The sequence below is a fragment of the Pezoporus occidentalis genome, unplaced genomic scaffold (assembly GCF_034315485.1).
Source record: "Pezoporus occidentalis ecotype Australia unplaced genomic scaffold, CSIRO_AGI_Poc_V1 ctg235, whole genome shotgun sequence".
Lineage (NCBI taxonomy): Eukaryota > Metazoa > Chordata > Aves > Psittaciformes > Psittacidae > Pezoporus > Pezoporus occidentalis.
The window spans coordinates 1,321,129-1,435,439 of NW_026914233.1; the positions used below are offsets into that span (position 1 = coordinate 1,321,129).

The 114,311-nt window shown below is 44.9% G+C and overlaps 5 protein-coding genes across 11 annotated transcripts; 1 reads left to right on the forward strand and 4 right to left on the reverse strand.

Annotated features, from left to right (window-relative positions):
- Nucleotides 1–2,299: 2,299 nt before the first annotated feature.
- GLB1 (galactosidase beta 1) lies at nucleotides 2,300–45,303 on the reverse strand. The gene is made up of 16 exons (XM_062621832.1): nucleotides 45,188–45,303; nucleotides 33,892–34,061; nucleotides 28,214–28,364; nucleotides 27,845–27,905; nucleotides 27,041–27,135; nucleotides 25,607–25,787; nucleotides 23,498–23,556; nucleotides 22,499–22,620; nucleotides 22,360–22,400; nucleotides 21,893–22,005; nucleotides 20,053–20,127; nucleotides 14,622–14,711; nucleotides 12,953–13,066; nucleotides 11,521–11,652; nucleotides 7,281–7,520; nucleotides 2,300–4,066 (listed from the first exon to the last, which is right to left on the reverse strand). Exons 1-16 carry the CDS (start codon nucleotides 45,239–45,241, stop codon nucleotides 3,806–3,808), a joined length of 1,959 nt encoding a protein of 652 aa, XP_062477816.1. The 5' UTR covers nucleotides 45,242–45,303; the 3' UTR covers nucleotides 2,300–3,805.
- TMPPE (transmembrane protein with metallophosphoesterase domain) lies at nucleotides 40,043–45,316 on the reverse strand. 2 transcript variants are annotated; one of them, XM_062621833.1, is made up of 2 exons: nucleotides 45,188–45,316; nucleotides 40,043–42,822 (listed from the first exon to the last, which is right to left on the reverse strand). In XM_062621833.1, the coding sequence occupies exon 2, from the start codon at nucleotides 42,731–42,733 to the stop codon at nucleotides 41,417–41,419; it is 1,317 nt and encodes a 438-aa protein (XP_062477817.1). In that variant the 5' UTR covers nucleotides 42,734–42,822; nucleotides 45,188–45,316; the 3' UTR covers nucleotides 40,043–41,416. The 2 variants fall into 2 exon arrangements, with proteins under 2 accessions (XP_062477817.1, XP_062477818.1); XM_062621834.1 differs by lacking the exon at nucleotides 45,188–45,316 and adding an exon at nucleotides 43,493–44,710.
- Nucleotides 45,317–47,485: 2,169 nt separating this feature from the next.
- Nucleotides 47,486–49,742, forward strand: LOC134165264 (C-C chemokine receptor type 9-like). The gene is made up of 2 exons (XM_062621876.1): nucleotides 47,486–47,605; nucleotides 48,079–49,742. Exons 1-2 carry the CDS (start codon nucleotides 47,588–47,590, stop codon nucleotides 49,258–49,260), a joined length of 1,200 nt encoding a protein of 399 aa, XP_062477860.1. The 5' UTR covers nucleotides 47,486–47,587; the 3' UTR covers nucleotides 49,261–49,742.
- Nucleotides 49,743–52,031: 2,289 nt separating this feature from the next.
- FYCO1 (FYVE and coiled-coil domain autophagy adaptor 1) lies at nucleotides 52,032–94,051 on the reverse strand. Of its 6 annotated transcripts, none has more exons than XM_062621839.1 (18): nucleotides 93,927–94,051; nucleotides 84,378–84,562; nucleotides 82,798–82,904; nucleotides 81,581–81,706; nucleotides 79,326–79,432; nucleotides 78,308–78,451; nucleotides 77,454–77,547; nucleotides 74,342–76,972; nucleotides 72,344–72,436; nucleotides 71,063–71,181; nucleotides 69,620–69,787; nucleotides 69,051–69,200; nucleotides 67,417–67,622; nucleotides 66,928–67,066; nucleotides 60,333–60,428; nucleotides 58,228–58,438; nucleotides 56,398–56,507; nucleotides 52,032–55,658 (listed from the first exon to the last, which is right to left on the reverse strand). In XM_062621839.1, exons 2-18 carry the CDS (start codon nucleotides 84,430–84,432, stop codon nucleotides 55,583–55,585), a joined length of 4,632 nt encoding a protein of 1,543 aa, XP_062477823.1. In that variant the 5' UTR covers nucleotides 84,433–84,562; nucleotides 93,927–94,051; the 3' UTR covers nucleotides 52,032–55,582. The 6 variants fall into 6 exon arrangements, with proteins under 6 accessions (XP_062477823.1, XP_062477824.1, XP_062477829.1 ...); XM_062621840.1 differs by having other exon boundaries at nucleotides 84,378–84,554; nucleotides 93,927–93,981; XM_062621845.1 differs by lacking the exon at nucleotides 93,927–94,051 and having other exon boundaries at nucleotides 76,079–76,972; nucleotides 84,378–84,826.
- A 5,513-nt stretch (nucleotides 94,052–99,564) lies between these two features.
- XCR1 (X-C motif chemokine receptor 1) lies at nucleotides 99,565–101,218 on the reverse strand. The gene has a single exon (XM_062621899.1). The coding sequence runs from the start codon at nucleotides 101,133–101,135 to the stop codon at nucleotides 100,122–100,124; it is 1,014 nt and encodes a 337-aa protein (XP_062477883.1). The 5' UTR covers nucleotides 101,136–101,218; the 3' UTR covers nucleotides 99,565–100,121.
- Nucleotides 101,219–114,311: the final 13,093 nt, after the last annotated feature.

The window sequence follows — 114,311 nt, forward strand, 5'->3', positions numbered from 1 at the left end:
AGAGCTGCTGTAGAACCTGGACCAGGTCAGGATCTGGTCACCCTTTCACATCCTTGCTGAGTCTTCTCCGTTTTGCTCTGTGCCTTTTAACATACCTGTAAATCCAGTCCATCAGGGAGGTAAGAAAACAACAGAGAGGGCACAGAACAGTCTCAGAGCACACAGACTGCTATGGACAGTGAAGGTGATAACTGGCTTACATACAGCAATGAAGACTTCAGTTAGCTGTGGGCAAGCTTCCTAACAGTAAAAGCTAGAACAGTTTGCCTAGGGAAGACTACAGTCCCCATCACAACAGGTTAGAGAGACTGGGAGTACTTCAGATACAGATGATGTTGGCTTAGGGTACAGAAATACAGAGCTAGATCATCTCACAAGCCTTTCATCTTGCATTACCTGTTAAAATAACGTTTGCAGTCTTGTAAAAGATACATACAGGACTAGGTCAAAGACAATGTACTGCACATCCATCAGCAGTTCCTTTGGGACCTTATGTTGGACATTTGCAAGCAAAAAAGGGAAGGAGATAAGTGATTGCAAAGCCACGTCAGAAGAACATTCTCAAGTAGTTTCCTGCTGATACAATGACCAGTAAATAACCAAGCTGCTGTCAGAGGCTCTGGTCCATACTGTGAGCTATTTGCTCAAACACAGATGGATTTCCAGGAAGTGTGTCCTAGGAAAAGGATCAGAATATCTATTTAGACATACAGAGATCCTGTTGTCCCCAGTGATTTAAATATATCCACAATGAGAGTACAAGGGCACTGCAATAGTCTATAGTCAGACATCCGGTGATATCAACGTTCCCAACTCCATCCAAAGAGAGCAGATTCCTTCCCCTTGCAGTCCAAGCTTAGGGTGGACTTGTCCTTCTCAGCATGGACAATAAACTATCACCTCCTTCAGAGCACGCTGTTAAACACAGGCCTCTTCTGTGACTGCCATTACAGAACACCCAACACGTATTTGTCAGGAGGAAAGTGTTTGCTGGCCAGTCAGGAGGAAAGAGCAGGTTAAGAAAGAGAATTCAACTACATAGCACACACTATTCACCACTTCATATTCAGCTACCTGCTCATTCATCCTGAGTAATCACATTTAAATGATTCACCCATACATAGGCAGGACTACAGTCTGAGCTTACAGATCTCACTCCAGGGACAGGAAAAATACCTGTGGTCAGATGAGTGCCTGCAGCTACACTGAGCAGGCAGATTTCAACCCCTACAGAACTGCAAACATCACACCTACCTTCCAGATGGACCTGTGTAAAATGTCTTCTTACAGACCGGTTCTGGCTAAATACCAGGTTTACACCCATCTGCTAAAACCACTGTGCCTCTTAGCTGCTGTGTTAACAAAGCAGCACTTCCAAATTCCCAAGGTCAGGCAGCAGGGAGGATGTGAGGAATGACCATTTTAGCATTAGGAATATTTCTTCTTGTCATGCCTTCAGGAGGCAGCCGGCTCCACCAGACAGGCCATCCCATTGAGTTTCAGCATCTGCATTAGATCACACAGCTACACCACAGACACCAGCCAGGGCTCTGACAATAATCCCACACCATGGCCTTCAAAAACATTAGATGCACCAGTGCCTTGACCATTGGGTCAAGGTGAGCCAGATGACTCCCCATAGTCCCTCTTCTATGCATTTGCCCTCAGTCAGGTGGTTTCATTCAGATCTCATTTCCACCCTTGGATGTGGAAACAAACTACACTTGAGAGGTTAAAATAACTGACCTGCTTGAGACTGCAAAGGAAGAAAGGCTATATTGTCCCATTCTGCATCCCATAATCCAGTTGCAGAAGTGCATGCCAAGGCTAAAAACCCTAGGGTAAGTCTTGTGTTGTTCTTGGTATGCTGTAATTCCTGTATCTAACCAGATGCATGTTTGTAAACTGTGATGCAAAGCCTTTCTACTTGTAATATTACACAGAGTTATGGCAAAAAAGCAATGTCTCGTGTGTTACACTACATTTTCACAAATACAATGTAAACCCCAATGAAGCCGGAATAAGAGCTGGGAGTCTCACTCCTCTTACAGCACTAGAAACCAGAAAAATAGAAGTCCTCCTGGCAGTTAAAGCACTAAACTGTTGTAGGAATAATACCCAAATACCACCATCATTCTGCACACTTCAAGCCACAAAACCCACAGCTGGTATGAAGCTAATCCTGTTCCATTCCTTCCTTCCAAGGCCTGGCTCTCAGGTAATTAATACTTGATGATAAACTGCTTGCAGGGCCTGTTCCAGGGTCTGCAAAGGAATGGTGTCAAGAAAAAAAACCATCTGGGGTCAGAGCAGACCACTTTATTCCAAGAATGAAGCACATCTGGTAATGACCACACAGCCCCCAGCCATTAGACTTTGCATTTGGGGTAGGAACTTGAGAGTAGAAGCTCTCTGGCTCAAGTGACCTGCATGTGTCTGGTTTGAAAGCCCAAACATGTCAATCACATAACTGAGATGTAGATACCCATACAAGTGGTGCTGCTTTTCACTCTCTTCTCCTCTGGAAGTATCAGTCCTCATCAGCTGAGAAGAAACAGTCAGGTTTTTGCATTGGCCATCTCAGCAAAAGGTGGCACCTCCAGAGTCCACACAGCCCATTACAGATACTTGTGCTTTACTTTGCACACATCTTCATCACACAGGAAAATGAGACATCAGCAAGAACTCCTTGTCCATTAGAGACTTTACAACCTCATTTCTCCCTTAATACTGTAATCGCTACTATCTCTCCCCCCTCTCCCTTTTCCTTCTCAAACACACAGGACTGATTTTATCTTTAAAGAACCATTTTAATCATGTCAGACAAATCAAAGGAAGAAACCAGAGATTATGAAAATACTCAATTCCATCTTGTTTGTTGTTTAAATCTCACCAAAGAGTCTGCATGATTGACAGCAAAACCGTAAGAATCAAAAAGAAGATTCTGCCTTCTGCTCCCAAGGTGCTGGCCTATGAAAAACATACTCCAGACCCCAAAAAGAAGGGAAATAAACCCCAACCGGGATCCATTAATCCATTAAAGGAAAAATGTCTCATTTTAAGACTATACACTGCAGGCAGGTTAACCAGGCTGTTTTGATCCAGCCAAAACAGCCTAAATTTTATATGTTATATGCATCCTTGTACTTATCAATTTACTTAAGTCTTCAGAGGAAGCAGAAAAGAAGCAGTGAACTTGCTGTCCAAGAGGTGACAATTGGCTTTCCAGATCTAGACTACCAGGTCCTTCTCCATGCTACTGCTATTTGGACCAGCTTGTTCTCTTTCACACTTCTCACTGCCCCTGTAAGAAACCAACTGAAATGTTTCCAAGGTCACTTGCATAGAGGTGAGGTTCCCCTCAACACAGGCAGTAAGCCCACTCAGACTCAAATGATATTGATACTAACCAGGGGATAAAATCAGCTGGAAGTGTCTAGTCTATTGGCAGCTCAGACCTACCAGTCCCCATGAGTAAAACCAGCAAGCTAGTGAGGCTGCATACCCCCTTTGCGTGCTCCTCTCCAGTTGCAAAACATGGTAAAGAAAGAGAAGTGTAAGAGGCTGTAAGCAGCCTACAAGGACTACATTTTCACCTGTCTGCTGTGCATCTTCCAGTGAAGTTCAATTTCACAGTCCAAGGCACATTCTGAAGCTACAGCTTTTATTTTCTGAGATGATTTCAGTATTTAACTCTGGCAGGTTTAGAAAAGGAAACCTACTGGTTAAAACTGAGGCTTTAAAAAAGGGAAGTACGGGTTGAGGGGAAGGGAAGGAAAGGGAAGATAAGGAAACACTCAAATCATTAGAGATGGTTCAGCCACAAGTCTCTAACAAAGAGCTGGGGAGCATAACTTGGATACTGTGTGGTTCCGTTGATACTAGGTTTGTCTACAAATTCTATCTCACACGCCTGGGTGCTGCAAGGTGAATGCTCCAGCTCCAACACTGTTATGTTGTTTGGTGTTGACGAAACAAGTATATTCCTTGGGACAAAAAGGGTCAGCTGAGGACCACGGGCTGGCCAGTAGCGACCGAGATTAAAGCCATTGATCCAGATTTGCCCCTGTTGAGAGAGAAAAACAACAGATTAATAATTTGACAGAGAACAAATGATGCTTTAAGCAGAGCAATAGCTTTAAGTATAATGCTCTTCACATAGTAACTTAATTCCCTCCATCCTTCTGTGTGGCAGAACACAAGGAGAGAAGATTGGTCCAAGGAAATGCTAATAACAGTGAAAAGAATGTAAATCACCTGATGAGTTAAAGCCATCATTAATGCTTAAAAAGAAAGTGGTCAAATACTGCAGTGATTCCATGTATGCCAACACTTCAGACAACACAACTGCAGGTTCCTGGCACTGAATTCTGCACCAAGTTTAAGAGCACAGCAAACCTGAAAGTTGTATTTGCTTGAAGCTGAAATCACACTGCAAGAGAGTACTGTATTTTGCTGTAGCTACCTACACCCATTACAATCCCTGAAGGTCTGCAAGCATTAACTGAAGTTCAATGAAACTGTGGTTTACCTGGGATGTAAACTCCCTTAAAATTACTTTTCACAGTAGAAATGGCCAGAACCCCTAGTTCCGAATACTGGTTTAACATTATAAATATACCTCAAGTTCAAAAGATTTCCAGCAGCACAATTTTAACACAGTGAATAATGGCGTTCAAGCTGGTTTTGAGGTATTTTTCTTGTGTTTTCTCTTTCCAGTATTTATGGAAACAAAGTCGGGCAAAACTCCCAAGAGAAATTTTATGAGGAGCTGGCACATCTGCAAATGCAGGTGAATTAGTTCAGCTCTGTGGTATGAAATCCTGCCTTGCACAGTTCTGCTAAGGTGGTCGTTAAAAAACAGGTTTGAGGTCAAAGTTTGTTCATTTTTTGACCAAGTTCATCATGCTTTGTGGCTTGTTTTTGCTGCATTAAAAGGCAAGAGGAAGAACTATTTACTACAGAAGCAAAGGAGTGAGCTTGAAGAGTTTTAAAGGAAAACATGGCATTAATGCAGCCTCCCTACACAAACTGAATTAGTGTACCCAGAAGACAGTAGCTTATCTGCTACTGAGTGACTGCACCTACTACAGAGAGGGACTGTAACCCTCTGGGAAGAAGTGGCTTACTATAGGAATCAACTGCATTACAGTTCTAATACAGATGGTATCATCAGACAGGTCCCTTGTTTCTGATCTTGGTCACTGGTTGTAAACTCATTTTCCCAGTAAAGCTCTGGACTTCACTGCTCAATTCCAAACTATCATTATTAGCACTGCAATTTCCAGAGACTGCACGCTCAGGAATTTGTATGCCCTTAACCAGCAAATCCCAATATTATATAGACTACCAGTCAATGTGCCCCAGACAAAATAAAGGCATGGGGGCGATCTCTATCTTCAGTACCAAGAACTCCTTCAGCAGGGTCAGCAACTACAACCCATGATTCCACAGAAATCAAGAAGTGTCCCGACTCCAAATCCTCTATTCTGCTGAAGAGAAACAGTCTGATAAACCTAACCACACATGCAGGGCATGTATACTCAAGGCCACCATGCTTCCTCAAGTGAAGGTGGAGGAAGTTTTATCAATGAAGAGTTTAAAAACCACTGAAGCCAAGCAAGCCACAACCATAGGCCATGACTGTTAATGCTGTACCCTTCCTTCCAGGCTATTCAGCATGTCAGACTTCTTGTCTTACTATGCAGGACCGTAGAATCATAGAATAGTTAGGGTTGGAAAGGACCTTAAGATCATCTAGTTCCAACCCCCCTGATGTTTTCTTGCCAAATGTTTGTTTCCATAGTTTTCCAACTACTCCAATACACCAATTTCAACCCCTTTTAAGAGTCCCTCTCCTCAACATGGCATCACCAGTTCACATAATACCACTCAAGGGATTAAGGCCCAGATACAGTGGGACCTGAGTGGAATTCACATCCTTAAGGCTCTCTACCTTAACTTCACCAATGAGCAAATGCCTTTATTTGGAAGTCTTGGTTTCAATACCCAGTATCACTTCACTCTTACTCCTGGGTGCCTTAAAACTCTGGTCTGATCCATATAAAGCTTGAAGAATCAATTCAATAGCCCTACTTACAGCTCAGTTGGAATCTCTTCACCACGACTGCTTTAGAGGGTATATAAACTATGTATAATAGGGGTTTCTACAGATCAGAGGAATATATTTCCACCAATATATAAGTATTCTTGGGCTCATTTGCCATTTCAAAGACGAGTTTGCCAGCAGGCAGGTATGGTCATCTCACTGCCTGAACAAGATCTGCGATTCATGGGTCTCAGATTCCAGCTGCTGTGCAAACAGCTATTTTTGGATTTTATTCAGTGATTAAGACATGCACATATATAGGAATGAATAAATCAAACTTCCTCATCCAAGCTCAGTGCCAGCAACAAATCAGAGTCTTCTGCCTATTGGGAAGTGCTTTAACCACTGCAATACTGTAAATAGACCACCAGCATCTCCTTCTCCTATTCTGTTTTAATAGCAGTAAATGAATTGTTTCAGAAATCAATAATTCTGCCATCTATCACAGGCACTTCCCATAAGCCTGGACTTAGATGCTCAGGTCTTTAAGAACAGTGGCACTTGAGTGCACACATTCTGCTCTCTGTGCTTCCCACCAGCGAGTTGAGGTGGTCTCTACCCACCCTGCCTGTTGGCTGCTTCAAACATGGCACTGTGAAAACACACTTTGTTGCTTTAGCTGCATTCCAGCCCTATGAGAAGTTTCCATTAACACAGATCTGCCCACAGGCTTCTCAGAGTAGTGCTCTCTGATCCATTCAGTCCAGGTAACCTCCAGAAGACAAGCAGTAACATATTCCATGCATTGGATCTGTATCTATGGGCACACCACCAGCACTTGTGTCCAACCCTCTGTTTTCTAAGAGGTCCATATTTCTTCAGACAGCACTGCAAACATGTTTTTAATCAATATAACCAGGAAAGTGTCCTTCACCATGGACAGGCATTTCTAAATAGCCTGACATTTCAGCTTTCTCAGTGTTGAAAGACTAGGGGTTTAGTTTCTGATGATGGCTCCATTTTCTACACCCACACTATGTGTCATTTGAATATACCTTTCCCTTCTCTTTTAATAGTTTCTCTCCAGATTTACTTAAGGAATGAACTTCCTAGTTGCTTAAATATATTTGAGATACCCCGCCACTACAATCAACCTCTACTCATCCAAGAGAGGTTGATTTTGATTGTCCATAGAAGTGGACTTCCAACTTTTTACAGCAAAACATTGTACCTTTGTCCAGCCAGGAAACTTGACATAGGTGTCTTGAGGCAAGTCTGGAATTCCTCCAGGAATTGAAAGTGTTCCAGTGTAAAAAGTAGGTGCTTCGTAACTCAGTGGATCGTCAACAGATCTCTTTGGTTGATCAAGGTGCCTGTTAATATCACGGTTCACTGCTCTGTCTATGTCCAGAGGATAGATTTCCCATTCAGCAAGTATATCTTCATCAAGAGTTAAATTTGAAACGAGACCCTAGGAGGAGGAAAAAACACAAACCCAAAGGAGAACATAATTAACTTCATGCTATTGAAGCTATTTGGCTGCAGCCATAAATCAGTCAGGAATAAAAACTGCATCAAACCATTTGCAACAGCTGCCAACCTGTGTCTGAATAAAACCCTAGCATCTGGTCTTCACCAAGTTAAAAGCTTTGCTTAAGAACAAAGAGTTCAGTTTTTTCACTGGGAAAGATCTGTTCCCCTTCTAAGTTCTGATCTTTCACCGATGCCCAAGGGTTTTTGTTTGTGGTTTGTCTGTTTGTGGTTCTGGTGCTGGGGTGTTTTGTGCCTTCCCCTCCCTCAAACTTTCTTCACCATAACTGTGGAAAATTTGTTTTGCTTCAACATGAACATGATTCCAAACCCTAGGCCTTAATATAAAGTGGAAGAAGCATTAAATATCATAGGTCTGAGATATCATCAAGAGATTTGGTAACACTGAGTCACTAACCCAAGACATCAACCTGCACAATAGCAGAGAAAGCAGTATTTCCTTCCTGCAAACCCTCTCCAGCTAAGATACAGTATGACAAAATCAAGGGCACATGCTTTGTGACCCTGATTCAGTGAAATACTCTAAAGCTTACAGTCAGCTTCAAGACCACAGAGTTCTGTTTCACTTCTATGGTGGAACCAAGTGTGCAGCACACCAGTGGACTCACACAGCAAATGCAAAAGCAAGGTATGGGCATGCTGTAAGAAGGAACATTGTTACCCCTGCACAAATCCTAATTGTGCTAGAATAAGTTTCTAAAATGGTGTTTTAGTGCAACACAAAGGGTTGATTTTAAACCAGTGCTGCTACATCCATATAACTGCTTGAACAGACCCTGCAGAGAGGTTGTTTATCAGTGCAACTTAAGTTCTGCAAACACCACATGTCAAACAGGAACAAGCAAAACCACATTTTCTATGGCCTTGGAGGGCTGATCTATGTTGTGTGTCTCTTCTGATGTCTAGTAAGCACTGCACTGACTCCACCAGCCTCATCATCAGTTCAAGCACTAACTGGTTTTCTCTTCCTTTACCTAGATGCCCAGTTTATAGAACAGGATCTTATTTCTCTCATAGCAAAATAATGTATCTCAATGGAGTTAAGTGGCAAAACCTTTCTACACAACCCAGACTTTCCTCTGTCAACAGTCAGATATGGATATAGATTTGCCAAGTGAAACAATGATATAGGTGGAAGTGAGCATGTGAAAAGAGAAAAAACAGAAGCCACATTCTCCCTTTGTGTCCTTCAACAAGGCTGAGATCAGCAGGGTGTTTTAAAGTGAAAACCCTGTTAAGATTCCTTCCCAAAAGCTCGATGCTTTGCTCAATTTCAAGCTCGATAAAAGTGACTGAAAACCAGCCAAGCAAAACCCAGACAAGCCACCCTAATCTGCTTCAAAATGCGAGGCTTCAGGAGGCAGGAACCTCTTCCCCCAGACTGCTTTTGAAAGCACAGAATATCTAAACCCCAAGGTACAATTATTCCCAGGTTTCCAAACCAACACGAAGAACAGCATGAGGGAAGGGTTCTGCAAGAAAAAGCAATGCACATATTCCAAGCTACCTGAGAAAGGCAACCTCTTGTACTGAAGGAAGCCTGCTTTTAGAGGATTATCCTCACAAGGTATGTGTCTACTCAACTTGCGTTGCAAGGTTGAAACCCTGCTGTAAGGGGGAATTTCAGCTCATTCACAGCAACACTGAGCACCTTCCTGATCTAACATCTAACCCTCTACTCGGTCACCTTAAGTCCACAGTAAGTACATAGGCTTCTTTATCACCTAGCCTGTTATTAAATAACTGAATGCAATGCTTCTGCTGCTTCAACACAAAGGCAACACACTGGGGTACTAGCTGCCCTCTCTTGCCACGCAGATAAAGGCAAGGTACCTTGGAAAAATAGCATGAGCAGAGTTGACACTACTGCTACCCACTGAATTTATACACCTCAAGCACAGAAAAGCCTCAGTTGCTGATGGTTTTAATCCAGAGGCTTTCATACATCCTAAGAATTCCCATAAGAACAAGTTTAGCTTGTTCTGATTAGGATTTAAAAGAACTGCATGCTTTTTAAAGTGCTTTTACTGCTGCCTGTAGGCTACCAGCTTTGCAAATGCTTCGAGTTTGTATTGCTTTGCCTTGGATGGAGTCTTAGCATAACTGGAGATATACCTAGAAATCCTCACCACAACACACTTCAGAATAAGACAACTGGTCAATGACATTCCTTTAAACCAAGTCTCAGCTCCAAATCTTCTATGCTGCTTAATCATAATATACATCCTTCTTCAACAATGCAAACAGGCCCATCCTACTCACGGCAGCACAACACAAGTGTGAGAATGGGAGTTTCTGCTGCTGTCAATCTTTCAAGTCTCTTCCCAGTCTATGTTTTAGACAGAACGAGCTAGATTCTCTAACAACCCCCAAATTTACCAGCTTTTGGTCTCATCAACTAGGCTAGCAAAGATATATCCTCACTTGGGTTCACTCTTTCCTCTATTTACAAGCTTTAAAGTCCTGTTTCCTCACAGCACCCGTGCCTCTGCTTGATAACTAAATGGTACTCTTCAGGCCCATGTCTTTCCTGTGATGTTTATCTTTCTCCTGCTCTTGCATCTAAATTAATGATGAATTGCTTTAGAGAAGTCTAAATTCTGCTCCACAACACCTATCATAGAAAGATTGAGGGGAAACAGCAGCTTCTCATTTTCCTGGCATCACCCTAGCACCAAAAAGCACCGTAATAACCAGTCATTAATCTGGACAGCCACTGAACATTTGACAAGCTTTCTGAAAGAATATCATGGAATCAACACAAGCCAAGTCAAATCTAGCAGTTAGGGGCTGCAAATCTCTTCTTAATTGTAAAGCTTTCCAATTACTTCATTATCACTTGTGGCCTAATAATATCAAAACCTAAAAACAAATAGCTTGCTTTGACACTGAACATAGCCAACATGAAGCACAGCAAGCCTGGCCTCTACAATGCCCTCACAAATATCACACCAGGGATCCCATTAAGTCTAAACCAAGAAAGGTTTCCTTTTTGCCCCTGCCCTTCCTACCTCAGTGACACCTCCACTGCATTGGTTTACGTGGCAAGGTTTTGGTAGCAGGCAGACTGCAAGGGTGGCTTCTGTGAGAAGATGCAAGAAGCTGCCCCTCTGTTGGACAAAGCCAGTTCCAAGACAGACCCGCTGCTGATTTCCCCCAGTCAACTCTCTTCTGCCCAGTACCAGTGGTAACTGGTGAGTGATCTCCTTGTCCTTATCTGGACCCATGAACCCTTCTGGTGTTTTCTCCCACCTCCTGTTGACGGAAGAGTGATGCAGGTCAACCCACCACAGCCACTTAAGGTGTCAGTCCCAAAGTGTAGCATTGACTCAGAAGCATTCAGAAGCTTTCTGATCATTATCTCCAACACCTGATCAGTCCAAACCTGAACTGGCAGTGTTTACATGGTAAAGTGCTCATGAGACAGCCCTTCCTAGCCACACCAAAAATCCTGCAAGGATACGCTGCTGACAAAGGAAACGTGACACGGTGAGAGATACACTATAGGCATGTAAACACACACAAATGCAATCCAAGGATTCAAAAACCTCAAAGGACAACCCAGATCGATTGGCAATCAACCAGCGATTTTCCAACTCATTTTTGGAGTTCATCCAAACAGCTTCACACATTTTAAAGTTAGCTACAGACTTGACAACCTGAAAGTCTTGTGGGTGACACTGTGGCTCACAACAGAAGTGACCCACCACCACCACCAAAAAACTTCCTGTGTTTGGCAGTTTTTAGTTCCACATAGATTTTGGTGACTGGAAAAAAAACTCAGATGAAAACTAGTAGTTATACCCTGAGGTAAAGTTAGAGCTGTGTAATCCTTTTTGTTCTAAGCCACTACTTGTTTTTCAGCCTGTGGAAAAGAGGAAAACCCACCACAGTTCAGTAACATAAATGATTTCACTTACCTTAAAGTCATTGTTGTATCTACCAAAGTTGACTCGGCCCATATTCTCCACCAAGATGTCCAGATTTGCTCCAGCCTTTCCAGTTATGTTTATTGAAAGTGATTTGTCCCTTTCAAGAACACCCTGAGGAACCTATATGAGTTATACCAAGAGGAAGAAAATGACAACCAGTGAAAACCAACAAACCCCTGTTATTTGTCTCTTCAACTTGCATGTAGAAAGGGGAAAAAGGAAACAAAATAAGTGAACCCCCTCATTTTCCTTTCCTCCTTTTGTATGTGAGAACACGTGCACACAAAAGCTGCTATATCAACACTCACATCTCAGTACATCAGCTAGTGCTACTAGGTGGCATTTGTCTAATTGACACCATCTCTTTCCTTACCTGGTTTCAACTAACTCAGCTATTAGAAACCTAGTGGGTTTTGAGGCACCTGCTTCACAAAAAAGCAGGTTCTCAAACTGAGCCTAGTGACTGAAAAGTTGTTGGCAATAAAAAGGGGTTTCATCTTCCAATTAAACTTGCTTCTTTATTCCCATTTTAACAACATAAGGAAAGAAAGGCTTGACCTGGACACAAAGATTGTGAGAGTCAGCACAGGTCAGAGATTAATTCCAAAAAAGGCTATCAAAGCTTGTGAATTCATATCAGTTCTCATTAAGCAGGAACAAACCCCTTCTTAAGGGAAGAAAGGTAAAGTTCACATCCTGTACAATAAACTTGGGGTCTTTTTTAACCTGTAGGCAGTAACCAGTTTTTTAAGACAAGAGTTAGGCTCAGGCTTCCACTTCCCCCACACTTAAAGAGAATGAAATCCCTCAAAAGCCATGGAAACACTGTAAAAAGCCACCAAGTATATATATCATTAACATATTTCGTGAACCTGCAAGTAAATCCTTCTTCTAGTTTGGCTGGTTTTACTTAAGTAATGACTCTGTATCAACATTCAAATGTGTCAAAAATGGAAGCAATTACATTTTCCTTAGAAATAACATAGTATTTTCTGAAATATGAACATTTAGTATGAATCACAGGATGGCTTGGGTTGGAAAGAACCTTAAGATCATCCAGGTCCAACCCCCTGCATGGGCACGGATACATCACATTAGACCAGGTTGCTCCAAGCCCCATTCAACCTTGCCTTAAACACTGCCAGGGCTTCTCTGGGCACCCTGTGCCAACGCCTCAGCACCCTCACAGGGAAGAACTTCTGCCTTAGATCTAACCTGAACTTCCCATTTCAGTTTGAACCTATCACCCCTTGTCCTGTCACTACAGTCCCTGATGAAGAGAATCAACGGTATACTTTCTTCCTTCCTTCATGTGACTGAATAAGATTACCTTATAGAGTTAGTTTGGTAAGGCAGACTACAGGAATGACTTTCATGAGGCCACCCACTGCAGAAATTAATACCAGGAAACACTGTTTACCCCATCGACGGAGACATAGGCACGGTCATGGACTCCATTTGAAGGTGAAGACAGTTGCGTTGGCTCCGTACAGTTTTTGGGAAGCGCAGTTCTGTACAGTACAAACCCAAAATACTAAGAAAAGAAAGGAAAAACCCCAAACAGATTAATGAACAGAGTCATTCTGCAGCTTCAGTTCAAGTCATGAATTAGATGTATCCCACATTCCTGCCTACACGCTCAGACTGAAATGTTAACTTTCATTCACTTCAGACAGCATCTATCAGATACCAACTCCAGATTAGAACTCACTTTGACCTTCAAGTAACGGGTGTAAATTCCACAGTTTCCATTTTTAAGTGTTGCACCCAAACATTTATGTAACTTTAGAAGATAAGGATCTTGCCTATGAAGTTATGTCCTCAAAACAAAGCAATTAATAACTGACAGTATTATCTCTTCACTGAAATCAATGAAAAGATAGCTGGAAAACCCCTTCCCAACTGAGTTTATGTAACAAACTCCATCACCCCCTGCCCATAATTGACATAATCATCCGGCCTATATTATTTATTTTAAGAACTACCTAATCTACATCAAGAACATCCCAGAATCATAGAATGTTTAGGGGTGGAAAGAACTTAAAGCTCATCCAGTTCCAACCCCCTGCCATGGGCAGGACACCTCACATTAGACCAAGCTGCTCCAAGCCCCATCCAGACTGGCCTTGGACACTGCCAGGGATGGGGCAGCCACAGCTTCTCTGGGCAACCTATGCCAGTGCCTCACCACTCTCCTAGTAAAGGACTTCTTCCTTATACCTAACCTGAACTTCCTCTGTTTCAGTTTGAACCCATCACCCCTCGTCCTATATTTTTCACTAAGTTCTCCATCAGAAAACAACAAATGTCAATGATTAGATTTGCTCTCATCACAAAGTGAAACGCAAATAAAAAACAAGTAAAAATGGACCACCTCTTTCACTCAATAGCCACAAAACCATTTACCTTCTAGGCTTGGATTAGAACGTAACCCTGTGTCCTGGTTTCAGCTAAGATAGCGTTAATTTTCTTCCTTATAGCTGGTGTAGTGCTGTGTTTTGGATTTAGGATGAGAGTAATGCTGATAACATGCTGCTGTTTCAGTTGTTGCTAGGCAGTGCTTACACTAAAGTCAAGGACTTTGAGCTTCTCATATAGCCCTGACAGCACAGGAAGCACAAGAAGCTTGCAGGGGACACAACCAGCACAGCTGATCCCAACCTCCCAAAGGGATGTTCCACACCATATGACATTATGCTGAATAGTAAAGTTGGGAGGAGTTGGCATCCTGCTGCTTGGGGGATGGCTGGGCATCAGGCAGTGGGTGAAGAGCAATTGTGTTGTGCCTTGCTTGCAGAAAGGACTGTTGTGGTTTAACCCAGCCATTCAGTTACTCTCCCCAATGGGATGAGGAAGAGAAACAGAAGAAGGTATGGGTTTAGATAAAGCCAGTTTAATAGGAAACAAAAAGAAGTGGAAAATAATAACAATGATAAAAGAACACATAAAGCAAGTGAGACACAATGCAATTGCTCACCACCTGCTGACTGATGGTAAAGATGCTGGACTCAAGAAGAGTAATATCACAGAGGGTTGTTCAAGGGAACCTGACAAAACTACTGACAAGTGCTTACTGAAAGGCCCCTCACCTGCTTTAGCTCAACAAAGGTTAGTGGGTAAGTGCTTCTCACTGGTCCAGCATGTGACAGCCTGTCAAGAACTTCCACCACAGCACCCACCTGCAGCACAGGAAATGCAGATACATGAAGGTCAGTAAATACCTGTCCAAAAGTAACAGCTTGTATATCCTGCCACCTACCTGCATCTTTCCAGAAAGCAAAGAAGTCCTAAGCCATTACATCATCCTTAGAGATAATAATACAATACAGAGAACTGAAGAACCCTGACAGAAACATGCCCCACGTGCAGCGATGTTTTACAAATGCAGGTGTTCTGAATTTGCTATACATTCATAAACATGACACTTTATCATTTAATGAGAACTAACCCAGGAGTTTCTCCCAAAGGTTCTATGAACACAACTGCTCTGGACAATTAACACAAACCAGTCAGATTATCTGACTTTTGCTCACTTAGACATCCGATCAAAGTAGGGAAAATATTACCGATTTCCAGTGAGTTACATTGGAATCATTGTGAGGGATCATGTGTGCAAGGATCTCATTTGGTTCCATCACAAGTTATCCAAAATGCATTTACCCTATTTAGTTTGAAATGATTTTATAAACCCTAATGTTGTGATTCAGTGTCACACTGAAGTAGCTGGACTGATCTTAGTGAGACTGGAGCACGGTTGAGGCTAGTCACATGCATAAGTACCTTGCTGAATGAGGATTTATATGTGTACAATTTAATTTCCTTTCATTGCCATTTGCAATTTCCTTTTGTGATTTTGGAGTTTTCCCCTCTCTACAATTCTCTCTCAATGTCCACTATCAATTTGATGGTAGTCAGGATGCACACTATATGCTTTACAAGCTCAAAAAACCTAACTGCATTCATGTTTTTCATGCAAGATGTCTTGTCTGTTCCACAAGAACTATTTCTCTCTGGTAATAACAAACATTCAAAATAGTCCTCAAATGCAGATTTACTTATAAATCCTTCAGAAAAACAGTACAAAACCCCAATGTAGGCATTTAAAATCATGTAAAATTGTGTACTCTAACAGCATTCACAGCAAGTCAAACTTCTGAGGCTACTTCAATAGCAAGTTACTGACTTTGCACAGAGCACAAATGAAAGTCAGCAGTGCTGAAATTAAAATGTACATCACTGTGCAAAATGCTGTACGTGATGGAAGTCAGCAGGAATCATCTATGTACATGGATTTATTTCTTCAGTATAGTATCAGGTTTAGCTGGGATAGAGTTAAATCTCTTCATAATGTCTGGGGCTATGCTTTGGATTCATGCTGAAAGGTGTGGATAACAGGGATGCTTTACCTGCTGCTGAGCAGTGGTTACACAGAATCAAGGCCTTTTCTGCTCCTCACCCCACCAGTGAGCAGGATGGGGGTGCATAAGGAGTTGGGAGGGGACACAGTGGGGACAGATGACCCTAAGTGACCCAAGGGATATTCAACACCATGTAATAAAAGCTGGGGGATAAAAAACAACGAAGGGGGAGATGTTATGGCATTTGTCTTCCCAAGTTACATGTGATGGAGCAAAAGAAGGCTGTAAGTATACAACGGGCAATACCATCACTACCTGGAGGTTGGGTCACCCTCACTAGTCCATAGCTAAGATGGTCACTCTGGCAGGAGGGCTGTCAGGCAAATGATGGCTTGCAAAATCTGGATGATAGTGGCTTGTTCTTATTTTTTTCAGTTGAAGCATTGTACCTAAACTGATAACCAGAATTCCCCAAACACTCTGGCCTGGATGTGTCCCATTCCTCATCTTGTGCTCCTCGAAGGGAGCCAGTAATGTTAAAGCAATGTGCAGGACTTGGCAGGCCACAAGAGAGACTCAACCACCAGGTCTTGTACAGTGGCTGTGAAGCAAGAGATCAGTATCTCTGCACAGACACTGACAGAGACGACTTACAGAACTAAACAACAGTCCTATGAGCATGAAGAGTTTTGGCCTGAGGTGGAAAATGAAATTAGAAATTAATGTAAGCAGTATTAGGACATACATGGTCACTTGAACAAGCTACTGGCACTAAGAGCCCCTTTGTGCCTTGCTGAACCAGTATTAGCAGCTTGGATCTGTGCCTGTTTGACTTTGGGTTTGTTGGTTTTAAGTTCCTGCTATCAAGGAGGCTTCTGTTCTAAATACAGACTGACCACATATGATTCATACACGGCCTGGGCTGGTAGCAGCTTCTTTCTTTGACACTTCAATGGAGTATTTTTGTTCAGCTTTTCACCATGAAGTGGTGAATACACGAAGAAACCTCAAAAGCACGATCTGCTCTTGCTGCAAGTTCCTGTCGACTGCTACTCAGTGGATAATCCGGTTCACAACAGAAACTTCACAGTAAACTTAAAAATCACAAATACTGTCAAGAACATTTAAAACCAGATCAAAATCTGTTATTTCATCTGTAAAATAACAGATGACTACTAACCAAAAAACAGGAATACTTTCTTATCCTCCAGAGCAAGGTCTTCAGAACCAAAGTGTAAGAGCAAGCATGAAACTAAGCCTCAACAGGAATGGTATCAGCAACTACCAGCATCCTGTTTGCTTAACCCTTTTCTGTCCCAGCTCATACCAGTGCTGCCCACTGTTTGCTATTGCTTGAGGTATGCACATCCCAAGGACTGATTATGTCTCTAGAGCCTATCAGTCTGCAGCTTGCAGTACTGGGGCACTTATATACAAGCCCTCCTTAGTGGTGACCAGAAACTACCACCTGCTCACAAGCCTGTACAGACACATTGCAGGCACTGAGACTCATTCACTTCCCTTTGGAAACGATGCTCCCCACATTCTGCCTAATGCCTAAACCCTGTCATCTTGCTTGCATTTCTTGAGCCCATCTACTGCCGTTCTGCCTTTGCCTACCCTCATTCCTTATCTCCAACACACCTTCTGCATCTACGCAACAAGATCTTTTCCTTATCACCTGCTTTCATGTCTTCTGCAGCAATGTCAGTGTCCCCAGCACCTTTTAACAAATTTATCCTACCAGGATTTCTTTAAAATAATTCAATAGCTCAGACTGAACAAGTGTCTGAGAAGGGAACAGCAGGGGAGGTGTGCTGCTGTTGTAGGGTTTGGGTTGCATAGAATGTTGGGTTGGAAGAGACCATAAAGCTCATCCAGTTCCAACCCCCTGCCACGGGCAGGGACTCCTCACACTAGACCAGGTTGCTCCAAGCCCCTGTGTCCAACCTGGCCTTGAACACTGCCAGGGATGGGGCAGCCACAGCTTCTCTGGGCACCCTGTGCCAGCACCTCAGCACCCTCACAGGGAAGAACTTCTGCCTTAGATCTAACCTGAACTTCCTCTGTTTCAGTTTAAAGGCACTACTCCTTGTCCTATGTTTGGTGATGGTTTTAGTTGGTTGGGGTTTTTTTACCCCTCCCCAACTAGCCTAGGTTCCCAATTATTGTCATCTGGGGCAACCTATTTGCAGACGCCCAAAAGCCAGCAAATATGACAGGTAACACTGCTAAGGGCAAAGCTCTCTTTTCCTCTAGGTTAGGTCCTGAGCAGTGGATCAGGCACTTAAGGATTGAAGTGTCACAGAATATCCTGTGAGAAAAAACCCAGCCTGCTCTGGTCACATATACCCCTGTAAAACGCACCATATGACCCCTGAAAACACTCTGGAGTCTCCTTTCCCTCTTCCTTTCTGTGTAAGTACCAAGGGATTTAGTTCACTGTGGTAGATTCAATGGTCTACATAGACAGACTGCTGGACCTTGACTGCACAGTGAAGCTTCACACAGTACCTGTACTAGCATCATCACTGCAAATGATACAGCTGGGAAGTTTGCTGTTCCCAAAGCTAAGTCCTATCATTCTGAATATTCCCTCTCTGATATTTACCCAAACACATTCAAGCTTCTCCATCAACAAGGTTCACTGGACCTGGTTCCAACAGGGGCTAGAATGCATCACGGAGCTGGGAGGAAGGCTTTGGCTGGGATGGTATAAACACTCTGTAATTTAAGACTCCTCCTGCGTTGCAGGTTAATGAAGCAGAGGAACAAAGTGCTGCTGAAACGAAGCAGTGGTTTCACAGAACGGAAGCAGCCTTCCTCCCAGAAAACAGCTCTAGAGGTTTTCAGTGCAGATGGCAGCATATGTACAGGCAGCAATAGGAACCTCACACCTGGCAGGTCAGACATGCCATCTGGACTGCTACAACTACTAGGCGGAGAGTAAAACACCTCCCCTCAGAAAGCAGGGAGTATAGAAGCTGAGAAGGTGCAGGAACAGGGCTCCCAGTGTGATGGCCAGGTCAAAACTGTGATATTTGAGTAATTTGACTCATCCTCTGTAAGACAGAGGTCTGGGCTTTCTGCAGCATTCATTTCTTGAAGGCATGAAAGCTCATCATTCTACTGAAATTGAACAGCCTTATCTGATAGCCATGAACCATAAGAAGATGGAAGAGGCAAAATCTGATTGCTGTGCTTATAGTGATGAGCTTTGATAGCAGCAGAAGTGGTGGGTGTACTGGCAGTGGTATAAAATTAGTCACTACCAAGCATCAGCCTGTTCAGTGAAACCTCATATGGCAGCCTCCAACCTAAAACAACCGAGGATACTCAAAGGCTGGTGAAAATGATGAAGATCTGGTGCTATCACTTTGATACAGGAGGTGTTTCTGCCCACAACTTGAGTGGGATGACTTGAAAGCACCTGCAAAGCCTCTGCATTACCAATTTTCCACAACAGAGCAGATACATCACTGAGGGGAAAGGCGACCTCCAAATTCAAATTACAAAACCAATGCATTCTGAACTACAGCATCCAGTACAGTAACCAAAGCAACTTGTCTGTGCCCAGCAGAATGAATACAGACAAATTCATACCTGTGCTCTCCTCCATCCCCCCCTCAAACCATCCTCTATACTCAGTGCAAGAGCATAGTTCTCAACCATCTTTCACAGAGAATTGCCCCAGGTTGCAAAATGATGGTGCTGTGGGCAAATCCCAGCTACTCATGTGCTCAGCAGCTATATACTGCTGTGTCAGACAGGGTTTAACATATCTGTATGCTCTTCTGTCGGCAGGAAACTGATTCCTCTCACCAGCTACAGATTTTCACAAGTCCAGCAGACTTTCAAATGCATTGAAGTGTTCCACATTCAAACTTTAAGCACCTAGAAATAATTCAAAGACATGTATATCCTACCTGCTGTTGCTACTTCAGAGGCATCACCAGCTACAGAAACACTCCTTGCTCATAGCTCTGATGCCAGCATTCCCCCAGCTACGTTAATCAGACATGAGTGATCCTGGACAGCTATGATTCTGTTGTCTTAATAACATATTGATCTCAGTTTAGTAAAACTTCAGGCACAAACTGCATAATGTAAGAATTATCTTTCCTATGCAGGTAACACACAGCATATTACAGGTACAATTTACCTTCTGCAAGCGAACCTTCCCATACGCAAATTTGGGTGTTGTTGGAGGGATAAGACCTTCTGGTAGCTGGTTATACTAGAAAGGGAAGGAGGAAAAAAAACACATGAAACAGATTAAAGCATGCTTTAATGGAAGTCTCACTTTCCACTATCCACTTTAAGGAGATAATCTCACTGTGCTAAAGGATTACAGCTGCATCTAGTGTAAGACTGAACTTCCAAACAATCAATGCCCTTGGAGCCCTCCCGTGGCTAGAGCCTGCACTACTGGCTTCTAAAACCCTCTTGCAGTCCTCTTCTCAGTCCACAGGAGCTTGAGTGAACCTTTCTAAGTCTGTAGGGTAGTACTTCAAGCTGAGCCTTCCTTAGCAGCACTTCAATACAGGAATCATTAGCCTTCCTATCAACGAACTGAGGAAAACCTGATTTATATTTCTGGTAACAAGTCCATTTCTTTCTTTCTGTATTTGAAAATAATCAAGATACAGAATACAGACTGGTTTGGGTTGGAATGGACCACAGGATCATCCAGTTCCAAACCCCTGCCATGGTCATTTAGGCTTGAAGAAAAGAAAAACTGTAATTCAGCCAAGAGAAGATGTCAAAAGTAGGAAATCTCAGCCCAAGCAGTAAAAATTAGAGAATGCTGTCAGCAATTGAAAGAAGCTGTACACTGAAACCTTTATTCTTTATTATATTTAGTAACTGAAGGGAACAGTAAAGGAAGATTATAACATGCTACCCTTCTACACAACCAACATGTGGAACACAGTCATTAGTGGCAGGCAACTTAATTTTCTTCCATCAGCTCCACTTCAAACTGCAACAGAGTAGATGGACTGTTATGGGTTTAGAACCCACAGATACAGGAAAACTTTACTGAGATCCTATGGATATGGAAGGTAAGAGAGAGACCACAACACCAACACGCCTTAGCTTATACTGAGCACTTCAGATCTCATGAAGGCTCTCGCTGCACTAGAACACTACTTGCATTTCAGATAAGGATCTTGCCTCGAAGAAAACGACTCAAAAATGGGAAGCTTGGGAATTTCTCTGGTGAGAAAAGCTGTACCAAGACAGGAGGCTCCCCTTGAAAGGCTATCAAAATGATGCCCTCAATGGAAAGCTTAGGGATAAGGGAGTGATCCACAGCAGGCCTTCCACAGGTACAGAGACAAAGGCATGCTCAATCCTAGAGAAAGTATAGTACACCTTTGGGAGACCTGCTCCCATCACAAACATGTCTTTTAGTCACTAGGAATGTTGCTAGCACGCAACAGGACAGCAAGTACAAGCTTGAGCCTTGGTATTCCCATGGAATCTGTTTTTAAGCCTCACCTGAACCCTCCAATGCAAAGATATTCAAAATGCAGATGCAGGTTCCATGCTTCACTTCAGTCTCCAGTTTGTAAAGATACCGTGCACTTTTACAGCAAGGCAAGGCTGCTCCCAAGCACTAGTTACAGTTTGTGGCACGACAAAACCCAAGTAAGTGTTCATTTGGACAAGCACACTCCTTCTGAGAGGCTCCAAACCACACCATACAGGTTTGGGTACAGTCAGCCAAAGCACTAAGCTGCAGTGATGAGAACGGCTGATAGATGCTGCAAGAGGAAAAGCTCTGTTCACTCCCCATCAGGACAGAAAGGATAGCCAGAGAGGTGCAAGATCTTTCCCCTTTTGTAACAAGGAGCAGTTAGGCTGGCCTAATTGCCTTGTTATACTTCCCTTCCCTGCAGGAAGCAGTAAATTCAGAAGTAACCCACACCAACACAAAAATGAGAGTGTTTGCAGTATGCCAGTGATGTTTCAAGGGAACATGTCCTGGGGACACTCACCATGCCAATGACTTCCCTCAAGGCAAAATACTTCTCTGTCAGATCCCCTGCTTCACTCAGTGGAGCATCATAGTCATAGCTAGTGGGCTGTGGCATATAGGGCATATTAGCACCTAAAGGGGGGAAAAAAAGGGAATTATAAACAGTGGTATTTAGCACAGAGAAAGTTCTTGATGGAAGACAACACCCTTCTGAGCTCACACCGCTCTATTATAAAGTCTTCAGAAATATTCTGAAGAGAAACAAGTTTATCCATGTTTCAACTGCTTCAGAGGACTGAGGCAGAAGTAGCCTTTGCAAGCCTCCAAAGCCACGTGGGTTTAGGACAACACGCTGTCAACAGACAGAGAACAGCTAACGCAGTCATGCTTTGTCACGTGAAAGCAAGCAGAGCTTACTCTTTCACAGAGTACCTAATTCGTAAAGAGCTCCCCTACATCATGAGCATCACTTAAATCATCTCTTACCATTCCAATAGGCAAAGTTGGTCCCACCTATAAACATGTACCTAAAAAGGGGAAAAAAGCCATCCACTTAAATCAGGTTTTGCTGAATTGGGGAAAAAAATGCTCCCCCCAAATTAACCTCTACTAAGCACACACTTACAGGTTAACGTTAGCACCACGTGCCAGGATTTCATTAAGTGTTTTAGCTATAGTTTGTGCGGGCACAACAGAATGCCGGTGCCCCCAGTGATCCAACCATCCAGTATAAAACTCAGAATTAACCTGAAAGGAGGAAGGGCAAAAGAGGAAGGGAAAATATGAAGAGGGAACAAGAACAGAATGCAATGTGATTTCAGGTTACTAACTGTAAGAGGGAAGGAAAAAGGGCACCTTGACTCATTAGAGCTATTTTTGAGCTACTATAAATACAGCAAAGTACACACTAAGTCAGGCCTTTTCAGCAGATTACTGGGCAAATAAATTAAACAATTGTTCCAATCATTTTCTAGGAACACTTTGAAAATAAGTGTGGAAGTACCAAAGAGCATGAGCTTCCTATGAACCTGTCAACATGAACACGCTGCAGAGGCTTGACATTCAAATAAATGATGGAAGTAACACGTTGTCTGCAGGGCAGCACAAGTAGACTAAATTAAAATAGATCCTTCCAATATCAAATGGCATTCTAAACAGCTTCACAGACCAGAGATAATCTTGCATGCTCAATGGGCCTTCTCCCCTTGTCGAAAAGGCTTCCAGTGATCTCAAACCCCATTATAGCTTGTGTAAAACCTCTAAGGTAGCTGAAAACAGGAAGCAACTTCTAATCTACCCTTTTAAGTTTGCTTTTAGCTTCCACCTACACACATACCTCACTAACTCATCTCTCCATCCTCACTGTTTCCACTGCTTTGTAAACATTTGTCTTTGCAAGGAAAGCACCAAGGCAAAATCATTACCTTTGACTGCAATGGTATTTGCAGAGCAGCAGTTAATGTGAATTTCAAACACACACAGAAGCTCCTCTATTCAGTTTCTCTGACTTGGAAATGACATCTTTGTAAACATATCCCTCACTGTCCAACACACAGTTGTCAACTCCTCTCCTATTAAGTGCACCATTAAGAACAATACAAGAGATTTAAGTGAAAGGACATACCAAAGGGCCTGTAGGTTCACTGCTCCTTTGAGCCAAGAATGCTGCTGTGACATTGCCACCTATAAGCAAATAGAAATAAAACTGAGTTGCTACATCGACGGCTTTTTTGGTCCTTCATTTTACTGAAATAGATGTCTTATCTCCCCTCAGGGGTCGGTGTTGGGACTGATCCCATTCAACATGTTTGTCAGCAACGTGGACAGTGGGGTTGATGCACCCTCAGCGAGTGTGTCGATGACACCAAGCTGTGTGGTTCTGTTGATACGCTGGAAAGAAGGGATGGGATCCAGAGGGACCATGAAACACTTGAGAGGTGGCCAAATGCCACCCTCATGAAGTTCAACCAAGCCAAGTGCAAGGTCCTGCCCCTGGGTCGGAGCAATCCCAGGCACAGCTACAGGTTGGGCAGAGAAGAGATTCAGAGCAGCCCTGCGGAAAAGGACTTGGTGGTGTTGGTCAATGAGAGACTGAACATGAGCTGGCTTCAGTGTGCACTTGCAGCCCAGAAACCCCCTGTACGCTGGGCTGCATCAAAAGCAGCGTGAGCAGCAGGTCAAGGGAGGTGATCCTGCCCCTCTGCTCTGCTCTCCTGAGACCCCACTTGCAGCACTGTGTGCAGTTCTGGTGTCCTCAACATAAGGACATGGAACTGTTGGAGCAAGTCCAGAGGAGGCCACGAGGATGCTCAGGGGCTGGAGCACCTCCTGTATGGAGACAGGCTGAGAACACTGGGGCTGTTCAGCCTGGAGAAGAGAAGCTGCGTGGAGACCTCAGAGCAGCTTCCAGTGTCTCAAGGGGCTACAAGGATGCTGGAGAGGGACTCTTAATCGGGGACTGTAGGGATAGGACAAGGGGTGATGGGTTCAAACTGAAACAGGGCAAGTTCAGGTTAGATCTAAGGCAGAAGCTCTTCCCTGTGAGGGTGCTGAGGTGCTGGCACAGGGTGCCCAGAGAAGCTGTGGCTGCCCCATCCCTGGCAGTGTTCAAGGCCAGGTTGGACAGGGGCTTGGAGCAACCTGGTCTGGTGTGAGGTGTCACTGCCCGTAGCAGGGGGTTGGAACTGGATGATCTTAAGGTCCTTTCCAACCCAAACCATTCTGGGATTTTAAGAAAATCTAGACAAGAAAGTTACTTCAGAAAACAGAGGAATCAACACCTTTGATTACAGTGTTTAAGTTGTAGAACTTATTTAAAATATATACATACATCTTCTGAAACCCCAGCTTTTCCCAGGAATGACATCTTAACACCAAAAAAAAAAATGATATGTGCAAAAGGACTACTTGGTCACTGGAAAGCTGAGGTCTGGGGTTGCGGTACCAAGACTGTGGTGAAGAACAGAAGCCAGGCATTCTCTAAAGAGGAGCTTCACTCTTCATCAATCCCAGTGGCTCTAGCTACACAGCCTGGAAATAATAATTCCAATAGGAGCTTTCCATCTCATAAAGGATCTGCATGAAGGAGTTCCCAGGTTCAATCTACTTCTAAGAAAACAGATTCCTTCTAAGGAAACATCTTTGAGAATAATGTACAAAAGAGGCCAGATATAAGAAAACACAGAAAGATCTATCCTGGAGTTTGTTTCCTGTGCCTTAAGCCTATTTTGCCAAGTACATGCAGTATATGAACATTTCCATCATTGAATTAACACTCCTCTTCCATCAAAAGGGCACTCTCTGAACAGCTTCAGGCCTGTATCACAGCCTACTGTGGCAGTGTGCACATTTCCAGTGATATTCAGCAGTCATTTTGTTTTACAGTAACCACTGGCTTAAAAAGAAATGGACAAGGAGGGCTGGATTCTAGGACAGACAGAGCACATTAAAAATCAATGGAACCTATGCCAGCTTTTAGTGCTAAGATTTAGGAGATATATGCTATGAGAAGTGTCATTTCCTTATTCATGGTTTCATGATGCAAGGAAGTGATTATGACTCTCTAACTGGGTACTTGTGGGTGATTCTTGTACATTTAAGACTATATCAAATACACCTAAATGCCTATTACCCCCTTTAAACAAAGCAGGCAGGTTTGTCAAGCAGTCAGGTCACTCTGTCCTGCCACAAACACACATGCAACGATTTTCAGTAACAAACAGCAGTCTCCAACCTGGGGCAAAGTCCACTGTTGCATAAAGACCCTGAAGAGCTCCACATCTCAAGTGGAAGTGGCTTGCACCATCAGTTGTGAACAGCACCACCTCATCACCAAGATGCTGGCGAAAGAGCTTCAGAAGGGCACGCAGGTAGTCATAGTCACAAGCAAAGTAGCTTCCATACTCATTCTCTACCTGCACAGTGAAAGCAAGTCAGTAAAGCAGCACGCAGTTTCAGCCTGCATCATATATCAACAATGGAAAGCCCAAATCCAACCCTCTTCCTTCTTTGGCACCAATGCTGAAAACATCATTTTAACTCCATGTCTGAGGAGTAACAGACAACAACACTTAGGTTCTCATCTCTCTCATCTGTATCTTACAATGAATCAAGCATTCAGTGGAGGTAAGGCATTTTCCTATAGAATCACCCTCCACATAGAAGTCTCCACTCTAGCTACTTCACAGCAGTGAAGTCTCTATTAAAAAATGGAGAGCACAAGCACAACAGTCAAACCATAGAACAGGTTGTGACATGATCAAAACTGGACTTTCAGAACAGAGGCACCTACAAGGGGCTCACATAAACAGCAATGCCCTGCAATGGATTCAAAGGACTGGAAGAATAAGGACAACCCTGCTACTACTGAGAGGTATGCATCCTGCCCCTTTCCCAAGGGGCTGGATTTTCAAGTTCCAGACCCAATGCTACACACACCTGAAGGTTATTTCTAGAAATCATGTTATAAACATCTTATTTCTGACAAAGAATAACATTGCCAGTGGTTTTGCTCAACAGATGTACTACATTGTTCAAGAACAATGCATAATACATTGTTCAACATCTTGGACATGCTGTAAGAAGGGTCTCCTACCCTTATCCTGTTCCAACCAGGATGTTTAAAGAAATACTATACCAAAGCTTTTGTTATGGTCAAATACTAAGAACACTGAATAATCACCACTGCACATCTAGAAGGAGTTTAAGAGACAAGCTACTCACCATGAACACACTCTACATTTCGAGGCTCTTTTTGTCACAAGTTTTAGCCTTGCTCCATGCTGGTTTTGCTTCTATCTGTATTTCTTATCCTAAGGTAACCTTGCATCCTAAATTATCCCTATTCCCTTTTTCCCTGTCAGAGAATTTCTAGCAATTGTAATGTATTTTGGCTTTATGGCATAAAACTCTGATCTAAAAAGCTCCACAACGTTCCTCTATTGCTTCCTATAGCTGTGGGAAACAACTTTGATAGAGCAGATAAATCCTCTCTGGGTTCTGGAAACAGTGCATTCAGTTCTTTAGGATAAGGGAATTCATCAGAATCTTCGAGCTTCCTGAAACTGTTAAAGAACACATGTGACATTACCCTCCAACACCCATGGAGGGTCTGCAAGAGCAATATAAGCACCCATGCTGCTTGGATTCACTGAATCCTCACAGTTACCTGCACCATGATGACTGGACCTCCATTTTGATAGAGGTGAGGCCTCATCTTTGGCAAAAGGACACCCATCCATTTCTCTACTGCTGCCAGGTAATCTGTGATACACAAAATAGAGATTTCACAGCTTTTCTGCCTTTTTTCTTTTCCTAGTTTTTGTTTTAAATGATATATGTGCAGTTTTTACCTAGTGTTCTAAATACGTAAAGTACAATGGAACAGCATTTAATGAACTGATGTGCTCTTATACCTCTCATACATGGCAACACCCAGTACTGTTAGCTACAAAATAGATGAACTTGGAAAACCACCAGAGGGACTTCAGTATGTCTCTCACAGGTTGTCCTAATACATTTCAACAGCAAAATGCATGCTGCTATGTGTACTCTGCTCTTTAAATAGATAACTTACCCCACCACGAGCAGAACTGAAACCAGATACGATACGTATCTTTGTCCCCTAATACGCACTCTAACAACCTTGTTAATCTCCTATCTCATCTCAATCCCTCCATGGCCTTGAGAACCAGCCCAGTTGGCTGTTGTAAAACCAAAAACCTCACAGCTGAGGGCTACCTGTCTTTTCCTCAGTGGCGACGGTGATTTCTCTCTTGGCACCAGTTTTCATGAAGGCTGTCAATACCTTGGAAACTTCTACCCTACTTTTTTCATTCCATATGCTTCTGACCACACACTTCTGATTCCAAGATGCCCTAAGCTGAAATATGAGTTGCCTAACAATGGCCCCAAACAGTAAGTCACCTTGCTGCTAAAGTGTATTTTTGCTAGTCTTTTTTGATGCCTTTACCTGAATCAGAAGACCTGAGAACAATAGATTTCTTTTCCAACAGCCACGCAGGAAGACCTCCCTGGGAAAAGAAAGGGAATCGCATAAGCGAGCTTTTTCTTTTTCCTTTTAGGAAATGTAAAAAGAATTTTGCCTTTTATCAAAACATACACCTGAAAATTGATTTTCAACAAGTAAGTAACAGCTCCCAATCAAAAAACAAACACAAAGTAAGCTTGTGTTGGAAGAAGTCACGTGTATGCACGGATTTTAATATGCTAAACCAAAAGTCTTGTCCAAGGATATACCAAGTATGTTTGCCTGCTTAAGACAGAAATACTTGCATTAGATTTACTCATGAAATGAGGTAACTGTAACAGAAGGCTGTACCATGTCCCATTCTGCACAGATGTAAGGTCCAGCTCTCAGGATAACCAGCAAACCAGTGTCGTTAGCAAGCTGCAGGAAATACTCTAGATCTCTGTCACCAGAAAAATCATACACGCCCAGCTGGGGTTCGTGGTAGTTCCATGGCACATACCTATGAAGAGAGAAGATCACCTTCCATTAGAAAACTGAGGCTTAAGCAGAACTCTGAATAACTACTGCCTGCACCACACACCTCACATTTGTAATGCTGGCTTGGTCTTCAGATTAGTAAAATACAAGAATAACCCCAAGGCCTTTCTTCTGTGAGGTACTTCAGATGGCAGAAAGTGTTAATACTGAAATAAGGCTTAGTACTTCACAGTATGCCAGCATGAGCAGCAGGCCAAAGGAGGTGATCCTGCCCCTGGCCTGCTCTCATGAGACCCCACTTGCAGCACTGTGCGCAGCTCTGGTGTCCTCAACGTAAGAAGGACATGGAGCTGTTGGAGCAAGTCCAGAGGAGGCCATGAGGATGCTCAGGGCTGGAGCACCTCCTGTATGGAGACAGGCTGAGAACACTGGGGCTGTTCAGCCTGGAGAAGAGAAGCTGTGTGGAGACCTCAGAGCGGCTTCCAGTGTCTGAAGGGGGCTACAAGGATGCTGGAGAGGGACTCTTCATCAGGGACTGCAGCGATAGGACAAGGGGTGATGGGTTCAGACTGAAACAGGGGAAGTTCAGGTTAGATATAACTCAGGTCAGACAGCAACTCATTCACTGAAAAATGCTTCTAGCAGACACCTGCAATTGTTTCAGCTAAATCAGGATGACTAGATATTAACTTCATAACAGTTTCCAGTTTCTCACTACCTAAAAATACTACTACAGAAAGACAGCAACTGCTTATACTCCTTTCTCTTTAAGCTACAAAACAAGTTAGTGGTACAACAACTGTACTAAACAAGTCAGTTTGTACTAACCTTAGTACAAGTTATAACTCGTAAGTTATTACAGGTTAATACAAGAAAAGCATTCTAGTAATTCAACTACACCTTGTAACCTGTTAGTTACAGAAACATAATCATTGGAGAGTTTCATGATCTTGTTCTAGAAACAAGTCTGTGCTTAATAGCGTCCGAGATGAGGATAAAAGGGTTTCTCCAGCTCTGTTATGTTCAAGATAGAAAAGCACAGAATCACAGAATGAACCAGGTTGGGAAAAGCCCTTTAAGCTCACCCAGTCCAACCACTCCCCAGCACTGCCAAGGCCACCACTAACCCATGGCACTGAGGCCTCGTCTCCACGCTGTGTGAACACTTGCAGGGACGGTGACTGCAGCCCTGCCCTGGGCAGCCTGTTCCAATGCCTGAGCACCCTCTGGGGAAGGAATTGTTCCTCAGCTCCATCTAAACCTGCCCTGGTGCAGCTTGAGGCCGTTTCCTCTTGTCCTGTCCCTTGTTCCTTGGGAGCAGGGACTGACCCCACCTCACTACAACCTCCTGTCAGGTACTTCCAGAAATAGTTCTAATTTATGTCCCATGCATTCCCACATGGCCACAAAAATCCCACAGATTTTGGTGGAGAAGGGAAGCAAACGAAGACAAAAACATATGTGAAACGTTTTCTTGCAGAATGAATCACGATATAAATGTATTTTAAACACTGGTCTAAAAATTGTTACTAACACCCTTTCATCCCCCAGTCTATTGTCTACAGCTAGCAACAGCCTCAAACTAAATCATTTTAATTTGAAATTGATATTATTAGCAACTATAATTCCTATGTAACGTTGTACAAATTTACAGGCAGTTGTTAATGCTGTACTGCTTTAGCTACAGAATAATGAATTTACAAAGGAATGCCACAGTCCTTCCACAAACTTGAAACACGGTGTTTCTGTATTTGAGCAGCAGCACTTACTCACCATTTACATACAATTTGTAAGCTTTATCCTATAAACTTCATTTTCTTCGGGTCATTTTCCTCTCTCATTTAATCCTGTACGTATTTAGCCCCATCTAGTGGTTAATTATGTAGCTCCTCCATGCCAAAATACCCACAAACCCCAAACCAACCACGAACTTTCAGTATTTTCCAGATGTCTTTTCATATTCCAGATGTTCAGGAACTGAAAATGAGGAGAGGTACCCTTGTGTGACCGGATGCCTCTGCATGCTACCTGCTGTGGTCAGGACTGGAGCTCCAAGGACAATACTCTTCATCTTCTGGGATGTTACAGCAACGACAACATCAAATTTCAACCTGCTATTTGAAGATTTGGGCCTTGATATATTTATAGCTTTAATGTAAGATCAAGGTTCCTGTTGCCTGTCTACTCATATTCTGTTATTGCTTAAGAAGCACATGGAGCTGTTGGAGCAATTCCGGAGGAGGCCACGAGGATGATCAGGGGCTGGAGCACCTCCTGTATGGAGACAGGCTGAGAACACTGGGGCTGTTCAGCCTGGAGAAGAGAAGCTGCGTGGAGACCTCAGAGCAGCTTCCAGTGTCTGAAGGGGGCTACAATGATGCTGGAGAGGGACTCTTCATCAGGGACTGTAGCGATAGGACAAGGGGTGATGGGTTCAAACTGAAACAGGGGAAGTTCAGGTTAGATCTAAGGCAGAAGTTCTTCCCTGTGAGGGTGCTGAGGCGCTGGCACAGGGTGCCCAGAGAAGCTGTGGCTGCCCCATCTCTGGCAGTGCTCAAGGCCAGGTTGGACACAGGGGCTTGGAGCAACCTGGTCTGGTGTGAGGCATCCCTGTCATGGCAGGGGTTTAGAACTGGATGACCTTAAGCTCCTTTCCAACCTGAACCTTCCTATGATTCTGTGTTTCCTAGTGCAGAGGGTTATGGACATATACTGACTTCAGCCATCCAAGAGTCCCAGATAAGCTGTGTGCTGACTCACACATCAGCTGAATCATGCATCAAGGCATGAGCAGAACAGGAAGGAGAGCAAGTCTGGCATGCCTTCACCACAAGGTATTTAATTTAGGAGCAGGATCCTGTAATAAAAGGATCATGTTTACTTTGAAGTGGTGAAGCCTCACTGGGACCACCTTGATAAGAACAAGGCTCCCATACTTCGGATTACAGCAAGACCTTACCCTGTCTAACAGGAAAAGCCACAAGCAACAAAAGCCACAGCCTTCAGAGGTGGCCCCAAGGCTGGGAGTCCAAGTACCACATTCAGCCAGAAAGTCTGGCAGCGCTGCTGCCCTTTGCACAACAACTTCACCCAAGTGGTATCTCAGTGCCTTGCTAATAGGTTTACTGATCTAGGACATAACAGGAAACAAACACAACTAAATAACCACCTAGACTCATCTCCATTTTTACCAAAACCACACAAAATCACAGGGCAGTTTATGTTTGGGGTAACATGAAACAAACACTGCTTTATCTCAAATAACCCAGAGCAGGAAGGCATGTAAAAACCTGTTACCTGTCACCAGTGATTCAGCAACAACATCTAAAGCCACAGGTCGTGTAACTACAGAGCAACATTTGATAGCTGTATCAGAAACAAACCGCCCAAGACCAATGTACAGCAGGCTGGCAACAGCAACGCAAGGCAGTTTCCTCTCCTTCCTGCACGGTGGAAGGACAGTGATGGGAAACAGTAAAGCACAGAGTAAGAGATCTCAACAGGTGAAAAAAGACAAACTGAAGAAGGAAAACCCACACTTTGTTAGCAGATTATGAAGGAAGAAGGAAGCAAGGGTGGGGGGGGGCACTACTCACAGCCCTGCAGCAACTTTGCTGTTAAACAACAGTGATGGAGTGTACAGGGAGGATCCCAAAAGACCAATGATACAGCAGAAACATGAACAGGCAATTTCAAAGGAAAAAAGAAGGGACTGGTTGAAAAAGCTGGAAGTGAACAGAAGGCACTGAAGATACATGGGATTTGGAAGGAAGAGGAAAATAAATCAGAGACATAAGGGAAATATGAGACACTACAGACCATAAGAGTCACAGAGCCGCTGTCAGGGCCCTGATCTTCCAAGCCAGACATCAAAAAGTATAGTTTTCAAGTCCATTTGAGATTACTTTTATTACAGCAAAAAACAATTACATGGGCAATTTCATGTCCTGAGCAAGTGGGTCAATTCCATTGCTCTTACTTGATGCGAGGGAAAACAGAACTTGCTTTATTAGAAAAAAAGACCCCAGAAACCACCCCAAAACACACCCACCAAACAGTCATTACATCATCACAAGACAGGGAAGAGGGTTAACACATGAAAAAGCCACCCCAACACAGAGAACCCTCAAGGGGAAGGGAAAGATGGTACACGACTTGCCGAGCCAACACTGTCTGGTCTTCCATAGCACACAAGCAGCTCTTTCAAAGAGAAGCATTAAGCCTTGGAATGATTTAGGAGAGAAAAACCAACATGTTTGGGAATTACGCTCATTGCTTGAAAAGACTGTGCCTTACATTTTAGTACTGCTCCTCTTCCCTTGTCAAGGAAGCTTGGCAAATATAAGAGTAAGCTGCATGTTGTCGTTTAATCTGTGCCTCAGCTGCTGTACTAAGTACACAACCAGATAGGAAAGACAAGGAAGAGGTTTGGTACCTGCAAATAAAAGCTGTTTAAACACCTAGTTCCCAACTACTCTTCTAAATTTAAGATCTCCTGGTGAAGCAGCTTTAAATATTACTGCAGCCTTTGCCAGTATTTTCAAGGCTTCAGGGAGATATTAGGCTGTATTCAGATGTTATTGGCTCCTCTCCCCTTTTCTGCCTTCCAGAGACTACAATGCAGAGCACATATATATTGGGTTTGCTGCAGGAGTTGTAACCCCATGGGGAACAAACACGGGAGGAGCTTGCTCCTGAAGGGTGCACCCCATGGAAAGGAATGCACTGGAGCAGTCTGTTCCTGAAGGATGCACCCCATGGAAAGGAATGCACTGGAGCAGTCTGTTCCTGAAGGATGCACCCCATGGAAGGGACCCACACTGGAGCAGTCTGTTCCTGAAGGATGCACCCCATGGAAGGGACCCACACTAGAGCAGTCTGTTCCTGAAGGATGCACCCCATGGAAGGGACCTGCACTGGAGCGGTCTGTTCCTGAAGGATGCACCCCATGGAAGGGACCCACACTGGAACAGTCTGTTCCTGAAGGATGCAGCCCATGGACGGGACCTGCACTGGAACAGTCTGTTCCTGAGGGATGCACCCCATGGAAGGAACCCACACTGGAACAGTCTGTTCCTGAAGGATGCACCCCATGGAAGGGCCCACACTGGAACAGTCTGTTCCTGAAGGATGCACCCCATGGAAGGGACCCACACTGGAGCAGTCTGTTCCTGAAGGTTGTACCCCATGGAAGGGACCCACACTGGAGCAGTCTGTTCCTGAAGGATGCACCCCACGGAAGGGACCCACACTGGAGCAGCCCATGAAGAATTACAGCCACTGGGAAGGACTCAGACTGGAGAAGTTCACGGAGAACTGTCCCTCATGGGAGGGACCCCACACTGGAGCAGAAGAGTGTGAGGAATCCTCCCTGAGGAGGAAGGAGCAGCAGTCATCCTCTACCACCCTTCACTTCTTCAGAGCTTTCTTAAAGCTCTACCTGTGACTTACAACCCAATAAACCACGTAACAATGGCAGCATTCCACTTCACTACTGCTCATAAAAGTCCCAGGACTACAAATCACTTTGAAAGTCAACAGCTACTTACGTTTGAATGGCATCAAGTCCTGCCATCTTCATCTTCAACAGACGGTCTTTCCAATAGTACTGGGGCACCCGGGAGTAGTGAATGCTACCCGAGATGTAACGGAAAGGTCTCCCATCCTTGACAAAGCAGTTGCAGTCATAATCAATCCCAAAACTCCTTGGGGGTATGCTCTGTGTACCAAAAGAGATAATACACACTATAACCTTTTTCTGCATTGAAAGACATGGAGAACAGCCTATGCAACATCTGTAGGATGTCCACAATAGAAGGCACAATAGTGTTGAACTAACTGATGGTGAATGGCTCTCCTCTAGCTACATAAAGCCTTCCTGAGCCTAACACACCAAAGGACTACAGTACATCTGCCAATCACTCAGTACTCTACTACAACCTCTACTATACTAAAATATGCCATATGTATTCTCCACTTTCAGTGGTATATAGTACTACCTCTCTACAGTGATACATTTCACAGTCACACCAGTGCAAAGGATAAGGGAATTACTTAGGAGATTTGGTGAATGCCAGCACTTGCACTGAAGGGGTTAGTTTACCAAACTGCTGGAAAACACAGCCCAAATTCCAACTTCATGCCATGCTCAAGTCTAGGAGCAAAAGGAAGCTGGGAGCTTTTGAGGGACAAATAACCCATTCTAAATGCTCCATGTCTGAAAAACACATTTGAAAGCTTAGCTTCCAGTAAGTATAAGAAGGCTTGATGGATCAGTCTGGCAAAGTGCAGACATGAAAGTAAGTAACCTGGGTAGAAAGTCCTACTTTATATGCCTTCCAGCTGAGCCAAACCAGTGACTTCAAAAAGAAGCAGGTATATTGAATGTAAGAATCTGCACTTTACAGCCACAAAAAAAACCCACCTTCACTTCTCAAAGTATGGGATTACTCCTCAAGTGAGATGAAGATCTTGGTAAGATTCAGATTACTATGACCACAGCAGTACTTCTTTTGCTTTTAAAAAGAAGGGAAACCAGAAGGACTTTTGCTAGGTGCCTGGCCCTGTGTCTTTAAGAACCTTTAACTTTATTATTATTAACTTATTGAAACAAACCTTAACCTCTCACATCTTGAATATGTCTTTGGCATCCCAGTACTACTTCTGACCTCCAGAAACCATGAGTAGTTGGGGTTTTTCATCATGTTTGATGAATTAGCATCAGATTCATTACTGAGCAAGGAAAGATCAGTGGGGATTTACAAAGTAAAATGAGACAGCAAATGTAATCAGTTAGTGCTCTGTATCTATCAGAAAATAAGTCAGAAGTCAGCCAAAGTAACCTCATGATTCACTGGAAGTTAATGTTATACTAGTCCAAGTGAAATACACCTTTCACTAGGTAAATTTAAAGCTATTGAAGGACACTGGCCTTGCTCTTGAAACGATACACCTTGCTCTGTCCCATATGGAAAATAAGGCTTAGCAATTAGGAAATTGCTTGTATGAAATAAAAGCAATGAAATTGAAAAGCAAGGGAAAGGTAGGCCATCATATAACCCCAGGTGATCCCCACTACACGAGAGCATCCGCCACCAGAGGAAACCTGCCCAAAGTTTAAGTAGAGACCCACAGACCACACAGTTTTGAAGAACCTTCCCACGAAACCACTTCTTTCTGTTAAGTGGTGAACTGCTTTGTTACAATAGTGGGTACAACTACAGGAAAAGCAGAGAGAAGGGGATGGAAAAAGTGGAATACAGCAGGCATGTAAAGTTGCAAGCTGCCAGGACAGAAACTCCTGGCCAACAACTGGGTGCAACTGCTAAGAGCATATCCTTAGTGCAACACGACAGCAAAAAGGAGCCAGTGCAGCGTGTCACAGGCCAAAAGAACAAGAATACAAACTACTGGGCACAGTACAAAGAACAAAGCAAGCTCCCTGAGAGCTGGAGGATGAAGCTGCTGAGCAAACATGCCTATCCCTAGAGTGCCGTTGAACAGAGCCATTGAGCGAGATAACGCTCTACAAACACTTGAACACTACAAACTGCAAGGAGGAGGAAGACTACAGTGGGTTGCAACTGTGACAAAGGCATTTCTTCACAGGAAACCTAAAATAAAGCTGTAGAAAATATCTTAAATGCATGTAGCAGCCCAAAGGATTCTGCCCTGCCTACAGTGAGCAAGTGAAATCGCCTGTGTGGTGGATATATAACAGCAGATGTAAGATACAGCCCTAAGCTGGCAGGGAAACAAGAATCCCAGACTGGTTTGGGTTGGAAAGGATCTTAAAGCTCATCCAGTTCCAACCTCTGCCATGGGCAGGGACACCTCACACCAGACCAGGTTGCTCCAAGTCCCATCCAACCTGACCTTGAACACTGCCAGGGATGGGACAACCACAGCTTCTCTGGGCACCCTGTGCCAGTGCCTCAGCACCCTCACAGGGAAAAGCTGCAAGGGACTGGCAAGTACTGCACAACAGAAGGTTCTGAAGCCCTGATCCCACAAACACAGACTCATTTTAATATTAATTAACACAGAGTTCCATGAACATTGAAATAAATCTTTACTGAAAGGCATGGATGCTCCATGTCTCCACAAAATCAGGACCTCACAGAGCTGAGAAATACAAGCCAACTGCTCTGGAGCACCTCAAAGGCTGGGATTCTTCCTGGGAAATTATGCTGTTGTAGTAAGTCCAGACTGTTAAACCTCAAGTAAATCGCCACTGCAGAGGAGGCACAGGTAGGTACCATCTGCTTACTTTCAATTCAAATACATGTGATTGCTGTGCTGACCTTTAATTTATAGCCTGCTTCTTGATTCCTGAGCGTGCCATACTCGGATGGGATTGCACTGTGCATATCCCCAAAGGAAACCATTCACCCTTAGGAACACCAAGCATGGTTTTTATTCTAGGGCACTGCGACAAATCGCAGCATTAGTGCGGAACCAAGAGCTTCAAAATGATCAGGACTAAATGAAACGCACAGCTCAGGTGCAGCAACACAATTCTGCAACGCTATTAAAAGACATAAAGCAGCATTAGGGAAAAAGCACATTGAGAAACCATTATCCTTGGAAATAAAGGAGGAGAGTCAAAAATAAGTTGCTGCTGTTTCCCTCTGAAAGAGGATTTTAGCCCCCTCATTCAGACTAACTACAGAGGCCTATGCAAAAGACACTTTGCTCCATTCATGGCAGGTAACTGTTGGGAGATTATGAACATTGAATCAACATCCTCAGGGGACACACACCTCTGGCAGAGGAATAAGACTTGTCATAAAACTATGAGAAGGTATTAATTATGCTTATCATCACTGAGCCAGTTGCCATTTAGAAGCCACACTTTTAAAGCTGTGACCATAACTGTACACCCCCTTTCTTACACATACACTACCTGCTACAGGGGTGAGGAGAAGGAGGAAGCTTCCAGAACACTTGCTCTGACTCATCTCATTTATTGCCTATTGCAACAAACATCCCTTCATGTGCACTTACTCAACATTCTTTTATTGTCAGTGCATGACTCTAGCCATTGCTTGCAGATCAGGGCTTAAAACCGAACCTGTTCTCATCATGAATCTATGCCTCGCTCTGTTAATGCTGTGTACTCACCCTTATCAATAAGCATGGAATTCATTCCCACTCCTTCTCCCTAGGAGATGGGGTAGCAGGTCTGCTAGTCCGGTAAGCACATGCAACAGACACAAACTCGGTGTGCACTTTAGGATGCCAGGTAATTCGTGCCACATCACATTAACACCCAGCTGAAAATCCAGACCCTTGGAGGCAATGGTATAATGTTGTATCTTACGTGCTCAGAACACACCCGCATGGAAAGAAACTACAGGATTTGTTCTTTCTTAAATCAAACAAGAACTTACTTGTGCAACCTTAATATTCTTTGAACATTTTAGGATGGGCATGTCCCTCACCATAGGGAAAAAATTAATAGCTTCAGCATGCAAAACTATTTAACTCCAAATTTACAAAACAGGGTTTTTTCCTTACTTGGAAAGCAAACAACAGTGGAAGCAAATCTTCAATGAGCCCTTCCACCCAGGAGTATGTCTAGAATCTCTTATGGAGACCATTCAACCATAGAACACCCCTTACTTCATCCTAAAGCTCAAGTATCAAAATTGATAAACACAAACCACTCATTTTCATCTGCTCCTTCCCCAAAAGTCCTCTCATCATCTTTTCTCTGCCCTTGCAGCGTTCCATTTCTCTACATCACATCCTCATCCCTTCAAACTGCACTTCTTCCCCCTAGGAGAGGCATCAGGCAATTTTAAGTGGCCTTACCTTTCCCACTTCCCACCACGCCTCACAGTGCTGGTGCAAGACTCCCCCAAACTACTCACATCTATCATCAGTACCATTCTGTTGGCAAACAGAACTAGTGTGTTAGAACGATTCACCATGAACTGCTACAGTAAATACTGGTACAAAAGAAAAGGTCCTCAGAGGCATCTCTCTTAATAAGCAAATAAAGTTTTATTAAATCCCAACATTTAAAGCATTTGTTATACCACAATTTACATATTTTCAAATCCACTCTATACTGATTATTTAATGTAATAAATATAACTTCCACAGAGTGATGATACTGTTCTATTCTGGTATTATTCTTACAGTGATTAACTTCCTCCCAACCCTTCAACTGGCCTTTTCAGGAAGAAATATATATTCATTTAAGTCCTCCAAATCAAATACATTCCACACACACCAAAGAAAACATCATTACAAACAAAAAAAGCAGCACAGCAATTTTCTTCCCATCTGGAATACTGAACATAGGTCTGCATGGTGAAAAGTCAAATGGGGAAAAGTATGGAGAAAGACTTGAAGGATAATTAGGGATTGCTGTCAGATTTCACAAGAGGTTAATTCCTCTTGCTATCAAAACCAAAGTTGATCTAGAATCCTTTCCACCCATGCTTAAAGAAAAAGGCATATCAGGAAAAGGCTTTGAAGTGTTTTGGCACAGAAAGAAACCATTGGAAGTGATAACCATCAAGGCTTCAGAGGGAGAGACTTAAAAATAACATAGAACTACTAAATTCCACTGGGAGTACTCAATAGATTCGTGAAATGATAATGTGACCACTCCTAAAAGGATGTGCATTGGTCCTGAAAGGATACACGGAAATCTTCTAAGAGAGGCATGGACAAAGTAACAAAGAAGCCACCTATGCACCCCTGTGATGGAAGGCCCACTTCAGCTAGGTTTTTGCACACAGTGGGACAGAGTGTAGAGAGAAGAAACAAGGACAGGGATGAAAAAGAGAAAAATACTAGCAACTCACTGGGAAACTAATACTACCTAAAACCAGTCCCACAAAAGCATCCTGATGAGAAAACTTGCTTAAAAACGTATTCCATCTAATAAATATGGAATTAGTTAAGCTTAACCCTCAGCCTAACAAGTGAAAAGCTATCCTCCTGGACCACTGGCCTAGAGTGAATCCTCTGCACTACTAAGCCCAGAATACTGCTTTTAACTGAAGGCATGGTGATAAGTTAAGAGAGGATTACAGGCTATCAAGATTCTCTCTACATAAAGACTGTTTGACATTACACTACTGATGGGAAAGAACCTCAACTGGATCCCATATGGGTAGTATTAAATACATGTGGAAACTTCAGGATAATTAAGCAGATACTATTGCACAAGCATAAAGAAGTTCATAAAGTTATAGGCGCTGGGGAGCAGTAATTATCTAGTCCAGAAAGTAGGGAGCCTGGCTGATGAGGTGCTCAGTTTTCAATGACTCCTCCAAGTCTTCTACCAACCTTCCAGCACATGACACATTTGCCCTATTTCTCAACATTCCTGTAGTAAAAATGAAAGCTTTTGAAGAGAGGCAGAGGATACAAAACCAGCTTAGCAGCTAGAAACTCTGCCAGGGCAAGGGTGTCTGAAGGCAGTGGACGAAGTGAAACTGAAATGTCGCAGACGGAAAAGCTCAACTTCACTGTGGCACTGCTCAAATACACCCACATTCCTCCTGCAAAAGGGCAACAGGAGCAGAAGAACAAACCAGCAGTGTGTCTGGTTCAGGATCACAAGGAAAGCAGGAAAAGATTGAACACCACCTGGTCATGCCATCCTCAGTCTCCTGTGTAAGAACCAATCTCTTTCGCCACATGCTGCATGGGTCTGCCTGAGAGGAACCCAGGTACTGCTGGGCAGAAGGGCAAAGCAAGGGACATCCTGCAGCTACAGACTTCAGAGGCAGGATTCCCAGACTTGCACTGTTCATGGTTTTCATACAGCAACACCAGGGTTGAAGGGCAGAAGAGAGGAAGATGTGCAGAAGTCAACTGCTTCATCGTCCTGGATGATACACACACATGATGATACACATTACATCCTGGCTTTCTTATATGAAAAGAGAGATAAAAAAGCAAGAATTGCATGGAATTATATGCCCAGAATTATATGGATTTGTGTTAAGCCCTTCTAGGAAACACAGACAGAAAATCTCCATCCCTCATTTTTCTGTAGCAGTTGTTCTGCTATGTGCCTATCAGACAACCAGGACATTGACAGATAAACGCTGCTAAGGAGAAGTCAACTGCTGCAGAGTTCAGTATTCTCAAATAGGGCACCATTTACTTGAAATATTAAAACCTCAAGCAAAATTCAAGCATTAATCCATTTGCATTGTTTTCAAATAGCATCTTCTTACTCTTGTTAAGAGAAAAATCACAGAAGATCAATTGAGCATCAACAAAAAACGTGCAGAATGAAAAGAGACTATTTCAGCTTTGGATTTCTGCTTTACATAGGAGGTCCTGTATGCACAGACAGCAAGAAAAGTTTGGTGATTCCAAGTTTTCTCTCTTATTTGCTTTTATGAGAGCTATTTTCGGCAAGTAATGATCTGATGCCCAGTTATTCTGGGGGAAATGCCTGCAGAAACACAGCTGCTTCACCCTTTGGTATCAGTCTCCCCAAAAATTGGATTTCAAGGACTGATGCATGGCAACTTACAGTACTGATAACACAGACTGGAAGCCCTAGTGCGTGCTGCAGACAGCTAAGAAAATACCCTTAAAACCATTCCCTTCCCAGAACATTCCTAGCAAAAGGCTTCTTGAGTTTACAGACTTTGTGGATACTCTTCAATTCCTTCTGCAAAACATGCACAAATGATTTCGCTGCAAGAGATGAGGACTTCACCTGCCTCAGGCTGGAGAAGGCAGCTCCTGATGGATAACCAACAGTGGAACACGAAGCAGCTGCACGACGCAGATATTGCTGAACATGCACAGGACACATTGTCTCTGTCACATCAGTGCTATCTTTAAATGCAGAACCTCAATAATAGTAATAATAAACACAAAGAATTAATATCCTCAGCATTTTAAAATGCCCCCATTTGTTTTGTAGGCCCAAGATACATTTGGTGTTTTCTGCTCACACTGAACAGAACCTGCTGAAGTCCACCCCAACGTATCTTCTGCAGCTTCCCTGAAACGGGGTGGGCTTCCAGAGCGAAAGAGCCAAGATACTGACCAAAAAGCATGGTCCAAGTCTGTCAAATGGAAAACTCCTCAAGGAGAACGGAGAATTATCTCTGTTATTTCAGCTCTGCTGCCCAGCCTCATGGGTATTCCAAAGTACATCGTCCCCGGGCTGACATACACAAAGGTGTTCTGCCCAACTTTATACAAGCCAACAAAGAACGGATTCAGCAAATAAGCTCCAGCATTTAGTGGGAAAATCTGCCCTCCATGAGTATGGCCAGAGAGAATTAAGTTGATGTCTGGTCTCTCCCGAAGGGCCCACTTGGCAGCAACAGGCTGATGAGCTAACAGCACTATCGCATGCTCACTGCTACAGCCTTCCAGGGCTTGCTTTAAATCCATGCCATGTCCCGAGTAGTGCAAGGCATCTGCTTCAATATCATCAACACCAGCCAGACAGAACCAGTCCTTGGTGCTCTGTGGGGAAACAATCTTCACATTCTCATTATGCAGCGGCCGAATGTTGAATGATTTTAACAGCTCAAACCAGTTGCTAACATCTGAGGTGTAGTACTCATGGTTTCCTGTGACAAAGTAAGTCCCCAGAGGGGAGGCAAGTTCTCCAAGAGGTTCAACAGCAGGTCGGAGGATCTCTGCCTCAGAGTCAGTCAGGTCCCCAACAATCACAGTGATATCTGGTTTTAAAGCCTTAACCATCCTCACAATCATGGCAAGCTTGGTCTTCCCAACTGTAGGCCCCAGATGGATATCTGAAAGCAACACCACTTTCAGGTTATTCATGGCTGAGGACAGCTTGTGAACTGGAACTTCCACCGAATTCACAGCAGGAGGCTGGGAGGCATTTAGCAGCCCCACAACAGTCAGCACAACAGTCAGCAGCACTGCCAAGACTGGTTTCATCACTGGTCTGTTCTTGTGGCCAGTGCCTGCCTTAGCCCCTTTCCCAGCCAACAACTTGTAAGCCTGCTCTACAGAGCCTAGAGTGAAAAGGAAGAACATCAGAATGATATAGGCCCCCAGGCAAGTGTAGGCAGCTAAAGAAAAGAAATAGGGCTCTTCTGCAACAAGAAACAGCATCGTGAAGAAGCTTGAGTGTGCCAGAGCCAGAAACATGAACACAGCTATTTTCCAGGGCATGAAACAGAACGAGCTGGCAAACGAAGCCCTGGAGAATGTGGTAACTACACTTCTCCACACGTGAAGAGATCCTATCAACATAAGTGCATTAGCAAACAGTGCCATCTGCAGCCTCAGGAGCCAGCGCCGCATCCTGAGGTCGAGCTTTTCTGACAGGTAACTCCGCGACAGCATCATGGAGAGGAAAACCACTCCTGCAGCCACTGCAGCCTTTGCTTCAAGGGATGCTTGCTTGAAGGACATCATTTTGGCTTCCCAACCGGTCCCTTTTGTTCTGCAGGAGTCTCCAGTAGGCAATAATGTGGTTATGAAGGGATGCCTTGGGTCAACGAAGCCTGCAACCAGGAACCAGTATCAGCCCATTTAAAACAGCACAGACATTCCCTTTTTCCCAGCCTGCAATGAAGGACTGTTACTCTGTACATGCTACAAGAGACTGGGTCATGCAGAATCGCTATCATAGAGACAGAGAGGAGGCTTCCTGATGTGGAATAAATCAGGCAACTGAAAACACTGGATTCTGGCAGTCCCCTTTCAAGCTCTCTGCCTGCCTCCCTCAATTACTCCTTCCACCCCCTTTTACTTTTTAATACACTCTTTCCTCATTAAGACTTCCTTATAGTAGATGGCAGCAGATCACAGCAGTGATGCAACAAGTCTGTGAACAATCATCACACTGTTTGTCAGCCTCACACATGTTCTGGGACTAAGATGCTCTGCTGTTAACTTCACACACACAATTTTCTGCTCTGCCCAAGCAGCCGGCTCCATCTCGAAAGCAGGTCTCACCCCACATCATCCTCACTGAATGCAAGGCATTTTACTAACACCTGCTGCAGCAGCAGTGAAATCCCCACTGGAACAGCACCAGATGCAATTGTGGGACCAGAAAATCTAGGAGATGCATCATCCACAGGTATCTTTGCCTTCAGCTGTGAATAACACCTCCCCAAAGCCCTCAGAATCAGTAGGGCCAGCGAAACCACACTGTGCTTGGCTACTCACCTCCTGCTCACTTCCACTACATGTACAACTCCTAAGGCTCAACAGCTACTCACACATATCCTGGTCTAACAGATGCAACTATGATGAAAAGGGACTAAAACATCACACACTGCTCCTGCAGAAGTAAAGGGAGCACTAAGTGTAACACATCACTGATTCAGACTGAAAGTAAGCAAGCAAGCACCAGTTAGGTTTGAATCCCACCGTAATTCCCTGTTTGCCCTGTATTTTGCACAGAGTTCATAGGGCTTCTGCTAAAGTTTGCACATTTCTGGTTAAAATAAACCTACTGGTCTTTCATAATACAGAGTAGAGAGAAAGCTGAGATGACAAAGTGCCTTATTTAAAGCCATGCAGCAGCATATACACGCTTTCAAAACCCTTCCTCTCTCTCAGCCCACACTTGACTAGAGAAAGAGAAAGCAATCTTAACAGCCAGAAATACCTCAGAATTAGGGCACAAAAGCAGGCTTGTGGTGCCCTGCAGCAAGCTTGAGCCCCTTAGTCTACAAATCCAGTTTGCCAGGTTGCTTACCTGCAGCACATACTTCCCCACGCTCATTTCAAAGCGCATCAGCACCTCCGTGATGACAGGACCCTGCTGTATTTTGAGAACTAGACCAAGTTTTAACGAGCCCCCTTCCCTCAGTGCTTGCTCAGGGAGCCGTGGGTCGACAGTGAACCATCAGCCCTCGCAGCTGGTACAAAACTACTCTATTTTACACACATGCCTCTGCAGCAAATGAGCGGAGTCAGGAAGATCAGAGCATAAGAAATGCCTTACTGGTTTGAGCCCACAGCTCCTTGACACACCAGGCCACATTCTGTCTGGACAACAGCAATAAGAAATGCTGTTTAAGGGAACAGCCTGACCCCGGCCACTGTCTGTGGCTGCTCTCCTCACGCTCCAGCTGACAGAGCTCCTGCATCAGGGATGCTGGAAGGCAAATCCTTGCCTGGGCCTTTTTGGATTGTTTTGTTGATTAACCCAATGTATTTTAATTTGGCTAATCCTCATTTGGGACCTGTTAAACCCTGCCTGCTTCTACAACCTCCCGCTGCAGCAAATCCTTGGAACAGTTTGGGTTGGAAGGGACCTTCAAAGCTCATCCAGTCCAACCCCCTGCAATGAGCAGGGACATCTTCAACCAGATCAGGTTGCCCAGAACCACATCCAGCCTGGCCCGGGATGTCCCCAGGGATGGTTCATCCACCGCCTCTCTGGGCAACCCGTGCCTTACCCAGCTGCAGCGCCTGCTACGGGAACATCAACGCCGGGTTTCAAGCTCCAGCCACAAGGCTCCCATAGCCGATACAGCGACACAGGACGTGCCCGGGCACCCACTGCACGCACCGCAGCAGCAGAGCGGCTGCGGACCTTGGGCAGCTCCGGCCAGGCGCCTCTCCCTGCACACACCACACCAGAGCAAGCTTCCCCTGCGATGCGCTCCCCAACTCCGGTATCCCCGCCGCGGTGCAAAGGCCGCACCGCCCGCCCCTCCTCAGCGAGGTCCCGGCGCGGCCCAGGCCTCACGGGACAAGGCCCGGGTTATCACCACCCGCAACCACCGGAGCTGGTTAACGCGAAACGGACCGAATTCATCACCCCCACCCGCGGGCAGACATGCCCGCCCCGCAACCCCCGCGGAGCCCAGGGCCGCCCCGAACCCCCGGAGGAAGCGGCAAGGGACTCACCGCGGCGCGGAGGATGGCCGCCAGCCCGGCCAAGGGGAGCAGCAGCCGCAGCATGGCGGCCGGCGGTGGGCAGACGGGAACCGGCCGCTCCTCAGCCCAGCGCCCCGGGACGAGGCGGTGTCGGCGGAGGGGAACGACTGCTCCGTCAGGCCCCGCTCCGCCCCGACGAGGCCTGCTCCGCCCCGCTCCCAGCTGGCCCTGCCCCGGTTGTCAGCCATGGGGCAAAGCCCAGATCCGGGAGCTTTCGAGGCTGAAATTGTGTGATTTATAGCTCGGTAGGAGCACGCTTTTGATTTGCAAAGCGTTTGCAGGTGTCTCGGGTGGGAATGATGTTCTGCAGGGGCACCTTGGCCCTGCTTGAAGGTGAGAGGGAGCAGTTCCTGCTTGTCAGGAGTAACCCAGGTGCTTTGCTTTTACCTCGCCTTGGGGAAACGAGGAGCAGCTGAGCGGACCTGCCATGGGCAGGCTTGTCTCGAGTGTTCTGAGCTATAGAAAGTTCCTAGATAATGGGATTTGCTTGTGTGTGAGAGGCACCGACCTCACCGAGCGCAAACATGCGCCTCGTAGAGGACATGGAGTCTTAGGTGATGTGGGTTTAGTGCGAGGTGTCCTTGCCCATGGCAGGGGGTTGGAACTGGGTGATCTTAAGGTGCTTTCCAACCCAAACCAGTCTGGGATCCTATGGCATTGGATCACAGCCACACACATTGCAGCTGAGGGGCTGCTGAGCCTGTTTGGACAGAGAAGGGTGAATGTCCTCCGTTTACCCTGGTAGAGGAAAGCAAGTATGTTAAGAGATAGATCTAGTGCAATCACAGAGGAGTTTTCACTGTGACAAAAGGAAACCTCTTGGTCAGCCTCAGCAGAGGGCGTAACCCCCAGTTCTGTTCCATTTCTGCAGAATCTGATGGTTTAAGCACATGGAGCTGTGTGTGCCCCTGCCATTAGCACACACACTGAATGAGGAGCTTAAAAGTCAACCCCAAATTGGGCTCAAAAGTGAGTATGTGGAAGGTAAATGAAGACACAGAAGAGATGCTGGTAGTTGTCATTTTCCCACTTAAAGCAAACCAAAAAGAAGTGTTACACGTGCAAGTTCTCTTGGTGAGCAAACAGAGATGCTTAGTTTTGTAATGACATGAGCTGGAGGGAAGTGACAAGTTATTTCACGATCCAGGTGGGTATTGCAAGAACTGAGCCCATTGTCTCTGCTTTGGTTTGAAATGAATTACCTGGGGACAGCCCTGAGCAAGGATGCAAATAGGGAACCAATTTGGCAAGAGGATTTGTAAGGTTCACCCTGTTCTCCTCCTTGTGTTCCCACCAATGGGGTAAAAATGATGGTGGCATCAACTGCAGTCACTGAATAAGTGGGACGTGGCAGAAAAAGCACAAACAGGATGAGCAGCTGCCCATGTTCTGCTCTGGAGACTCTTAAGACAGTGGAAGTGTCTCTGTGCCATGGGTAGCTTAAGTTACATTTATTACTTTGCTTCTAGGGATAATTAAGCTAAGCCTAATGAAAGTCACTGAAATACAGAATGTGAAGGCTCAGATTCATGAAGGAGAGGCCAAAAGACATGAAGATCCTTTGCACGAGAGGCTTTACCCATGGGCATGCTTTTACCATACTGCAGTTAATGCAGCTCTCCCAACGAGGAATGACTGCATTACACTGAGGGCCAAACTAGCTGGAATTAGGGGTATTTCCATGGATCCACTGGCAGGCAGCCATGTGCCATGCACTGTACAGAGGTACTGGCACATACAAGCCTACACCCGCTGCAGGAGGAGTTTCAGCATGACAACTGGTTATTGAGGGTACAGAGACACCTTAGCGGCGATTTTGCAGTTGAGCACCAGAGCTTCTTCCCCTTGTGCACACTGAAGCTGCTCATGTTCAGTTTCTCATCAACCAACACCCCCAAGTCTTTCTCCTCAGGCTGCTCTGAATCTCTTCTCTGCCCAACCTGTAGCTGTGCCTGAAAAATCAGCAGAAAAATGATGGTTGTGAGAGGTCTTCCCTTTGCTATTGAAAAGAGAACACTGTGTTTGAGCCACCTAAACCATGCAGAGAAAACAGCCTGTAACAGGTCTTATTGGGCTGGGGTCTCGGGAGGGAGCACACACCCACCTCAGCCCACATAAACCTCAAAGTGATGTGACTGCTGGCTGTGATGATGAAAACAGCTAAATAATTAGAACCCAGACATCAGTTTCTGCGGCGTTGGTTTGTCTCCCAGCCAGAAGCATTTCAAAAGGTTGAGGTTTTACATTAAAAGAAGACAGCACAAAGTCACAGCTGTACTTCAGAGCTGTTTCAGATCAGTTGTTTTCCCTGCGTCTTTCCTCTCCAGGTCACGGAGCCTCCTTCAAGACTGAGTGAAGCTCTGGGTGAAGATGGCTGCTGCAAGTGGAGTGAGTATACAGCTACAATGCTGTGTTATCTCCTTTTTACTTTCCCCTCTCTTTGCCCCCATCAGTTTTCTGCCTCTCTTGAGCCACTGATGCTGTCCCACAAAAAGCCTCTTACCTCTTTCAAAGGGGGGGATTTTGCATTTTATTCTGTATTTGAAGCTGCTGAGCCAACAGTGATTTGAATAGTCTGACAGAGATCTCCCCACCTGCCATTTTAATAGCTGAAGTGGGCAGGAGGTGGTGAACTGCTCCTTCATAAAGACTTTGTTACTCAACAGGTCATTTTTATACGTCTCTGCCATGCCGCACACTTCAAGCGGTCTGAAACGTGCTGTGTTTCACCAGCAGCCTTTGCTCTTTCCCATCTGAAATGGAACATATTGGGGATCTTCAACTGCACTTGGTGGAGAGAGGCAAATTTGTGCTTTACTGAGCCACCTCTCAACACAAATTTGCCTCATGTCTCACTGCAGGTCACCCACCCTGGCAAGACCAACCTGGAATACTACAGGAACGACAGCACAGAGCTGTCCCTGTATGGAATCCCAGTGAACAACATGGACTTTATGTGTGACATGAGGCAGGTCAGGCAGTTTGCTCGAGCCTTCCTGCCTGTGTTCTTCGGGCTCATCTTCTCTGTGGGCATTGTGGGAAATGCCTTGGTCCTGCTCATGTATTGCAAACACTGCTTCAGGAGGAGCATGATGGATCAGTACCTGCTTCACTTGGCCATTGCAGACCTGCTCCTCCTCTTCACCCTCCCCTTCTGGGCCAAGGCTGCCTCCGATGGCTGGATCTTCAAGAACCTCATGTGCAAAGTTGTCAACAGTATGTATAAGATCAACTTCTGCAGCTTATTTCTAACCTGCATCAGCTTGGACAGGTACAACACTATTGTCCAGGTGACGAAAACTAACGCCTCTAAGCGAAGGCAGCTCCTGCGCAGCAAAGTGATGCGCTGGGCTGTCTGGCTGACATCCGTGAGCCTGTGCATCCCAGAAATCATGTACAGCCAAAGCATGCAGGTGGGTGACATAACAGTTTGCAAAATCACATATCCACCAACCAGCAGCATGAATTTCAGAGTTACTCTCCTAGCCTTGAAAGTCACATTCGGATTCTTCCTCACGCTCCTTGTCATGATTATTTGTTACACCCTTATCATCAACACCCCCCTGCAAGCCAAAAGATCCCACAAGCAGAAGTCACTGAAGATCATCACCATGATCATCACCGCTTTCCTCCTCTCCCAGTTCCCGTACAACATTGTTTTGCTGGTCAAAGCCATCAGCACCTGTGCCAGGGCGAAACAGAGCTGTGATGCTGCCGGGCGGCTGGACATCGCGCTGCAGGTCACCCAGAGCATCGCCTTCCTCCACAGCTGCCTCAACCCCTTTCTCTACGCCTTTGCTGGTGAGCGGTTCAGGACAGCCCTGGGCAGGGCAATGCTGAGTGGTGGCTTCTGCTGGAGCAGGGGCCAAGACCAGTGCTCCTCTGCCTGCAACAGCCATGAGCACAGCTCACACTGGTCCTTTGCCGTGCTGGGGAAGCGGCGGGTGAGGAGCTCCTTCACTCTCAAGCGCACACTTAATCATAGAGTCATAGAATCAGCCAGGCTGGAAAACACCTTTAAGATCATCAAGTCCAACCACTGACCTCCTCTATTCTGGCCCCTCCATGCCAAGTCTTCTTGTAAGTTAGTGTTTGTCTCTGCCCTGCTCCAGAGGAGCACCAGACTCCTTGGAAACTGTATATCCCAAAGACTCTCCTAGAGGAGTGGGGAGGGCTGGGAGCTGCTTGCATGCCCCATCCTTGCTGCATGGGATCCAGCTGGGGCTCGCTGGCTTGAAAGGAAGGGAAACCTTCAGCACAGGGCAGCTAAATGGAGCCATAGTCGTAAGCAGAACTGATAGAGAACAAAAGCCGTCTCTGAGGCAGCTCTAAATACCTGTCCCATCTGCAGCTCAGACCACAGCCTGACAGAACAAGCCTTGCAGGGAGGCGGTAAACCAGCTACAGCAGCAACGGAGGCAGAGGAAGCAGCAGGAGGAGGAATCAGCCTTCATTTGCTGTCTACCCAGTTTCCTATGGGGAGCCTGCCTGCTCCTACACCAGCTCCTCTCCCCTCTAATGGAGGGCAGCCTTTAGCTCCTCGGTTTACTGCACTAGAAAGTGCTGCTCTCTGTGGCTGTGCCTGTGCAGGTGATTCTTCTTGCAAAGAAAGGGCAATAGTTTGTGTTTATCAAGTGGCTGATGCAGAAGTAGTTCTATACTTTAGCTGTGTGATGTCAGGTGAAATTGGGTACAATTTATTTGCTACAGTTCCTTATTTTGATACTGGAAACAAATCACACCTCACAATAAAAATTCAAGATCATCAGGGACACTAAGTTATATTTGCCATGTGGGGAGAGCCATAGTAAGCCAGAAAGCAAACCCAAGCCTGTGGGTCAACAAAGTGCAGGCTATTCACTAGTATCTTTGCTAATGGTGAGAAAAATACATTTAGCCTGGGGCCAGTAAAACAGAGATTAAGTATTAATGAAATCTAGATTGAAACTCCAGGTTGGTGAAGGCAGGGGCTCCCCAAAGCAGTGTGCTCTAATGCACCCCACAACTTCTATGGGGCTTTTGGTGTGCCAGGGTCGGTGCCCATGGCCATCCCCTGCCTGTCCTGCACCTCCCAGTCTTCAACTGCAAGTTATAGTGCCCAGAGGCTTTGTTTTAAGCAGCCACATTGAAATTGTTTTGCTTCCTGGTCATCGTTTCTTGCATTATTGGTCACTATTTCTTGGTCATTATTATTTCTTGCAGGTAGAAGGTGTTTTCATTGTGCATTGGTCACTAAAGCAGGTTGATGAACACAAGTTTCTGCACCGTTTGGTGCTGCTTTTCCAGCTGACAGATGGGGTTCTAGTTTCATATGTGTTTATTAAGATTTTGTGAGCTTTTGTAACTTTTCCTTAGGGAAAAAAACAATGGTGAAAGATGGATGTGAGTTTTTACTACATCTGTAAGAAGGATGTGGGGGGGAGAGGGAGGTTGCAATTTGCATTAAGCTCAAATGCAAACGGAAGCTGAAATTCTGTCAAATAAAGGCACTGCCCACGTATGCTGAGAGGATGAACTGGTTGTTGCTTCCCCCATGTCCTTCCCAGGCTGGAATCCTGTTTCCAGTGACAGGACTTGCCCTTCCCAGACCAGGCAAAAGGAAACCTTTGCTAACAGGGTTTACTTCACCCTTGGGATGCGAGACCTCAGCCAAGCACCCCAGAGCAGGTTTTGGCTCCTGAGGCGAGGGGTAGGTGCAGTTTCAGGAAGGAGGGCAGGTTTCCAAGGCCAGGGGAGGAAGGAAAATGCTTCCCTGTGGCAGCTGAGCCCCACCAGCCCTTTCAGGGGTGAGCATGAGGATGCTCCTACACAGAGGGTCCTCCCAGCCCCAGAAGAGCCCTTGAGTCATGCAAAAGAACAGGCACCAAATTGCTGCTGACCTGTGGTCCTGCTCTGCAGTCTTGAGGCTCCTCATCCCTGCACAGCCTCTCCCCAGCCCCAGGAGCCTGAATTCTGGGGCCTTCTCAGAGCAGGTAAAAGCATCTTTGCTCTACAAGCCTCCCAAGGGTGTCCCCAGCCTTCAGCTGATGCTCTCTCCCTGAAGGGGAGGTTTCCCCAAGGGTGAGGGGTATTGTGGCCTCTCACATGTCCCATGGGACACTGTGCCTTACCCACAGCTCCAGCAGGATGGCCACCTGAGCAGCTGATGGAACACTGGAGAAGTCTGGGCTCTTCCACAGCTCCCTTCCCCTCTCTTTAAGGACATTCTCACCCAGATGTTCCTAGTTTTGGGCTGCAGCCTCCTCTGCTGTCCATTTTCTGAAGGAGAAGATAAAAAAGCTTGGCTTTTCTATGCCTTAAGCATTGCATCATCACCCTGAGAGCCTTCACTTTAACTCCTCATCGCCATAGAATCATAGACTCATAGACTGGTTTGGGTTGGAAAGGACCTTATGGTCATCCAGTTCCAAACCCCTGACATGGGCAGTGGCACCTCACACAAAACCAGGTTGCTCCAAGCTTCGTCCAACCTGGCCCTGAACACTGCCAGGGATGGGACAACCACAGCTTCTCTGGGCATCCTGTGCCAGTGCCTCAGCACCCTCACAGGGAAGAACTTTGCCGGTGGCTCTGAGCCAGCAGCACACAGTGGTATTTCCTCTATCTTGGGGTCCAGCTCACGCAGCACTGATTTATGGGTCTATTGTTACTCTGTTTTGCTGTACAGATGTGGCCCTTCTCCACCAGCATCACAAACTGGTTCCTATTTTCCTTATCTTGTGAGAATTCTTTCTTGCTCAGAAGCAGAATCATACAATCACCTGATGGATCCTCCAGGCAGAGCTTTCCCTACAAGACAGAAAAGGGACACATGTTCTCAGTGATAGAGAGTTTTATTTAATTCCTGAGGTTAAAAAAGGAGGAAAAAAGCATCAAGAAACATCCCAGTACACAACCGTCTACATCTCTGTAACTGTACAGACGCTGGGACACGTAAATCCCTCTTTCCCCTATCTGAAGCATGAAGTTTGATGTGAAAAGGGTTTGCAATTCTTTGGCAGTTAAGACCAAAAGATGCTTCTGAACAAGTTACAATCTCAGTGACTGAGCACAGCTAAAACTATAGTGCAATTTTCATTTTCAGTAAGGAGCAAAGACAGGCTTTTGTAGCTTTGCTGTCTTGTAACACGGTGCACTCTGGTGCAATACACCTCTGTGGTTTGTCATAAAGCAACATGGAGTAACGCTGAGTAAAGGAACACTGTCATTTCTTATAGCAACTGCATTCTTTCCTTCACATAAACCTCTGCATAACAACAAATACTATCCACCATTGCTCCAGCACCCAGGAAAAACCTCAATTGCTTCTGCTGACCTCTTTGTCACATGAATGCGACATCCCCTTCAACTCATTTCATCATCAGTTTTAAAAGGGCTTGACTGTTTGCTCTGCACATCCCCTGAGGTGGAAAAGGTTCCTTCTTCCAACTGACAGGATGAGATTCCTGTTCTTGAATAGTTGCTTGGAGCAGTTGCACTCCAGCCCACTTGTGGTACGTTACCAGCCAGTGTATTTAATCTTTTTTCTCCCTCTTAAATACTCTCCTTGGTTAAAAGCAAACTTCTCATCTTTAAAGTACAGGTTCTGGCTCCTTCTCTTAGTGTCCGCTTTCAGAGAGCAGTAAAGCCCCATAAAACTACTCTCATGGGGCAGGAAAACCTGAAGAAAAGGTACCCTAACGACACAAATGCTAACTAAAACCAATCCAGTGTTTTTGTTCCCCTCCTCACTGCTTCAGCCAGCCTCAGGACTGATTACATGGAAGGCTTGCAGGGAAACACCTGCCTTACTAGATGGAGGCAACTACTTGAAGAGCTAATAACCTTTAAAATACTTAATAATACTTAAAATATACTTAAAACAATTAAAAATACTTGCCAGAGGATGAAAAATGTTAAGAACTGGGATGCAGAGAGGAAATCAAGAGGCAAATCTGTCAAAGAACTTTGAATGGAGACATCTCAAATACTTCTGAGCAGAGATGTATGTCCTGTTTTGGCCTAAGATACTTGACAGTGTCCCTTTACCTTACATTTGGCATTTTAAGAAAGATATCCTAGTAAGATTAGTATTCTAGCTAAACCAACAGCAAAATGCTTTTAAAAAAACACACCTGAAAGCTTAAAGGAAAACTTGAGGAGCAGCTCAGTGAAGCTGCAGAGCATATGGTACACATTTTTAAGCAATAAATAATCTTTTCTTGTCTGATTAAATATAAAACATAGCTTCAACACTGAAATCTGCCATAACTCACCAACCGATCTGTGTGCCCGTTATTGCCTGTTTATTGCCCACTTCAGTCTCTTGTCCATCTCACTGCCATGCATACAGCCAGGTCAGGGTTCAACTGCATTGCAGCCTGTGCCCTCAGGAGGGGAGTAAACCAGTTTGCACCTTCTACTGGTGCCTGGTGGAGGCTGGGAGCACGCCACCAATTCTGGGAAGAGGCATCTGAAGGGAAGGCTATTGATGAGCTGGATGAAGCAGACACCTAAATCTAGGTGCTCCAGGAAACGGAGCCATCCTTTCACTGTGTTTTCCAACATCACTGGATTTATGCATTGTTACCAACTGGAATGAATGATCAGCAACCTTCAGCTTCACCTGCAGTATTCTTTCCTTTCCTATAATCAGAATTTCCCTCTACCTTGGCTGCTGCTATGTAAATAGAATCACAGAATCGACTTGGTTGGAAAAGACCTTTAGGATCATCAAGTCCAACCACTGAATCTCCAACACTTACCCTGTGAACTCCGCCTTTTAAACAACCAGCCTTTTGGTGTAGGAGATCCCTACAGGTAATGGATCAGACCTGCAACACAAAACACCAGCTGGACTCTCCTGGCTACCTTCCCTAGTCGAGCTGATCCCTCCAAATCCCTTCCCTTGTTTTTGCACTTAACAAGATTTGCCCCTTTCCCCTCCCCTAAATCATATGCTTCAGCTTGTGCTGTTCTTTCCCCTCATGGTTTATTTGCTGTCTCCCACCATGACCCCTTGTATACCAGCCACCAAGAGTCTACAGGGCTCCTGGCAGGCTGTGTTGGCCTTCTACTAAATGCTGTGCTAAAACCTTCCAGGTTTGAGGTTTCCCTGGGAGAACAACATCATAAGAAATCAAACACACCTAAAATGATGAGGAGGGCTGGTCAGGAGAAAGAGCTTTTCTTCTTTCTCCTGTCAAATGTTTTGCCTTTCCATTAGAAGACAGGATTTTTAAAGAGAAAAAACCCTCATTTTAGATATCTTGAAAAAAGTTGAAATTCTGTATAGACAGCAGATGGTTTGCATGGAAATGTTGTATAAATGAGAACCCAGCCTGCCCTAAAGGGCAGGACTGAGAGCCAGCTTTATCCCCAAATCTGAGACAAACTTAGCAGCTGGCTAGGGCAAGTGCAAGGGGTAGGAAGGGACAGAATACACCAGCACTGGGTGAAGAGCTCATGGGGCTGGATATGCATTTGGATTTAGATGGATGTTTTGAGACTGATTCAGACATTATTGCTACGTTCCACGTGTTCCAGACTGAGAGAGAGAGACACTGCTGACCCCCTCAGAAACTGTGCTTCCCTGTGAATGCTGATGACTAAGGTGCTAAAGCAGGAAAAGGGAATGCTCCCTTTCCTAATACCACAGTGAGCAGTGCTTCATTCTACAAATGACACTCCTGATTCTGCTGCTGGTACTCACCATAAGCACTGGTTTCAGTGCACCAGCTTACAGACACTGGTGAGAAAAAGTGAAAGGAGTTGCTGCTTCCTGTTGTGTTGTTTTGTAACTGGCATTCAGTACCACAGCATTTTTAAAAGCCAGGTAAGACTTACCAAATCTTATCCCAAAATGTAAGAATCCCCTATGTTTGCTGTTTATAAACTCTGGAAAAGATAAAATCTTCCAGATGGATTACTCTATATGCCTGTGAAGATTGAAGCATTGCATACTTGCTGTTCTGACTGCAGGAGCAGCAGAGCAGAACATAAGTGGTTATATTTACTCCTCAGTGAAGAGGTCAACAAAAATACACTTCTTTTTTTCTTAAATTTCCTTTTGAAGGAGATTTTTGGAAGGAATCAAAATTTCACTTTGCATTAACACTCCCCCACACTTATTTTTCTCTGCACTGAAACTGATTCTCGACCTGTTAAATCAAAGAACATGGCTTTTCAGCAATCTGTACACAGTACAGAACCATTAGTGTTCCTAAAAAGGCTTCCATTTTTAGTGTATACACATTCTCTAAGTGCATTATAACTATTGCATAGTTTCAAAGTCTTCAAATACAGTGGTAATCATAATGCTTCTGTGTACATAAATAAGATCATTTCTTAAAAAATTAATTTAAAATAACACAGTATAAGTCAAGGCTATGGAAGATCACTTCCATCATAGATGACAGGTCGCTCGACAGCCAAGTGATAGAACACTCTCTTTGAGATAAACCTGTCAAGGAAAAAAGAGAGAAAGATAATCACATTAGCTGAAGACAATTAGACAGGAAGCCTGGATTGCAGGCTTTCAGCTCATACTCAGTCAAAACACTGACTGTTGTTAACAAAAGAATGCCTGTGCAACAGCTGCCAGGGCTGTTGTTAATATAAGATGACAATCCTGACTAAACTGTCTTGGAAGTAGTCACAAGTGACTGGCTTACTTCTGTTTACCTTCCCAGATGTTGAGACAGAAAGGTGGAATTCTGGTGAGGTGAAGTTTAAAACCAAAACAAGAACAAGAACCAAAACTCAGGCTGAAGATATTCTGGCAGGCTGGGACCAATTCCTTATCCTTACTTCTGAATGGCAGAATACTGGTACATCTGATCACAGAATCACAGAATGGTTTGGGTTGGAAGGGACCTTCAGAGCTCATCCAGTCCAGCATCCTGCAATGAGCAGGGACATCTTCAACCAGATCAGGTTGCCCAGAACCACATCCAGCCTGGCCTGGGATGTCTCCAGGGATGGTTCATCCACTGCCTCTCTGCGCAGCCTGTGCCAGGGTTTTACCACTCTTATTGTAAGGAGTTTCTTCCTCACATCCAGCCTGCCCTGGCTTTGAGTTACAGCAGTGATCTCACAAAGAGATCTTCTCAGACCGTGACCATGATGGACAGAGTACCCCTCATGACCATGGTCAGTTCCACAGTCTGTAAAACTAACTTTTCCAGCCAGCTAGGACCTACCTAGAGAATGTGTTGTCAAATATCAGTGTGTAGATTCCAGAGTTTCTGACTTTCACCTGTCCTCTAATAGTTTCCTTATGAGAGTTGCAGCGGGTCATAGGAATAAGAACCTGGAATTCAATACAAATTGAAATGAAACTTGCCATTTGCCCTATAAATTGACATTTGCCTTCATATTCAGACTTAAGCTATCTTGAAGCTCTCAAAGTCCTTCTGTGCCTGCAAGACTACTTATTTTCACTGATTAGCATTAAAAATTCACCCAAACTAACACCTCACATTGAGACATCTGCTTTCCTTTAATAACCTGTTTACAGCATTAAACCATGGCTATAAATCTCTGCTTTAGAGACAGAGTCAAACCCGCATCTTTTTAATGTTAATCTAAGTAAGTTTACTAACATCAGCAATGATCCATTAAATATATCCAAGAGCATGATTTAGCTAAGTATGTCTCGTAATACCTGCTTTTATACTCCCAGCATTATAAAATAAGCTTTCTCAGCAGATCTGAATTGTTTATCTAAGCTGACAGCAAAAGTATGTGTTACCATCTATCTTGCTGTAAAACCCTACCAGAGACAGTTGTCAGAACAGCAAGTGACACAGATCAAAGACAAGCCTATAAACCCCAAAGTTGTATCAAACAGATGTACCAAAAAGCAATATTCACTTTTCCTTCAGCTTTCAGGTTAAGGAAAAAAAAAAAAAAAAAGAAACCATGGAGGGAATTAACGCATACTGTAAATGTCGTCTTGCCCCAGAGAAATCACAGCCTTAGAATTCACAGACTCACAGAATGGTTTGGGTTGGAAAGGACCTTAAGATCATCCAGTTCCAACCCCCTGCCATGGGCAGGGACACCTTACACCAGACAATGCTGCCCAAGGCTCTGTCCAACCTGGCCTTGAACACTGCCAGGGATGGGGCAGCCACAGCTTCTCTGGGCACCCTGTGCCAGCGCCTCAGCACCCTCACAGTGAAGAACTTCTGCCTTAGATCTAACCTGAACTTCCCCTGTTTCAGTTTGAACCCATCACCCCTTGTCCTGTCACTACAGTCCCTGATGAAGAGTCCCTCTCCAGCATCCTTGTAGCCCCCTTCAGACACTGGAAGCTGCTCTGAGGTCTCCACACAGCTTCTCTTCTCCAGGCTGAACAGCCCCAGTGTTCTCAGCCTGTCTCCATACAGGAGGTGCTCCAGCTCCTGATCATCCTTGTGACCTCCTCTGGACTTGCTCCAACAGCTCCATGTCCTTCTTATGTTGAGGACATCAGAACTGCACACAGTGCTGCAAGTGCGGTCCCCCCTTACCACAGTGGGTTAAACCAACAGCTGCCCTGTCTTCATTAAAACTTTGTAATTAGCTGAATAACATTGATTCACTTAATCCATAATCTTCAGGAAATACAGACAGCACACATAGAAAATGGTACCTGGGGCACTGGCAAAGCAATTCTGCATACCATCAAGGCACTTAAGTCTGTGCCTCACTGCTTCATCTGTCTCCTTGTGGCCTCTGCTTAAGAGCAGAGAGAGGAGGGGGAAAAAGAATAATTTTGGAGACTTGGACTTTTATCTTTGATTAATAACAAGGTGAATTTTAGATGTGACCTATAGAAGCTACAGTGCTTTTCAACTTCACATTTCCAGGCAACACGAAGATGTAGCTCTGCCTTCAGCAGCACTGTAGCTTAATTGCAGAATCAAGTCCTTAATGCAATAGCAACTGGCACTCTTGTGGATACCTTCTAGCTATATTTGCTGATTCCTCTGGTGGCTGACTGTAGTGTACTACAACCTCTTGTAACAAGGAAACAAAGGCCTTACTTTGCACTGCTCCAGCGGTGTGTCCTCTGATTCTTGGTAGACAACGCTGAAGGATATGCTTTTAGGGTCTGATGAAAAGATCCAGCTGATTGTTAGCCCTGTCTCTGTAACAGTGATGGGAATGATACTGTAGGTGCTGGACTTAATGAACAGCTCTTTGTTGCTTTCCCCAAAATTTAAGATCTCTTCCACTGTAAGGGGTAATCTGACCCTGGGAAGGAGAAAAATACAATTACTTGAAGAGACCCAGTGGTTTTAAACCACGACACCCAGTCTAATCACTCAGACAGAAACAGTAATCATTGTCTTTTATTTTCCGTCTATTTGAGGCAGACTCCACAGAAACTCTGGGACATGTTCACAAGATGCAGGAAAATTCAGCCTGGGATGAAGGCAAGAGGTACAGAAGAGATGACTGATATCAAGCACTTTCACTACTCTGGCAAATGTGGATATTATTCACTTATTTAGTTCATTTTGACTAGAAAAATGTAGTGCTTGAATAAAGCTTTATAGAATTACAACATAAGGAGTACAACATATATAGAGTACAACAAAAAAAGTCTGCTGCCCTCTACTGTTCTTTTTAAAGAAAAACTGAAACAAAAAATAGTCACCTAATTTGTTCACCTTTCCAGATACTATTTATTCAGGAAATAGGGATCAGGAGTACAGATGGGACAGAGGGTTGGAATGTGAACAGCAGCTCTGCCTAGATCCTCCAAAGCATCTAATGCTACAGCTGTTTTACCCAAGCAAGCTGCAAAAAAGCTGACTCAAAGTACAAGGAAAAAGGGAGTTCTTAGATGATCCCAAGTCCTGAAGCATTGTATTAGCCTACCTCATTCTGATATGTATTCCAAAATGCAAACAGTGAGGCCCTTAAACAGGAGAACGCTGCTTGCTCTCTTCAGGAGAGACCTGTCATTTCTAAGAGCTGTGGATCTCCTCTACATGACCCTAAGTAAAACTGATCTAACACCTCTCTCCTTAGGCCAACTAAATTGTTTCCAAATCAGTGAGCTCCCAGCAAACCACAGTACTGCGATTTGTTATCAAAACCCAACACATTTACCAGAGGATATTATACAGTCACCATGACAATTTGCTGCTCTAGAGTAAGGAAGAGCTCAGTGTCCAGCCATGGCTACACACACAGTGCTAAGGGATCGCAACAGAGGAAACTTTATATGAAGTTTTGCCTAACTTGCTACTTCCTCTTGGCTGAAGTGTGCCTTGGTGTTCTGGGGTGTCTCAGGTGTTCTTTGATTTTAATACTCTTGGGTTTGCCCTACAGCCCAGCTATGATTTTAGTTACTGGTTCTGCGAAGAGCAGCAACCTGGTTGAAACATGGACTAATTTACCTCCCTGCAGACTGAAGTTTAAAACCTTCCCCATAACTATGCCAAAATTTCAAAGCTAGGCCTAAGGGGACAGGGAAAAAAGGGGAATTTCTCCATGTGCCAGGCATTTACATATGTTAGATTCCCTTTTTGGCTGTGCAAGTGACATGCTATATCACTACTGCATGCAACTGTTAATTTCAGAGCAGGATACAGCAGGGAATTGTGTGCACACTCTTCACAAAGGTTGAACAGAGGTTCAGCTGAACATTTGATGCTGAACATATTATGCTATGCTAGGCAATGCAGTTTCCATGAGACCACCAATAAGTAATAGATACATGCTCTAAAAGGCCACAAATTCCCTCCCTGGGACAAAGGTCTAACTCACACTGCACTTCTGACTTGCCCTTGCAGTTTCATCCAGAGACTACAAGAAATACATGGCCTTCTCTCTAAGCCCCCTTCCTGTTCATTGCACCTCCTTCAATCAGAACAGGAAGGAAGGTTTTCTAATGTGATGTGGACCCAAATCTTTCCTTCTTGCTCCCTCTTGCACTGAAGTTTTGCAGGGCTGAAGAGAGAGGGCCCTGCTTATTGCTCCTGCTCTGTGTAGCAGAGCTATACCCTCTGCTCCTCCTCCTCAGACCAAATTCTACTGTGATCAGCTCTCCCAGGAGTCTGCAACTTATTCTTGCATGGCTGATACTTGAGCTCAGTCTACTCTTTTAGGTTGGTAGTAATGAAACTGTTCTGCTTACATGATTTCTCCTGACTTCAACAAGCATATCTCAGCATCTTGAGCAACTTGCCACTCTTCCGATTCATCAAAGGTTGAAGAATTGCACGTGCTGTTTCTAGGACAAGATAAAAGAGGAAAGACATGATTCTCTGAGTGATATGTGGTCAAATACCATCTGCATGCTCATGCCTTCCTAAAACAGAAACCTTCCGACAGCCACGATGCCCAATTCTAGAATCTTTATTTTGTGCATTCTAGTGACAAAACTGGGCAAAACTGCAGCCCCATTCTGCTACCCACTGTGCACAAATGGCACACTCTTCCGATCCTGTTTCCATGAGCTAGGAGCACATACATCCAGAACATCCCTCCTACAGTCTGAAGATAATCTGAGATGCTGCCAGGTTTTAGAGATTCCCTGGCAGGTGGAAATCTTGATGGAGGGCAGGCACAAGCAAGACTTGTCCTTGAAACGATGCTTCCACAGGGATGTGACATTTGCCCTGGATTTAATCTGCGAGGTGTTTTACAGACATATTATCCAGTTCCTTACTCTGACAATGGTGCCCCAGGTGTATCTTATTGCTGTAGAATCACTACCAGGTATCTTCTTTTCATAGAAGAAATACTGGGTGATTCAAACACAAATACCTCAAACAAGCTGTTACAGGACAAAGCAGGATACCTCCTCCCCACCATGATGCATCCAGAAGAGCAAAGGAAGTAGATGGAATAACCTGCCATGGATGGTAAGGAACAGACTCCTTGCACCAAAAGGGTGCAAGCTCTGGGTGAACACTGGGGTAGCACCAGCTAGGAATTACAGGACTGGGACACAGACAGAATGAGCTTGAGAGTCAGTAAACAAATGCTGATAGTTTCCATGTAAGAGCTTCTCTAACTGATACTTACTTTGCTTCTCTGCACCTCAGCAGGTTGATCAACTGAGACAATTAGGCTGTCATTCCCAGAAAAATAGCCAAGGCTTCTTATACACAGGGAACCAACTGGTTGGTTCCTTCCAAAAACCAGTGGTATCTAATAAAATCTTGTATCACATGTAGCATATGTGCTTCTGAACCATCAATCATGTAGCAACAGAATAACTGCCACACATTCTGCAGACCGATTCTTAAAACCAATGCACAGTTCAGCATTTTCTTTGAAATCCTATGGGACCTTGCTCTACAAGCAGCAGTGTTGAGTAGAAGAGCAGGAGAAAACATCTCCAGGTAACAGCACCTTCAGTCCACAGATTCATGGAATGGTTTAGGTTGGAAAGGAGCTTAAGATCATCCAGTTCCAACCCCCTGCCACAGACAGGGACACCTCACACCAGACCAAGTTGCTCCAAGTCCCTGTGTCCAACCTGGCCTTGAGCACTGCCAGGGATAGGGCAGCCACAGCTTCTCTGGGCACCCTGTGCCAGCGCCTCAGCACCCCCACAGGGAAGAACTTCTGCCTTAGATCTAACCTGAACTTCCCCTGTTTCAGTTTGAACCCATCACCCCTTGTCCTATCACTACAGTCCCTGATGAAGAGTCCCTCTCCAGCATCCTTGTAGCCCCCTTCAGACACTGGAAGCTGCTCTGAGGTCTCCACGCAGCTTCTCTTCTCCAGGCTGAACAGCCCCCATGTTCTCAGCCTGTCAACAGTCATATTAACAGTCACACCAGGACCATTTATACCCTAAGGAGACAGCTGTGACCTGCAGGAAAGGCTCAAACCTGTCACTAAGTGCCCAAACCTGAGCAAGAAACAAGCACAACCTGTCCACTGAAATGCAGGAATGAAATACTACATTTTCATCCCTAAAGGTTAACACAACACCTGTGCAAATAAAGCAATACAAATAATTTATTATCTTTACACAACTATGTAAGAAAACTGCTTCTGATAAAAACCCTAGAAAACTATAGCCTGTAAACCTATGCATATATTTTGTTTGCACAGCAGCAGACTTCATGCTGTGATTCACAGAACTCTACCCTCTCACCACGACAGGTACACAGCTTTCATTTTGCAGCCTGGAATTTATACAGATCAAGAGAACTAATACAGAATCATAGAATAGTTTGGGTTGGAAAGGACCTTAAGATCATCCAGTTCCAACCCCCCGTGCCATGGGCAGGGACCTCACACTAAACCATGTCACCCAAGGCTCTGTCCAACCTGGTCTTGAACACTGCCAGGGATGGAGCATTCACAGCCTCCCTGGGCAACCCATTCCAGTGCCTCACCACCCTAACAGAAAGAATTTCCTCCTTATATCCAATCTAAACTTCCCCTGTTTCAGTTTTAACCCGTTACCCCTTGTCCTGTCACTACAGTCCCTTATGAAAAGTCCCTTCCCAGCATCCCTATAGGCCCCCTTCTGATACTGGAAGGCTCCTATGAGGTCTCCACGCAGCCTTTGGTTCCCAGAAGTGTCTAACTCTGTGATCTATTATGCAATGCCATTAGAGTTCCTTATTTAATCCATTATTTCACCTTTCTTTTGGGACCTGGAAATGTAAATTCTATCCCAGGACCAATACATTTTCCATGTTCTCCTATGAAATGTGATTTTCCTTATTCCTGCTGCTTCAAGCAAGCACATGGCTTGGTGGTTAGCTTGCCACTTGGATGCTCTAATCCATAAATTCAGCAGACCTACTCGCTATAGGTTAAGGGAACACTAAGTCTTCTACTTTGTCTCTTAAACCCAAGTGCATTACAATCACAAAGCAAATCCCCCTTCTCTTTATGATATCCCATTGAGTCCAATGGTCTAAGCTGAGGTCTGGTAGCCTATATGGAAAATATAAGAAAGAGTCTCAAGATTTAACAAGAGCTCATGTTCCCTGACAGAATTGATTCTTGCCTGGCTTTTCACACCAGGTGGCAGCATTAAGGATGTTCCTGCAGCTTGCCAGGTCCCCAGCTTGTGAATATGCACCCTCTGGTATCTATTAAAACAGTCTGGACTGTTTCTCTTGTCTTTTGAAAGTGAAGCGGGTCTGAAAAGCAGGAAGAACTGACATATGGGAAAGACACTACAGCAAGAAGAGAACAGCTCTGGTTCAGCAGCTCCTTGAGACAAGTATTGTCAGAGGCTGGTGGAGCATTTTGAAGAGGTATTACTTAATGCTTGTCCTGTTCTTATGCTCTTCCTCAGGCATCTGCTGTTGGTCACTATCCCTCCACTGGATGGTCTTATAATATATAAGATATACTTAACTCAGTGACCAGTTTTGGCTTAGGATCAGCTCTGATCAGGAAAAGCATGAAACACCTAATGCTGATCACAATGTCTTTACTAGTGGGATTGTATTTCCTCTTTCCTGCAGGCTGCCTATCTCAGTATTTACAAAGAAAAGAAAAGAAGCTGTAAATAGCTGCCAGATTTTCTAGGCAGTTTTATAGTGGGTACATAAACCAAGTGACATCATACACCCTTGGGCTCTAACACCAAGATGCTCTAACATTCCTTAGATATAAACTCTCACACCCTAATTCCCACACACTCTTTGCACCATGACATCTTTCTTGGTTTTCCTGGCATCTCCTTGGCACCCTGGATCTCTTGCCTTGAAACTCTGGGCTCCTTAAGTTGTTCTCCTTCCTTGTTCCTGCAGTTCCTCTTTTCTACCTCTGGCCTTTTAATTTCTCAGTGGAAGGCAAAAAGGTGCACAGGGGCAGTGCAGACTGGGGCAGAAAGTATGCAAAAGCTCCTGCAGAGAGTGGCAGAACAGGAGTGAAGACTGGATTAGGGAAAAGAATGAAGGGATACTGGAGAGGAGCTCAGGGAGAGCTTTATGCAGCTGTGGGCTACATATGATGAAAACAGGGTTGGGTCTGGCCCAAAGGCTGAAAGTCCTTTGTATCACAGCTTTCAGATACCAGGTTTAACCTGTTTCAAACCATTCTTGCAATAGCCATGTTCACTCTGGATGTTCCTTTTCTCCCCATATTCGGTCTTTCCTACCAGATGACTGCAGCTCAGTTGTATCTGACCTTTATTGGCACCATGACATCCATATCACTTTTTTCCCCTTAGCTGTTTAGGCAATCCTTTCCTTACTACCCAATTCCTCTTGTTTCTCCCATAGTGAAATAGTGCAACATCCTTAAAAACAAAACTAGGAAGTAATGTGCTGTGCTTGTGTGGCAAGTAAAGCTGCTTCAACAAGGCTGCTTTTATCAGCAGAGAGTGGTGAGAAGTTCTCCTGTCCCCACTTCTCTCCCTTGCTGGTTCTGTGCAGGCCAGAGAATGCTTCAGACCACAATCAGTTCCCCCTTTTGGCTACACTGGCACCCTGCCCAGCCATGTGAGTTGTAATCAGGTCAGGAAAGACTGTTATGAGTCTCTAAAAAACAAGAATCCAAACCAAAGCAACCACAGTGCAGACAGGCCAAGATGTGCTTTCTACCAAAAGCAGCCAAAGGTGTGAATACACACAAAAGGTGTGAACAAAGTCATTGTTTCCATACCAGGGTAGTGGCACTTTTTGGTTTTTTTCACACTTCTGCTTTGATCTTAATTCTGCTGCTGCAGTGTTAATTGCAGGCATGGAATTTCTACAATATGTGAAAATGGGAACACTGGTTTACCCTGGGGACTTTGATCCAGTGTTATGCAATATCCTCCTGACCTGTGTTTTAGAACACAATCTGCAAATGTGAAAAGAAATAAGAGCTTCAAAATACAACACTCCAAAAGAGAACCCATGAGCCTTGAAGTAGCAGGATGTGCTGCAACTGCACAACTTACCTCAGCTTCTCACAGATTGCTTCAAACTCACATAACAGACCTGAAAGCATGAAGTGACTACTCTTTAATCCTAGCCTTTAGGAAAGCGCAGTGTAGTAGACACCAAAAGGGGCACAAGTAGAAAGGAAAATATCCTTTAAGATCATTCACTCTTTTGAGCACCAACTTGCATTTCCAGGCAGGAAGGACTCACACCCAGAATAAGGTAAGGCAAGCGTGAAAATCTCAGCCACACTGAGATGCTCAAGTCATCCACAGTGTAATTCTCCATCCAAGCCATTCTCCTCTCCAGTGTTCAGAGTGTCTCAAGCACAGAGTAGGACTGATGAACCAAGAGCAACAGAGGTTAAAACACTATTTCTTGGCTTTCCTACCTCTAAGCTGTGAACAAGGGGAGACAGCTTCTAACAGTTTACATGGTCAAGCAGGATGTTGCACGAGCGCCCTTCAAGAGTAGTATTCCATCACTAGTGGCAATCCTTCCGTCCAGCTTTAACATTTTGTGGGACAAGTTGAAACAAATGGTGACACACACTTATTTCTTTAGTCCTGGTTGTAGTCACCGGATCTAACTCATTGACATCCCCTCTGCAGACAGCATGAATTCAAAGTACATTACACTTGGTTTCCTTCTTAAAGGAAACAAAAACCCCACACACAAATTGTCCCTTGGCAAAACAAGGGCCAGATTCACTTCAAAAGAGCACTGTGAAGTTCAGTTTGCTCATGTCTGTCTAATGCATGAAAAACATACACTGTCACAGTACACAAAATGGGCAGGATGCATACAACTTATTTACCAACAACAAAATCGGACAATTTTGAAGAGTTGTTTTTTTTTCCCCCAACTAAACCAGTCTGTACAGTCTGCCTTCTACCCAAACTGCAAAATGCTGTGCTTTGTGCTGGAAACTGGTCTGCTGAGGGCAAAAGAGTCAAAGTCTGCTTCCTCAGCAGCAGGCTGGTTACTCTGTGGCTATCTTCAGCTTAGCATTTTCATTTATCATGCTTCTTTTTCTGCTCAGAAGCAGAACAAGCCCAGAACTGAGGTGAAAATGCCCTCTTTTTATTTTGATTCTCAAATATATAGGAGATTTTGAAAGACTATATATTACAGAACAGAAACTTTGGAAAATATTTAGTAGCATTTTAACAATATTTTGTCTAAATATGGATATATATTAAACTCTAATGCCACAACATATTTTGCAAACCAAGTACTTGGATATTCAGATGGCCTTAGGTCCTCTTCCTTGCTCATTTATGTAAACTAGATGTAAAAGACATGACTGAAACCTGCATTTGTGCTCATTTCAGGAAAAAAGAATAAACTTGTGCCAGATTTAGCTATGCAGTTCCTGTTCTTTTTGCTTTTTGTAAGTAGCTATCTCTAAAGCAGTAAGGAATCCTACAGATGCAGACCAGCTAGTTCATATTCAGTTCAATAAAGCCTGTCATAAAAAGAGCATATCTTTCCTTATCTTTTCCCGGCCTCCTTGTTCACTTGATATTAAGTAATGGTGAGTCTGATAAAGAGTACTGCTTTGCTCCTACCGTAAGTTAAGTGTGAACGTGATCCAGTGTAGCCTGCAAGCTAATTTTGACATGCACTGAACTGTGACTACTCCTCTGTGCTGTGGTGAAGTAGGTGGACCTGTTTGGATTTAGTAGACTTGATGTTGATTGTGCAAACAGGCCAAAATCAGTTTGTGTTGGTCTACTGAACACGTGGCTGGTAGCAGAAGTGTCTTCTCTGTATGCAGAGGTTGGCTACCCCCAGTGCACTGAAAAGTAACCCAAAAAACAGTACTGCAAATAAAACCCAGAAGAGTCCCCTCTCCACGAAGCAGTGTTTACTCACAGATCTGTCACGCTTTGATCCAGAGAATCTTGCTCCATCTGACTTTCACTGTGGAGAGAGTCCGATTCCTGTACTTGGCACAGCTCCTCATCAGTGATTATATCAAATGCTGCATCATCTGGTGGTTTCGAGGCTTCACCTGAAATGGTGCCATTCAAAGATAGAAAAGAAACATAAAACAATATTAGCTGCTTGTCTGGAAACCAAACAAGCAAAACCCTTACAGGGGAAGCCTGAGCCATTCCTTTGCTTTCGTGGAAGCATTAGGTCACTATTGGAATGAACCGAAAACCTCAGGCTGAACGACACTCATTGAATACACATGCAAATGTCTGTCAATACTCATCAAATTCAATAATTGGACCAGTCCCACCCTGAAAACACTCCATGAACATGTAGGTCCTTGATGCACGAGGTGGCCATGTGGTTTCTTGGACAATGTCTAAGAACTCTGCTTGTTTCCCCAGAGCATGCAAACAATAAGCTAACCAAAAGCCCCCTCGGATGGTGACACGGGTGATTCCAGTGAAGCTGGTGATCCTTCCTGGTTGGCACTGGATCCAGAGTCATCTGTACTGTCCACAATAACTCTAGGCTTATTAAAGCAAGCTCTGCAGCAACGCTCCTTCTTTCCACCAGGCTTTGTCACCATGTAGTTGTTGCAGCAGTAGTAGCAGAAAATGCGACCGCACATTCTAGAAATGAGTCAAAACCAAAGGTGTTAGAATAGTACCACATCCAGGTGGAACACATCCATGTGACAGAGCCAGGGGCTTTGTCATGATGGTCTTGTTCTTTGCAAAAGCACAAATGCTGTACCCATGTACTCAATACAGACTGTGCTGCTTCCTGAGATGAAGCAAGTTTTCTTGACAAACACAGGACAGATTCATACTTAACTGCCTTAATAAGTAGGGAAAACAGAAAAAAAAATAAAAAACCACTAAAAACCCAATTACATATACATTTAAATATTAAAACATAAGCCAAATAAATACTCACCAATCTGCAATACAAATAAATATTACATATATTGAAGGAAGGAAATATACTTAACAATATTACACAGGCCAAATCTCATACTCAGAGCCAAACTCCATTTCATTGTAAGGGCTACAAGAACACATCTAGACATCTCTATTAATAACCACCCTTTTCCCCTTCAGACAGGGAAGAAAAACCAGCATTGGACACATATATGAACATCCACCCCTCCTGCTCTCTCACCTCTGCAGCCTCTCAGGACTAAACCTGACAACTACTTCTTAATGAACGTGTTAAGATTTTCCTGAAGAAAAGCACCCAGCAGGGATGACTGCTCTTCATGAAGTCTTGGTGGTTTTGGTTTCTTAAATAAATCATTAGCAGCTGAAAACACAAGCAGGTTTCGCAGATTTTAGTAGAAATGAGTAATCTGGAAGTTGGTACTGGAAATGACTTCACTATTCATTAATCCTCATTGAATGTTCCCTACGTTCATATGCAATTGAAACAGTCCTAGTACTACTCACCTTAGAGGATGAATCGAGGATAGAGAACAGTAAAGAGAGACAAAACAAACATGACTAAGACCCTGAAATGTATCCACTTAAATACATTTGAGTAAATCTAGATCAAGTCATTAGTTAACTCCAAGCAGGCTCACTGCATAGGAAGTAATTTAATGTTAAGGTTTTTTTACAGTTTACTCTGCAATCAGCAAATATCCCTGAGCATACCTAGTGTAAGGAACCAAATTTGTAATTGCACAGCATGTTGCTTGTGTTCTGAAATACTTCTATCACAATAGCAAAATCATTTTAGTGAATATTGTTTACACCATGCACAGAGCAGTGCATAATAAATACATTAAAACCCGGACACACGCTATATAAGGTGTGATTATCTTTGTTTCCAGAAATGAGAAACTAAGTTGCATCCAGATCCTTGCCTTAATACATGTCAAGAGACCTTTCCATTGATGTCTCTTTTCCCCTTGTGAGCTCGTGTTCTTTCAGCCTCTACAATGACTTGTATTAATGATTTTGACCAATGAACTGTGAACATTAGGAAGTACTTCATCCATAAAAACATTTAAACTGGATTTTGCTTTTGAGCAGCGTAGTGGAGTTCCACAAACTGACCTGCAGTGGTGTCGGCGCACCATCCATGAGAACTCTTTCTGGCAGTCCAGGCAGTGGTTAACCTCTGTGTCCCCCTGCCACCTTTGCTCTGCACTAAGCTTCTGCTGGAACTCCAGAGCATCTGATTTTTGCCACAGAGCATCTTTATCTCTGCAGAGACACAGTTAAAAGAGAGGAAAAACACACAGAAATGATTACTGCTGGTTTACTGATAACCGACCTCAACTTGAACGTTGGCAAAAGTTTCACAGTAAAAATTGCTTTGATGAAACTTCTGAGGAGGTTTCAGACATAAAGATAGATCAGAAACCCACCAAAGCTCTTAGGGAGGAGCAGAGAAAAACGTATGTCATGGAGAGAACTACGTATTTTTGCAAAACAGACAGCAAATTAAGGAGGGAATAATAACGGATGCTATATTTTTGACTGCATTATGGAAATGCAGAGTTTCAACTGCTGATGAACTTGGCCATTACCTGTATCTTCCACTCAGGAATACAAGACTGAACCACCCTTAACATCCTAAGCTAGGATTTTAATCGCTTCTTGCTCTTTATTTTAATGCCAACCTGATAAGTTCTATCAAACGCTCTTCAAGGAACTGTTTTGTTCTTGTCAGATCATCCAGTTCAGCAAACAACTTCTGGTCACTTCTGTCTTTGTCTGCTGCCACCTTGCTGAGCTTCTCACTGTAATCCAGGACCTTCTCTTTTGCTTCCTCAGCTTCTTTTTGCATCCTGATCAAATACAAAGGCAATTAAGAATAATTTAGCTCATGTGCATTCAAGTCTTCCTCATGGAAGAAAGTGGTCCTCCACCCTCATAAACAGGTACTTTCTCAGTGTGCATAGTTTTTACAGTTAGTCAGAATCTCTCCACTTTTCTACATCACTGAAAGTGCACACAGATCTGTTATCTAGTGAACACACTCAGCAACCAGCAATTTCTTGGATGCCCTGCTTATAGCAAAGCTTATGATGGCTACCACACTGGGAGTAAAATAGCTGTTCTTGGAAGCTAAGATCAGCAGCAGCTGCAAACTGAGCTTCACGTTCACAAAAGGGAAGCAAACCAGTTTCTCACTATGCTCTTCTAACACCAATGCAATTCAAGAACCAAAGGCTAGAGACAACTCAGTTCACTGCACAGTCAGTGGAAGGAAATTTTCCCAGGAAGCTTCCAAGAATGTAAGTTTTGAGTTAACAATATGGCAGTTTCAGCCCTGTGAGTCCCAGCAATGGATCGAAGATGCTACAGCAACACAACCCAAACGGTTGAGCTGCTCTAACTCACTCAGCTAATTCAACTGTATTCAAATATTTTGACGAGTTAGATTTTGCACTGACAACCTTCAGTACAGATCAAGAATCATCAGTCTTCCCACAAAGACAGATGATATCAGCACAAAAAAATGTACAAACAAAGTTGGTTAACCGAAACTCTGTGTGAGCCCATGCCCCATGAAGATCTATTCTGGACTGCCAGTTAATCCACACCACACAGGCTCACATTTCAAACCTGTGTTAGATACTTTAAACTGATAAGAAACATGACAAAGACATGCAGGATGTGGCCCCATTCAAATAATTCTTACTGATTCTCTGAAATATTGAGGAGAGGAAAAAAAAACTGTTAAAAAGCACAAATTTTCCATTCCTTATGAAAACAAAGAGCCAATATTGATGCTTTAGTTTTGTTATTACGCTATAAGGTAAAAAGAAGTTGTAAAATGTCTTTCAGTCTCATAAAGGAAGTCATACAATGAATTTATGTCATCAGCTAAATTAAAAATACATCAAAACCCAACCTTGCACTTACGTGTGCTGTGCAATTTACAGATTTCTCATCTGAAGTGTCAACCTCATATTTTCCATCAGTGCCCGGGCACTATTTGCCCTATATAAACCCTGTGGCATATGCCACTTCATAACCCACAGCCATTTTCAAGATGCTTTGGTTACTGGCCCCTTACTTGGCTTACAGGTAATGGTGTAAAGGACCCAAATTCCCACCTTTCCAAGAGTTCTCTCAGAGATGACACCTCCTCTTCTTTCTGCAGCCGAGCAGATTCTGATTCAGACAGCAGCTCTCTTGCTTCATCCAGCTTTCTAGACAAACTTGTGTTTGTAGCCTAGTGAAATAAATGACTGTATTTCCTTACATAGAAAAACAACACTTTATCAAGTATAGGACAATTACCAAGACACCTAAACAATGCTTTAAAAGAATCTGTTAAAGCCAAACCACCAATTAAGATATTCTTGTATAAGCAGATGCTAATTAGTTGTGTACGACTGATTGATTACTCCTGTCACACTGAGTAAGGGATAGACTCTAAAGCGAGACAGTATTAAGTCTCTAATTCTTACTAGTCCGTATCAGTTGAGCTTTTGCCTCCTTATCAAGGAACATCTCTCAAAGATAATGGCAAAAGAATATGCCCTGCAAGGTTTTTCACCACCTGAAAGTTTCGAAAGAACAAAGAATGTATTTGGGAAATGTTTACTGCCCAAGGAAGTGGTAAATGCTCCAGCCCTGGCAGTGTTCAAGGCCAGGTTGGATGGGGCTTGGAGCAACCTGGCCTAGCAGAAGGTGTCCCTGCCCATGGCAGGGGGTTGGAACTGGATGAGCTTAGGGTCCTTTCCAACCCAAACCATTCTCTGCTTCTATGATTATTAAAGCTATATGACACATGAAGTATAATGGAAACAAAAACTTCTTTCACACCTAGCCTCTCCAGAGGAGTCTGGCAAACTTGGGAGTCCTCAGGGAACATACCTAGCTGCATCTAAAGGTGTGCATATCTCTGCTAGAAGGCAGGGCCAGGTTCAATAACTGTCTTATTTCTGGGGTCCTTACACCCCTCCTAACGCAACTGTTTGATAAATGTATTGCAAAAATCATGTTTTCTTCCCAGCTGGATTATTTCTCAACCAGATTAATTCTCAGTGTGCTTTGCAGCCTGCAAACAGTTGGATCCACACACACGGCTGTGTGCAGTGGGCAAGCAGGGCCTAAGACAGACACCTTTTAAACCTGCACCCCCATTTAGAAGTGTACACATAGCTAGGTTTTACTCAAACCCTAACTAGCTTTCACTGCAGGACAAATCCTAAGTGCTGTTTCAGTGGCTAACTTTCAGCTGCCAAGTATTTTGTCTGCAGCACTTGTATTCATTCAGGGACATTCCCAGCCTCATATCCAGTCACCAGAAATGCTGCTGCCTTCTCAGAGAGAACACTAATGCCTGCTGACACAAACACCTCTGTCTTTTAATCAGATCAAGCACCTACTTGTAACTCTGCAATCTCTTCCTCTGCAGCACGCTGTTGTCGCTTCTGCTCCTCTAGCTGCTCTCTTACTTTCCCACACTCTTCACTGACAGCCTAGCAGAGAGATGGAGCCAAGAGTTAGCATTCCTCTAGCAGCCACCCTTGCTCTTTCCCATTTGTCTGTTGTCTTTCGTGCCCCCCCATCTTTGCACCCCTGTAAAAAGCCCAGCTCTTTCTTCTTAGTAACTCTCTGAAGGTGCTGGGGTGCTGCTTTTTGGTCCCCATGAAGCTGTGTCTTCTCCAGGCTGAATAAGCCCCATTCCCCAGCCTTCCTGCACAGAGCAAGTGCTCCAGCACTGATCCTCCTGAGGGCTTTCTGGTGATCAAGCTGCAGGTTACTGATGGTTTTGAAGGGGCAAACAATATTTCAGATGTGGCCTTATAAGTACTGAGTAAAGAGGGATAATCACTGCCCTCAGGCTCCTGGGAGTGCTCCTGTTAGTACAGCCCTAGATAAATTCCCTTTTGTATCTGCCACAGACGCCACAGAGCAGTTGTCTCCCTCTGACCAGTTTTCTCCAGGCAGCCATCTCCTCCCTGGCCACCAGAGGTGTTTCAAAGGCCTATTTCATGTTCCTTCACTTTCCCCTTCACTTGTTGCTCTGTGGACACTGGCCTCCTGTTTAGATGTGCTCTCTTGAGATGGGATGTTCTCAGCTGAGGCGCTTATGCATGGGAGTCTCTACAAGATTCCTAGCTGTAAATCAAGAGTGCTCCTACTACCATGTATGGGATAAACACAGCACCACTGTCAGCCTTGTGACAGGCAGCTAAGGAGAAACACAACTGGATGCACGGAAATTCCCCTCTGTTGTGGCAGACTAGCTGTGGTTTACTGTTCCCATTACAGCTCTCAACAAAAAGGCGGCTCAACTTTCAAAATGCTTTGGCTCAAAAGAGGGAGATAACCCAAATCATACAAAGGTTTACGAAGCCTTTATGGAAATGAAACAGAGGTGAATGGGTGCTGTTTTGTCAAACTTGTGGGATTTCTGGATACCACCAGTGGCATACGCCTCTGATCGACTGCCATTCTTAGCCATGATCTCAGCACGGCAGCACAAACACAATAAAACCTTCAGCCTTTAGGTGTGCTGTTTCACATACACAGGCCTGACTTATGTTTTCTGGAAGCAAAACTTTGATCTTCTCTGCTCCTGCTTTGAACAGCTGAACACAAAACTACATGAGGGAATTAACTGCAAAAGTATCTGGTCTCAGTCTAAGTTTGCTTTCGTCAGTATCAGTTTTAAGGAGAAGTAGCATTGTGGGTGTTGGGAACAGGGCTTGCAATGTTCCTACCAAAAGAGAAAGAAATCAAAGCTGTGACCAGAGGGAACAGCTCCAGAATACACTACCTAAAGTGCCAACTCCCTCTCCATTACTGGTGGGCTTTTCTATATTACATGGCCTCTCTACTGTGCTCGGGTGGCCACACTACACATCTCCAAAATAAGAGAAGAGTGCCAGGAGGATGGTGCCAGACTCTTTCCAGTGGTGCCCAGCGACAGGACGAAGAGCAATGGCCATAAACTAACGCACAACAAGTCTCACCTCAGCATGAGGAAGAACTTCTTTACACTGAGGGTGTCAGAGCACTGAACAGGCTGTACAGGGGGGTTGTGGAGTCTCCCTTTCTGGAGACATTCAAACATGCTTGGGCACATTCCTGTGTGACCTGCTCTGGGTGTCCCTGCCTTGGCCCCACTCCACTTAGGTTGGACCAGAGGATCTCCAGAGGTCACTTCAACCCTAATGATTCTGTGATTTTACCTCAAATAGTCCTAGGTAAGAAGTGTAGAGGCATTTTAAGACTCCTAGGTTAAGACTAGCTGTGTGCTAGTCTCAGAGCCTGACAATCGCAAACCTCAGGGTTTCATGCAGTTATTGCTGCAGCAGATGGTAAAGCAGGGGAAATCCTGCACAGCTCCCTCAGCTGTAACCATCACATTCATTTACCTTGAATTTTGTCTGACAATTTAGAATCTCTGTGCTCATTTGAAATTTTATTGCAGACAGCTCTTCTTGGCTGGTCTCTTGGAAACTCTGTACCCGTTTCGTTGCTGCCTCCAGCTGCAATTGCAGACTTGGGACAGCTGAGGCACATACTTGAGCCTCCTCTAATTTCTCTTGAAGGCTCTTGTTCTCCTGTCTGAGATTAGAGATATCAAGCTTCAGCTTCTCCTGTTGCTTGGCTGCCTGTTCTTCCAGTTCTTTGAGGCTTTTTGTAGCCTGGGCTAACTGCTCTTCTGCATCCACCTTTTCAGAGGTCAAGGCACAAATCTGAATACCAAGTTCAGCCATATCTGTGTTGGTCCTGTGGAGGAGATCTTTGTTTTCTTCATTTTCCATTCTAGCAACTTCCAGGCACTGCTTAACCTTGCATAGCTCTTCCTTCATGCTCAGCAAATCATTTTCTAGCTGAGCTTTTTGGTGGGCTGCTGTCTCATGCTCTTTTTTCAGCACTTCTTCTCTTTCTTCACATTGCACCAGTTCTTGCACATGATTTCTGTTGAGTGACTCACTCTGCTCTTTAAGCTGCTGGACAAGCACCTTCTGCTCTCCCAAGGAAGCTTCTGTGACTGCCAGCTCACCTCTCATCTGCTCTCTCTCATCAGCAGCCTGCTGAAGCTTGACTCGCAGGTCAAGGACCTCTGCTTGCAGTCTAGACACTTCACCACGGCTGACCTCCAGCTGCTCTTCACTCATGGCCAGTCTGGAGGTCAGCTCTTTTGCCTCCTTCTCCAGAGAAGCTGCCTGCTGTAGCTGATGTTCTTCCACGGATTCCTTTTCTGATGTGAGGGATTCTATAAGCTTTGTCTGATGAAGGCATGTCTTTTCAACACTGAGCTTTTCTACCTCAAGAGCCTCTGACTTCTTCTTATGTCTTTCAGCTTCTGCTCTTAGCTGCTCACACTGGCTCTCCATGTCTTGCAGTTTTAGTTCCTTCTCCAAGAGCTGTGTCTGGAGACACTCTTTGCTTTCTTCCAAAGTGCCTAAGCTTTTTTCCATCTGTAAACTGTGCTGTTTGGCACTCTTCAGCTGTCCTTCAAGTGAGGCGTAAGACTCCTTCATGGTCTCTTCTCTTTGCTTTAGTTCTTCATAGTCTGAGTGCAGAGCCTCTAATTTCTCCTCCAGGATTTGGCTTTGCCTCCTGGCATTCTGCAAGTCTTCATCCAGCTGTTTGTTCTCACTCCGGAGCCTCTTCTCTTTTTCATCAACTGACACCAGGGCATCATCTATCTCACTCTGAAGCTGTTTCTCAGAGGCTCTCAGCCTGGCTACCTCAGCTTCCAGGGAGGCTTTAGAAGCTTCCAGATTTTTCAGCTTCCCTTCCATCTTCTTCTTGGACTGCTGCAAATCCACATTCTCTGCTTTCAGCTTCCTGCCCTCCTCACCCATTTCACTCACTGCAGAGTTTTGCTGCTCCATCTGCTCCTCCAGCTCCTTGACTTTCTGGCTGAGATGCTCCTTCTCAGACAAGAGATTCCGGTTTTGCTCCTCAAGGCTATACACAGACTGACTCACCTTTGCTAAGCGACCCTCCTGCAGTTGAAGTTGCTCTGCTTGTGACTGGGCTTCCTGTTTCAGTGTTCCTTCCTTCCTACCATATTCCTCCTCAAGTTTCTCTTTTTCTTTCCTTGCTTCCTCAAGACTTTTTTCCAGTGACCCCACCTGAGCCAGCGACCCCATTACCTGGGTCTGGAGCTCAGACACTTCCTTTTCTTTCAGGGTTAGGGCCTTCTGAAGTGCTTCCATTTCCTTTGCCATGGATTCCAGCCTCCCAAGCAGCTTTTCATCCTCTTCTTTGGAGTCAGCAGTGAGGTGATTGTATCTAGATTCCAGCTCCTTCTGTGCCTCTTCTTTCAGCTGCAGCTCCTCCCTCACTGCTTTCAGCTGAGACGCTTGCTCATTATTGAGTCTTTGCATGCCTGCCTTTTCCTTTTCCGATTCCTGAAGCTTCTCTAACAGTGCATGTACCTGTAGGGCAGCATCACAGTGGGCTGTGGCTTGCTGTCCCCTTTCCTCCAAGGCAGCATCAACTTTTGCAAGGAGATTGAGGTTCTTCTGTTCTGTGGAACTCAGCTTGGCTTTGAGCTCATCAATGCAATGATCCTTCATAGCAACCAAAGCCTTAGAGGCCTCCAGCTCCTGATTTAACACCTGCAGTTTTGAGGCATAGTCTTCCTTGCTGGCCATGAGCTGCTCGAGTTTTGTTGAATATTCCTTCTGCTGCTCCACTGCATTCAGCTCTAGTGACTGCAGGCACCTCTGCAGGTCATGAACAGTGCTCTGAGTGGAGTGTGAGACCTCACACTGTTTCTGTAACTCTGTGATCATCTTTGTCAGCCGGGAGTTCTCCTCATTGTAGTTATTGCTCTTCTCCTTTTCTGCCTGTACTTGCTCCTTCTGAAGGCTGACAGCTGCCTGGAGCTCCTGATTTTCCATTTCTAGCTGGTGAATACGATCTTGAAGTTCCCTCTGCCTCAACTCAGCCTGGTCAAGTTCTACACGCATCTCTTCAAAGCCCTCAAGGTGTTCAACATTTAGTGAGTTATTTGCATCAGGGCTGGAGGGGAACTCCTGGGCCTAAAGGAACAGAAGGGGAAAAAGCAGAAAGTTTAAGAATGCATTTAAATGGTGTGCTCAGATGAGAGCAAATTCAGGTTTCTAATGCACAGTGATGTTGTATGTTGCACTCGCAGCATTATAAGATATCAACTCCCAGGAAATGGGGCTTGTTTTCACAAAAGATAAATGAAAAAGCATGTAGATGAGGCCCTAAGGTTTAGTGGTGTTCTTGGCAGTCATGGGGTAATGGTTGGACTTGATCTTACAGGTCTTTTCCGACCTAGATCATTCGATGATTCTATCTGCAGGCAGATACAAGGTCTGCGTGTTCAGTTGAATCAGCTACTGGACAATTCTCTTTACTTTTAACTAAGAACTCTTTTTTGTAGTTTACCATTACATGAGTCATAATCACCATAAAGCTATCAAGCACTCTGGAATGATGCCATTAATTAAGGATCTACTATGTCACATAAACATTTCTTTGTAATATGCTTACCTGCAAATAACTGCTCACTAAACTGCTCATGCTGGAACTGCGACTTGGGGGCTTCCATAAATATGCAGAAGATCCAAGTGAGGACAGTGTCCTCCTGTTGATCACACAGAGAAACAAGCTATAGGAGAAGTCTAAGCACATACATGCATGTCTTCCTACTCTCACATGTAACATTTGTGGAGTTGGAACTACTATATACCAAAAGACATCACAGCAGCTGCAGTTATGGGGCCAACAACCACTGAAGTGGATGGAAAACAAACTAAGGATGTCAAGAAAGCTTATGGGATTGGCAGCCATGACTTCCCACATCCACGAGAACCACGATGCAACTCTGCTCTAAGCAACTGTTTGGTGGCGGCTCAGCCAGGTGGTGGCAGCATGCAGCCCTCGAAAACACCCACTGGAAAATGGATCTGGATCAGGCCTAAAGTTCTCCCCCTCGTTGAAGTAGGATCAGGCTGTGAGTGACCACATACTGACATCTCTACCATCGCTACAAGTGAAGCACACTGCTTGGCTTTTCAGTCACCGCATGTCTCAGCTCTTAAAACAGAAAGAGCTAAGAATATTTGTTCTTGTTCCTCTGAAGATGAGAACAGCTTGGGAGGTGGCCTAAGCTGCCCTTATTGGAAGTACTCCATTACAGAGCATCAACTCTGATCTCTGGTACACAGGATACTGAAAGAAATAAAGGCCAATTTGATCATAGACTAATTACATGGAGAAAGCATATACTGCTCTAACACAAATATTCCTACCTTCAAAAGCAGAAGCTTTAACAGACTGTGAAGAATTTTATGCTACATTTTATGGCCCTGTTAATACTAAATGACAAAGTACTTCTATCGTACCTGGCAAATGCTGGCCAGGCAGCATCTAAATCATAGCCTCTTGATGCCAAGTCAAACTGAACGTCAGTCAGCTCATAGAGATGACCCACAATGTCAGAACTCATCCTGGAATTGAGAAATGGACTTCTTGCGTAGTACCAGTCACTTGAAAACAATCAGACACAAAAATAAAGTAAGCAATAGTCACAAAACTCATTCATAAGTATAAAAGAAGCAGCAGCTTCACTCACAAAAAGCCCCACAGCATCATTTTCACTCCATCCCAGAAAAATTATGATACACTGTACTAACACAAACTGAAACAACCCATCCCTTTGATACGAATGAAATTCAACAGCTTTAATGAAGTCCACAGAAATATCTTTAGAGGAGCCCCCGCACAAGGTATTTTTTGTTCTAGTGCTTGGCCAAAACACCAGCAAGACAAAATATTTGCTATACACTGGGTAATCACACAGTAAATACCTAAAGCACACACTTGAAACATCAGAAATGAGGCAAAGAACGCAGCAATCAGAGTTAAATATACTGCGTAAATAGATGGCTTTTTCTAACAGCCACAGCAATGCCTCCCTCAACCAACTACAAACTATCTTTGGTGTTCCTTGGCCAGGAGCAAGCTGTTCTTCTATGTGACAACCCAGAGATACACTTAAATGCTTTCTCGGGCTTTGAGCAACACATCCAAATTAATCCTCCTTTATGATGCCCAGCACAGAAGATCAAGCCCAGGATCTTCAATGCTTCTAAAAATGTCACCTTTGAAACAAACAGACAGAAGCATCAGGACCTCCCACTCAACAGATATTTAGCTGTAACAACTTTCAATCTTTACCAGCCTAAAATAGGTATGAACCAGTGACCCAGGCCAAAAGGTCTGTTATCCTTCCTATCCTATTACCAGCTCTCTAAGCCAACCATTTGGAAGCGTTTCAATTCCTTTCAATAGCTACTTTATGATGCTGCCTGATCACACTGAGCAAACACCCATTAGTGAACAAGGTACTTTGCTATTCACCTGGTCACCTTGGTGTTCATAAAACACTGCTGCAAGGTGTCTGCTAGCCTCTGGTGCACCAGGGAGTAACGAAGAAATGCTCTTCCTTTTCCAAGAGATGTTCGTAGCTGAAAGGGAGAAACCACAAGAAAAGAAAATCCTAAGTATCATCTGTGATGTAGAGACGTGGCCAGAACAGCCTATGTATCAACACAAAACCACTCACAATAAGCCACTAGTTGTAAAGGAAGTAGTAAGAACTGAGAGACACCTTCTCCCAATACTGTCACTGGGTGGAACCCTTTTTGAATGATGAATGTGCACCTACAGCTGGCTGATGTCCACTTTTTAACAGTGTAAAGGGCATCACAGGACCAATGATTAATTTCATATACTGAGTACATGAGTACAGACTACGCTAAGGACGATTCCCAACGCAAGGCAAAATCCCAATGTGCCCAGCAAAGCCAGAAGTGTCTGCTTAGGTTACTTGGGATGTGCCTGGCCACAGCTGGAAGAGCTTTAGAGCAGCTCTAGTCATAGAACAAAGATGTACACATACACAAATACACACCCCCACAGACCCACTCACCCTTTCTTAATACTTAAGCCATTAAGTTAATAAAAACCTAATTCTTACTTCAGACCAAGAGCAGCTGCATGACCAAAATTAATGGCTCTTTCCATGAAGACAGCTGTTATATCAACATAAAGGGCATCACAAAACTCAGTATTTAACTTTGTTACAGCTCTTGACTTGGGGAATTGAGACATTGGTTTGTTTTTTACATCTGAGCTATTTGCTGTCCTGCAAAACAGTGAAACACTAAACAGCAGTGTTTTATTTCTTCTAGCCATCGAAGTCACTGATCAATTTAGGAATGGAAACTGATAGTGATGAAAGAATCTCTCACCAGGCAGCAATGCTCCCGACTAAACCGTTCATCCAACCAACAAACCAAACATACTCAAGACTCAGAAATGGAATCCAACATGAGAGGGGCTGAGGCACAAGTTAGTAGGTTACTGTGAATATTGACTGAACAGTTAGTGTGAAAGAAGGCTCAAAGGCTACACTTTCCTTCCTCCTTCATCAGTATTCCATGCTGCTACTGGGCTTCTGTGCTCAACTCAGACTCAGGTTCCTCATTTAACTCACTGATACACTATATACAAAAATGTTTTTTATAAATGGAATAAGGAAATAAATGTGGAGCAAAGGCAGCAACACCTTTTTGGTTTGAGTTCTAAAGGAATCAGCCAGTCATCCTCAACTCTACTGACCAGCTGAAAAAGTCTTTAAAAATGTGAAATATGGTGAATCTTTCCTCTTACTTAGTGCCAAGTCCTGCTGTAAGCTATGCTAAGGATGGCAGGCTCTACCCTTGACTTAATTCTTCATTCTTTTAAAGAGAAAATGGCACTAAGCTTATGAAAAGGCAAGGCAGAAGCAGAGACAAACAAGGACAATCACTTGCATAAGTGGTCTTAAAAATAAAGTAAGAATTGGATTACTTGATCCTATATAATTTAGTGCCTTAGTAAAAACAGTAACTAGGTATTTTGATAGAATCATAGAAAGGGTTGGAAAGGACCTTAAGATGATCCAGTTCCAACCCCCTGCCATGGGCAGGGACAACTCACACCAGTCCAGGTTGCTCCAAGGCTCCGTCCAACCTGGCCTTGAACACTGCCAGGGATGGGGCAGCCACAGCTTCTCTGGGCACCCTGTGCCAGTGCCTCAGCACCCTCACAGGGAAGAACTTCTGCCTTAGATCCAACCTGAACTTCCCCTGTTTCAGTTTGAACCCATCACCCCTTGTCCTATCGCTACAGTCCCTGATGTACACTGGACAGACACTGGAAGTCCCCCTTCAGACACTGGAAGCTGCTCTGAGGTCTCCACGCAGCTTCTCTTCTCCAGGCTGAACAGCCCCAGTGTTCTCAGCCTATCTTTGTATGGGAGGTGCTCCAGCCCCTGAGCATCCTCGTGGCCTCCTCTGGACTTGCTCCAACAGCTCCATGTCCTTCTTATGCTGGGGACACCAGAGCTGCACACAGTGCTGCAGGTGGGGTCTCAGGAGAGCAGAGCAGAGGGGCAGGATCACCTCCCTTGACCTGCTGCTCACGCTGCTTTACATGAGAATTAAAAATACAAATTCCCAACTTTTTCTGTTGTATGTTAAAAGCAGTGCATTTTCTTCTGGTTTCTACTGCTCTCAAAGACACAGCAGAATGTAAAGCCATATATTATGATGATGAACTGATATACTCACTTCTGTAATAGACTTGACAAAGCGGATTCCATCATTAGCTCCCTTGACTTTTGCTAGACAGTCACAGAAATAATCCCAGTAGTCTTTTCTGTTCCCCAGCAACGAGTTCTTTTCTTTCTGGTCAAACTTAAGCAAGAGAAAATGCAATAAGCAAAACTTAAATACAAATATAGTTATATTTAGCTACTTGGAATTCTCTTCCTCTCCCAGCAACAAGCTTTCGTGGCTCCTCTTTGTTTTAGCCAATGTATGCACAAAGGAAAGAGACACTGATGGAATCCAGGAGATCCATGAGCTACTTTACAGACAGTAACAGATAATAATGTTCTGGGTGTAGTTAAAATACAGACATTCATTCAAAACTGCTGAAACAAAGATTTGCAGCAGATTCAGCAGCTGTCTAAGAGCGACAATCAGTTGCTGAGAGACCTGGAATCAAGTGTGGCAACAGCACACGTGTATGTATCAGAAAAACCTGGTCTCTCTAAATCACCTTCAGAGCAGCAATGCAGTGAGGGCATGGACTGTAGCTTGGACCATCCAAATCCCAAAGGAAAGCTGAAGAGCTTCTGCTGAAGCCTCTGCAACCCAACTAAAACTCCCTTTGCCTAGATTAGCATGTCTTTGTCACAATCGGTGACATGGACGCACTATGTGTGGACACGAACATATGCAAACTGGATTTCAGTTTGCCTAGCAGTGTCCTCTTTTTACTTAAATCCTGAGGATGGACAAAGAGCAGCATGCCAAATGAATAATCAGCCTTTTGTATTAAGCCTTCCATACAATTAAAATGAATCTCCAAAGTGAGTTGCTACAAATTCTGTCAGTTACTCACAGCACTATATTTGCACTGTGAACACCTCACTAGTATTTATTTTGTGTTAAAATGTTGTCAAGATCTCATTACCATCGTTTTTTTCCAGGATAATTTACCAGGAGATATCTTTAAACTCAAGCTTAAATCTTTCAGATCAATTAAAAAATGCCTTGCATTCCTCAGTCAAACTGCCAGCACTGCCTTTTGATCACATTTATTTACTGTCACTTGAAGTATGTACAATGAGTAGCACATACTTCAGTTCTTACTGAAAAGAGGGAGACTCAACCGGATATTTATGATTATTTGAGTTGAATCCCACATACTGAAGTGGCAAGAAGAGAAAGCAAGGCCTAACTTTGACGGTGGATTATGAATGACACACATCACTTTTTACCTGTAGAAGGTACTCGAGCTTGTAGGAGAATTTTTGCAAGTTGACACTGTCATCTGTGATTGGTTCCCCTCCTTCTTTAAATTCTTTGCTTAATTCAGTCACAGCATCTTGAAAACAAGACACCAAAACGGTTAACTACTGCAACAGATATATAGCACTGAATCCATAAACGACTAAATGAATGGCTTTTCTGCATGGAAATTACATGTGTATGCACATGTCTTAAGGACAGTGCAAAAAGCTTCCTGATTATGTGTGCAATTTAAGATGACCTATAAAAAACTTACAGCTCAAGTTACAGCAATCTGTGGCACAGGCTAATTCTTCTTGAAAAGAGCAAAACCTCCTTCTGACACGAGTAACAGACAGTTGCTAACTGGTTCTTCAACAGAGGAAAGAGAAATAACTTTTTGCTGCCTCATGTGCACATTAAGGTAGTGCCACAGGACAAAGAGGATTCTGATTAGAAAGGACAAAGCATGTCATCTGCTAGAGGGGATCAGTAACATGAGAACAGTCAGCACATTTATCTTCTCCATGCTTTATTCAGGAAGGTTCAGCTTGTGCTGGTTACAAACACAAATGGGGAAAATAATTTACATTAAAATAAGCAGACAGTAACTGCTCTTCCCTAAAACCTACACCCTTGGTGGGTAAGGAAACCCCAAGTCAAAGCAAACTCTGTAATCTTCCTGGACACTCTGGCCCCCAAAGGGTGCACTTCTCAGCATCAGAAATTGCTGGTTTTGAGCTTGCTTTCCACTTGATTTTTTAATTCTTCCAGGTGCCTGAGTGAGCCTTAACTCACAGTCCCACTTGATCCCCTTTGTGAAGTAAAGTCTCTTCCTGTTAGCAGGCACATATCTCTTTTATTATGTTAAAGGAAGATCTAGATTCCCAGCTTTGGTGCATATCACACTTTACATTTAACCAAAATTAAAAGGAGAAATATCTGGATCTTGGAATAGACAGCTGGTTAGGACAGAGACAGAGCAAGCAAAACAGTTACGAATCTCTGCCTGCCTGCAACAGGAGCTGTGGAAAATTAAGTTGGCTACTGGTAGCGGAGGACAAATCAGGTGCACAGAAAGCACTTTCCAAGAACAGCAGATCCAATACTCAGCACTCTTCCTCCGTGTCTCCATTCCAAGATTGGTTTGGCCTCTTGTTTTTTATCCTTCCCACATTAGCAACAGCTCCTCATCAGCTTCCCACCAAGGGAGGGTGTAAAAACCAGGCCTCCTCCTTTATGTCACATTAAGTCTTGTAACAGCATAGCCAACAAAGTCCTAGCTCACACAACACACCCCAAAGACACTTCTTTTTTTAATTGTAAAACTTACTTCTCATCTTGCATGGTTAAATTTGCAGGATTTAAGAATGTAAGGAGCTGCAAAAGGTATAGCACATCTCTCACAAGAAACATCAGCCACATCTCTACTGAGCACATCACACACCTTGAACGATGTTGGTACAACTGCCGCACAACAGTTACACAAGTGAAAACACAACTCCTTCTGTTTCCAAACACAGAGGTGCATTCCAGCCTACAGAATGAAGCTGCCAGCATGGCACTGTACCTTGCAAGTCCCTGATAATCCGCTGCAACTGGCTTTCACCACCACTTGCTGCCATGCTGAACACCAAAGGAGTTCCCCTTATGGGCTGTTGACCTCCTCATCCATTTAGGTTAAAACAGGAGAGTTCATGTCCTTGATGATCATTGGGCTAATGAAGATGATTCTTCTCTGTGATACCTGCAATTCTGTAAAAGTCAAAATGAAAACAAAAGACTTTATAGTGTCAAAGAAGCAGAAGAGAGGTGCTTTGGCATTTTAGATCCTGGTTAGTAATGAATTCCCACAAGGCCAACCCTTTTCCAGGAACCTCTTTCCTATTTCCGTCTAGATTTGAGTTTCCATTTCAGTTATTTCTTCAGTTAGATCCTTCAAAACTCTTGAGCAAACCTCAGAGAGCAATTTTCCCTTGCTGGAGTTACAACACAGTCGGTCTGACAGCCCAACACAGGCTGGCATTTTATGCCATTCACCTTGTGACCCTGATGTCGGTTCTGATGACAAGGGACTTTCCCCTCACAAACCCTCTGCCAGATCTTCCCCACAGGCTGCAGAGTAAAATGGTACAACAACTTTTCCATTTCAGAGAGGTTATTTCAAGACACAGACTAGGCAGAGGCCAAGGAGTCAAAAAAATGATGTATGTTTGATTCTCTGGCATTGATGCATATCTTTAACTCATCAGAGCTACTTAAAACAGTTAGCACTGGTTTTAGCACGAGAAACATCCCCTCCTCAGAACCCGCTGTTCCAAACACATGTAAGAGGATACCACTCTATTTTAAGCTCTGTAGCAGCACCCCTGGTTAGACAAATATACCTTGCACCACTTCCCTTGCTTAGAACAATGACAAGCAAGTTATACCATTGCAAGGGGGTTGGAACTGGATGATCTTAAGGTCCTTTCCAACTCAAACCATTCTGTGCTTCTATTCTATACCTAGCACTCGTAGAAAACCTCTCCTTCGTTAAATTTAATGAACTAAGATGAATCTAAAGCCTCAAACACTTTGCTAAAACAACCACGTCTGGGGACCCAAACTTTCAAATACAAGCCTAGGAACATTTGTTCTCAAAACCAGGCATTCTGCCTGCAATGGTACAGCCAAATTTGCAAACAAAGTACTGAATTTTCAGAAAACGTGCTGTTATACTTCTGTGCTTTTGTTATCATTCAAGCTCAACAACAGTGAAATTAAGCTGTAATGAAAATCTTACAAACTTCTGAAGTACACACGTAATTAGGTCAAATTACTACATCTTACTCCTTTCTTTCACTCCCCTAACTACATTGGCGTGGCTGAAGCAGGTGTTTGAATGAATAAAACGCAAATCCTTCTGCCCTATGTATCGAGGTATTGTTTGGAAATTATCCTGGTGTAAGCCTGTATTCTTTTCCATTTGAAACAAAGCAAACCTTAACAAAGCCATAGAGATAGAAACAGAGGAAGTATAAAGAAAAGGCTGTAATTAATCTTACTAGTGTGATGCTTCTCTCAATACCTGTGTTTTGTTAGCTGCTAGTTTCTATTTCCATATTTTGATGGCAGTTGTTACAACACAAGTGTCTCATGGCCCATGTGGTGTCTGAGGAAGGGCCTTGGCCTGCAAAATCCCCACCCCAACTGGGTTCTTTCAGGAAGAGGAGGCCAGCACAGCACAACCCTTTGCCGTGCCAAACATAGACTTTTACCCTAAAGCAACAATATTACTTACCCAGGATTCCTATCTTGATTCTACCGAGTGATCATATAAAGCACCACACTTCCTTGCTGAGTTTGGGTGCCAGGGAAAAAAAGCAAGAAGGGAACCCAGCAAGTCAATGTTTCCATGCCTAAACATGTGCATTAATATCAGCCGTATTTGTTCACTTCAGCAACTGTTACAGAAAGGAGCTTAAATGAGAAGACTGAAATACGGGCAATGGAAAACCAAAGCACGTGGCCAAACAAAATGCTCTTCCACACACAACGGGAGAAAAGAGCAAGGACAAACCAGGGGATCCTGCCTGTCCTTCTCAATGGCTGGAACAAGCCCCAGTGCAAGGTCCCAGAGGCACAAAGACTATGCAAGAGGCATGCCAGGAAAAGTGAACAGGCCAACTGCAGGCATGAACAGATATCCCGGAAAAGAAGGCAGTTGACAGCTGAGCTCCTGTCTGCTCCCAGTCACCCCCTTCCTCAGTACAGGAAGCAGGATCTCACAGCTTCCCCCTCCCTTGCATCAGCTCCCACCCATGAAACTTTTAGTTCCTCCCTTCTCTTCCTGGAGGTAAAAGGGATCTTTAGACCTGGGCAAATGCACACGGAGAATCAGGGAATCACAGGGTGCTTTGAGTTGGAAAGAACCTTAAAGATCATCTAGTTCCAACCCCCTGCCATGGGCAGGGACACCTTAATGTGCTGGAATGTTTTCTACCTGCCTTGTCTGCAATATGGGAAGAAAGGTACTTATCCTCTCCATGGTCCTTCCAGATGTGGTCCTTGGAAGCACAGTCCATCTCATGGAAAGGTTCAGAGCTCTCACTTCCTATGGCAAAGAAAGCTGACAATGGGCCTTAACTGGTTTCCTGAGGTTTCAAAACAGGAAGAGCTTCTGTAACACCTGATCTAGTCCTTCCTGACCACAGAACACTTTGCCCAGGATTCTTTAGAGCACAATCCTGTTCCTCCCCAGCATTTCCTATCCTATTATGTAGGCCTATAAATACTTGCTAGGTGAAAACAGCACCACCCATGTGTCAGGCACGAGTGGCCAGCTGTGGGTCAAAAGCTTTTTAGATGATGCATCGCTCCCTCTTATGCAATAGCATTTGACTAAGGGGGAGGGCATTAACTGGCATAAAACTGCAGAGCTGCAATGACATCAGTGCAGTTACACTAAGGACCTGGCACCCAGAGGGCAGAGAAACAAGACAGGGCATGTCACCAGTCCCTCCTTGCATTCTTGGGCCATGCCTGCTGGTGTCTGAAGGTGGCTGCTCCCTTCCCTGCTGGCATAAGTACTGGTGTGGGGGTGTCAATCTTCTTTACAGAGCAGGATATCCTGGAGATTTAAGAAGCAGATAGGAAACAGCCCACTTACAGGAAAAGACTGACCTGAAGGGGAGTGAGACACATCCAAAACAAGAAGCAAAATGACTGTAATTAAACTGGTTAGTGGAGCAGTGGCAATGACCCACTTTTAATCTGATTTCATAACATTTCTCTTTGTGTTTCTGTAGGCATATTTGCATCTCCAGCAGCTACATTCTGCTTAATTCATTGGTTAATTCTGGCCAACCTTGACAGAAGGTAGAGGTGTTCAAAATACTACACTCCTCCATGTGCAATCCCAATGGGAAGCTGGAGGAAGTCCATCAGCAGAGCTCCTCTTCATTGATAAAAAGGCTGCAGCGAGACCTGTGTCACAGCCTGGTATCAGAGAATACACCCACCATCCAAGTCATTTGCAGTGCATACTAAGGGCAGAGCTCACATTTCAGACGTGGTATAGCTCAGTTCAAAATCAAATAATAAGGGATGATCAGGAGCTGGAGCACTTCTCATACTAAGACAGGCTGAGAACATTGGGGCTGTTCAGCCTGGAGAAGAGAAGCTGCGTGGAGACCTCAGAGCAGCTTCCAGCGTCTGAAAGGGGTTACAAGGATGCTGGAGAGGGACTCTTCATCAGGGACTGTAGAGATAGGACAAGGGGTGATGGGTTCAAACTGGCAGTGTTCAAGGCCAGGCTGGACGGGGCTTAGATCAACCTGGTCTAGCAGAAGGTGTCCCTGCCCGTGGCAGGGGGCTGGAACTGGATGATCTTAAGGTTCTTTCCAACCCAAACCATTCTGTGATTCTATGATTCAAATCATATCTGCAAGGCAAATTCATTGGAAACCAAGGCCACAACAGTCTACTGCTTACAAAAATACTTTACATTGACGTAACTACTCTGGTCTAGCCACTCAAAACAAGGACAACTCACCACTTGGCACCCACTACTATCACCAGACCTTTATTTGGTGCCTGCAATTCCATACCTGTTCTAACACTCTGAAACAAAACAGAAAAGTGAGGGTAACCAGCCAAATCCTACATCCATGAGCCCCAACAGTTGTAACTGTGTTATTCTCTTGGGTAATGTGGATCTTGATTTGTCCCATAAAAGCAGATACTGCAAGGCACACTTCTGGAAAGCGTGTGGACAAAACCAACCTACTTGGTCATACAATGCTAAAAGAAACATTGACAAAGAACACTGAATGCAAACCTCACAGCAAAGATGAAGTGGGAGCTGGGGAAAAAGAGCTACCTCTACCTCACAGGACTGTACCACCACTGGTTCAGTTAAATTATTTCATTCCAGTAACTGTGTGGGGAAAAGCACTTTGTTGTTGCAGGAAATATCAGAGCACCAGTGGAATTTACTACAGCTGTGGAGTTAGTTTTCCTCCTTTTGCACCACAAAGCTGTACATCCATAAAGCTAAAGAACTGTTTGCTAGAAAGAAGGCTCTGAGGTGAACTCCAAAAAAAGACTGCACGACTCTTCTGTCAGGCACACACACATGCTTCTCCTGAGCAACTCAACCCTTTGTGCTCAACACTGCATATAAAGATATGGGACTGATAACACACACTGGCCTACATGAAATAGGAGCATTAAAAAACAAAAGGTAGGCACAGCCTGAACGTCAACCAAGGTTTCCATTCCAAGAAGTGAAATTTTCTTGCTGAATTAACCTTCCCCCTTCATTTTCTACACCAACAAACCTTCACATTTCAATTACAAAACTAACATTTTGGAGGAATATTTTTTCTTTCTCTTAGCACTTCAAATCTAAGACCATGCTGCAAACCTATGCTGGATTTCCACACACTCATAGATGCAAACCTTGTTTTGAAGTGTTCAGGCATATAAACCTAGACTCATAGAATTCCAGACTGGTTCAGGTTGGAAAGGACCTTAAAGCTCATCCAGTTCCAATCCCCTGTCATGGGCAGGGACACCTCACACTAGAGCAGCCTGCTCCAAGTCCCTGTGTCCAACCTGGCCTTGAACACTGCCAGGGATGGGGCAACCACAGCTTCTCTGGGCACCCTGTGCCAGCACCTCAGAACCCTCACAGGGAAGAACTTCTGCCTTAGATCTAATCTAACATTCGGTACTAACACATATCCTGCAGAAAATATGCATCCAGAAAAAGAAATTCACAGAGTATAGCTCAGCAAAACCGAGCAACCAGACAAAGTGCACAAAGCCAATCACATATTTTGCAGATGCCTAGCAGAAAAAGTAGCATGCTTATAGTCAGGGGGTCCCTACAATAAAGACCTTTTGTAGGGAGGCCCTTGTGCTTTAGCCATAATTGCATCTAACAGCATAAGAATACAAGCTAATGACATAGACAAAATCCTGCTTTAACCCCTGACAGGAGAGACTGACACAAAAGAACTGGAAAAGTTTTGTATAATCTTTGTGCAAACTTCTCTATTCTATGGACACCTGGCCTGCATTCCCCCTTTATTCCTTATAATTGCAAGCTGTTCTTTGGAAAAGCTCAAAACATAATCAAGTATACAAGTGGCACGATAACAGCTCCATGAGATAAGTTAATATTTAACTCTCAGTGGTGAAAGCTGACAACCCTAACAACGTTTTTTAATGCCACATTTCCCAAATTGGATCTCTACTGCAAGACCTGCCTTAAGGGCAGATGCGTTAGACCAGGAACACAAATTCCTGACTGGAAAAATACAGGGCTTTTTCTGATACTCCTCACGTCAACAACTGCTGAACAACGCAAACTCAAATGACCACTTCCTGCCACCACCACCATAGGGATGAGCTTGTACGTATCTCACAAAGTCAAGCCTGTCTCAGCCCTGTCTTATGACTGAAGAAGTTGTCTGTTTGAGGAAGCAGTCAGTTCACAAGGAGAAGAAAGCTCTTCTGATAACAGGAATTGCACTCGTATCGCTTTTAACAAACACTTCTGCCCTCTTCCCATAGGACACCACAGACTTCACTGTGCGTCAGGAATGCTAGGCTGTGTCTATTAACATCTAACATCTAACTCTCAGAGACTTGCTTCTCCTCAGCTGCTCCCATCCTATTTCATTCCCCTAAAACGTACCCTGCTGCCTCAGCACCTGTATGGCTAGTTTAAAAGATATATTTAATCCAAAAGTTAAAAGTTATTTACCCTATTTGCATTCTCATTCTTCCAAGCCATTCTCCCCATGTCCCTATGTACCTGCCCTGCCATAAAACCTGCTCTCTTCCTCTCCATAACTCACCCAGCTATTCTAACCTCTTGCACGTTCTTCAAGCCAGGCTCCTGCTGCTGAAATGATACTCTGAGGAGGACCATACAGACACCTACAGACACCCTGCCATAAAACCTGCTCTTCCTCTCCATAACTCACCCAACTATTTAAATCTCTTACATGTTTTCAAGCCAGGCTCCTGATGATCAGATGCTACTCTGAGGAGCACCACACAGACACCTACAGAAACAGAAACACTAGAGGTCTTCCAGCTGCGAAGGAGCATTGGTGGTCCACGATACTTGCTCATCATACAAGCCTGGAGTCTTCAACAAATCTTGAGGTTTTCAGGTCTCCAAAGCTGGTCTCTGAAGTTTGTTAACTTCCTCAGCAAGCTCGGCCTGCCTACAGCATCTCAGCCACCTCTGGGCCTTTGGGATAGTTTAAAGCAACAACCACTGCATCCTAACTCTGAATGGGAGCTTTCCTCAGGATGATGTTGTGACCTCTGCATCTCCCGTTCCACACTGACCTTCCAAGCCGAGGTTTCAGAAGTACTTCGAAAGGCTGCCGCCAACTAAAGGTTTTGGGAAGTTTGGCAGGTGGATGTTGAGACTGGCTCATCTGTAGAACTCCATCTGTCCTCCATCCAGCCAACAGCAGTAGTAGCTCCCTAGCCCATATGTAGTTCCCAGGGAACTAGCAACAAGCAACACTGGAAATTATAGGTTTTGGGCACACGCATATAAATCAAATAGGGGGTGAGGCAAACACATTAAGCAAAAAACGCGCTGAGACAACCCACACTGACAGGTCACTGGGTGAATAATGCTACTCCAGCCAACAGCAAAACACCCTGTTTCCTCTGTAGCAGAAAGTACGGAGTATTTTCTCTCTCCCTCTTTTCTCCTGTGAAGGTCACCATTTGGGGGGAAAAGGGAAATTTCAATTACAAATCCCAACCATTTAAAAGCCTTTGGAAGAGAGACCTGTATGAGACTGTCACCACTGAGCTGTAAACTCAGTGTCATGGTGGACACACTCAGGGGTTAACTGTTTACAGATATCTCTACTGAGATCACTTTATCATCCACAATCACAGAACACTGTGATGGACAAAAACACTAATCCAAAGGGAAGGGTGTACAAGTCAAGGCCCTGTGCAGCAACAGCTTCCCAGAGCTATGCTCTACACAAAAGGTTCTGCTCCTTCTGCCAGTGTTACAAACTGTAAGGCCTTCTTCTGAACACATCTGTGCAAAGCATTCAAGCTTACTACTATTATAGGATTTTTGGACACAAAGAGCAACCACTCCCTGGACAAACCCTACATGAAAATATGAACTAGATTAGACAAGAGCTGCTAAAAAGTCTCTTTGCACTGGCAAAACCAAACAGAAATAAAACCATAGGAATGTCAGTAAGTAAGAATGTGTCACAATAAAAACACTTAGGGCTCTTACAGTTCCCTCCGGTTTAATCATCTCAACAACATCTAAGGAATACCAGAAGGATTTGGCATTTATTTGACAAATAGGCAATTGTTCATTTTAAACGGGATCAACTAAGAAAAACAAGTAACACTCTAAACCGAAAACAGTTCTCAGCACTACTTTTCCTGGAGTCCACCAGGTCATTTCTGTACTTACACATATTTTTCTTCACATTTTGAATAGCTTTCTTTCCCTATTTGTTCCTTTATGTCGTGATCCCATACCAACCAAGGCATAGAAGACCCTGGGATCCAGGATGTCTTCCTTTTATGCAGCAATGGAGAAGAGTGCCTACAAATACAATACACTCTTTCACTGTTATCAGATGGTGTACATAAAAGGCTAGTTTCTACAGGAAAATCAGGCTCCAAAACTAACTGGCTTGTCAGAAGAAGTAGTGAAACTGCGTTCACAACAAATGCTGTCAAATATATATATACTGCAACATGAGCAAAATCGACCATCACTTGTTTTCCACCATAATATCTCAGATACAACTTTCTAACTGCAGCGTTCTCTTCTAAATGTGAACATTCAGAAACGCTGTTTGGAACACCAGGAACATTTTTTAAGTTCAAGCACTCCCATGAGGATCATTGGAAGACTCCAGAAAGTTGCCTTGTACAGAGTAATATCCAGAAACCAGAACCCGCAGTCCTGCAAGGCCGTTTATCTCCTCTGCTGCGTGGCCTGCAACATCACGTCAGAGCCAGTAACAGAGAACACGTCATCATGAGGCCAGCAAACAGAGTGTGTGTTTTATGCTGGAAGTTTAATTCCAGCTTGCTACCATGGGTGTGTGAAGCCAGAGCTGGATAAAAGCAAACACCCACTTTCACTCTTCAGCACTGCTACTCCTCCCTGTTTACACTTGAAAAGTAACTGGGTTTCAAGTGAGAGGCCACCTCCACAGGCCAAGGAAACCTTAGCACAGGCCAAAACCAGCAGGAGGCTGGGTGCAATGACCCAGGGAACACAAACACCGGGACCCTGAGCTCCGAAACAGGCAGCAACAGATCCACCAGCGTCCAACACATGGCACAGCCCCGCCACAGCCCGACTTACCTCCGCCCGAGGAGAACCCAGAGCACAAAGGCAGCAGATGACCATGTCACTAAAGCCTCGCTTCCCCCCCGTCCTTCCTTGCTGGCTCTGGATTACCGGGATCAACGCAAGAGGGCTGGCTGCAACCCCAGCATCTGCTCTAGATGCAGACCCGGCCCGTCTGTGCCAGCAGAACTCTCCCTGTCCGTCTGTCCGCCGGCGATTTGCCGACACAAGGGCGAGCGGGATTAGGGCTGCAGCAAATATTTCCCTGTCAGCACTTTATAGCGGGTGAGAGCACGGACACGGGCCGGCGTTTAGTTTCTAGCAGGGCCCCAAGTGACTGCTCCCGCCGCTGCGCGAAGTGGGGTGGATGCCAGGCGACAGAACAGTGTTTATGTCGGCCTAAAGCCACCGCTCACCACGTACAAACAACGACCCCTGAGATGACGGGGCCTGGGGGCTGGCTGCCACCCCCTTAGGGACAGCCAGCGCCTGCCCGGACACGGGCCACCCTCCCCGGGGCCGCTGTGCTCGGAGCCGGTCCCCTCACGGCGGGCAGAGGTGGCCGAGCACCCCCCCCCACCACGGCGCTGAGGGCCCGCACCTCAGCTCTCTGTCCCCCTCCATCCATCCCACCGGAGCTCCTCCCCTCCGAGCCGAGCTCCGAGAGGCAACAAGTGGAAGCCACCGAAGTTACTTCCCTCCTTCCTTCCTTCCCTCCCTCCCTCAGCGGGCTGTGAGGGGGCTGTCGCACGGTACCTGCGCGGCCGCCGCCATGTCGCGGAGAGGAGGCCCCGGGGGTGAAGCTCCGGCTCCGGCGCCGCTCCCCGCCGCCTACAACTCCCGTGAGGCCGCTGGCCGTGCCTCCCCACCCCGCGGGCGGTGTGCGCTGCCCGCCCGGCCCGGCCCGGCCGCCTCAGCGGGGAGGCCGGGAGAAGGCCCCGTGGGGGAACCGGAGGGGTTTTAAATGTCTCTGTGGGGGAAATAGTCGCTTTTCCTCACAGCTGCAGGGTCTGGGGGTTACTTTGAAGGGGGCTGTGTTGCTGGGACCCCCAAGCACTTTTTAATGCAGTACGGACCTGCTCTCAGCACGGTTCAGCATGGGTTCGTTGTCGGGTTTTTGTTTGTTCTGGGTTATGTTGGGTTTTGTGCAGCAGTTCATCAAGCTCTTTGCACGGACAATGCAAGCGGATGTGGAAGTCAGGCTCGGCAAATCCAAGGCACAGATTTTCCCTTTGCTGCCCTGGTTGACGAAAGGAAAAGCCTCTTCCCACAGCTGAAAGGCGTAGGTAGGGATTAGTAAAGGCTACAGATGGGAAGGAACTGTGAGGAAGCAGGTGTGAAACTGGAAGAGGCCCCCTTCCTAAGGTAGGGTGCAGGGGGTATGTGGTGCATGGAGTTCCTTAACATTCCACACCAGCTCCTACAAGCAAAGTATTTCCACTATGCAAATCTTAACCCTTCCGTAACACATGTGGTACTTCAAAGGCATTTATTTCACCGCAGCTGAAATAGGCTATGCTGGATTGCAACTTGAAGCGTACTTGAAAACTCAGTTTCTGTGGGTTTTTTTTTTTGCACGTTGCTTTGGTAAATAAATGGTTTTAAATAAAACTCGTGACCAAACAGTTTGTCATCAATTCTGGTCACAATGCTTGTGACTGTGTTAGCGTCATAATCTTCAGCTTAAGGCAGCCATAAGGTCAAAGCATCGTATTTTCAACACTCTTGAGGAAATACATATAGCATGTAGTCACTGACATGTCACCATCATCCTCATTTCTATATCCTCAGCTTCAGGATGACTAAGGGACCATAAGTTTTGGTGATTAATCTTCCCCATGGTTTTGCATAGCTCAAAAGCATTCTGATGCCCTCAAGTGCAGGTTGTAGTGCTACCTGGGAATAAAGGGTTAACATTGGGCCTGCTTGCTTAAGCAGTCATTGTGCTTGGTGAAGCAGAACTGTAGGAGTTAAAGTTGCTAGAATGGCGAAGCAGAATTGTAGGAGTTACAGCTGCTAGGCAGAATTGTAGTAGATAAGATTCATAGCTTAATATTGAAGACATTCTTGTTCAAATAGTATCTTTAGAAAGAAAAGGAACAAAAGATAGCCAGAGTAACAAAATTTGCAAACTTGACAAGTTTTTGCTTTAAGATACATAAAACCTGCTTGTACCAAACCTGAAGTTTGGATGGGAGCCAAAACCCTATTGAGTCTGCGTGAAAACAAGAGGTTACTTGCGGTGATGAAGAGGAACTGCAGGCCTTCATCCTCACGACCCCGTAACGACCACCACCAGGAGGCACTGTGCAAGCGCATCAATGGGACGATACCAGAAAACTAATTATAATACTAGATGGGAATAGATTTTGCATATGTATTAGGTGTGAAACAATCGTGTTTATATAATCATTATATGTAATATAAGCAAACTGAATAACAAAGGAAAGGTGTGCATGCCTTTGGAGGAGTGATCCCCCATGCGCCTCAGCGCTGAATAAAACATACCTACTTTACAACTTTAATGTGCTGTGGAGTCTATCCGTGTATCAATAGGGCTGAGGATGTTGTGAGTACATGACTTGTGAAGCATGATGGGATGTCTCGCATAGTTCAGAAGCAACCTTCAGCCTGACTTCTGTTCGTGTTCTTTACGGCATCATGGACTACAGGACCAAGAGCATCTGATGAAAACAAATGTCTACCAGTGATCAGCAGACAACTGGGTGTCTTCCTAAAGTAACCTCAGGGTCATCAGTTGCAAATAATGATAAATGAAACCCCACATCATCTCACTGCAATGGCCTTTTTTTTTGCAACTTTGCAGAAAGTCTATGTGCAGTTTTACTTCTCACTCAACATTAATCAAGTACAATAGAGTGTTCCTCTTTTTAATTATGTAGTGACAAGCTACTGTCTGAAATATTTAATAATTGACATTAATTATTGTATTCTTGCCTGTTTATACAGACAATTTCTTCTGAGAAGAACGTTCTGTTTCCAGTTATGCCTGTACCTGACCAAAACTTCCTTAGAATTTCTTACATCTTCTCATTCTTAGCAACAAGAGGGTCAAGGTTTTTGATTTTTGGAAGCTGTCAGCTTCTGAGACCGACTTCCACCTGAGCACAGCAGATTTAGGAGCTACCACTGCTCAGAACTGGCTGAATTTCACCCTTGTGTGGACAAAGCAGGTAGAGCTAGTTTGATGCTGGTTCAACTGGAGCAGCAATGATATGGGAGAACCAGGGCACAGACTCTGGACTGTGCAGTTTAAATGAGCTGTGTTTTATATACACTGAGATGTATGGTGTATGTATAAAGAGAATACTGAGGTTTAGGAGGTTAAGAGCTGGTTCAGAGGGCTGGAAGGTTTTCACCACCAAGAAAGAGAACTTGACCTCAGAAGGCAGCACTATTTAGAGGAATGAAAGAAACAGAGTTATCTTAAATTTGGTATCTTAGCCTTTCCTGTCTATGAAGAGAGTACTCCACTCCCTGCACTTCCCTTTGCCATTCTCAGTTCTTTGCTTCACTCCAGTCAGGATCTGCCATATTACACCGTTCTTTTGATGTAAAACTGAAGATACATGTATATTCTTTTAACTTCCCTTCATTTATCAGTAAAACTCTCCATTTAACACAAGCCCTTCCTATTTAAACACTGGATGAGCAAGAGCATTTGAAACTTCTGAGTAGTAACCATAAGGAGAAGATACAATAGAATTTTATTTATGATTTTAATAACACTGGTGGTACTTTCAAACTACTGAGTTACAGATGGAGATATCCTGACTCCCAGTGACAATCCTTCTGGCAATAAGCGGTGCATGCTGTGCTTTGCCCAATTCATTGCACCCACTTATGAGTCTGACTGTTGCTCTGACTATGATCAGAAGCAAAATTATCATTTATTTTAGTACTAACAGGATGCTTTCTGAAATGTGTGGATTTTAAGTTTGCTTATTTTATGTAAGTCAGTTTGCATTAGCAGTGGAAAGGGTGAATTTGGTGCCTTGACCTTTACCAGTGAGGATCTTCCCTACTGGTACAAGCTCCCATGGCTGCACGGAAGGTGGGAGCTCTGACAGGCTGTGGCAGTGATGCTCAGCTTTGTGTTGACCAGCTGTAAAGAGAGCTAGGGAGAAGGGCTCAATCCAGCTAAACTGCTTGTGAGAGAAGCCGTTGTCCTCCCATTCCCACTGGATGAAATTTAGTATGGGCTTAATCAGAGCAGCGAGAGCATGTGCATTTAACCGGAACTTGCAACTAGGGTTAGAGGTGCCACCCTGGCACTGTACAGCAGTTGTAGTACTCCAACCACTCAGTCTGACACCACTCCCAGCCCCCAGATAGACTGTGTTTTCCAAACCCAATTGATTTCTCCTTTTTCACTTCACAGGCTTCTTTCTCTCAGTTCTGCATTTGCTCAGACCACATAATATTCGATTGATGGAGTGAAATTAAAGATTCAAGGTCTCCTGAGCATTATGTTTTATCCGGAGCAGTCTGTATTTTCCAAGCATCTGGGGGTCCTGGAGAGAAAGAGATGCAAAGGCTGCCCATCCCTAGACCTGCATGGGACACATCCTATGGCTTTAGCAATATAGATATTTAATAACATATGTGTGTAAACAAAGATGGAAGTAACGCCAATGTATTTCTTGTTGCTGATGGCTATAGCTGCAAGTGTCTTACAGGTTTCTGTGCCTAGTAGCAGAGTTTGGAGAGAGGGATACAGCCCACACAGGGGAGGATGGCTTCGGAACAACTTAAGTAGACTGGATATATAGTTGTCTGCACTGGACAGGATGCATGTGATAGTTTCTGAGGGCATTGCCCAGTACCACTGCAGCGTGCTATCTATTGCCTCTAAAGGCCATGGTGACGAGGGGAAGTCCATGGTGATTTGGAAAAGGCAAAACTCATGCCCATTTTCAGAAAAGGCAAGAAGGACAATCCTGGAAACTGTTCAGTCTCATTCCTGTGCCCTTGGAGGATGGTGGAGCAAATCCTCCTGGAAGCCATTACCAGCCAGAAGCAGGACAAAAATGTTTGGGAGCAGCCAGCAGAGACATAGAGAAGGCAAGGAAAAGACAACATCACCAGGTTGCAGCAAAGGAGATTTTGTTCATGTAGAAGGAAAAAATTCCACCATGAGAGTTGTTAAGCGTTGGAACAGGGACACAGAGGAGTTATGCAGTCCCTGATCTTGGAGGTTGTCAGAGTTTGACCAGACAAGGCCCCAGGCAGCCTTGTCTAACTGGGAACATCCTCCTCCACCTTAGCTTCGAGGACTCTTCCAAGATAACTGAACCTATGAAAAGTCACAATTACTTCTTCAAATACCTTAACTTTAATAGTTGGTTATCAAAGGCAGAGAACCATAGTCACAGTGAATTCCTGAATGTTTATTAGTACAACTTTATTAGATCAGGAGGGGAAATCTCCAGATTCTGAGTTACTTTGGTTATGGTAGGTAGCAGTACAAGTGAGCAGTATTAAGTATTCCCTTTACACACTCAGACATACTGTAACAAAACATGCTCAAGCTACAGACAACTAAATAACCTGTTCAAGCCTGCACAGAGCAGATATTTCAATCTCTCATTTTATTGCTCCTGTTAATTCTCGACTGGTTTTTTAGAGACATGTAAAATGTATTGATTTCAGGGTGGTATAGCTCTAGTGCCAGGAGTTGAAGGACAGTTTGTTGAAATGATGTAGGTGCATAAGACCTTTCACTCCTCATCATAGCATTTTCCTCTTGCAGAGCTTTGCTGGTGCCCATGAGGTGGTCCTGGCTTAGCAGAAGAAGAATTTGGACTCATTAGTCCTTCAGTAGGTTGTCTCTTCATAATTGATGGTATTGAGTCTCTAGTCCAAAGTCTCTTGAAGTGCACAGAAACAACCACATCCATTTCAAATGTCTCTTATCAGGTGACGAGAGCCAAAGGCTGGTCTTCACCACAAGACACATGGCAACCTCTGCCTTTCCATTTGTCTGAACACTTTAGGATTAATGAGTAACCTGTTCAATTTTCTTTTAAGTTTTAGGCAATGACTGTAGTAATGGGATACCAGGACTGACTTGTTCTTGTGCTATAAGCTTCTTAGAAAGTTTAAGTCTTCTCAGCTCCATGGCAAAAGGAGAAAGGGAGAGAGCATTTGGAGGCAAATATGCTCCTGTGCTGCTGTGGGGATGGGCTGCTGATCCTCTGCAGCCTCCTGAAGGGATATTCAGAGGCTGGAAGGTGCCTGAAGTAACAGGAGGAAAACTACTATCCTAGTGAAGTATCTGCTTAAGAGCTTGTGTTCCTTCTAGAGCTCTCCCAAACTTCCCATTTTAGATCTGAAAGACTTTTACACTAATCTACTTATATATATATACATATATATATACCAAGAGATAAAAGAACATTTGTGCTGAGAACTTCAGAGACTTAGAGTTCTTATCGCTATTGTCAGGCCAGTTAATCCTGAGAGTCCCCAAAAGAGATAACCAATGAGTTCAGCACTGGTAAACACTGCAAATCCTATAAAGGCTACAGAAATACATGTGTCCATTGCTATATACAGCCCATGTATTCTAAGTCAGGTGACAAAGCAACATGCAGCACTGTTTATATTAAAACCCAATGTTTTAGCTCCCAAAGAAAAAGTGAATATATTTCTTTTGCTTTTAAAAAGAAACTATACATGGGAGAAAACCCATCTCACTACACAAAACATAAAGATAAGACTTACAGGTCAATGAAGTGATTTCTCAGCATCCTCAGTTCCCCATCCCACCACAAGTACATTTTGTTGTGACTTTCCATACACAGCATGTTTGCAAAGAGTAAATTTATGTGTCTTTCTCAGGGAAGTGCCTCTAAGAATTAGAGGTTATCCATGGCTTTTAGAATCAGAAAGCTCATCCAGGGTAAGTGCTACGAGTGAGGTCTTGCTTCAGTAGATGGACCCATCTTCATAGTGGAATTTGCCTTGAGAGAAGACCCTGGGGCTGGAGACTTGTTTGTGGCCACAGGGTGAATACTGACTGCATAAATGGAACAAATGCCTCTTGAACTTGGCTCCAACAAAGACATAGAGCACAGGGTTGAGGCAGCAGTGGAAGAAAGCGATTTTACGGCTGATGTAAAAGGCAAGGTTGGAGTCTTTTTCATACTGACAGGTAGGTGATGGAAAAGTAGTCAGAAAGCTGAGGATGTTGTAAGGTGCCCAGCTCAGGAAAAAAGCCAACACAATGGTGAGGATGAGTTTCACAGTTCTGTGCTTTCTGCGAGATCTTGATCTGAGCAGGATTATCAGTATCTTGATGTAACAGAATACAATAGCCCCAAGGGAAAGCAGGAAGAGTATATTTCTTTGATAAATGTCCACCTTCTTCCATTTCCAATCATCATAATCACAGATCTTGTCCCCCAGGTTTCCTTGCACTGTGGTGTGGATAACCTCAGGAACCACAATTAATGTACTACCAGTCCAAACAGCCAAGCTCACCAGAAGCCCACAGCACTGCGTCTGGGATCTCAAGGTTGAAAGTGGGTTCGCTACGGCCAAGTACCGCAGGATCGTCATGAGTGTCAGAAAGAAAACACCGCTGTAGTAGCCAATGGAGAAAACAGCATTTGCTGCCTTGCAGAGGAACTCACCGAAAATCCACCCAAAGGACTGGTCCACTGCCCAGAAAGGCAGCATGCAGGAGAAGGCTAAATCAGAGACAGAGAGATTAATGATGAAGATGTTCGTTAAAGATGTGAGGTTTTCGTATTTGAATAGGATCCGTAACACGAGGCTGTTTCCAAGCAGGCTGAGCATAAATGCCAGAGTGTAGAGGACAGTAGAGAGATGGGTGTAAAATACAAAATAGTTGCCCATTTCACAGACATTGCTTTCATTAAAAACATCTTCATAGGAGTAATTATCACCTGAATTGGGTGTATAATAGTATTCATCCATTTGCCTCTGCAACTCTTGAACTGTTCTCCAGCAGCTAGTTTGAAGGGCTGCAACAATGAACCCAAAATCCTTACGACAATCAACCCAATAACTAAACCCCGGCTGTGGAGCCTTCTGTTTTAAGAGACAAAAAGAAGCAGTGAAACTACCTTGTTTGTCCTGGGTTTGGGAGGGAAAGAAGTCATTGCTTACGGCTAGAGAATGAACTGGTGGGTACTGAAGATTTACCCTCAAAGCAATGTTGAGATCTTAAATACTTAAGAAGTCAGAAACTAAGATGCTTTTAAATCAATACAAAACAAACAGGGATGCTGGAGAGGGACTCTTCATCAGGGACTGCAGCGATAGGTCAAGGGGTGATGGGTTCAGACTGAAACAGAGCAAGTTCAGGTTAGATCTAAGGCAAAGCTCTTCCCTGTGAGGGTGCTGAGGCGCTGGCACAGGGTGCCCAGAGAAGCTGTGGCTGCCCCATCCCTGGCAGTGTTCAAGGCCAGGTTGGACACAGGGGCTTGGAGCAACCTGCTCTAATGTGAGGTGTCCCTGCCCATGGCAGGAGGTTGGAACCGGATGAGCTTTAAGGTCCTTTCCAACCCAAACCAGTCTGGGCTTCTATGAATATGGTTGGTGACAACTGTTATTGAGCTTCTACAATGTGAAGGTTGAGGGTGCATTGATTCTCAGGAGTGCAGCAAGAGCAGAGCTCACATCACAGCCCTCTTCTGCAGGGTTCTGCCCTCTGCTTGTCTAGCTGTCTGTAGGTAGGAGTTTAATCCCAACTGGATGGTGGTTTGAAACTGGCCAACAGTATTAAAAGTTACTGGGACTTGGAAGATGACATACAATCAGCTAAACATACATGGTCACAGTACCTGCATTTCTTTATGAAAGTCAGCTAAAAATAGGTATAGAAAAGTGCATAATGTCTCCAGCCAGTGGTTCAAAGTCTAAAGTAACAGCCTGGATGAAGGCTTACCTACAGCACCCTGTTTGGATACTGATTTGACTGAAGCCAGTGAGGGACCTGCCACTGATTTCTTTGGCAGTACAGTTGCAAGAAAGAATCTCCCAGACTCAGGGCAAAATTGTGCTGGTGATGTTTTCCTTTTTGGATCAGTGAAGGCAGAACCTGCCTGCTACAGCTAGGAAAAGACACACTGCCTTTGGAAGACCTTTGGATGAAGGGAGGGTTGTCTACAGCAGGAAAGCTGCCAGGGAGCGCTGCTGGCTGCCAGCATTGAATGCCATCCATGGGGGTAGGTGCTTCAGGTCAGCCAGAGCATCGCACAGGCAGCACGATCCAGGGACCGTCTATCCACTGGGATGCGGTCATCCAGTTTTGGAGGTGAGGTGTGTGTGGGATTCAGAACTGTGACAGCAAGTGGCCCTGGCACGTTTGTCACCAGTCACAGCCCTAATTGAAAATGATGCTTGTGGCCCTCAGTCTGTCCCATGCTGCCATCTTCAGGCTTGCAGGACAAGTACCTGCCGAGGAAGTCATCCTCTGGTTTTACTGGCGGTACAGATGGTATTTAAGAGATATATGGATTGATATATATGGATTAATAGAGATTAATATCTGTGGATTAATAGAGATTAAGAGAGGGACTGTTCTTCAGGGGCTGCAGCGATAGGACAAGGGGTGATGGGTTCAAAATGAAACAGGGGAAGTTCAGGTTAGACCTCAGGCAGAAGTTCTTCCCTGTGAGGGTGCTGAGGCGCTGGCACAGGGTGCCCAGAGAAGCTGTGGCTGCCCCATCCCTGGCAGTGTTCAGGTTGGACAGAGCCTTGGGCGATGTGGTCTAGTGCTAGGCATCCCTGCCTGTGGCAGGGGATTGGAACTGGATCCTTTCCAATCTAAACCACTCTGTGATTCTCCATGGGTTAGATTGAGGTCTTGATCACCATCATGTCCCCTTTCATTTTAGGCTGAAGGTATGACTCTTCCATAGCATCTCGATGGAGGATCTCACCTGCCCCCAGAGATGGCTCATTGTTCCCATGTCACCTGGGGCCTGCTGCTCCTGGGTGGAGCAGGACTAAGTATGTGCTTTGGTGTTGTGTTTGTACAAGCCCTCCATCAGGTCGCTGATTAATAAAGGAGCCTTGTGGGAAACTGAAGCACCTGGATCTTTCCCTTCTTGCTTGAGATTCAGTAAAGCACTGCTGGGATTAAACCTGTATATTTTCTTTATTGTATTTGACCTTTTTCTGCTCTGTGAACAGGAACTCCTGTACATGGATTTTTTTCAGCAAAGAAACATGCAAAGGAGGTAAAAACCTGATTGGATTGAATCAACAGGCGAAGAAGATGCTACCATAACACACAAAGTACAAATCATACAGGTGTTGTCATTATATATATGATGATACAAATGAGAGCAGGAGGTGGCTGGAAGGTGGGAATTACCTCAATTTCTGTTGTCAGGACAAATAGGAAAGGAAGAAAAGCACATCCTACAGTTCGAAGTCATCCCTGTCCTTGTGAAGAGCACTCAGCAAGGCATTCAGCATTCATTGCATTCGTGGCCAGAAGCTGTCATTTTTCTAGCAGTGTTGTTCTTTGCCTTGGATCATGGAAAAAAAAGGGATTTTAACAGAGAAATGGGGAAGTGTTATCATTAGGGGCCTCCAGTTCACTCCTGGTTTTCAGTTAGACTTCCTCTGTCAGCTGGCGGTCCATGATGTTTGTCAGCTCCTTTCTTCCTTATGCTGAGCATTGGACAGTGGCTGGGAAGAGTTGTCTGCTCCCTTTACAGTCAGTGGAGGGAGAAGTTGGCACTGGCAGAACCTGCATCACCCTCAGTGGGTATTACACCAGCCTCCTCCCCTTGCAGTGGGAGCTGAGCTCGCTTTGGGAAGGTTCCTGTCAATTACACAGGCAAACCGAGGTTAACCACATCTTCACTGGAAAGGACGAAGTGAATCTAGCATGGACAAGCCCCCTACCATAAGGCGTGCACTGATGGCACCTACCTTGAAAGCATCTGTGTTCAGACTCCTGCTGCTCCTCTGGGCAGCACAGGTTGTTCTCCAGCTTTCTCAGAGTCTGATTTGCACTTTAGGTTGCACGGAGGCAGCAAAGGTCAAAAACCAAGTTTCTGTTCCCCTAACCTGGAATTTACCTGGTAGCTGCTTCCTCAACCAATCTCCTGTTCCAATTCGGGCTAGCAAGAAAAACCCCAAATGGGGATTCTTTTTGGCAGGAAGGGGGTTTAGGTTTTCAAACAGGTTGATGGAGCAGCCTTTTATTTAAAAGAAGTTAAAGCACATTAAAGAATGTTTCTCCTTCCCTAACTATGACTGGTATCAATCTCGGAGCACACGGTTGGAGTCACATATAGGAGGTGGACAGCTAAGGCCTGGAAGTCATGATTAGGATGTCAACTTAGCCCAAAGCACAGAAGTATTATGGACAGTGTGGGGTGAAACGACTTTTTGTCTGCCTTAGGGGAGTTTTGCACATGGTAACAGACTCTTTCAGTACATGGGTAAAGTGAAAAGTCAGCAGGACTTTCTTTGCCCCATTCAGTTTTGCAGAGCCCCAAGAGGCACAGCTCCTCAAGAAAACTCTTACTGTACTTTTAAAGCAAAACCTGCTCTTGACTTGGTGTCATTTTTTGGGGACTAGTGCTTCCACTTGTGCTCCAGGGGTTTCCCAAGGCAGGTTCCCAACACACACGGTCCATTCAGCTCCTTGCTGAGCTCCAGTTCCCCCCTGATCTCTGCCCTCAGTCCTGAGCCCTGTGATAACCTCAGTCTAGGGAAGCAGAAGCATCTCAAACTAAGAGCCTGGCCCCCGCTCCTGAAATACCTATAGGAGATCAAATGTGCATACTAGGTACCACTACAGCCAAGGCAGGACGAGGTTATGTTATCTGTGTAGACACAGAGAATTAATGTGTGTGACACTTGCCATGCAAAGGATGATATTCTTTGGAAGCACTGCCACAGCAGCTGCTGAAGCAGCAGCCTTTCTCCTCATCCAGAGTTGCCCTGGTGGTAAAATTAGCAGCCAAGTCTGTCTTTGCAATGAGGAAGAGGTTATGGTGTCTTCTTCTCTCCCTCTCCAGCTTCTTCTTTCCGAAGAGCTGCCAGCACATGCTCTGGGCCCTTTATCACAGTTTCACTGTAGGTTCCTCTCTTCTGGAGGTATTTTAGGGGGAAAAAAATAACACCCTGGCCTTTACACTCTGCTTTTGCTACCTTTCCTTCCATCCCAAACCACACTTCTGGACAGAAGGGATAAGAGCGAACCAAACTCTCATTGTGAGTTACACATTATCAACAGGATGTGCTGGCATTTGGAGACTCCCTTTGGGGGCATTGCAGTAACCCCTCTCCTGCCACCCTGCTGGTGAGGGCGTATAGCCTGCAGGACCATGGTACCTGATGGTGAAACCATGACCCTGTGCCTACTTGATCCAGTTTTGCTGGCTCTAAGGCTGATAGGAAAGGATGTGGTGCTGGTGGCTGGGCAGCAACCAACCATGAAGCACTCAGGCAGGAGCAACGTCGGCCAAAGAGGCTTTGATGGAAGTGGTGTTTGTTAACGAGCCTGTGGTTGCCCGCAATAGGCTTTGAGCCAGTGTGTTTATAGCTCTGGGTATTCCCCATGCTGCCCAAGAGCAAGGGGAAGGAGCAATCCATCCAGCCCCTGCTGGGCAGAGTCTGGCCATGGTTTTCCTGGGAGTTCATGAAGGGATGGGATGAGCAAAAGTGAGCACCCTGAGCATGAGAAGAAATAGTCCTCTGGCAGGAAACAGCAAACTGGAGCTGTCTGGGGTTTTCTGAGTGAGGAACTTGTCCATTTGTTTCTACAGGGTAGAAACAAGTGAGACTTTAAGTGTATTGTCTGCAAGCAAAGAGATTGCATTGATCTCTGTGTCTGACATGTAATTCTGATTTGTCTTAATAGCAACACTTACCAGGCACCAAACACTAGTGCATTTCTCATAGGCCAGACAGCAGGGATGTGACAGATCAATTTTCCATCTGCTCCATGGAGAGCATAAACGCTCCATTATTCAGCTGTGAAAAGAGCATCTCTTTGGTTCTTAGTAGGAAGCCAAGCAAATTGGCTTCTTATTTTTAATACTAAAGCAGAACAGATTTGCAGGTTTCTGCTGCCAACAAAGTGTTGCCCTGTGCCTGCTTTGTCTCTCTGTGTGTCGATGTACAAGCATCCCCCCATGGTATACTGCAAAATGGGGCTGGCATTGACAGAACACAGCAAACACTACACCATGTATTTCATTAGCTAATGTTAAGGCTGTGGAAGGGGTCTGTTAAGTAAATGTGTGTAAAGGAGCTGATGCTATTCTTTCACCAGTTCTTTCAGTCACAAAATAAAGAGGGTGATCAAGGCAAAGGAGCATATTCCACTTTGGGGAAAAATAATTGCTTATCTTCCCTCTGAAGCTTAGCAAAGCTTCGGCCTCTGCAGGAAGTTCATGAGCTCATTTTTATGGCTCAGGAGCAACTTCCAGACCAGGGATGTATTTCTCTATAGAATTCCATTGCTGCTGGTGTATTTTTGCTATACATACCCCATTTTTAAACACTTTTTTCAAGAGGGTTATAAGCCATACGTGCAAAGAACTTGTGTACCACATGTGGGGTGGGATTTCCAGTGTTGCTGCAGGAATGATGCTGAACCAGAGGGAAGCTGCTGGCAGTGCTGGTGTGACAGCAGGTACAGGGGAGAGGCACTGTTTCCCAGCTCGCTGTGGATGCACTGATGAAACAGAGCAAAATAAATCACATTTCATTAAAACCCCCAAGCTGTGGTTACATTCAGAGCACTGTTTATGCTAGCAATGAGGCAATTCGTAACTTGCACCACAACGGACTGACCGCAACCAGAAACACTCTTGTGCTGGTGTAGCCACTACTTCCCCAAATGCCAGTGCTTCCTCCTGGTGCCAGAGGCACAGCCCCATCAGGGTCATTTGCAAAAGCTTCATCTGAAGAGGGGATCTCATCTCTTCAAATGTTTCCCCCAGTTCTTAAGAACAACACTGGCAGCAATGGCTTCATAGGATCACAGACAGGTTTGGGTTGGAAAGAACTGTAAGATCATCCAGTTCCAACCCCCTGCCATGGGCAGGGACACCTCACACCAGACCAGGTTGCTCCAAGCCCCGTCCAACCTGGCCTTGAACAGGGCCAGGGATGGGGCAGCCACAGCTTTTCTGGGCACCCTGTGCCAGCGCCTCAGCACCCTCACAGGGAAGAACTTCTGCCTTAGATCTAACCTGAACTTCCCCTGTTTCAGTTTGAACCCATCACCCCTTGTCCTATCCCTACAGTACTGGATGAAGCGTCCCCTCCTAAGCTGATCTGTGGTGATTGCAATTCAGGTGTCACTGGACTGCTCTTGGTCCATGCTGCCAGGCAAGACCCATCTCCTGGCAGTCAAAGTGCATGTTTCCCTTTCAATAGGCTTTTCAGAGCAGAAATCCTTTCCCTTGGCTCCCCTTGAGCCCAGTTGTTCCTTTCAAAGGTTTGGGCTGAAATACAGCTGGCTGAAACCTTCAGACTGAGCCCAGCAATTCTGAAGCTCCTGCTAGCCCTGGCTTGCTTTCACATTCCCAGAGCTCATTTCCTGATCTTGAAGATCCACTGCTGCTGTTCGAGGCAGCACAAAGCGCTTTACCCTGACACAACCAGAAGACATCTGCACATTTCCATCTGCCAGTGCCGTGCCGTTTGCACACACATCTTTCAGCACCAAACTATGAGCAAGCAGGTGGCCAACAGCACCAAGCCCACCCAGATAATCTGTTCTTTAGCATCAAGTCAGCTCTAGGCCACATTCCACAGCAGGAAGTAACATCAGGGGCTCTGTGCAGGAAGCATGGGTGAAGCGAGACGAAACCTTCATATTCCAGTTCCTGAGGCATTTCAACACATCTCCGGCCATCTGTCCTTTGGCGTGGACTTGTGGTAAGGGTAACGAGGGCAACCAATGTGTCATACAACAAGGGTTGGCATGTTCTGCCCCAGAACTGCTCCTACATCAGCTCCAAGGTAGCTCCAATCGCTCAGGCCATCTGTCCGGTCAATTCACGTGGCAGAGGGTTATGCTTCTTCTCTAGTGATGTTGTGCTCAAACCATGTTAAACAACCACTGTTGCTTCTCTCAGGGAAAATGAAGTTTGGGAGCTGGGAAGGATGGCCAATTCCTTCCCTCAAATTAAGGGGCAGGAAACAAGAAGCTGAAGGCAGTAATGTGCTTAGGAGCTGTGAGCATGAGTCTCCAGGCTTGTGTAAAGGACACTTTCCCTTCCCAATTGTTCCTTACTTAAAACAGATTTTAAATACCTTTGTGGATGGTAACGTGGAATTGAATTCAGGCTGATGAGCCATGGATGGCATGAAGGATCCGTGCAGGACGTAACATTAAGAAGCACATCTCCATTCCTCACAGCTGGGACAGATGTCATCCCAAATACCCCCTCCCTGCGCAAAGGAGCAGCTCCAAGGGGTCCCAGCCCCAAGGAGCACAGGGGTTTCAAGTGCCCCTGTGCTCCTTAAAGCAAACCTTAAAAGACTTTAAAACTCAAAGACAACGCTATAGATTTTGCTATATAACATAAGATACACACCCCCCCCAGCAGTACCTCTGTGTTTGTCTGCACCTCTTATAGAATCATGGATTCTCAGACTGGTTTGGGTTGGAAGGGATCTTAAAACTCATCTGGTTTCAACCCGCTCCCATGGGCAGGGACACCTTCCACTGGACCAGGTTGCTCCTTCTACAAGTGGAAGAACTAGGAGCCCTGTGCTTCCCTGGGCTTCAGGCGTAATGAAGTTTCTTACATGCATGTTATAGAAGACACCCTAATATCCAGAAGGGTTATCGGGGTGTCTGCTTTGATTGGTGACAACCCACCCTGCCCATGCCCCTCAGCAGCAGCGCTGCCCTTCTCCATCCTGCTTGAGGATGAGGTGTGCACGTATTTAAGGGAGTTTTCCTGCATATTCACAGATATTATTGCTTTTCTTAGATCTCTAAGTAGAGCTGGAGGAAAGGAGACTCGTGAGGCAAGAGCTCTGCCTGGTTTCTGCAGCAGGACCAGCTGATTTGACAAAAGCTCCAACACATCTTGCCTACGCTGGCTCTGCAGAAGGAAGAAGGGTGGTGGACGGGTGCAGTGGTGAGGGTTAGCAATAGGTGGCATGCTTGAATAGGGTTAACCCCTGCCTTCCCCCAAGCAGCTCAAGACATCCCGTGGAAAGGACCCCTTTGCTCTCTTCCAAAGGCAGGCTTAGCTGAGCTCATCTGCAAGCAGATATATCCATATCCACACTGGCATTAGATCACAGGCAGAGGTTTGATCAGGTCTTACATGTGGCTGGAGGTGAGCCCAGGCCCCTGGTGCTCTTTGCTGGCACTGGGGTGCTGCTGGTGTGCTCTTCACCAATGCTGTTAGAGCTTCCTTTTGACCCCTACTCCCCTCAGTCACTGTCGATGGACCTCTGCAGGACTCGGTCTCCCACCCAATCTGAAGCTCCATCACACCAGGCTGGGACTGGCCATCTTCTTGCTGCATCACCCCTTCCTCCCTGCTGCCTTCAGACCACCAAGCTGGATGTTTCTGGGTCCCATGGTCTTCAGCAGGCAGCTGAGTCTCTCCTGGAAAGCACACGAGAGGCTCTGAGCGCTGGCAGCATCCACGTGGGTAATTCGTGGCTCACTCTGTGGAGCTGGACTAAAACCTTGGCAGCAAAGGGAGGATTTCAAGTACACTTGAAACAAAAATGCATGGGGTTTGTTCCTAGTGAAAGAGCAAGAGAAACATCCATTTGCTTGGGACCAGAGTGTTACCTGGGGAAGGCAGGAGAGCACTCATATTGCCTGGTGCTCTTCTCAGTTTTGGAAGTACAAATACCATTTTAAACCACAACCACAAGGGCAAGCCTTGCATTTAGAAGCTGAAACTTCCCATGTTGACTTTTGGTAAGATGCAGGGTGCCTTTACTCCATTACCCAGGCCATGCATCTTTGTGCCTTGGCTTGCCCCTGGATGGGAGGAATGCAGAATTGCTGCCTGCACCTCCTCCTGAAGCATCTTTCTCATGGGATTTCCAAAGAGAAGGTGTCTGAAATGGGAGGCACCAACTGGCCAGGTCTGATAGATGGAAGTGTTGTGGTTTTGCTTCAATTTTAGATAAAAAGATAGCATGTTCTTTCATCACAGCTCCACCACCAGCAGCCACGTTCACACTTCATCTGATAACAACTGCCTAATGTGGTAACACAGTATCTAGGTTTCAACGTTCCCTTTCACAAAGACACCCTGATACTTTGCCCCATCTTGGCTTCCATCTGGGTGTATCCACATTGCTCATCAATGATGCTTGTTCCTAAATATCCCCATGAGGCAGGTGACGCAGGAACCAGCAAAAAGGGGTGACAGGATTTTGTCAGAGCTGCAGTGGTTAGTGCTGTATCTACCATGTATGGACGGTCCTTTGGCTGCAGCAATGCTTCTAAGGTAATAAACAAGGAAATAACCCTGCTATAGTCAACTGGAGTTCAAGTGGAGGAGATACAAGATGAACTGATGAAGTCTTCTTTTCTATGAGCCTCTGGTTATGAAACTGAGTCTCAAATCTCAATTCATAGAATCATAGAATCACAGAATGGTTTGGGTTGAAAAGGACCTTAACATCATCCAGTTCCAACCCCTGCCACAGGCAGGGACACCTCACACTAGAACATGTCACCCAAGGCTCTGTCCGACCTGGCCTTGAACACTGCCAGGGATGGGGCAGCCACAGCTTCTCTGGGCACCCTGTGCCAGGGTCTCACCACCCTCACAAGGAAGAACTTCTGCCTTACCTCCAACCTGAGCTTCCCCTGTTTCAGTTTGAACCCATCACCCCTTGTCCTATCACACCTATAGAGGTACTTTTGTTTCAGTTCTTAATCTAGGATTTTATGTGACTGTCCCTCAGGTATCTGAGCAACAGGGTATAACTCTGCTTTTTTGTGCTGAAGATTTAATGCCTATATTTTCTTTAGCAATGACAGAGAAAAATGACAAAGTTTGCACCCTGGCTTGGAAATGCATCCTTATGATACATAAAGGAAGCTCAGAAAATTAAATACAGGCAAAAAGGCAGGGCAAACTTCTAGCTGTGGCCCACAGCACATGGCAGGTTTGACTCTTCTGGTTTTCCTGAAGTGCTCTGCAGCTGAATGCAGAGATCTTCTGCTGACTGGCAAATGAAATATGACTGGTTGAGATGGGAAGTGGTTTTCCTGCATGCTAGGTTGATTTTGTTAATGTCTTTCTACCTCTAATGACAAAGGAATGCTTTGGAGAAAACAGGTTTAATGAAGTTTTGAGTATGTTTCCACTTCAAGGCTGGAAAAGCTCTAAGCACAGGGAAGCAGGGACCTCTCCTAGCAAAACCAGGCTTCTCAACCCCAGTATAGCTGAGGCAGAGCACAAGTGAGCCTGAGAACCCCCTGCAAAGGCAACAGGTCTACTTCTGCTCCAGACAGCCAAAACCAAAGCCACAGCTTGAAGACAACACCACCAGAGCAGCCCCTGCAGCTCTTGTTCCAAGTGCCTGTGTGGGGTTTTAGCTGGTCGGGCTCTTGAGGGCTTTCATACCCCATCGGAGGAGAACGGATGCAGCATTGTATGTGCTGACCCTTGGGCAGGTTTTTCATCCCCTGGAGGGATGAAATGTGTGCTCCCTGCATGCAGGTCAGGTTGTTCAGCTGAAACTGGTGAGGAAAGCGGGGTTAACGTTAGTGCCCAGCTTTACCAGACATCACTCAACACCCCGCTTTGCTGCTTTAGCACAGGGTATTGAAGGCAGGGATTCGAGCTGCTGCCGTAAGAAGCTATGAAGCTTTAATGGGTGGTTATGAGCTGATCTAGTTAAAATCATGCAAGTGACGTCGCAGTTCGGTTCAAGTCTGGTTATATCTGTTTATGTATTGCTGTATCAGCTTCATACCTTACTCCCCTCAAGGCAAGCTCAGTTAATAAGCCCCACTTCAATCAGATTCGGTGTAACCATTTGTGAACAGGTTTCTCTAAAACCTGCTTTTACGCTGCCTGAAAGACTTGTCTATTCTAGAAACTGAGTCAAAGCATCACCACATGTTCCTGCATTGGGGACTGGTACGTTTTTGTTAGCTTCCTGCACGTTTTTACTGAAGTCATCATGAAACCAAGCATCAGACTTAGCTGAAACATTACCTTTCCCCATTTGAGCCCCTGCTCTGCTGAAGATGGCAGAGTGGATTCATTATCCTGCTTAGAGGACACCATGAGCACCTGGCAGAGTGGATTCATGTCCTGTTTAGAGGACACCATGAGGACCTGACAAAGTGTGGCTGACACAGGGCCAGCTGCACCCAGGGCTCACACATCCAAGCAGCCCCTCTCCTTTAGGGTGATTCCCTATGGGGTGGTGTTTTGGAGGGGGTCATGGGAGCCTGGCTGGTGCCATGAGGCTCTGAATGGTGTTTGGGAGTTTGCCCAGACCTCTTGAGCAGGGCTTTGAAAGATGTGACCCTATGGAAGGTCTCATGCCAGTCCAACACTGCAGGGATGAGGAGCACAGGGCGCAGGAGTCAATCCCTGCTGGCACGACTTGAGGATTGGAGCAGATTGGAAAATAAAAGCTATCCTCAGCAAATCACTGTTGCACAATGAAAGCCTCAAAGTGGAAACCTCAGGTATGAACCATCTGCTTTTTGAAACCTCTTTGGGTTTCTGCTTGAAGGTTAAGAACAAGGAGCAAATCAGTGAGGCCCTCTCCATTGGGGTAAATGCAGCACATCTGCGTGCCTGTTCCCAAGTTTGCTGTTCCCACTCTGCAGCTTTGGCTCAGGAATACAGTCACCACAAGAGCTCAGATCAAACCGAGTCAGTGTAAATGACCTGCAGCAGGGATGGGAAGAGGGATGAGGCCAGAAAGAAAGATCGCTGGAGCATTTCACCCAGTGCTTTGTGCAGCAACCCCGCTGTGGTCAGTGGAGCTGCACCCAGGTGGCTGAATTTGACCCTGTGGGCCTCTATCCTGCTAAACTGCAAGAGGAAAAGTGGAAAGGGAGGAGAAATACACAGGAGTGAACTGGAATCCTGCTCTGGAACTGGAGCCGTGATGATGATCAAAGATATATAGTCTTAATTTTACTTTTACAAGTATAAACCCAGGCAGGAGCAATCTGGGTGGGGACAGTCTGGCCCCTGACGCATCTTCCTCTTCCCAATGCTTCCCTTTCAAGCTAACCTCTGGCCCTGCCCTTCCCACAAGCTGTTCTGTAGTCTCTGCTCCTTGCTGCAGTGTGTGCCACCACAAAACCAGCCCCGTGACGTGACGACAATCAGGATCTGAGATGCGAGGGTGAGCATTTGAGGGTATTTCAATAGGGTAGGTTTTGGAGTCAGGACCTCGGGACAGATGCTAGCTCCAGATCCAAAGCTTATTCTTTAATGTTTTCTTGCAGAAAAGAGCATGTCTTTAGTGTGCTAAAGAAGAACACTGGAGAAGGAGCATCTGAGAGTGAGGTACAATGCCAGGAGACAAAGACCCCAGGGCAAGGCAGATGGGAGGAGTTTGGCTTGCTTGGCACTACTCATGGGCAGGTCTGATCTTCACAGTACTTTTACTTATGTAGCTTTGGAGAGCTACAGAGCAATGGTGTGTTCTGGAAGGTTTCTCTTGTCTGGAGGGATTTGGAGTAGGAACTCCAGGGTGCGCAAGGAGAAGCTGAGGAGAGCTGGTAGCAGACCAGAAGGTGGACCACATCTCCGCAGAGCCACACAGCTGTGAGGAGGCCAAAAGTGGATGCCGGGGTGTGTAGTCAAATAGGCTTTGCACAAAGGGGAACTGGATGCTCTCTGTTTACAGCAGGTAAAGTTAAGCATCAGTTAGCTGCAGAAAACCAGCTCCACACCCACCTGGCAGCAGTGGCAGCAGAGCTTGGTCCCTTGGGTCAGCATGGTGCTGCGGATGAGGGACTGGTGCTGAAGCACCTCAGAACACAAACCTAAGACAGATCAGCTCAAGCGTGGCCAAGGCTGAGGACTGTGCAAGATGTTCATCACCAGCTCCTTCCTGTTTCCCTCCTGGTGCATCACTGCTCGTCCTGCCTTGTCCGGGCTGCCCATGACCTCCCTGCATCTCCCCTCCCTGTGCTCT

Coding starts and splice junctions, on each gene's coding strand:
- TMPPE (XM_062621833.1), bottom strand. CDS start 42,733: ATGATGTCCTTCAAGCAAGCATCCCTTGAAGCAAAGGCTGCAGTGGCT.
- GLB1 (XM_062621832.1), bottom strand. CDS start 45,241: ATGCTGCGGCTGCTGCTCCCCTTGGCCGGGCTGGCGGCCATCCTCCGC. Junction 28,365..33,891: donor GGACTTGATGCCATTCAAAC/GTAAGTAGCTGT, acceptor CTCTCTTCATAG/GTATGTGCCATGGAACTACC. Junction 23,557..25,606: donor AACAGTGGACTTTGCCCCAG/GTTGGAGACTGC, acceptor ATTTGCTTATAG/GTGGCAATGTCACAGCAGCA.
- FYCO1 (XM_062621839.1), bottom strand. CDS start 84,432: ATGGCAGCAAGTGGTGGTGAAAGCCAGTTGCAGCGGATTATCAGGGAC. Junction 69,788..71,062: donor CTGAGAGAACTCTTGGAAAG/GTGGGAATTTGG, acceptor GTATTTGATCAG/GATGCAAAAAGAAGCTGAGG. Junction 69,201..69,619: donor CGTTTGATAGAACTTATCAG/GTTGGCATTAAA, acceptor GTGTCTCTGCAG/AGATAAAGATGCTCTGTGGC.
- XCR1 (XM_062621899.1), bottom strand. CDS start 101,135: ATGGATGAATACTATTATACACCCAATTCAGGTGATAATTACTCCTAT.